This window comes from Galendromus occidentalis, unplaced genomic scaffold (assembly GCF_000255335.2).
Source record: "Galendromus occidentalis unplaced genomic scaffold, Mocc_1.1 scf7180000077458, whole genome shotgun sequence".
NCBI classification, from domain to species: domain Eukaryota; kingdom Metazoa; phylum Arthropoda; class Arachnida; order Mesostigmata; family Phytoseiidae; genus Galendromus; species Galendromus occidentalis.
Genome location: NW_003805446.1, coordinates 5512 through 145252, shown reverse-complemented (window position 1 = coordinate 145252; position 139741 = coordinate 5512). Strand labels below are relative to the sequence as shown.

Sequence of the window (139741 nt, the reverse complement as noted above, 5' to 3'; positions counted from 1 at the left end):
GGAAACGTCAGCATACAGCACGGGGAACAAATATTCCCCGAAGCCATCGCACTTGAGCGCGAGCCGAAGAGAAGTCAGAGAACGTTCATGGAACTTCGACCGCAATATCCGATAGTTTTCGAGTTGAGCTCCGGGCATACCTCTCAGCTGGATCCCTTGGATGTTATATGCCGGCCTCGAGCTCACGTCGAAGTGAATCTCGGAGATTCAGTCAGTATCGTCGTAGAGTTCCGGTGGGAAGGACTGCTCTCGAAGGAAGGACATGCTTGGAAGGGGAAATCCGTTTGAGTCCGCTCCGGGTGGCGGCTCAAAGATTGGGAGCCCGTGAGAGAATATAAGAAAGGAAGATCCTGCGGCTATTCGAGATCTAGAAACCCTCCGCTAGGGAGAGAGCGGAACTTGTCTAAAGCGACCTGGATTTTAATCAATACGATGACACCTCCAGTTCTGATGGATTCTCCCCAGGATTGGTTTACCAAAATATCTCGCTTTATTCACGGGTCTTTCTGTTCACAATTTTCGTTCGGCAGCTGTATATCTCGCATTGATCCATTCATGATAGAGGATTCCGTCTTGTCTGAGTCTGCCATCATAAGGTATTTTATGTACAACAAATAAATATATATTTCGCTTTAGTAGAGGGGTGAGGTACGGCTCTCGACACCCAAGTGCTCATCGTTCACCCGCTTCCAGCGGTACTCGTATCGAGACCGTCGATTGCCACTAACATACACAGGAAAAAACACCTCAACGGGGTGCAATCCTCACCCTCAATGAGAGACGATACCCAGAAAGTCGATCTGAAGTCTGAAGTTTGCTGTCCTATAAGTTTTACAAAAGTTTACGTTCAGTGCATTTACGTTCAATGCTCAAGCTTGCGTCGAAGGCAGCTAACGGTATTCACATATGTACATGTTTTTACAATGGGGAACCGACCCAGTCGTAGGTTCGAGCTCCGCGAGTAGTACACCGCTCGATGATTATCTACAGAGCTCGCAAGTTTCTATCTTTCACACTAATTCAATCCATTGAATTCGATCACAATCCAATTAATTATGTAATTCAATTTTTTTCAGCGTCGCTGTTTCTGTCACCACGTTCGCGGGCTCTTGTCATTTGCTACTGCATCGACTTCCCCGGACACCGATCAGTTGAGTGGTCTTGCCTATCGGTCTCACGATTTTCGAACACAAATGTCGTGGGCCATATAAAACGCGACAATCAATCGAGCCATACCGAGCTTTGATTGTTTCGCGCGCGCGATTGTCTCCGACTAAGTCGAACTCAGTGTGGCCGTCCGGGAGAAAGTAAGGAGTGACCGACAACATGGACACAAGGTTTTTCACATTTTCCTACAATATTTAAAACTCTATTACAAGCGGGCAGGGGGCGCAAAGCAATCATTCTCATGAGATTGCCCCCTCCCCGTCCCGTTCGGCTCGACTCGGACTAGAAAACGGGTTCAACATGAAATCTCGTCGTCCTTGAAAGTAAATTGTTGCATTCTTTTCCGTTTCCTGACACGTGCACCGAGAATCAGTGGCTACTTCCGTAGATTCCTATCAGAACGCAGCGTCAGCTGGTGCAAACCAACATCCGGAGATTGAATCCTAGGCGAGATCAGGATCGAACGTCCGTGATGAGTTTTCTCGCTAATCCCAAGTCCACGGCTTCGTCCCGCGCGGGCATAATCCGGACTTATCTTTGTACATCGCAAAACATACCAGGAGCAGCTTGCGCTGGTCTCACTGCTTCTCAACCAGTCTACCTACTTGAGCTAAAAGTTCTCCTATATTTGGTCATTGATCGAACAACACCGTCTGTGAAGAGAATATGATACACTTTCGCGCGGAGAGAGGAGCAGCCTCTGAGAAAATATTGATTGTAGCTACGGACGACCCGACAACGATTGGTCAGAGATTCAAAGGTTTCGAAAAGCTCATTGCCTCGCCCTCACGGCGGGCACGTAACCGTTCGAGCTCGGGGCAGCTCTCGACTGGTCGCTGTAGGCGACGTCGAAGGCCACGTAGTCCGAGGTTTGTGGTCGTGGAAGCCTCTCTGGCTCAGGTGAAGGAGCTCGATCCTCATCTTCATCGTCATCGCGATACTCATCTGCATCGTCGACGTCGTTGTCATCAGCAGCAGCGGGTTGAGCGATCGGCACGACCGATAGTTGCGAGTAACCTGTCGTTCTCGGTTGTTCGGGTGCCGCTGCAAAGTGCGTCGCACTCAATCCTAATTGTGTGTACGGAGGCATTGTCGAAGGGAGAATCTGTGCATTTCCGTTAGGAATCGCCTGCGGGACTGGAGCCAGACGAATTTCATTGCTTGGCGACGTCATTGCGGCATTGACGCTCGGGAGCTGTATGTCCAGTACGACCTGGGGCTCTCCATTCAGATTTGGCGATTCCAAGGAGTCTCTCGGTGCCATCATGAGAGCGTCGAGATTACTCACCGGAATCAACTGGAAACGGATACAAAATTAGATAATTTTTAAGTATCCCTTCGCGGGATTAATCTGCAGGAAGACGAATATATTGGGTGAGCTCAGATTGAGACATTGTGATGCTGCTGGAATCGACGAACAGGGAGCTCGGATTCCGCCATTACGAGACTTACCTCGTCCAAACTTGAATGAGAGCCTCCGTTGAAGGTTGAAGTCATGTGTACCTCAGCTTCCGAATGCACGCCGTTACTCTCGATGAACTTCATCTCGGTCTCCCGGCTAGGCGGGTTCTGTTTGGTGAGTTTACCCGTTTTCTTCGGTAGACGTATGGCGTTCTTTTTGGTGGAACGAAGTTCCCCTCCCATGTGTTTCGCCATCGTCGTAACCCCGAGAATGACAACGGTGAATCCGAGTGCACTTCCGATAGCGATCAAAATCAAGGTCAGAACAGACAGGCCCCGGCCTTGAACCCTAGCGCATACGGCTGCGGAGTCGGGGGCGAATTTAGTTGTAGCATTATCGATGGCGCGCAGCACCACTCGATACACTGCCCCTGTCTGGAGTTGTTCCAACATGAAGATGTCTTCCTCGGTGGAGATGGTGAAGTTATGCAGGCGACAGCTCAAAGAGAAATTGCTCGGTCTCCGTTGCTGGCATTCTTCAGCGTAAGCTAGCACGTCGTCTTCATGCTGCTCTATTGCACAGTATTCCACTTGGTATCCCGCTACGTCCTCTCGTTGGTAGCATCCCGTCTTCCATTTCAAGACAAGCTGAGTATCACCGTCGGGCAAGGCTTCGAGCTCCCTCACTTGACCAACGCGGGCTCCGGCATTCATCTCACAAATGCTCCAGACCGAGCCGGAAGTTCGTCCCCCAGCATCGGTTAGGGCAACTCCGTAGATATAGTTCCGAGGGTCGTCAACCTCAATGCGAGCGGAATCATTCCTTTCCGCGAGTTTCCTGTGGATTTCGCCTCGACAACGCCGTTTATCGAAACTTTCGCACCAGTACACGTCGGCGCTCAGAGCTCCGAGTTTCGCTAGGGTTGGGGGTGTCCTCCACCGGAGGGTGACAGTGCCGTCTCCGAGTTCGTCCTGGACATTCGTCGGAGCGGCGAGGAGTTCACTCTGCTCCCGAATGACGATTTCACTAGAGGTCAAAGATGGACCTTCGGAATTCAACGACCAGACGTTCACATGATACATTTTCGACAACGAGAGATCTTCCAGCTCGACGTCGGTGTGGTCCACGGTCCTGTTGTAGCAGGTCTGATCGACACGTGAGCAAACTTGTACGATGTACCTGAAGGTGCAAGAGAGAATTGTTAAGAGGCATCGTCGAGCGAGACCAGCGGCGGATATCGGGTGGGGTTCGCGGCTGTCTGAAAAAAGCAATTAGCGCTCCAGTGCGGAAGCCATCTACCTAGTTCGGATTTCGAAAATCCCTGGCGGTAGATACTCACTGGAAATAGTCGTCGTTCCATTGCAATCTGGGCACTTCACTGAAGAGCAAGGTGACTGTTCTAACACTATTGAACAATTTGTATTTGAAGGCGCTCGGCAGCAATGAGGGTGGTCCGTCGGGTCGGGCTCTCGGCAGAGCGAACTTGACGGACACCGGGTCCGAGTCCAGATCGAGCCTCGACGTCGCGGAAATTCTCGCGCGAACCTGAGCCTCGTACGCGTTAAAGGGCAGCAGTTTATCCACGAGGGCGACGGTGTCGTTGGTCAAGATTATTCTGCTGTCGCTGCTATTCAATCGGATGAGCGTGACCTCGTAGGTGATTTTCAAGGCTTCTTTCCAGCCGCCGTGCTCGGTTTCCTCCGGGGCTTTCCATGAGAGTTTCACCTCTCGGTCAAGGGTGTGGGTCATCCCGAGACGTCTGATCGGGGAAAGTTTCACTATAGACCCATGGCTTACGTTGAACTCCCAGCTGTTGTTGCCCAGAGCGTTGCTGCCGTTGATCCGGAAGAAGAATTCCGGAGCCATTTTATGATAGCTCGGAGTTGTATTGCTCGACCAGGAGCATGATTGGGGAGCGGTATGCTCAACAGGACAGGGTTTCCAACTCGCCCCAAAGGTGCGCGTTACCCCGAAGCTGATTTCTATAGTGTAATGTGTCTTGACCCTGTTCGGTGGATTCCTCCAGGTGCACGTCATGTTCGCGAAGGCATAAGAAGTACATTCGAAATCATGGACTTTCTCGGGTGGGGTTCCGACGAAGACAGATCTCGCGCAACCGGCGTAGTACACGGTATTGTTCTTCGCGTCCGGCCCACGGCCCAAGCACCATAGAGCCCCGGAGTCCTCGGCGGTGGCATTCTTCTTCACGTATGCAATCGTATTCTCGTCGACTTTCTCAACGAACTCGCTGGTCTCGTCGAGCTCTTTGCTATTCAAACGAAACAGCAAACTCGAGTGGTCTACGTGGACCTGCCACTCTCCTGCCTGATCTGTGAAGGTATTGTTCAGTAAACCACAGTTGATTCGGATTTCACTACCGATCACGTAGTTCACTGGTCTGTCCGGATAATCTGAAACGGGAATAAAAGAACAAGATTAATCAAATGGAATAGCGTGTAGATATCGTCCACGATTTGCGTATCTTCGAAAGCACTGGGTGTTGACGGAAGCGCGGCATCCCCAAATGAATAAATTCATAAGAGGCTCGCAACCCTCCTCGAACCACACCCAGACTCTGAGATCCGCTCAAGTCCGCTGATCCATATCAGATTCGCCACTCAGCCGGCTCAGGTGGTGAGGTCTATGCCCAAACAGAAATATGCTCTTCAGGGATTCTTTTCTCCGAAAAAGAGTGTAACGTTGTCGAATCGATCCGCTTCGCGTGGATTCGATATACCCGTGCTCAATATGAACCATCTGATCGCGGGGCGAGACCCTGTTCGATGTTTATCCATCAACTACAACAGGCTGGATCAGATTACGCCACTCATTTTCCAGCGTGAAATATTCTCATTTCGGTATGGGGGCGGAAGTCATTCCATTCCCCTGAGACGTTCACTTTCGCGCAGTAATGGAAAAGTGGACTTTGGTCGCTCCTGCTCGGCACCCACGCCCCGGGAATCTCCATGGGTGACAACGCCAGAGCCTCCAGAGAGACTTCCACGCAAAGAGCACCTTGGTATACTAACAAAGAGTCGTTTTGAAGGTTTGAATCAGAAAAAGGAACCGATTTCCTATAATACAACGCGACATGTGCCCATCGATGAGCAAGAACACTGACGGATCGTCGGATAGATCGTCGGATAGATCGTCGGATCTATAGGCATCGGATCGAATTCGAACTCGTGGGCTTCAAACTCGGCGGATCTTCCCATCCGACCCCGCTCCCAAACGGAGCTTGGAAGAATGGCCCGGAGACGACCGATAGCTGGACGTAGCAAACGACCGGATTATGATGTTCACGCATTAGCATAAGCCGCAAATATTCGATCTTCATGCGATCTTCGGCACCGGAGACATCCCGAAATGCCCTTCGTCCAGCCCTCGAGTGTCAGTCGGTATCGGATCAGCAAAAGCTTGATCGGTAAACAATATGAACGATGATCCGAACGCTGAACGTCCCGCTCCCGAGACGATTAACAATTGAGATTATAAAACCCAGCCGCAAAATCTCGAGCAGTGGATCGGTCGGTGGCGTTAGATTTGCCGATGGCGAGGCGAACGCCATCGAGTCTCGATCAGAAACCCGAGGTTATGTCTTTCAAGGTGGCCAAGGATGCGCATATGCGTGTGTTTGTACGAGTCTCACTCTCTCATTGTCTGCATGCTTCGTTCGATCCCCTGGGCAGTCTCGTCCGATTGTTGAAATCTGGCGCAGCACATCTGCCTGACGCCCGGCTCCTCAAATTATCACGAGCCGAATCTGAAACCCACATCATGCCCGCTATGATGCCCGGGGTTTGAACCCCTCAGGTGGCGACCAGGCCCGCTATGGATATTCGTGTCCTTTTTCTTTTTTCGCTTGTGTGTGCTCATCGAGTTACTGGCGGAGCTGCGACTGGATGTTGGGCTCTCGGTCGGTACGCCGCCGCCACCACCCGTCGGCTCTTCGCTAGTTCGATTGATGGGATACTGCTGCTCTGGTAGAGGAGTTCGGAGTTCGCTTCAACCAGAGGATCGTTTCGGTGTTTCTTATGTTTTATTGCAGGCGTGCTTCTTGAGGAGATCTTTCGTCGAGCGAAAGAGCCGACGTTTTATATCCCTTCGCGCCGGTCTTTTCGGGCTCGGTAGAAGTGTCACCTAATATTTCTGTCGCTCGTTTCCTATAAATGAAGGCAGAAGAGATTTTTTCATCCGAATCACGAAGGATATGCCGGCCACGAGATTCCGCGGAATCGGGAGAAATACTGCGTCTTTACGCTCGTTCCGTACGGATTGACTTTATAAATCAGCTCACAGCCGATCGACGGATTGGCGGAGCGCAGTGACTCTCACGCGATTCATTCGCTGGCGTCGCGTGGTTGGCACGGATATGGCCTGAAGGCGTCCCGTTGTAACACGTCGGCGGAGGTGGGTCTCCCTCGGACTGTTTCTATTCTCAGCTCAGTCAGGCGTCGAGTAAGAATTCATTTAGCATGTTTGTCGACAAATTCGTCTATTCACAGTGTTCTCGGGGCTTGGAACTCCCACAAGTCGAGAATTTCGTCGAATAAAAACCTTTCGAAGAAACAAAACAACATTCCATTGCCGAAAATGAGACTCGTCGAGGACCCCTCCGTTGAAACGAGAGACTGGTTCACCGTGAACGCGTACACTCGTTTCCAGTGGTTGAAGATCTCTTTGCGCAGTAAACGAATGCGAGGAGATCGGCGATAGTCGTCTCCCGAGACACCACAGATCATACCTGACCGTAGTGCCGCTTGGATCAGCTACCGATTAGAGACTCTACCTTACCGAAATAGTAGTTGTCCCTCAACGACGCGACGCTAGAGCATTCGAAACGCGACGAAGACTATCCCTAACCGCGAGAAAATGAAACCAGACTAGAACGGTGTCGTTTTCTCGAAGTCGCGGTCAGCCTAGCGGCTTCTTCGGTAAGGATAAGAAATACCTAATAGAGATTTTCCCAAGAATCATCCTCTAGACTTAAAGCGGAGGAACGCGACGCTATCTGGTGTTGAGACCGATTCCAGACGAATCTCGCCACTGTCGGGGAGCTCAGGAAACTACGCACAGGAATAGTGATGAACTTCATCACCGGATCTCGTACCGTCTTTCGTAGCAATCGACGTATTTTCTATAAATAGCTGCTACGAGCCATGACTGAACGGAATATTTCCCTCGGTGCTCGGACCTGTTTCCGCTCGGCAGCTGCAGCGATTCCTGCAACGTTCCGACTCCATTCGGAGATGACACACATGTACACGAGATCTCAGTCCAGCAGATCAATCATTCCGCCATGGGAAAGGAAACGCGCACGGGAATTGTCCCGGATGAATTGGCATTCGTATTCGCATCCTCAACAATGACCGCCTTACGCGACGTATCCGTCCAGCGTTGCCCTTCTTCGTCCATCTGTGCATACATGGTATTTCTCTCGAGCACTATTTGACGGGTTGCGGAATTCCGTGAGCTCATTCTGCCGCCGGCTACGAGCACGCTGCACTTCGCCAGAATGCACGCTCCCCAGCAGGATATTGGGCCGGTCACATTCGGAGATCTGAAGCGATACAAGTTGTCTATTCTCTGGTCGCGCCGGCTCCACTCGCTGGGTTCGTTCATTGTGTGTGACCATTTGATTGTGAGTCGTCGCTCCGCGGCAAGGCTCTCCAAAACCCTCCGGTTCCTGGCCGCCGCGAGAAAATGCGGCATCCTACAAACCATCTGCAATGGGCCGTATCCGAGGATGTTTTCCGACTCTTCCCCCATCTTCTCATTGAGCTCCGCGTGTCTCTCGCCTGCCTAGCCGGCCGCCGCATACCTCTGACAGAGTCGTAGGTCTGAAGAGCGAACAATCCAGAATCGCCAGAATTCAGATTGGCTCGGTATTGCCAGGAGCGCTCGGCTATACGACAGCGAAGAGGAAGAGGTTATCGACATCAACGACGACGAAGACTGCGCTGACGGAGAATGCGCGAGTCTTTCTCGATGTGTGTTCGATCACGTTCCGAGAAATTAACACGATGCCCCAGAGCAATGTTCCTCAGTCAGGCTTTGTGTCTCGCGACCGAGTACGCGAGAGGAGTAGGTAGTTGAACATCGATCAACAATGCGGAGGGGGAACGAACCGAATCATCCATTCGATTCCGTCGGCTTTCAGGTGCTTCTCGGTATTCTCAGCTACTTATTGAACGATTGCAAACTGGTACTCAGGTGCGGAACTCGGCCGACTCTGGAGCGCGATACGCTTGCGTACACTGTACATACTTTCGGTTCCCGGTCAGGCCGCGCATGGTCAACCTGGCCGATCGAGAAGAAGATGCTCAACGTCGCGGTCTTAACCAGCTTAGTTTCTCACAGAGCCTCGGGATTTAATTCTTTTCTCTTCTTCTCTGGCTCTTCTCAGGACTGAGCCGAGAAGAAAATCTCGTTGATGCATGCCTTCGTTCAGTCGTCTCGTCCTCTCCCTCCTCTAGCTTGCGAGCGAGCGAGCCAGCCGGCCGGCCGGCGAACGAGCTAGCCTGCCCGAGACGGAGCGCTCAGCCTAAGATGGCACGCAGACCGGCTGGGCGTCTGCAGTAAATCAGGTGCCCCTCAGTCCAAACACTCGACGGAATTCGACTTGGGATCGCTCTACGCTTCAGCCCCATTTGACATGCTGCGGCAAAAGAATATTCACCGAACCATGTTCCAGGACATTGTGCGCGAGTTACGCCTTCGCTCCACGGACTCCCTCGATGAGCTCTTCCCTAATCTCTCACTCACTCAAAGATTCCCTGACTAGAGATAGCTCGAGAGGTCTTGAGGCGATTCTTGTCCCGGGAAGTCTTGGAAAACTCATCTAGTTTGAGGCCATAGTCGTGCGTCGTGCGCATAGCGAATGAGCCATCGGATGCAGTTGCTCGAATTCTTTTGCAGTTCGATGCGGATGATAACGGATGAGTTCGCTCTGAGTCGTCCGTGAATTTCAATGAAAATAATTGAGAAGGCTTGTCGTTGGAACAGCGACTTCCTGTCCTCGCTTGTAGGAAAACCGCATGGAGGGTCCGTCAGAAGTGAGCGACAGGCGGACCTACGGACGCACGGTTCCAGTGGTCGGAAAAACAAACGCGGACGGCACAAACGACGATTCGAGGAAACGGAAAACGTTCAAAACTGGAAACGTCTGATTCCGTACGCAGAGAACAAGTTAACTGTTCTTGAAAGGCCCCGAGGTCAAAGCACCCGAAACGAAAATGCGTTTCACCAGCAGCAACGACAAGTCGACGACGTCGACAACAACTTCGCGGGTAGAATCAGAAGCACAACGTCCCGGCGCTCGTCGGAAGGCGAAGGTTCGTCTTGTGCTAGCTCACACGCCGCCTCGCTGGGAGGAATCAGCGGAACGAAGTCATCGGTAATTAACAACTTGTCGAAACATTTGCGGTGTTGTTCGTTCTCAGAAATCACCTTAATACGCATTTTTATTTTCAGCAGCAGAGGTCCAACGGATGGAATCGTTCGTCTAGGAACGTCACAAGCCGCATTTTCTCATTTCTATAAAAAGCGATTCTTTTCGGACACCTCATTCCGTGGGGATCTACCGCGAACCAGTCCGTCCGATCAACAGAGCCTACCTTCCAGAATCGTACGGACACGCAGTTTCTAGTATTTCGATTTGTTCATCGCCGAGCCGGTGGAGTCGTTTATACACGACTCGCACGACCAGTTGGATTGCATTTTCTGTTTCGGTCAGCAAGATACGCGGTGCGGCGGAGCTTCCCCGATTTGTCGCCTTGAGCCGGGGAGGAACGAAGTGAGATCGGAAACCAATCCCATGAGATTGGAAACGAGGACCTTCGTGAAAGAAACGGAAACTGAACTTCTACCCTAGCGAACATTTATCGAAAATCCCTGGGGGCTCGACGAAGGGTTCTCATAAACCCTTTTCTCCCTGGGGACGTGCCTCCGAGCCATGCGGAGAGCGCCCCCAAATGCTGGACAGGAGCATGCCTATTGCTAGAAGAAACGCTCGGTCGCATAGCGAATCGACTGCGAAGGACTTTCGTTTCCTGAAGTTTCCTGTCGAATAGCGCTGAGTGAATGTCTCACTCGACGGCGACTACGTTTCGTTCTCTTAAAACTCGATGAAATTTAAATTCTAAACCGCAGCAAGCTTCAAGGTTTCTTCATAACACAATCATCATTTATCAACATTCGGTCTTGTTGTTTTGAGAACAACGGCCGATACCGTGCGAACAATTATTCAGACTCGCTCGGATTTTCGAGACTGTGTAAGGTCTGACGATCGCTGCCGATGCGTAAGTGGTCGCCGGCTCCGTAGCACAAAGGCTAGCTGAAGTCCAGGCCACCGAAATTACGCTCGTTGGTCAACGCGGGGACGGATGAACAAGCTTCGCCTTCGATCTCCACAGGTCTCAAATCTGTTCCATGCTTGAAATTCCGCGAACTGCGGTTCACGTCCGACTTCCCTTCGCCGCGAGGAGTATAAGAATCGCTCTGTCGTTTTTGAGTTTCTCGGAAAGGGGAGCGCTTGGCGAATTCAGGCAAAAAAAATGTCATTCCCTTGTCAATGATATATTCTAATCATCGATAATGAGGCGTCGCGTCGTAGCTCTAACGGCTCTTAACTCACCGAAATGAAGGAATCCCTGATCACCCGAATAACATGATTCAGTTCCGACCAAACTCAAAAGCAGCGTCAGAATGCCGATCAGTCGGCAGCTCCACCGGTTGGTCATCTCGTTGTTGTTTCGGGGAGTGGGAGGGAGGCAACTCGTGAGTGGATGCTGGATCCCTGCAATCAAAATGGATAAAGCGGTGAGATCATGCACGAGAGTTTTCAACGAAACGGTCTCACGCCCGTTGGGAGCTTCCGGAGGGAGCTCCTTCCCATACGGAGGACGTTCTCTCTCTCTGTCGCTGATGTTTCCATTGATTCACGCACTGTGCAAATCAGTGATCGAGTTCCTCGCACGTTATTGATCAGAGCCCTCCGGTATGCAATAGACGCTGCACTGAGGAACGAACGAAGGCTCCCTCGAGGGCGAGCAAGGATAGACATCGCGCGGAAAATTTATCATGACTCTTTCCCTCGAAACATTAATCATAAGTCATAGCGTCATGCTGACATGCTCTCGGAGAAGGCGGTGAGGAAGGTGGTTTCAATTGAAGTGCGCAGATCCTGAGCCGAGGAATCGAGACCAAGAGCCCATCCGATGAGCTATTGTCCTCGACTCTCGGAAGTTTCCTACATTTTTGTGCCTGCTGGAGAAGATCATGGAGAAACTAGCAGAGAGATTCCGGGTCATCCGCGCCGAACGGGGCGGGGGCGAGTAGTCTCCCATGTCGTGTCGAGCGTCGGGAGACTAGAGCGAATTTTTTTCTGGAAGCAGACATCTTCGACAACAGCAAGACGAAGCTTTTAAAACGATGAGAGAGCACGTTTGCTGTTCTGGGACGATCTCGAGAGATATGTAGCGTCTTGAAAAAAATCCGAGACGAATCTTCGATGTCTCGAAGACGGTGTGGAACTCCTCGCTCGGAACAGCTAAGAAAAACCCGCGCAACAAGAGTCCAGAGGCGATCCACGCCGGCGTTTGTTTTCTCATAAGACCAGGAGCCGTGCTAGGTGATATCACGCTGTTCATTTGAGTTATGGAACGAAAGCACAATCAGCGAGGAAAACAACCGAGACCGTATTCGCGGCGAGCTTTGCGGGCAGCTCCGCTAGCTTCCTGCGGGTTTGACGTTCGACGTTGACCTGAGTTTGACAATTCTGCATGAAAATCACTACCGGCCTCAGTCGCGACGTTTCCGCAATGGTCGGCACGGATTGAGGGGCCATCGCAGTCGAGTCACATCGCGGAGTCCACACAAGCGGTGCTAGACTTCGAGCTGAAGAGAGCTCAGAGCCAATCGATAACGCGGAGACCGATGACCCGGTAGCCCGACCAGACCCGATAGATAAGAGTAAAAGGTGGGAGGGGGAAGGTATTCGAGTTGGTCATTCTCATTTCGCCAACGATTCCTAGGTTTTCGACGTTAATAAAACCACCGCACCAATATCCACCCTTAATATCCGATGGGTGGACGTGGAGCCGGTTGTGGATGGTGGCACGACGGCAGGGACAGCGGGAAGGCAGTGACTATCCATGTGGCTGACCGTGCGAAATGCCGCTAAGCCCGCCTGCCTGTTAGCAGGTCAGGACCGCCCGAGGCTCGGAGATCAGGTGACCGAAGATTGTATTCCGAAAATAGTCATGTCAGATACCGAAGGGAGCCAATAACCAGCGACGCTCGTCGGCTAGATGTGCGATTGAGGTGAAAGCTCGTAAGAAAAAATGGTCTCGAGCCCCGCCCCCTCCATTTTATATTACGCAAACGCTAGTGCGCGAGAGAAGAACCAAAGCGGGCCCGATGTCGGATTTCGCAGCAGATATCCAAAAGAGACGAACCCGACGTCAGATTCTCCGGCAGAAATGGCGTCGAAGGCACTTCGTGCGGGAATTCATCGACGGAGGCCCTCTATAGAGGATTAGCGAAGGATTACCCTGGAGCTCTTTTCTTGTGTTCGGGTCGTTAAAATATTTCCAGATTCACTTTTCGTCTAATTTCCACATTTCTGCAGCGAGGATCACAGGGACAGTAATTATTGGAGACACCGAATGAAATGTATTCGCCTCCAGCGAAGACGCCTGAGACCGGACTGGTTCACTCGCCGAGTGAGCGGCCAGACAACGGGCCTCTGGGGGACCTCTACGCGTTGCTGGTCGCGCTGTGTACACGCTCCATAAATTTCAGCGCGAAGAGCTTCGTCGAAGATAACATGATGCTGGGGCCTGGTTGGAACATAAACTAGTCAGTCAGTTCGTCAGTCAGCGTGTGTTCGCTGGCGTAGCATTCGAATGCGTTCCCTTCCGAGTATTGAACAAAACAAACGGAGAAATAAAGCGAGACTCGTACGAGCTCTACAGTTCGTCTCCCGTTTGAGAGAATGACGCGCTTCGGCTCTTCCAGAAAGACCTTGTCGGATTGTCTACGACCACGCTTAAAGGTCATTGCTTGCCGCCGGGAAGATTGACCGGCCATGGCGCGCCATAACACCGTAGAAACATTCGAGTGGGAAAATACGATGTTCCTTTGAAATGATTGGACTCGAGCCACATGATTCGTTCTCTTGACAATAGACTGTCCCTTACTAGATATCATGGGGAAACCCTTCCAAACTTCCAACCGACCAACTGACTGAGCGATCGACCGGATAACTGACCGGCTGATTGTCGGAGTGACGGTCGATTCAAGAGGGACCGCGTAAGGGGGGGGGCGATGATTCGAGGACAGCGACGCGTCGCGGCATTCCGGAAATCGGTGCATCCGAAGCTCGAAGGTGAGGGTGAATCGAAGTTCCATTCCTTGACAGAGATCGTCCCGGCCCAAGTTGGAGAGTTAACTCGGATGGAATTCTTGCTCTCGGATTTTACCTCCCAGGATTGGAAGCTTTCAAAGTGCATCGGATCCCAATCTGGGAGCTGGAGCAGTCTAGAAACCAAAGAGCGAAGCATAGCCGCTCACCAGTACCTGCGTTTGTCGCCTCTAAGACGACAACCAGAGACCGCTGCTGTCGAGCAGGCGGCGGCTGCTGCTGCCACTACTGCCGCTGAAAGACGACCCCAACCAAATGAGAGACCTGACTTGACTGCATCGCAAATGCGTAATTCGCAGAATAAGCCATTGAGAGAGCTGGCTCACTGCTCCTGTTTCTTTTCCCTCCTGGATCTAAATGACAGCAGTTCCGAGTCGGCGGTCCAGCAACATCAACTTGCTTGAGCGGCTGAGGCGGGCGGGCGGGTGAACGAGCGAGGGGGAACACTGTGGCCTGCACAAGGCTCGCCCTTTTCGCATATCGTGAACTGAGAGTCGAAGGGACCCGCGCGGAGACCGACTTTTGACTACGTGATGTTTCCGACACGTCTGTTGACACTGATCGATTCGCCGGCCCTCATGATTTTCTCGACTCTCCGTTCAGAGATAACGGTTCACAGTAAGCAGATTGATATGATTGCGTTACGGCCCACACACGTCGTGGCGGGGCTGGATCTCAGAGCCTCGCGGAAAAGTCACTCCAGAAGAGTTCTTTGAAGTCGAAGACGGCTCGATTGCCGGATTTCTGAACTCCCCGATTCGCCGGGACGAGTCGGAGAGATTCGACTCTCTTCCCCGCCGCCCCGTCCGTCGCATGATCTCTCCGAGTCGTTTGCGCATTTCCCTCGACTCAACCATTCGTTCCGGTATGCGCCGGAAGACAAAAGCTCATTCAAATGACGTTCGGAGTGTCTGATGGAGAAGGTCTGCAGGGACCTCACGTGTCACGGTCAGGCAGGCGAGATGGCATAGCGAACACAGAAGGCTCCAACAGCCCTCGGTTTCTGAGTGTACGAGTTCTCATGCCACAAATTGCACGCATGCAAGGATTGACGGACCGGTGTGTTGCCCGCTTGCTTGCTGGGTCGGTCCTGTGGTTTCTCGTCTTTCTTTCGCACGATCTCAGCGGAGGGCTTCGGGAACCGGCAAGATGGTTGACTTCTCATCCGAAAATAGTTTCCTCAACGCTGTTGTGATCTCTCCAGAGGCCATGAGTGTTGGTGGCCGCGATTGGACTGGAGCCCCGTGCATACACGCAATCCAACACAATCGCGTCCGCGAGCCAGTGAGCCAACAAATAAGCAGGCGCCAGTTTACAAGCAGGTCATAACTTTTCGTTAACATGCAATAGCAGCGCAGAGTAGTTTCGGCGCCTCGATCAGGGCTTATAGTCGATTCGCACAGTGAAATCGTGTTAGAGAGACTCATCGGTCGGGCAGATCCTGTTTTCTGATAAACCTACGAAATTCACCTTTAATTGCTTGCGGGAAACCAGAGTCGACGAACTCAGTGATGTGGTTCACGCTGTTGACACGAAAACTCACTACGAGTTATGTTTAAACCCTCATGGCATGTCCTGAGGATCGCGTTTGGACACAGAACAGTTGTCAGTTCAGTGACAAGCGTCGGCAAGATCTATTTCACAGAAGCTTGCTTGGAGTAAACACGCAGCGCAGCAATGCGTCTTTGGTCGCTGCCATCTTCCGAGACTGTGGCTAGAGCTGTTTCTCGATTCTCGGTACTAGCAGCCGCTTCTCAGCAACTCTCTCCAGCTCGCCAGCCGCCAGAGGGCGCCATGGCGATTATCGTGACGTCACATCCGTCGATTCGGAAAACAATGAGGACGGTGATCTTTGTCGTTCTCTGGTGAGCCCGACCGAATTTCATGGGCTCTGAGTCGCTGAAGAGACGGAGCTTCATGTGAATACCTGTGAATTCATTTCATCTCCATGAATGAGTACCTTGATTGCCGGACCTCAATGACGAGCGGGCCGTGACCGTTTGAAGGCCTCTTCGCCCCGACATTGTCTCCCGAGATATCAAATGGACAGAGAGTCGTTCCGAATCTTTGGTTAATTTGTGGCGGAATCCCGATCTCGGAACAAGGAAGGGAGGGGGGGGGGGAAATTCCTGATCGAGCTCCAGTCCTTCCCCTCAGGGGATGAAAGCGATGGAAGAGGGTCATGATGATCGAGCTACGAGGACTCTACCTTCGTCAATATTACATAATTGAGTCGCCGTGTGGCGTTACATGGGTCACATTCAGGCGCAGCTCTCAAGGAGCTGCCTCGCACTCTACTTTGTTTTGTCCCGAGGACTCTGAACCCCCTTCCCGATTCCCCTCCCCCAAGTAACGGGACGATCGGGAAACTGACTGCGGCGCTGGAGGAGTCACAAGTCTCAGGACTGCCGGTGTCGTCCAAGGGATCTCTTTTAGATAGCTCGAGACTCATTCATTTCACACCTTCATATCGTGCGAGAGTTCTCGAAGACGGCATTGGAAGTCTCAGATCGCATCGGGTTCCTCTTTCTCCAGAAAAAGTCTGGAGGAGAGCGGGTTGTCCGGATTAGGAGGTAAACCGGACGAATGATGATGCGCCAGTTCAGAGGTCCGGAGCCGCTCGGTGTTCCGCCTGGAGTTCTCCTCTTGAAATATGGAACTTAGCATGGAGGTCCTACTCGATAGACCCGTCCTATACTGAGCAGGTTGGGCATCCAAGCACAAGCTAAGGTTTCGGAGATTTCTCATCCAGTCCAATCCTCGACGATTTTTCGACGCGGTCGGAAATTCTCAAGGGATCAATCAATGAGTTCCGGACAATTTCCCGAGTTCCTTTCCGCAAGGTCTCGCGTGAAGTTCTGAGGTTGCGAGGAGTCTACGAGCTCCCCGATTCCTGTGAGCCTGAGTTTGAGGATGGCTTTCCCTGCTTGCGCATCGAGGCATACATCCCCGTGCCGCGACCAGGAAGTTGTACATTTTCGTATGTACCGTGCATCACGCTCTCCGTAAGCACAGGGAATGCTCCGAGAATTCGTGGATGATCTCAGCATCGTACGTATCAATGTAAGTATGTATGCATGCAAATATACCGTACGGATGCCAAGTTCGGGGGAAAACGCCCGTTCGCGCTCGATTCCCCAGCAGAAATCACCGACAACATCGACTCAACTCTCTCGTCAACAGAATCGTAGGGATATTGTCTGTATTTCCTCATCGGGTCCCATCAGTATTCTGAATGAAGGCTCTCGGAAAGTGAAACTTAACCAGAAGTCAGGCTCACGAGGGACTGAGCGCAGGAAGCGTATTCAACTTTGATGTAGAGAGTGACTCGGCCTTTGTTAGTTCTGCTGCGGCTCCTACTCTTGTTGACCGTCGTCGTTGTCGTCGGCTATCGGTCGTGTGGTCTCTCGTCAGCTCGTCACCCGTCGTGAGTTCCCAAGGATTACCAATCGCGTTTAGAGTCTACCAGTCACGAGACGAGAGCCATCCCCGTGCATAGCGCATCATGACGGAGGGTCTTCGCGCTCTTGAGCGCGATCCTCAACAGGAGAATGCGGTCCAGGAGGCGGCGCAGGAAATCGTCAACAACGGAAATGGAACTGAAGGCAATGAGGAACCGCAACAGCCACCCCCAGCCCAGAACACAGTTGGCTCAATTTTCAAGGGGCTCGTGATGAGAGCTCTGATCGTGTATTGCATTAGTTCCTTCTTCAAGCGGGGTACTACAACTCCGGCCTCCGACGGCGTCAACACCTCACTCAACGCGCAGCCAAGTTCGAACATGTGGGCGAATGGAACTATCTTCGATCTCTACGTCTACGTATCGGAGGATGAGAGAGGCAGTGTGCATTTCCGTAAGCCCGGAGCCCTTCTCTGGAAGCAGGAGGACCTAGCTTACGGCGACTGGACGTCTGGGGAAAACGCGGACGGTATCCATTACTTCAGGGGGAACTTCGTCCCCAGTGGAAACATGTTGAACAATGGAACCATATATTTCCATGTGTACACGGTCCTATCCGGCAAAAGTCCCAATCCGAGGGCAGCTAATTTTGAGCGGAAACATGTCATACATCGTGTGAAACAGATGAATCGTTACCGCAAAAAAGTTTATCGGAAGACTCATAATCTGCTCACGGGTGAGACCGAGCAGTCTCTGGAAGATCAACTGAAGGCTGAACAAGCGACGTTCGAAATCTTATCGTTCTGGCATCCGAACATCACTATAAACATCATCGATGATCACTCTTCGTGGACTGAAGGCAAAATACCGAAACCGCTCGACGATCATATCGAGTTCGACGAAGTATCCGGAATGTACTATCCGGTTCTCTACATGAACGATTACTGGAATCTCAACAGAGATTACTACCCAATCAACGATACTCTGAGCGAATTACCCGTCTTCATCACATTCCAACCCCTGTCGCTGTTCAAATGGCAAATATATCTCGCGCAGTCGATGCGGAATTCAATGATGGCCACCGTCATGGGTGGAGGCACGGGAGGAGGTGGTGAAGACCCCGTGGAAGATCAAGACGCGCTCAAAGAAGCTCTGATCGAAACGAATCCATATCTTTTAGGGATGACAGTTGTAGTCAGTCTGCTGCACTCCGTCTTCGAGTTCCTGGCCTTCAAAAACGACATTCAGTTCTGGAAGGAGCGGAAAACGCTCGAGGGTCTCTCGGTGCGATCTGTGTTCTTCAACGTGTTCCAATCCTTTGTCGTGCTGCTCTACATCCTCGACAACGACACCAACACCGTGGTGAAAATCTCAGTTTTCGCCGGGATGTGTATCGAGATATGGAAGGTGAAAAAAGTTGTTAACGTGCGCGTCGACCGTGAGTCGAGATCTGTGTTCGGCCTCTTGCCTTTCAAGATTCACTTTGAAGACAAGGGAACCTACGTGGAGTCGTCGACGAAACAATACGATGAGATGGCTTTCAAATATCTAGGAATAGCGCTGTTTCCTCTAGTCGTGGGCTATTGCGGCTATTCGCTCATGTATCATGAACACAAAGGCTGGTATTCGTTCAGTGTATCCATGGTCTACGGTTTCTTGCTGACGTTCGGCTTCATCATGATGACACCGCAGCTTTTCATCAACTACAAACTCAAATCTGTCGCTCATTTGCCCTGGAGGATGCTCTCATACAAGTTCTTGAATACTTTCATTGACGACATATTCGCATTTGTCATCAAAATGCCCATGATGTACAGAATCGGATGCTTCCGAGACGATATCGTTTTCCTCATCTACTTATACCAGAGATGGATCTACAGAGTCGATCCCAAACGTGTCAACGAGTTCGGCACCAGTGCCGAGGACAACGACGGTCAGGGAGGCGTTGAACGAGCCCCACAGGACGCCATCGAGGCCTCTCCTTCTTCGCAGAGACCGAAGCAAGACTGATTGGAATGGTCCTTCATAGCGAATTGAGACATGTTGACTCACTTGTTGATAGTGACAGAGGCGAAGCTGGCGCTGTCAGTCTTCATCTATTTATAATATTTTTGAAAGAATGTAAGGTTCCCTAATCTATGTTTGTTTCCGGAAATTATTCGAGTTCCTTTAGGAGAGTCATGTTTTTCTACCGAAACCAAAACGGCGGTCGTTTCGCTGGCATGATTATTTACGGTCTGGCCATTTCATTGAGACCGCCATGTATTGAAGTGGTATTTTTCTTTAGGTAGCTTCCGTTCTCCATCAACTTATTTTAGTTGTGGAATGTTTTCGCCGATGAGAGCTGTGTTACCCAATGCCAACACGCGCCCTGGGCTCACGTCCGTATCTTCACCCCAGAAATTCACCCCGAATACCGATCTAAAGCAACGAAAACAAGTTTAGCATTTAGATATCGACGCGCTCTCACGTACACAGCTCGACTATTTCTCTGGGGTTGCCTGAATTGAGGGTACAGGGCCGCTGCATGTGTGGGGCCTCTCTTCATTCTGTCAAGCATGTTTGCCATACTTTTCTGGAAGGTTCTTTGGTCGGACGACCCCACTACAGCGCAGATATGAAATTGCTCGCAAGGTTGACAGCTGATTGAGGGTTCCAACCTCGATTGTAGTCGAGACTGTCAATGCTGTCGTGAGACATGCAACGAAAGGAGGGCCAGGGGAGCTCGGTAAATAATTGATGCGATGAAATGTGTGCAAGCGGAGCCGAGTGTGTGGAAAAAAGAACGTTGGTAAAGGAATCTTGAACGCATAGACGTTGATAATAATAAAGTAAGAAATGTGTTTATTGTTTCTAAATTTTCCCCTTTTATGACACAAGTACGGTTTCTTCTTTCAAAGCATTCACGGGGCATCTCAGGAGAGCTACTTGATATCGCATGTGTTCTCGTGGGATGAGTGACCACTCCAGCGGGTGCGAGTGGGGACGAGGCGATTCCGGAACAAATGATTTTCGTTCCCTCTTCTGAGTTTCGAGCGTAGGCATACGGAACATCGTTCATTTGCGAGATAGCTGGCCGAAAATTCCATCCTGCATCGGTCGCATATGATGCTGCAATGAGATCAACAGGTGGTACGTCGGGAAATTACAATATCCCGTGTAGCGGAGCCCGGTGGGACGTCGAATTGACGCGGCTTGGTGTCGCTAAGCGGAGCGGGATTCACATGGCGGGCGACAACCGATTCACGAAAAAAATCCCCGGGGTGCCCGAGTCAGGGACTCAGGCGGTTTGTGGGCGTAGAACTACGTGAACGCGGAACACGTAGTTCGGTGAGTTAGAAGATCTGCGAAAGATTTTCGATACTACCCTCCGGTCGACGAAGGGTATCACGAGATTTCCTCCAGCCGTTGTTCAAAAGACGCTTTTTTAGTTTGAGGAAAACGAGATCAAAGAACTCAACTGCGGGAACGGGATTCGGTCGGTAGCAACCTTCGAAGACTTCGGCAAATTTTCTAAACTCAGAAATGTTGACGAATGACATCAAAATCTACTTATTACTCAACCGACAAACTTCAATCGGATATACGGTCCGATATCTGCACCGAGTGCGGCGTCGTTTTCCGCTTGGCAACCCGCAATTCGGACGGCAACCGGTTCATGACCGAGTGCCACGCTTCCTCGTGGAGGATATAAGGATTGAAGAACATCGCGACTATGCGTATGGAAGGTACATTAGATTCCATGACCATGTCCGCCTAGGAGAAACGCTGCTACATGATCTGCTCTCTCGATGAGATCTCATATGCCGATCCCAAGGAACAATCATTGCATGTCCGATGGAGGATTTTTCGAGTATCGCGAGGCCGCGCATCCGCATCTAGACAATGATGGGGATGAATTAGTTGAAGACGAATAAAATGAGGTTCTTAATGGAATGTACGAAACCTTAAAATGATCATGATTCGGCATTGTAAGGATGGCTTCCCTTATCCTCCTTTTCGAGACCATCACTGGGCGGCGGCACTCGAAAAAGAGAGCTCTTCATTCTGGAATGATTTGTCCCAACGCGATAGACACACGTTCATTCATTCACAATGCTGCGACAGGACGACAGCACCGTCTAAAAAGTTTATCGTTGGGTGAACCACTCCCTCCCAATCGTCCGCTAAGCCGTACGGCCCGCCGTGGCTAGATTCTCTAAGCACCACGTTGCGTCCTGCCTGACAGGTGATCTCCTGAGGACCACTTCGGTTGAACTGAACTACGACTTCTCGCCCTTGTTTGCTACGGGAATCTGCTTCTTATCGCTTGTCTGAACACTGTTCGTTTTCTTATGTCGGGATTACGGCTGACGATGTATTAGGCGCAACTCGTTCTTTTTTCTTCACGGAGTCCGGCATCCTTAGCTTGCTAGTCAGAAGGTTCTCCGCCGGTGTCCTTCCACGACCATCGACATCGACCAATGAGGGAAGGAAACGCACGAATGTAGTAGCCAAGGCTAGAATGAACGACGAGAGTCCATTCTCATAAGAGGAGATATGAAATGGAGAACGCGCGCACATCGTTCTTCGCTGTCATTGTACAACCTCAACCGGAGGTGTTAGTTGTCTTCAACATCATCGCAGGGTGGAGGGAGAATCGAGGAAAGTTTCAACGATTAATTTAGACAAAAACTGAGGCGATCCTGAAGAATAGATCCATCTCTAGCGGAGGAGAGATTCTCCGCAAAATATATGTTTAAAATCAGAAACAGGGAATTTCTGGGTCCATCAATGGACATAGCGTTTCCAGAACAGTTGATTAGGACTAATCAAGGTATGCTGAGGGTTTCTTGCCCTCAGTTTTTTCAGCCTCCGAGTCTTCGTTCCGACGTTCTGCGAGAACGAGCCTACTTCTTGGCCTGTATTTTATGAAATAATCTAGATAAGGGGGAAATTGATTAGCATGAACGGTGCCTCATTCTCAGCCGGACATATTCAGCCATCACCATTTTCATTGTCAAACGCTCTGTTTCAGAGAAATAAGCTCGACAAGTTTGTTACACGGGTGACTCGCATGGGAAAAGTGCGTAAGCCTCTAGCAGACGGCCCCAGCACATACGCATGCTATCTCCGAGATTCGAATTTTTTCGAGCTTTGGCCCCCCAATACTCCCCATTGAAGTTGGTGCCCGTTACCGGGGGCTATAGCGTAGTTCTACGCTAAAAACTCGCGCGGCGCGAGAGCTGATCCGGGGGCTCGGATGTGGTCAAGCCAAATGCAGAGAAATATTTCCGTCGAGAGAACTGGTAGCTCACGGCCTAGTGTACCGCGCTCGACCGAGAATCAGCTCAATGAACCGGATCAAGATCGTAGATCTCCATGTGTGGCCGATGAAGATGTCCCTTCTGAATCCCTCTTCAGCAACGGGCCCCTGCCTAAAGGGAGGCTCCCGCAACCAGACACCCCGTCCGCCTGACAGGACCGGATGGGCGGCGGGTCCCACGAAAACGCGTGAGCAGGGGGCAACCGAAAGGTTTGCGGCGAACTTCCGGATGCGAGACAAATCTATCTCGGAATTCTCCTGCCGTCAAGTCGATCAGTATCCAGCCGAGCTGAACTTCACGGCACCGAATCGCCTCCAAGAATGACCCAAGCCGAATATTGCGATGGAATAGGATTTTCTCCGACCTCGGGATTCCTTTTCCCTCCGGCAACTTATGGTTCGACAGCTCCCTACGAAATTTCTCCCTCCCTGATTATCCCGAGACAATAATCAGATTACGGAACCGTTCCGTTTCGAGAAGAAGGAATGAGAAAGCTACTACATACACTGCCAGTCTCGACTATCCTCCCTTCTGATGAAGCGCAAGTCCTAAAAAAGTCTTATAAGTCAATAGCCACTACGACTATTTAGACCGATACGGGTCGTTCATGTCAGCGAACTCGCATTGGAGTGCTTAGAAATACCAGGGCGGGGCGGACTTCCTCAGGAGATCGAAGACTCTCCTATCGACTTTTTGCTACTTTATCCTTCACAGGAATCTAAACTCGCTGACTCTTTCATTCGCGATCACGATGTTGTCCGAGTCGAAATCGGAGAACCAAAATCGACCGGGCCCCCTCCCCCTCCTTCCATCTCCCACTTCCCTGTCCCTGTCTTATTCCATCATCGATCCCATTGGAGCCCAGGATTGGAGCCCCAGCCTTGGTAAGAAGTAAAAGTCATCCCGATGTGAATAATGAAAAAATGAGAGTGCCCCCCTATTTCGCCGAGCCTCGATCGGAGCATCTATCCACGCAGATAAGTACATTTAATCAGGCAGAGCTATAGCCCAAACTGGAATCATTTCTCTCCTGTGAAATGCCTTTGGAAGTCTCGATGCGCGGCTACTCCGTTTATCAACCAATACATTGCTCTTGAGATGAAACCTCCCGATTTCGCATCATTCGGCCTGGGCTGATCCCCGCGGAATTCTCCAACTTCTCAGGAGCACGGGGAGCTGAAAGCGTTCGCAGCGTGTCGAGCCGCAGCACACGCTCGAAAGGCTGTCTAAATAACTGGTCTCTCACTATATCATGTCTGTTCACTAGGACATGCGATTCCATCATGTCCCAAATATTTTTATCGCTCAAAAAAATATTCGTCCGTCAGGGTGCTCACGGACAAAAGGAATCTTTGTGGAGATTTGAGTTCGGACGGTGAAAAATGCCTATGAGGATTTTATTACTATTATTTCGGGAAGAAGATCCTTCCGTCCTCTGGTTATCTCTGCTGACACAAGGGGCTACATTGGTTCAATTCTGACCGAAGTCTAGGGCACAGCTTTTCCAGAGCCAGAGCTGAGAGAGACTCCTCGGTGATTCTCTCGCAATTTGCGATCGCTAGCTTTCTCAGACCGGGGACGTGTCGGAGTGCGTTAGCCACTGCCCTCTCTGTTAGATTATCACAACGGTCAATGGAGAGGCTTTCCAAACGAGTATGATGCTCGGTTATGCTTACGAGTCCGAAACTTGTCAGAGGACAATCCCTTATATAAAGCTCCCTCAGTGATTTCGAGCCCAGACCCCTCAGAAAGGCTCTGTCCGTGAAATTCGGTCCTCTCAAAATCTTCAGGCATCGCAACTTCTTGAGTTGATTGAATTTGAGTCCATCGGTATCTACCAGATCCTTGCAGTTGATGGCAAGCTCGACTAATTCAAGCAAATTCTGGGTAAGCATATTAAAGCTCTCTCGGGAGGGACCCTTGTGCACGCCCAAGTCCAAAGAGCGGAGTTGCCAGAGGGTAGAAAGGATTTCGTACGAGCCGCCATCGTCATCGAAGGGGGGTAGCTTCAAGCGACGCAGATTCTTCATCCTGCTCAAGATTGCGAGTGAATTGCTGGTGAAGGCCTCATAATTATGTAGGCAGAGGTCGCTCACCTTCTCAACTTTGCTAATCCGAGTCAAGAACGCATCTGAAATCAGCCCGAAGTTGGGCAGCGGGAAAGTTTCTAACTCGGGACAGTTGATGAAGATCTTCAACAAATGCTCTTCTGATAGCGCAACGCTCCCTCTAAGCGTCAGATGACGCAGCTTTCTACATCCGCTTATGGCTTCGAAGGCCTTGTGCGTGAGATCGGCGCAGCAAGTCATTTCCAACACCGCGAGGCTACGTGCATGCTTCCTCAAGAGCTTAACCACGAAGTTGTCCCGTAGGGCAGCCATGGTGATGCTCAATCGCTCGAGGTTGAGCTCGAGATTGAGGAAGAAAGCGAGCCTTTTCTCGTACTCCAAGCCAGAAGTTTCCAAGTAACAGAAGGAGAGGGACGTTAGACTCGGCGTCAGTTCGAATAAACGCTCCAGTGTTTCAATCGGCAGGTCGGCGTCTAAGGATATGTGCTGAAGATGGAACGGGGGTGCCAGCTTGCTTGCAGTTGGTACCCCGGCTTCCGGTCCGAAGCCTAGAAGGGGATGAAGGGATACGTGAGTGTAGAGAGGGCTCACCATCCCTGGCGGAGCCTCAACTATCAGATCAATTCAGAAACTGCGATTCAACCGCGCCATCAAAGACTTGCTCGGGGCGCTCCGAAGGTCTCGCTTACCATTCATAACTAAGTATCGCAGCTCTGTACAATGCCGAAGGATCTTGAATAAGTCATCGGCTGTTCCATCACAGTTCAAGAGCTCCAGCGTGCGGAGGTTCTGCCCGAGTTTGCTCCAGAAGGACTCTCCGAATCTAGCCACCTCGACTGCGGTAGGAGAATGTTGCTTCGCTCAACTCGAATATAGAGCTTATATCCAAAACTTTGACAATAATTATATTCACGAGGGGATTAAAAGTACCTTCAAACATCCTGAGCTTCCTACAATTCCGCCGACTTTTCATCAATACCTCCTCGGCCTCATCCGCGTTCGATTTTCGGATTTCTACGAGTACATCTCTGAGGCAGATGGACTGCGACACGAGCTCGGCAATCTGACGGCTGGTTTGAGCGAAGTTGAGCCGCTCTAGCGGGCCAAGGCTGAGTAGCACCGGCTCCAGTAACTGAAGGGAGAGAAATTCAGTCCTTAAAGAACAATGCGGATCGGGCCATCTGAACCCCAAGAACGTAATTGTACACCAGAATCCCATCGGGAATCAGCTGAGCCGCGATTTCGTGCGCGATTTCTGGCTTCGATTCCTGTCAAATGATAGAGCGAAGGAGGGAAAGAGAGTACGAACCTCAGCAGGTAGGGTGTCCATCATGGTTATTGTCACGATTTGTGATTCTCGGCTTCGTGCTCCGACCCAGAGCTGTCACTGATCTGGCTAGAGGTTCAGACCGCAGGAGAAGTAGAGATACAATACACTCACGGGGACATGGAGTGATTGATAGCGGACAGTAAGCGGTTTTTTATTCTGAGGTTGTTGGTGCTTATATATGTACCTAATGGTTGAGAGAGGGGGATCTACGTGGGTACCTATTGGTTGAGTGAGGGAATCTACGTGGGTACCTATTCGTGAGCATCACTCTGTCTATCTAGTTGCTTACATCTGGGATTCTAGTGATTCTTCAAAGCAGGGTTAAGAGTGGTGCACGGAACGGGAGATGTAGACGGGGTTGAGAATGCGGGGTTACGATGAGACGAGGGTTCGGGGTTGATTTGAAGCGTGCATTGATGTTGGATCGTACAGAGACGGAGACTGAGATTTACCATGGTATGGTATGGTATGGTAGTGATCCTCGCCCTCGTGTAGCCAAGAGCCACATCGACGGGCGACCCTAGTCCAGGGGCGAGTATTCTCTAGCGGATCCTTCGGGCCTCGTCTTCCCATTCCTCGAGCGTTCTCTTCGTCTCCTCACATGTCCCATCGTCACCCTCCCCCTCCAAGCCCAGCATTCTGGGGAGCTCATTCGTCTCAGAGTGATATGGTTCACATTTCATGATGATGTGAGGGATTGTTTCTACCTCTCTCCCGCATTTCGTACACAATGGGTCGAGTGGTTCGTATTTCGTTCGATGTGCTCTGGTCGGTAGCATTCCCGCTCTGGCCAGTGCTAACAATGTACTCCCTCGACTATTCGTATATAGCCCGCGTACCGTTACGCCCCTTACTTTCCATTGTCTATATAGGGTGAGACTTGATTTCGAGCTCATTGACTCCGTCCATTGCTCACTTAGTTTTTCTTTTATCCTCCTCTTCACTTGTTCATTGAAGAGTTGGAATCTCGCACTCTGATCTCCCGTATATTCTAGGGGAATATCCGTGCATGAGAATCGTTTTTTTAGAAAGTTCAGTCGGGCTGTGGCTTCTGTGTATATATTTGTAGAGGCCATCATCGATAGGCACTTCCGTGGCCATCGGTCTGAATCCATCGCACTTACTCTTGCGAAGTATCGGATTTTGCTCTGCGCCTCTCTGCTCTCGAATGTGGACCACCCAAGCTCGCCGAGCACAAACTCTGTCGCGACCTTATGTGCCGTGATCCCCATAGCCCATTTCCCTGCGGCCACCTGAGTTCTATCAAAGATGGCCGTAATTTGTCTCGATGCCCGCGATGCCAACACTGCGTTCGCGTATGTTAGCTTCGGTACACCTGTCGCCATCCATTGGATCCGTGTGATCTCGAATCTGTTGAATGTCCATATGCTTTGAGCGTGTAAGCTCTGAAGTCTGCCATCTTCACCATCTTCACTGCCATTCAGTTTTACAGCAGCTCTGATGGTGAAAGGAAAGGCTGAATAATTTCCTTGAGCGTTGAATGATTCTATGATGGATTTTATCGGGTTATCCCAAAGTGATATGGTTAGAAGCCCGCTGTGCTTGTGGACGCTGAGGTTTGAATGTCGTCTCTGCGCTTGATTCGATTGACGTGGACGTTTTCTTGCCGTGTATGTTCTCCCCCGCGCGCGGGGGCGAACGTTCGAGGCGTGATTTTGTCGTTGTCACTATTGAGAGCTACAGTGAGTTTGTCGTGCTCGTTGAGACTCGTCGTGGGTATTTCTTGTCTGATTGTTCTTTTGGTGAAGAGAAACGGAGAAAATGTCTGTACTGCATAGCCCGATGCAGTTACGGAATGGGCCAGTAGGTGCTACGCATTGAAGATTGAGAAACTGTCGATTGAAGAGCCAGAAAGCGAGAGGGCACATGCTCTTATTGAGCTTGCAACCCCTCCCGCTGCCGTCGAGAAAGCCTGAAGGCTGAGTTATGTAAATCTCTTCTTCGACATCGCCGTATAAGAAAGCTATTTTAATGTCGAATCGTCTCGAATGCATTCTGTTTGCTGCACAAATCGAGAACAGAAATCGCAAGGTGTCGAATCTTGCAACGGGGCTGAACAACTGCCCATAGTCGACTCCTTCAATTTGCTTATATCCAAGAGCTAAGAGACGAGCTCTGAAAACTTCGCCTTCGTCATCCTTGGCGGGCTTGACTTTGAATACCTATCGGCAAGATATGGGCTTCTGAGGCTTAGGTGGACTCACTAATGTCCAAACCTTGTGATTTTCCATTGATCGGAGTTCTTCGTTCATGGCCCGTTTCCATTGTTCCGCATACCGAGGATCCATAGCTTGTTTGGAAGGGGAAGGCGCTGAGCCTAGAATTTCTGTGAAATCCATCTCGAATCTTCTCGGTGTCCTAGTTTGGCTTTCGTCTCTGAGATTCATCCTCGGATTATTTCCTCGTACTGGGGGTTCTTCTTCTTCGGGTATCTCGGGCTCTGGATTTCGATTCTCCTGATTCTCATTATCATCGCTTATCTCTTGATCACTACATTGATTCTCCAAGAATTCAATGTCGTTTGAATTGATCATTGCTTGACCCATTGGTTTCTTGTTGAGAAAAGATACATCCTCCGTGAGGAAAATTTCACGCGTGCTCTCTTGTAAGACGCGATAGCCATCAATTCTTTCTGCATATCCGACCATGATGCCGGGAAAGGCTTTAGGTTGCCACTAACTCTTTTAAGGATCATTCTTATAGAAGTAGCATCTCGAGCCGAATGGATGCAAAGACAGGTTGCGCGGAACATTATATAACGTTACGAAGGCTGATTTGCCTGTTACCTCGCAGATGTTGGTCTTATTCTTAACTGTTCAATGAAAGTATGCTCGCACTTGGAACTTTCCCCCTAACTTTTGAAGGCCTTGATGGATTACGATGAAACTTTGTGGAAGAGATTCCTCTCTTCGGGGGCCACAATTCTGCGTCAAGCGATCCAGAATATTCCGATCGAGTGGGAGAAGCCAATATTTCCCCTGGAAGAAACGCAACATTTCCACCCCAAATCTGTAACAAAAGTATGCGCGCACCTCGACCGATGGCGTTTCCCGCCCGGCTAAGGCACCGGGGCGACTAATCCGAGGGTTTTGAATATCGCGGAGTCTCATCGCACCTCGATGGGGACAGAATCGCCGGTCAAATTCACCATCCGATTCTCAATGTATCCAAGAAGGTCCCCGTCGAACTCATTTTGACATACATGGCACATTAGCGAACATGACAGTCATACCTCGAAGGAGGAGTTTGACCGGCGATTCTGTCCTCATCGAGGCGCGATGAGACTCCGCGATATTCGAAATCCTCAGATTAGTCGCCCCGGTGCCTTAGCCGGGCGAGGAACGCAGTCGGTCGAGGCGCGCGCATACTTTTGTTACATATTCGGGGCGGAAATGTTGCATTATTCCCAAGGAAATTTTCGGCATCTTCGACTCGATCGGAATACTCTGAGTCGGTTGACAAGGAATCGCAGCCCCCGAGGAGAGGAATTTTCTCCACAAAGTTGCATCGAAATCCATAGAGGCGTTCAAAAGTTAGAGGGAAAATCCCAAGTGCGCGCATACTTACTTTACACCGAGTACACGGCGCATTGGCACGTTATCTGCCCATAGAGTTCGGTTCAACTGAGCTGCTGTAAGCATGGTTCTCGCAAGCTTCGTAATTGTTTGATTTCTCCTCTCGGCTGTTCCGTTCTGTTGACTTGTTCTGGGATTGCTCACAATGAGTTCTGCTCCTATTCTGTTTAGCTCTCTTTTAACTTTGGAGTTGATGAACTCTCAACCTCCATCGCACATCAAAGCTTTGATTTTTCCGCCCATTTCCTTTTCGAACCATTGAATGTATTGGATGATGTATTGAGGTGCTTCATCTTTAGATTTGAGGATATATAGCTTATTGAAGCGAGATTAGATCTATAATGATCGTATAGATCCATGAAGTATTTCGATCTGTCGAGAGATGGCCTCATGGGGCCACACAAATCTGGGTGAATTATTTGCCCTGGCAATTGAGGTCTTGTGACTGAAGGTTTGAGATGATACGATGCTCGATTAGGTTTTCCCTGATTGCATGATTCACATTGAGTATCGTCATTCTTGAATTTCAATCCCTGTTTTACTAACGTGTCTGACTCATCATTTATGCATGTGTCTGAAAACTTCGTGTGCTTGCTTGAGAAAGGGGTTTTTCGCGAGTATGGACGTGTTAGCTTGTGGAGTATTTCGGAGAGATAGGGGGTGCCGTTGATCACCATGAGGCCATTGTCGGTATTTGCGGAGAAGGCGTCTGAGGAATTTTCGAGAGTGATTCATGTCTCATTTGCTTCCATGGTCCAGCCGGATCGCGACGAATTACGACGGAGAGTCGGAACGAAGAGGACTTCATCAAGGTCCAAAAGGTATCTTTCTCCGAAGGATTTATTTCAAGCTTGACGGTGCCAGTCGCAAATTCTCGGGGAATCTTTGAGCCGCCGACTCCTACCTTGACAGAGGTTTGAAGCATTTCGTAGTTCGAGAATGATTCAAGAGAACTGCAAAAATGGTTCGACGCTCCCGAGTCGAGAATCCAATAATTGGATACTTCTGATGTCGAATTACTGAATGCTTGAGTGGATAAACTCCGAGCTCCTGTATGATTGGCTCGAAAGTGACTATTTCTGGAATTCTGATTTTGAGGTCCATAATTTTCCCTGTTTTGTTGTTAGGTCTTCGATTATTGTTAGAGGGACGACTTGACTGGCGATAGGGGAATTGGAAGAATGGTTGTTATTAAACTTAGGCCTATAAGAGGGTCCTGGGTTCTGATACTGGTTTGGACGGGAGGGCGCATAGTAGAAAACGGACGGGTTATTGTTATTCTGATTTGAACTGCGATTGTTGTGATAGTTTTGCCTCGATGGATTGAAATTTCTATTATTTCCATTGAGAGATCCGTTATTTCTGATCAAGGAACTATTGTTGGTTTCTAGAACGGCATTTGAGGCGGGTTTCTTCGTTTTCGATGGCTCCATAAAGATTGAGGATCGTTTGCCGTTCACTAGGGGCGGCTTTCTTCGTTTTCGATGGCTGCATAAAGATTGAGGATCGTTTGCCGTTCACTAGGCTGAGTTCCCAGGACTGGATGAAGTTAGCCCAGGTGTCAGGCGAAGCCTCCAGGAGACGAGAGGTTATTACGGTGTCGTCGAGAAGGCCACCGACCTCAGTGACCTCCTGTAGAAGTTTTCTGAATTTCGTAGGATTTTGGATTGGAGTTTTGTGCGGACTGAATTGGAAGTTGAAGACGGAACGCATGGTCGCCTGAATTTCGGTTGCTGTGGTTCGTTCGAATCCTTGACTATCAACTCATACAACATTGGAGCTGTGAAAGCGCCAACGTTGCCATTGAGCCTGAGGCGAACGAGCTCAATATCCATGGAATTGAGTAATATCGTAGGAGCGATGCTATTGGCTTTTGCAAAGGGGTTGTCGGGCAAGATGCTTCGATTTCCTACCTCACAACAGTCAAGCTCAGCGGAAAGTAAGACATTGATGACTGTTTTTCAATCAGGGAAGTTGCTTCCGGAAACGTCGAGACGGAAAGCAGCGTAGTTCGGCCGTTTCGTCGCCAAAGAGTACATGTTCATCGTTGTCGGCCATGACTTGGTGTCTCGTGGGAGAATCGGTATTGGACGTTTCTGAGGTGCTGAGGAATTCGAAAAGCAGATTATTGTGCGCTAATGAGGAAAACGAATGCCGAGCAACGAGAACTGGTTCTGGAAGTCATTCATCGTTTGCATGAGTCCAACCGTGAACCCATCCAGATCTTCCTCACTGGACCCGCAGGGTGCGGTGAGACATTCACACTAAGAGCGTTGATGGAAACATATAATCATATAATCGATATTAACAGCAACACAATATTATATGAACAACGCGTACATCGCCACGGCGACAACCGGCGGAGCTGCGGTGGGGATAGATGGCTCAATGCTTCACTCCGCCTTCCGCCTCACGCTGTCGAGACAGGCGAACCCGCTATCCACAGAGGTTCTACAAACATATTGGCATCACCTTCGAAACGGTAGATGCGTCGTAATCGACGAGATGAGTATGGGCGGCTCGCATGTTATCCATGCCGTCAATTCCCGACTGCGAGGTACGACTGGTAAGTATGATCAGAGTTTCGGCGGAATGAATCTCATCGTGTGGAGGTTTGAAACAGCTTCCACCAGTGAACGCTACTCCAGTCTTCAGCGCGACAAGCAAGCGGGGCAAGCGGTCCTTTGGCAAGCACTGGATTATTTCCCATTGGTAACTGTTGTGCGTCAGAGCGACGCAACATTTTCAACCATGTGGACGAAAATCGGTAGCGGTGAGGATCTGGATGCCAGGGAGACGGGAGTACTCCAATCCCGATTCAGAACACGTGAATGGTGCAATGCGGATTTGTCAAGCGAAGTTCTCCGCTTGTTCTTCAATAACGCTGATGTCGAGACGTACAATTCGAAGGCCATTCCCAGAAATGAAGGAACGGAGGTCCTCATAGCATCGGATACGATGACAGTATACAAGACGAACGAAGAGCGAAGAATATAATAATCGGTAAAGTACACCGTATGGAAAGTAAGGATACCGGCAACCTTCCCTACAGCATCACGCAGACAGAGGGTTATACCTATATGCTGACGGCGAATGTAGACGTCGAGGATGGTCTTGTGAACGGAGCAATCAGAAGTCGTCTGCTACGGCAGACAGGTGACAGCTGCTTACGTGAGCCTCCGTGCCTTTTCTGGATTTTCCACCTATTGGACAGGACAGCCCCCAGAGACGAAAATGCATCTCCCTGTCCGGTTTGCATCAGCTTTTTCCGCTGTCTAAACCATCCCTCATGATCTAGACAACCGCAGTGGTGTGCGACATCTGCCCCTCCTGCAGCCTCGGTTTCCACAGAAATTGCAGGCCTTTTCTTTGTACCAGGTGTGGATTGGCCACCCACAGATCCTGTGCCTCGGACTTCACGAAGCTACGGAGTCAGGCCGGGGATACGGATCTCGCTTTTCTATGCGCTCGCTGTACGGTGCCCGGGTCCAGACACCACCGCGGTCACCCTTGTCGATCACCTTCGTGGATGTTTTGAGTACGGGCAGTGGCGTACGCAGGAGGTTTTTTTGGGGGGGGGGGCTAGATCGGGTCTCCGCATGGGGCTGAAATCCGATATGGCGATTCGCTCCTATACTACAGCATTACGAAGAAACCATCTGGGAGGGGCTATAGCCCCCTTAGCCCCCCCCTGCGTACGCCCCTGGATACGGGATGGATCCTCGAGTCGGGATCCTTGCGGTCCAACGAACTTACCTGGGCCACCTTTTCGACTCCTTGAGTCTTTGTCGCGATTCGTTGCCTGTGACTCATGCTTCTGAGTTGAGCGGCTGAGCGACACTCAATCTGAATGCCCGGTCTGCTCATATCGAAGATCAGTTGGAGAAGATGTCGTCGCTATTGCTCGTGCGCAGAGTTCTCGGGATGCTGATATCGGAAATTGCGATCGCCCTGGGTCCGACTACCCATCCGCTCGAGCCGGGCGTGGTCTGCTCGCATCTGAGGATGCACTCACTGCGCAACTGGAAACGCTCGGGTCCGAGAACCTAGCTCTTCGCGCGAAACTGCGCACCCTCGAGGGGGAAAGAGGAGCCTCCGAGCAGGACAGGACCAGACTTCTCGCTGTCAATCGTGATCTTCTCAGCAATTTGCGGGTCTTTGAGAGCTTCTCGTCAAGCCAGGTCACTCCCCCTACCCGGCGGGAAAAACCGGCGAGCTCATGGGACACCATCTCTACGAAAGCAGCGAGGAAACCAGCTCAGCAAAGAGACCGGCGGCGAACCGAGATTAAGTCTGATCAGAGTGATTTCCACCTCCCCCACCCCGTGCTGCTCTCACGATTACTCCAGCATCCACTTCCCCTAACTCATCTCACATTTCTGTTACTCGCACACGTCCGGAAACCACCCCATCCACCATACTCGACTTCGCGCGGAAAATATGTCCCGAAGTCATTTCGTGGGGAAATTCAAAGCCAGGGCGGGCTCCAAGATTGCGTCTCTTGCGATAAAAATTCCTTTCGGGAATCAAGCTCTGCTCGCTGAGCACCTGTGGCCGTCCGGAGTCCGCGTTCAACCGTTCAAGGGACTCCTAAAGGAGGAAAACCTGCTGGATATTATGTACTAGGTTCGACTGACTACCACGACCCGAAGAACCGAAGATCCTACGCTGTCTTTACATGAACGCCCGCTCCGCTGCCAAATCCGGTGCCCTCGACTCTCTCAAACTCTCTTGTGAAGCCATCTCCACATGCTGCGCAACAGATCTTCCTACCATCGTGATAGGTGATCTTAACCTCCCAAGGATTAAATGGAACTCAGCATCTCTTCCACTCAACCCAAACACTGAGGCATCTGCGTTTCTCCTCTGCTGTCAAGAGAATAACCTCCATCAACTCGTCGAGGAATCTACTCACCACTCGGGATCCTTACTCGATCTCCTCCTTGCATCTGACCCCAACCTCATCGAAAATCTCCACATTATCGACCCGCCCATTCTTTCTGACCACAAGGCCATACTCTACGGAGTGTCCCTTGGCCTCATGCCCCTCGATGAGGATGTCAGTCGCACAAATTATCACGACATGGATCGTCTATCAGTGCCGACGCACCTAGACAAATCGCGTGGAAAGTTTTCCTCAGCGGGTGTGGAGATGCGGACACTGTGTTCCAGAAACTCGCCGATCTCTGCGTTCTGCTGATTCAAAGATTCGCACCACTGCGTACTGCATACACTCACAAGGAATCTCCTCAGACTAGAGTGCAAGTTCGCCGAGACCCGCCCAACCACCTCCCTGGCGATGAAGCTGCTCAAGGCTAATCGTCGCCTTCGCTTGATCGATTCACCGAAGCGTCGCGTCTACCCTTCATTCTTCCCACCAACTGAAGGAAAAGGAGAGAAATAATTTGAGCTCATCCTATACAATGGTATCCATCCGATGTTCACCAGAAAAGAAAATCCCCCGGAATCAGAATGTCCCGTACAGAAGCAAATTTCTGTAGAGCGATTCCGAAACGCCTTGGAGGATCAGCGATGAGGCACAAACTTTGATATTCTTAGAGCAATCGCCTCGTCGGCGTCGCGCCGTCCTAACTCATTACTGATTTTCGGAGCTCAACAAGCGCGAATGTGGATACAAGAGTTTTTATTCGCTGTTCGCTCTTCGGGTTTGGATGTGATGACCTTCCATGCATGGCCATCTGCTGCGATCGTCCTCTAAGTTAGTGTGAATGAGTTTTCCGATTTCCTTCTTCCTCGCCCGGGCTCGTGGGCTCGATCCTTTTCTCTGTCCATGGGTCTTCTCCCTGTCGTCACTTTTCCGAATCTTTCGACTGCCGAGGCTCTCACTCACCGAGAGGCCGAGCTCTCGGGACGTAGTCAGGCGATATTCCGGAGGCGAATCTGTCCAGAACCTCCATAAGTCCAGGTGGGATACGCGTTTCTATCAAGTCGTGCATCATCTTCCTCCTGATGTAAGGAACATCTCCGTGGCTGAAGCCTCCGATACAACTACGTGTTGCTAATTCCGCGTATTTCAGGACAAACACCCCGCAATCGGAGGGATTCACTTGTTTCGGGAGATCATGTTCGGTTTCCATTTGCCAGTCGGAGAAACACACTTGTGAGTTTTTCTTGACGCGGAATTCATCGGTGAGGTATGCCAGGACGACTACCAGAAGCGGTTCGTTTTTGCCCCCATTTGGATCCATGAAAGTGATTGTTTTCTTCCTCTGATCCACGACTACCAAGCACAAATGCGCTCCGACGTGCACTGGCACGAGTAAGATGTCGTGTGCGAAAATGTCTTCGTCTCGGGTCCATTCACGGACAGCATTGTAGCCCATGACGAAGTAGCGTTCCAGAAAGAACGTGCTGAACGTGTAGATTTTCGGGGAGAATGGGATTTCTTTGCTCTGGATCACGAGCAGATTCAGGTAGGCGTTCACGATCGTATCGTTTAGCCAATTGTCTCCCACCAGAGTTTCGAGATCCGAACGGGTCAAGGGCTGCCCCGCGAAGTGGGTCAAAACGTGGTTTGCAGGACATTTGAGAGCGTTTTCAATAGCCTGGTTCATTTTTTTGGTGATCGGCGGGTATTGAGGGTCGAATGCGTCGAAAAACCCGGAGGAGCTTTCGGAACACAGCTCGATATTATCCTCCTCGGACGGGCTGGCTTCTGTCGGCTTCATTGACCTTGCGTTGTTCCGCATCCGTCTATCCACGTCCCGTTTCCGGATCGGGCCAGCAGCTCCCTGAAGTTCACTTTGAATTTTGGAGGATTCCATTTTTTGCACGGGAATGGAAGAGACTTCTACAGAGTACGTTGCACGCTTCGAGTTAGAAGACGAATGCTTGAAACATGGCGAAATGGTCATGGTCCATGCGATGTTGGCGGCGTCTCAATGCACTCGCCCTTTTTTTGAGGGTAGTGGATGCGGACGAAGTACGAGATTACCGAAGTAGTTAGCGAGATGTTCGCTGGAATTCGAGGAGCCGCGGTCGTCGAGATTGAACTCCAGAATCTACCCCTAGTACCGCGCTCGATTACGACCCACAGCCATAACCACATTCCACAAGTTCATTTCTTACACGGATGACCGAGCTCTGAGATTGATTCGATAGATCGATTGTGTGTAGCCATAATTAATGATTTCCACCGGTTCTTCAGGAATCCAAAGGATTCTCTCGGAGCGGCTCTTGCGTCAGAGACGCAGTAGGAATCACGAAATTATTACTTGCTCCCATGCACAGCAGCGCATGCGATTATCTTCTTAAGCAACCGGACCACGAAAGCATGTTGCTCGTATCGATTCTTCGAAAGCGATCTCGGAATCTGCGAAAAGCAGACCCTCCACGTTTATTGCGATTCGATCTACTCCGAAGTAAACCGCATTTCAATGCTTCATCGCGATGCAGTTCATCCCAACATACTCTCCTGTAGAGTTGATTCCACCGAAAATTGATTTCTTTATGGAGCGCGATTGTTTCCGGAGCTCACGATTAACTTCGGAATCGAGCATAGAAGCTCCAGAGCTTTTGACAAGTCTCGCCCCTTGGAGGAGCCTGATGTGTTTTCTCCCGGTTATCGGTGTTCATTCGCCCCCGAGGTCTCCGGATCCTGGGTCCGGAAACACGAATCTCAGAGCTAGCCTGCGCCTCGGAGGCGGGCAGCACAGTACAAGCTCACAGGAGAGATCACAGGGACGTGCAATGCGGTGGCTCCAGTCGTCAAATACGATCTGCGCGTCGCTATTTTTGCCCGGGATTCATCTTCGTCAAGTGACCGGCTCTGACTGCGGGGGTCTCCACCCTGGAATCCGCAGCGCCGGACGATCTCGGGACTCACAGCCCAAGCGAAATGCCTACTCCGAGCTCGCTACTAACTCGTATAGAAGTTCTCAATTTTCGCCCCTACAGTTTGGTGCCGGGGCCGGAAAGCCGAAACTGTTCACATTCATGCAGCCCTCAACTTATTGCAACGAGCGGGCTCGGAGAGTGTGATTCTGAGCTGATGTTCACATCATGGTATAATATTCACATAACGTTACGTCAGAGTTTAAGAAGCCCGAGACACCTGGTGTCACGGGAGCGGGACCGCCTCGAATCAGCCGCTCCAGTTTCTCTCGGCCACTCGGCGAACACACTATTCGATCTTTCGATGAGAGAAACTAGGATAGGGTCACGCGGATGACCACACGAATCGTTTAATTATGTAAACGACCCAAGCCTCAAGGATTCGACTGTATCCGGGTAGCAAACCTGAGCCGCTGTCGGACAAATTTCCTCTATCTGGAATTACTTCCCTACATTCGAGGACAGGCCGATCGATGAGGATGACCGCGGAAGAATTCTGACGACGCTGTCATCGTGATTGAGCATTTAATTCACTCGCACGCTCCGTCGGACGAGGCGGGAAGTCTTTCTCGGAAATTTATTGATGAGATCGATTCTAATGCTGGACCTGATTGTCTGTTCGCTATCGCATCGGGCTGCGTCATAAGCGCCCCGAACCAGCCCTACAACGACTCACAGGTAGAACGGACAGTTGACGGGGTCTTCGATTCGACGATCAGTAGAGTCACGAACAGAGGGAGCTCGCGAGTACCTAAATACCTGCACGACCCCGCTCTCTCGAGTCTCCGATGGGCGTCGTATCGGTCGTTCCCTTACGATGCCTGTCGTGCTCCTAGGAATTCCTCTCTTAACACGGAACAGTATGCGCCGTCTTCACAAGTCAATGCAAAAGTCGCAAAACAGAATTTATTCAATCACTTCACCTCGCATCAGATTTAGTTCTTAAAACCGATAGGGAAGGAAAATAGCCGCTTTTGCACTCTTGCAGGCTCATCAGAGGAGGGTATCTGGTCTCAACATTCGCAGATGCATTTGATGAGAATTTTGTTCTCTTCGCCGCATTTCCCGCAGGATATGATGCATTTGCAGAGACACATCTTCCTCGGCTTGTCCACGCTGCACGACGCGGAATCACAGCAATCCTTTCGGCTCACAGTTTCGCGACAGTTCTTACAGGGGCACACACATTTGCATTCTGCGCAGCTTTCCCCGTCTTTGCGGCAATTCTTGCAAGCGCTGGAACATTCGCAGCCGAAGTCCTTCTTCGTGTCATCGCCACAGGCGCCGCAGGAACAGTTACACTGGCAATCTTTGCAACATTTGCCGTTCTCGCAGCACATCTTGCAGTCACTGGTACATTTGCAGACGCAAGAATCCGGCCTCCTCGGTCCCTCGCCGCAGCTCTTGCAGGTGCATAAGCACCTGCTATCGTCGCAGCATTTCCCATTCTCGCAGCACTTCTTGCATTTGCTCGTACACTTGCAGGTGCAATCTCCGTGCGAGTCCGATGACTTCTCACAGCTGTCGCAGACACAGCGGCATTCACCGACGCATGTCACCTCTCCTTCGGGTTCGTTCTTCTTCGGAAGCGGTTTGCAAACGCAAATTACCAGGTGTTCCTCCCCATCCGATGCTCGTTCTTCGCGTTTGATTGGCCCCCTGCAGTTGCCTTTGCATTCCGAATCACCCATGGTCGCAGCCTGGAAAATATGGGAGTTTGCCTTAGTAGAAAGGTGCTGACTCGAAATCTAATCATCGTCACAGAAAGAGCCCACTCATGAATCTCGATGACTCGTTCTTGCGTATGCAACACTCCCCTTACTTTTTCGTTTTCAGATGTTCTTGATGCCGGTGCAGATGGCGCCGTTCCTCTCTGCTCCGTAATATATACCTCTTTTTGACAATGGCGACAAATCCGGTGGTGCCGTGTGCAAAATCCTAGCGAGCCGTGTGCAAACTGCGCCTGCACTGTCGGAGCGAAGCGCTGTCTTGGTGCCACGTGGGTTCCATTCTTGTTGTACGTCACGGTCCTCATGAACTCCTCCATGAAGAGCTGATCCTCCTCCCTATGTTTGTCTAGAATAGCTATCGCGCATCTCTCGCGCTTCGACAAACTGACGGAAATCTCGCTCAAGTGTTATCATTGGATTCAGCGTATCTAGGTGAGGTAGTCTACAATGAAGACACAAGATCTGTACGTGATTGGCTGTGATGCGACGCTTGGGTGGAGTTCCGTTGCTGCTGCTTCCGAATAGAGCCCATACGAAGGCCGTTTCGGCGACTTCTAAGTTCTTCGCAAGTCGATGCGCGTTATGTGTCTGGATGGCCACCAACTGGTCAGACCCAATAAGAATGTCTATGGGGGTCTCTGGATCATGATCATCAGAGGATTCGATGTTCAGAGACCGGTCTCGGTGACTTTTGTGGCCTGATTCAACATCTTCAGAGCTACCGGGATCTTCGGAACAATTTTCATGTTTATGCCCTGTCTTGATGTAAGATTTTTGCGATCCCGAATCGAATAGAATCCGCACTCGTGCTTTGTGTCCTTGTGGACCCATGGCGGTGGCCTTCACGGAGATGCAGTATTGCGCCTCCTCGTTGCCTCCATCCTTCATCCTTTTTCTCTGAACGCTCCCGCAGCCGCGGACACCACTATTCTTGGATCGCATAAAGCCGTCATGTGTCTACGTTTTTTGCACTGATCGCAGGTGGGTGCTCTGCGACATGCAGCTGCTCGATGTCCCACCTTCGAGCATTTGTGCGATCGGTTTTCTTTGAGGAGGAGCTCTTTTTTCCGAGTTAGGCTCATGGATTTGTCGGCGCACGCTGAAGTCACATGGTTGTTCGCTTCGCAGAAGAGGCATTGCCGTGCTTCGGTCAGTTGTGTGACTGGTCTTCGCTGGATTTCGTCATTTCTTCTACTGTCACTTGTTCTCACTTCTGTCTTTAAGCTCATGGTTGTCGGGGTATATTTTTTTGCTCTCCGCCGATACTTGTGTCCAATCCTCTGACATTGTAGCCTCTATGCGGCATACATATAGCATGAATTCTGAAATGCTACTCGTATGTGGTATAGCCGGAGTTTATCATGTGACTCGAAATCCCGGTTCCTCCCGAGGGCCTGGGATGTCGCGAGTGCTCATGGAGGACGTCTTCCCGCATGGTGAAACATATCGGGCACAGCGTTCTGCTCGTAAGTTCCGAGGGACTGATCCACGATTGTGATTTCGAATTTTCGCGCTCAGATGCGGCCGTGTCTGCAGCACACCACTGTTTGTTGCTCCTCGGTGGATTCTGCTGTCGATGTTGATGCGCATGTTGCCGGATCGACTGACAGTGCCGCTTCTCAGCATCTTCCCCCTGCTGTCCTCGGAGGGTGTTTCTGTTCGGAGCGGCTCTCATACTGTCACTGTTGTCGTATGACTCAGGAACGAGAGATCGTGAAGTGAAGTGTAATTTCCCACCGGGGAACACCATGGAACTCCTGACGAAACTCGTACTTTGCGCGCTGCTGATCGGCGTTGTGACAGCAGCTGAGAAGAGCAATTTCAAAGAGAACGAAAAACCGAAGATTTCAAGCTATTCGAAGGAAGCCAACCTTCCCCGGAAAGAACGGCCTGCCAGAGACAGCGATGTGAAGTCCGATGACAAGGAGGACTATCGACCACCGAAAAACTTCGCCACATCTTCCGAAAGGCTCTTCAAGATGCAGAAGATTCAGAACATTTGGCAGAAGGGTCAGAAGGTGAGCATGGCCAACAAGATCTGACACTGAGTGAGTCGGTGATGCTTCGCGTCCTCTTGACATCTGCCCCGTTGGTATTCCGGATAGAAGCGGCGATCGGGAATAGTGGCATCGCTACACGAAAATCCCCCCGGCGGAAAATCTCGTTCCGGACGTACCTGGTCAGTCCCGTTCATTCGGAACGTAGGAAAAAACGCCCGAAAAACCACACCCTCGGCCCCATATACTGACTCGCTTTCGATCTGCGTGCTCCACGACGAGAGGAATTGACGTTATCGCTGGGAAGTTGACATCTCGACGAAATTTCTACAGACATGATGTATGTCACTGTCTAACCTGCTGCTCCCGCGCAGCATCCACCGTCATGTCCATAGATTTCAGTCTCGCTCCGGTGGAGTCCTTCTAGGTATTCAGTATTTCTCAGGCCCGTTGAGATGGATCTGAGTGTTTTAAGCCGAGTCACGCTCGCTCGCTCGCTCTGTATTCGATCCCGTGCACGGCGTGAACTTCATGGCTCCAATATTCGTGATCGATGACTGCTCTTCGGAACCACCTATCGTTACCTAACCGAGTGATCAAGCTTCACCTGGACTGTCCATTCTCCCTACAGGCGCTCAATGAAGCCAAGCTCAAGGCTCTCTATCATGACCTCAAAACCCAAGACAAGCAGGAAATCGCTTTCAAGAAGATCAAGTCCCAGGGGAAGGACAAGGATGGCCTGCAGGAGGCGGCTTTGCGAGTGCAGCTCGCCGGTATCGTAGAGAGATTTGGTCTCGCTGCGAGCTTTCCAGAGCACCGAAAAGGAGCCGATGATGACCACAAGATCGAATCGATGTTCAAGGATAAAAACTCAATAAGCTCTGGAGCAAGGTACTGAGGACAGGGGCCCTGCTCATACACAAACGATTTGACGCCTATCTATCCGGTAGCTTCTCCGGAGAATTTTCCATAACTTTCGCTTCTGATAGATTGAAGCTGCCGGCCTCGATGAGAAGGAGATGAAGATCCTTAAAGAAGAGCTTGACCATCATCAACTGAAACAGGATCAGTATTATGCGTTCGTCGATAATCTGCACGAAACCCGCGAGAAGACTCCTGAAATGGAAAATCACATCGGTCATTTCCTGGAAGAAGAGGAGGAGGGCGCAATCCGCCGCGAGAAGAAGGGTAGGTCTAAGGACAAGAATGGACCGCCGAAGGAGCACCTCGATCTTGCGGAGGACGTAAGTTAGATACGTTTGTTTTCAATTTTCAAACAGATTTCTCGAGCATCCGTGAGAGAGAGATATCGGAGCTCTCTATGACTCATGCATCGACAATGATGATATGCGCGGAGTTGCATCCGTCTCCTGCTCTCGCAAGGCGAGTCGGAAGAATTTCGCGTCCGCCGTGCATCCGGAACTCTCGAGCAACGATCTTGCTGAGAGAAGCCCGACTCGCCACCCTTCAGAGTGATTTCTCTGATCTTCTGTCTAAAAATCTTTCTGTCGACAGATAAGAGTGAAACATCGAGACTTGAAAGAAAATTTCGATAACATCGCCGAGAAAGTCCGCGCGAAACTGAACGAGAAAGAATTCGAAGATGAGCAAACGCGGAAACTATGGAAGCTCGCGAAGGAGGCTGATTTTGACGAGGAAGATTTGCTGTCGCTCAGGAGCGAACTCCACCATTTCGAGCACAGGTACGGCGGACGTGATTCCCCGATTTTGATGAATTGATTCAAGCCGGAATTATTGATGTCTGGTTCTTTTCAGGGTTCGCAAGCTGCATCGTCTCCGCCATGAAGCTGGACTCGTCGAGGACGCCGACGAAGCTAAAAAATTCAAACGGAACCTATCTGAACTCGAGAAAAAAATTGAGAAAACACATGACGAGCTGAGAGGAAGAATTGCGAGACGGAGTGAATTGTGATGCAATGAGCGATGACCTCTGGATCCTACGGCATTCGTCGTCCCTATTTCCCAGCGGATAACCCCAAGCGTTTCCCTCGCTCGGGAATCGCCGGCCGATTCTCCCTCGTCTTGGTTCCGGGAGTTCATTCAAGCATAGATATTTTCTCTGACGGGTCTGAAATCATCGACCTGGGGTATCACCCGTCAGGGAACCCGTCGTCTTTCCGGCAATGAAGGGACAAAGACTCGCTTCGGGAAATCTCCACGTTTTCTAAAGTTTCCGAAGCATGAGGCTCTGCAATAAGAAGGACATACTAGGACAAGATAGCGTGAAGGTTTTTCAAATCATCTATATACATATGCATAAAGTACATATACGCGTTGAAGTGTGTGTTCTTAAGGATATTTCCCGGTGGGCTCTGCTTCTCCGAGGTCACAATAGTTATCAAAGCCGAGCTGTTGTTGAATAAAATTAGCGGAATGAATATTAGGGGATATTAAGAGTATTCGTATTCTGTGCTGTTGAAATCTGATTCGTGTCCGCAAACCGGTTTCTCCGTGCGCTTCTCCATGCTGCTCACTCGGGAGCACCCCAAAAGGAGCATTTGCTGTATTCAATCTTTCTGTATCTTATGATTAAATCCGTAAAACCACAAGGGATCTAAATCAAGTCTTGGTGAAAGATCGGACTCGACAGCGAAATGCAATTCATTGCTGGAAATACTCGATATGATTCGATAATTTCGTCCCTAGCCTCCTCCGCGCCCCTCGGAGTCTTACACCGAGAGCGATAGTCCTTCCAGATTCTAGGGCTGAAATGTCGATGATTCGTGAACCACCCGGGAAATCGAAGCCCTTACTATTTATCAAAACGGGACCGGCTCCTCCACCGGCTATCCTAGGTACAACTCGGACGGCGAACTCTTCGACGGACTGAATAGATGAAAGATCTGCGAGTCATGCTTGATAGATAACACTGCGTTGAAAACCAGCTGGGCATGGAGGAGGAAGAAGAGAGAAATCGGAGCAGCCTACGTCCTGATCTACGATTTCAGATAGGACCTGTGCCTCTCGCGTGCGCGCGCTCGCAGAGAGATATCCCAGACCCACCCGGACTCCGTTGAGCGTATCCTGCTGATTTAGTGAATGTTTACGAAGGACTCCCCGGCTCTGCACTTTTCTAATAAGAGCTCAGTTCCGCGCGACTCACCAAGTAGCTAATAATGTGAAAATAGCCTCATCGAAAGACAATGCAGGTATGTTCGCTCAATTTTTGAATCTCGAGTCCATGCCTTCATATCCGGAACATCTTGGAGAGCATCAGAGAGTTTTGAACAGCCAGAAAACGAGACGGAGGTCGAATGTAACTCCGGAGTCTGGAGAGTCTGGGCTCGATGGATTCGCAAATCGCAAACCGAGAGCTCCGTTCGGCCTAGTGCGTTATAAGGACGACGGTGGAACAAATAACTTTGTTTTGGATCGGCCTGGTGCTAGGAAAAAAAACAGCCGTCCCGGGAGTCATTGTCGAGTTTTAAATTGAGAAGGTGTCCGAATTCCAGCATCAGCGTCGAATTTTGACGTCGCTCGTCGCGATCCACAACCCGACAAGGATGACCCACACCAATCCCCTCGGTCCCTCCCGAGGTAAACCAGCTCCTCCTTGGGCGGTAGAGGTAAGAGTGAGGCTTATCACTCAATCGCCTCAATTAATGAGACTGTGTCAGCAAACCGGGTAGGAAAAGCGTGACTCGAACCCGATGTGCGTTCATTTCAGAAACTCTTGATGGAAGGTCACACCAGAGACCAGATCATGAGCGACTGGGAAGCTCTAGTGAGAAAGCCTCACTCCTCATTTGACAGAATTGATCGGTTCTTGCGAGCTCTACGACGAGACTATGACCTTTCGTATTCAGGCATCAAAGAAATGTTCGCGCAGAAAAGATTGGCTCGATTCAGGGAAGATCAAAAGTGAGTCTCCGGCGAGGACTTGGTACTCGGTCGATACCGATGGAGCTCGAATGAGCGTGTTTTCCCTTGAGCGGAATTCGAGGGGATCGCTGACGCTTCTCCGCCTTACAGCTACCATCCACTGGCGGACGGAGGGACCGGGCCCGATATCGCGGCGGCGAAATTTCTAATGCTTCGATCAGCGGCTGTCAAGTTTAGGAATATCGATGATTGGATGACCGGCGAGGACAAAGCGTTGACGCTTCCCACAAAATATCATCCGGGTTTTATAATCGAAGCAATAGATCTAAGAGATTTCCAAATCCTCCACCGGGGCTTCGAGCACTTCGCTCGGTGCGGTGACCTGAAGTCTCTGAAGATGGTGAAGCAGAAATACGTTGATGACTTCTGCTTGGATTCTGTATCGGGAATGTTCAATTTGAGTCTCCAGTATCTCGACGTGTCCGGATGTGAGCTCGTCACAGAGAAAGGACTCGCGTGTCTTCACCGCTGCAAAAACCTTAAATTGCTCAACGCGTACAATTTGCCCGGGGTCAAGCATCCTGAGCTCCTAGCTATCCTTCTCGAGGAATCCTCGCCTGCTCTTGAAATCCGAGGTCTGGGTCTTCCGGTGAAGCAAGGGGCGACTTAGATCGAGAAGTTTTGTTCCTGAGCTCTCTGGGAGGTTTTGTGAAGTTCGGTGTATGTGAGGGAAGAGTTTGTAGAGTCGAGTGTACGAATAAAAAGGAATACAATGGCTGACGAGGAATTGTTCCCTCCTTGTGTGATTCGAAAATCCAGTTATGGCGTTTCGTTTGTTCCGAAGATAGAGAACAAGCCGCGACCTTATCCCTGACCTTTTTCCTTCTTGATGTCTGTTCGGAAAGTCGGAGGTGGTCGCTCCGAAGAATGATATACCAATAACAATGGTATATTACGTGTATCATTTAATATTTTAGGTTATGTGTGGTATAAGAATAATAATAATAATAATATAATCATGAGATGTCCTCTATTCCCTAAAGAGCTCCTATGCATAGATCGCACGATGATGGTCAAACGATTATTTATTCTGATTGTTATAATTTGGGTACACACTCACCAGGCGCATCATTCGAAGTTGTGAGAATTACTCTGCTATCGCAGATGAAGAATATGAACGACATCATGCTCGTCTGAAAATTAGCCATTTTTTTCATGCTCCGACGCTTCGCTTTGTGACAAATAGCCGATCGCTTCCCTGTCACGTTTCTGGCACCGTTTTCGGACACGCGATGCAAAAAAAATCGATTGTTGTCTTTGACACCGAATATTAACGGGGGCACCTCGTGAACTTGCGATGAAAGGGAGCGGAATAAGCGTTCTCACAGGAAAAGGGTTCGCTCCCTTCATGCCACCTCGATTTGCACTGTCAAGGGTGAGCAAGCGTCTCGCAAGCCTCAAATGTTGGAGAAAGTTGATCTGGAGCGGATGTGGTTCGCTATAAAACTCGGTCCCGCACCGAGGTCCGAGTCACTTCTCCAGATGGATTTATTGTGCGCCGGTGGACATGACGCTTCTCATTCGCTTGTCGACGCTCGTAGCATTGGTGTGGTCATCGGATGCCATAATCGTGGGTAAGCAGCGCGTTTCTCGATCGTGAAGTCAGCCGGAATCGCATCCGCGAGAGGGGAGGACTGTCTTCGGTCTATGTCGGATCTCTTTCTGTCGATCACGAGCTCGAGTTGAGAAAAAAATCCTCCGATAAGGTGTTCCCACGCGGACGGGGCAAACGACGCCTGTCGCCTACCAATGGACGCTACCGAACGGTCAGAAGCAGGTTTTCGTGAGACAGCGGGATCTTCTGTACCAGAACGGCCACGCGACGGCTGTGGTGAACCGTTATCCATGTGTCCAGACTTACGCCGTGGGGACTACCAAGCGACAGCGATATGCTATGTGCATGCCTCAGATCAGAGCAATCAATCCTCAGGTATGGAAACGATCACAATGCTACATTATGAATTTTGTCTGTGTCGTTCAAAGCGTCAGCGATGGCAAAGCTCCCATCGCATTTCTTGTCGAATGTCTGCCATGATCCACAGCCTTGCTAAGCAAAAAGCTTATTGCAGATCTATCAGAGACATCTCCGAGATCAGATATTCAGAACGCTGGTTCCTGGACCGGGGTACGGGATGGGATTTGAACATGGTTTTGGATTCGACGATCTCGGAGGTTTCGGAGGCTTACCAAACATTGGTTCATACCCCGAGATGATCAACAGAAGGAGGCGACGCATCGTCCGACGTCGCCTGATGGGGCGAGATCTCCTCAATATAAGGCCGGACTACGGGGGCCTAATGGATCAATATTCGGATTTCGATGTTGACGATTACGACGAATACTAGAGAATGTCCGAATTATTTAATTTATATATATAACTTTATGTAAAAAAAAATCATTGATTCTCCCGGCAGGCGCGTGCTTTTCTCGCTACCTCGAATCGCCCAGGGGGAGGAGTAGTGCCTTCAGATCGAGAGCCCGTATCCCGTTCGAGCAGCGTTAATTTATTCTAGGTAAGGAACGATGAACAGAAGGAACGCTTTCCGCTCGCTACCAGAAGGGAGCACCGGAAATACATAGGAATAAAAGTGTCTCGCGACAACTGTGATCTTTCCGATACGATGAGCGAGACGCCGACGGCACCGAAGTCGCAGTGTTTTCAGCCGCGAACGAATATTTCCGTGTATCGCCTCGGATGAGAATAATAATAATGTGAAATCGATCACCACTCGGTTGGGAGCCGAATTCAAAGCATGGCGGCGAGGAAATTTGCCCTCCTCCGCGGTCGAGGGCCATGGAGTACTGCGCGCGCACCCCTCCTGCTCCTGAGTTGTTCTTCCCCAGCTCTGGGCAAAGCAGTTTGGACGATGCGCCCCGCGCTGACAGGCCGAATAGTGTTCCGTTCGGTGAAATGTGTATTTCGGAAGCCGCAGTGGATTAAGGCCGTGAACGTCCACTAGGCGGCTTTCGTGACGGACGCAAACTGTAGCGACCAATCCCTGAGGAATAACAGTGCAATTTGTTCGTGGAATCTGTTAACAGAAGCGGCTTCGCAAGGCGAAACTGTAGACTATCTCGAAGAAGTTTTTTCTCGGACACACAAAATGGCGGCGCTCAGGGCTTTACGAGAGCTCGGAGTATTCGCCGTTTTCTTCATGTTTTGTGCTTCGTCGATTTCCGAGGAACTTCTACAGCTTCCGTTGAGAACGAAAACGTTCGAGGCTGCTTTCCAAGGTGAGTAGCAAATCGCCTCTGGAGTCGGAAATCCACCGGCGTTTCATAGAACGTCGTAAGCACACGCACACTGGAAGGACGCGTGTTTCGTTCGCGAAAAAGCTGCGTCTGTGAGGCTTTCGACGTACCTTCGTCCCATCCATCCGGGGCGCCATCGTTGTCGGTGTCATCCCTGAATCCAGAGAGATGTCAAAGGGCCTCGGGGAAAAGTCGAAGAGCCAGGAAAGAGGGACACAGTAGGAATAATCGCCACGTTTTGGCGGCATTCAGCTGTCAAGTGTTTACCCCATGATCAAATGTCACCGTTCAGAATAATTTCTCGAGCGGTTCAGATTCGAGCCAGTCTTCGGGGAGCCTCGCCTAGATCAACGTGAACGTTCCGGCTCTCCAGTTCTGGCTTCACGCATGGATCGCGCATTCGTTTGGGAAACAGTCGAGAGCTTCTGCTTCGTCATGCTGTCGACTACGTTGTTAGCGCGCCCCGTGTTCGACGAATGAGATGGTGGTTTTTTTCGGAATCGAATTCAATGAAAACAGCACCGACGAAGGAGTGAGCTCGGGAAAATAAACATCGATGAAATACTTCCGGGAGGCGGTACGAATACACTGTCATAAAAGGTTAGAACCTGACGGAGGACTTCGCGCGAGCCCACTCGAGCGGTCATGATTCCTGCAAATTGTTTGGAGTCAATTTTCCAAATGACTCGACTCGTTATCCAATGATTCGGGCTGTTTAATGAGTCTGCCTGCCGCACCGTTCCGAGTAGTTGAACTGACTCGTTCCTGAACTCATTCGTATCCTTTTTTTTGACGAAAGAGCGTCCACGGACTGTTGGAGCTGTGAATCCAAGACGGAAGCTTTTAGTTGGAGCGGGGTGAGGGTGAAGGATTTGCGATAACAGCAGTGCACTGAACTTCTCAGACACGCATCTCCTGAGACCAAACAAGCTTTTCGAAAAGCTCTGACGAGTGCTGCTGCTGGGGCAAGCCCGACCACTGACACCAGGAGCATTCGGTGCCGCTCTCGTACTGCGGAACGCGGCTCGGATATCGCGTCGGTGACGATCACGGCGGCGCCGATAGTTTCGGAATACGATCAAGCGAGCGAGCGAGCGAGTGAATGAGGGCTCGTCCGGCCGACAGTGGGATAGCTCTCGAAGCGAGTCGGAATTAAGGGAAAAAGCTCCCGACAACCACCATGTCGACGATGACAACGACGACGACTGACCCAGGGGAGTCGGGAGGCGATTCGAGGATGAGGAACGTCGTTTGTTCTCAACCGTTTGGTCAGACAGACTTTCTTTATACTCCTTTCCCCTCTTGTCCGAGTACTTGCCGCTGGTAGCGACAACGACGACGATTGTAGTCCTGCAGCGAGCCTTTCGAGCGACCGACAGCCCAGGCCCTCGGGGGCGGGGTAGGCCAAGCGTTCGTTGGGTTGGTCATTCGGTCGGTCGACCGGTTGGTCGGTCGGCCGACTGACCAAGGAACCGGCCCCTCATTCCCCACGCTCTGAGGAGTGAGGAAGGAACTCACGGTGACAGCGGTAGTTGCCGGAAAGGTTGCTAGGACAACAACAGGAGCGAAAAAGACTTCTTTCCTTTCGGGCCCCCACCGTCCTCCATTGTATTCTCGAAATGACACTCTTGGCGGCCGCATCCGACTCTCCCGCAGGAACCGACTCTCTCGGCCACCTTTCCGCTTAAATAGCGCGAAAGGGTCTCTGTCGTCGCAGACGTAATTTTTTCTTGAGCGACCTCGGTTCGCGCGGGCAAATGAGTGGTAGCCCGGGGAGAAGTTGTAGTTCCGGTTCCTATGCTTCGCGCTGTTCGGTGCGCTTCACCCTTCGTCTTGACAAGTGCTCATGGACTCTCGACCGGTAATCGGGCGACTCTTCCGGTAGGCATATCAGGAGCTATACTCAAGTGGCTGTGTGTCAACAAAGACATAAATTGGAATCGTCCGCAATCAGCCGGCCGCGACCTACGGCTCGGAAATCTCTCCCCTCTCGTCTGACTCTCCAAGCTCACCGTACGGATTTGAGCGGATGAGCGAAAAACTTTCAGACTTCAGATAACGTTTCGGATTGTCGCCTCGCGGATCAAAGTGGAGATGAAGGAAACGCGAGAGGGAAATAATCAACCCAGGGTGATGGCTGGCTTCACAAAACTCGAGGCCTGACTGCCCTTTTCATGGTGGGTTGGCACCTTTCGAAGTCAGGCTCCGAATCGCAATTTGGATTAGGTTGGAAAAAAATTCGCTCGCTTTAAAGTCATTGACCTCCCCGAGCCTTGCTCGCGCCCATGTGGACTCGAGTGTTTGGGGTTGTGTGAGTGCGCGTGTGAGGGTAAACGCGGAGTGCCGCGAGCTCCGACACCACCCCATTTCCATGCGTCACCTTGTTTCAATTGTTTGCATGAGGCTCTTAGATAGACCATAAACTAATTGGTGCGCGAGGAGTGACTAGCCGAATCCAGTTAGACTCCATCGCTATGGAGACCGCCACGAGCCGATGATGGAGCTACAGACTGAGCGCAAATACAGCTCAAGCCGCCAGCGGCACCCACGCAGACAATATTCAGAAAGACTAACGATCGCGGCAGGAAGCCGCTTTGATATCAGCCTCAGCCAGAAGGCGTTGTCTCGAGAACTTTGGATCCAGAGGACATGATCAAGGACTACAAATGTGATGTGCATCCGACTGGGGCTACGTATCGTCCGCGGGCCTCGGTCTGCCATTGCGAGCAACGCTCTGAAACATCATCGTATACTTCCCGTTGATTTCGAATTGAATCGAAGGAGGCTTGCACTGGACTGGCAAGTTTCTTGTCAATTCGCTTCGGTCCCTTGTCCGCTGTGGTTTTATCGACTACGCAACAGAGCCGTATCCTGAACGAAATCGCGAAGAGGCAGTAGTATCCGTGGTTTGATTGATAACGCGAAACGTGATGGAGGATTTTCTTTTCGACGGAAGGAGGCTCCGTATCTCTCCGCCCAGCTGCCTCCCAGGTACGCTCCCCGAGCAGAGGGAGGGCGAATAGGTGAGACTGTAATTTGCCAGAGTGCATTTCACTTTGAGCTCGCCATCGGGAAGAGGATTTGATTCTGAGGACGTGATGGCCCGATGGCTCGATCTACCGCCTCGGCTTCGACTGCTCTGCGCTGGTGGCGATGTTTCCATAGCGGCTGTTCTCGTTTGCTTATACGAGAACTCGAACTCGGAGTGAGTTGGAACTGTAAACTTTATGCATACACTGGTGCGATCGTGACTCTTTACACGTTTACAACGAGGGAGTCTCTCGCATCGAGACTCGAACTGATTCCTCTCGACTTCGAAAATCAACAACGGACTCGGATGTTTGATCGGCATCGTTCCACGAGTTCCGACTGAACGAGACGGATCGTTGCTTGGCTGGTGTCAGATGAGCCGACGAAAACCGTATTCCAGTCTGGTCTTCTGGAATCGAAATTATCGATACTGAGCTCGAACTGATGCGCTTCGAGCTCCAGCTCGCTGGTAGCAGGATGCCAACACAGGAGGGAAGAGCTATAGTTTCCTCGCTTCGTTCCAGGCAGTCGATCGTCGTCTGAGAGAGGTCAGGTTTCGACATTCGGTGTGTGTCCAAGGAGCGATCCCTGGATGATCTATCTGAAGATTCGAAATTCTTTGGGGACGGAGGATGATGATCACCAATATTTAGGGCGTCTAATCGGACCCGAACGAGACTTGTACGCTCGTCGAGCAGTTTGTTGAACCTCATTAGTCCTGCCGATCGATGCCGACGGTCGTGCCGTGGGTCAAACCGACGAGACCTTTTCGGTAGAGCGACCGAAAGCACAGTCGACGAATCGCATCGAAAATACATTGGGACCTAATTAGGTAGTCGCATCGTTAGTCCAAACTTTGCGTTTCTATCCAAGTGTCCATCATCGATCTACCGTAAGAGCACGGAGTTCACGCGAGCCCCAGTACTTGTCGAGATGTAATTTGAGGAGCGGGAAAAATTCCTCCGAATCCCAACGACTGAGAAGAGTGATCTTGAATGCTGCATTTTCTCCCGCCGACCGAAGGGTCGAGAACCCGCTCAAATCTCTCCATATGGTCAGAGTCGGGTGGAATAAACTTATTTCGTGTAAGGTTGAGCAGTTCCGTTCCGAGTCCATCTTCGCCACCCGATCGAAATGCGCCTCCGCAGTGGAGGCGGCGGAGGGTGCGTTTTAGAGTCATACTCCGCAGGGCGGCTTTCGATGGCAGCGGAATTTCGCCTTCATCCCTGTAGAGTCAGCTGCTGGCTGTTTTGTGCGATAGAATCCGTCTGGACCCTCTGAGGGCACTGCGGGAAACGAGCGCCGGGGCTGGGTAGTCATGGGACATTACCTGCGTTGCTGTCACGACGAGTGTTCGTCTGCAGCAAAGGCCCCACAGGCCCCCTTATCAATAGGCAACACTCCTGTCCGTTGACACCCATGGGGACGCTGGCGGCGAACACGCTGAAAAAAAGTTTGCATCGCTCTTCTGGAAACCGGAGCTTGATGCTCGGCTCTGACGGATGACCTGCCGAGCGCTTATCTTTCCTGCGCTCTCAGCGTGGATCCAGCGAGTAATTGCATCTGAAAAGGAATTGAGGCTTCTGTGAGTTTTCCGGTCTGTCTAAAATTCTTGGCCTCCGCGTCAGCGAGTACAACTCGACCGCATGAACTTTTCCCCTCTCAGCCATCGGCTCGGCAGCCACCGAGAGCTGGGACTCCACACAAACTCGACTCTGTGTACACCTTTCTCTTCCGTCAGTGTTCTCCCTTTCGCTTTTCAAAGCCGAGGGAGCGAACGGGAGAAAAACTCTGGGATGCGGCGAGAGATGCTAGCCCAAAATTGATTTCGGAAACTCCGATTCGGCTTGCGCGTTTTTTTTATATTTGTTGACACTTCTGTCTCGGGGGGAGCAATCCAAGAAAAAAAACGCCCCAACCTACTAACCGCTGCGGTTGAGATCCGTCCCCGGCAAAACACATTTTCCGACGCGATACGAGCCGTGATCCATTATCCGAGAGAGAAGATGCGTCCGCTGTGAGGCGTTTTCTCGCGTTGTGAATTTTGGGTAACCCGGAAACGTCGGGACCGAAAACGCTCGTTCTGTTCAAGCGGTCGGACTCTCCATGAACGAAGGAGCGCAACCGTAATTTTTTGTTTTGCATTCATTATTCCCGCGCCTACACATTTCCCTCGCCCCGAAAACAACCTGAAGTAGAGGACACCATCCGAGGGGCCGCGAGCCCAAATTAGAAACGAGTGAAGCCGTGCGGTGCCGGTCTCGCTTCTTTTCCGTTGAAAATCCGCCGCAGATTCCGCGCTTGTTGCATCCCGTCTAGCGGCTTCATTCTGCCACGATTCGACGGACGAATCCGTTCGCAGAGTCGCACGCGTAGTGATCATCTCTGTCATAGTAGAAAATAGATGATATCATGATAATCTATTCATTGCAAGTCGCGAAGATTAAGCGGATCGGAGAAGCTCAACTTATATCTCTCCCACGCGATGTCTCTCCAAGCGAGCACTTCCGTAGCTCTTCATCCATCGGACGAATAATGTCGGGATTATGATGAAGCCAGTTGCTCGGCCGTCCTTTGTCTTATCGTCCCAGAGCCAGGTTTTAGGTGGAGTCTTGCGAGCGCTTGAGAGAAAGCAGTTTCCATTTTTATGCGCTTTCAGACGCTTCACATTTGCACGCCTGGGCGTCTCTCTCACGCACAGGCGTATAGTCAGGTAAAGAGAGATTTTTATCAAACTTTTCTATCTCTGCTCTGAGCGTATGTGTGTGTACGCTGTCTCTGCCGCCGAACGCTTATACGTTGGAGCAACACGTAGCGCTACCGTCGACTGAAATGGCTGAAACATCGATCCTTCGTCGAGCAAGACTTCACTGAAAATACTACAATAATTATTATACCTAACGCGTCTATTCCGAAATCTCATGTGTATTGACCGATCGAGCTTCCGATTCGGATTCCTTTCCCCGCAGCCGCTGTTTGCGTCGTGCTCTGCGGCCGAAATAGCACGAATGAGTTCATGGCTCCGTGAGGACCGAAAACTCGTCGCCATTAGACAGCCTCGCACGAATGTTTCTACTTAGCTCTATCCAGCCTAATTGGGTGTTCGAAGAAGCGACAATGCGACGACAGCGGGAGTTGCTGCTCGCGCTTCGAAGCAGGAACAGTCCTCCTGTGTTGAGTCGGTCAGTCCCGAAGTCACTTGGAGAATCATCGGATCTCCGGTCAGAGGGTTAAGCGCAGCAACGGATGACTCAACTCTTTTATGCCGCCGTTGTGCCTGGTGGGGAGTCCGCCGGCGGCAATTATTATCCTGCCAGTCAGGTAGAGTTTGCGATGGTGGCTGCCTTAGCTCATTCATTCGGTGACTCGCTCGCCTCTGTAAGCTCCATTGAGGTTTCGTTGATGCCGTTTGGAGTCGAGCGAGCTGAGAAACCATAGAGAAGACGAATCGGCAGCCGAGAAATTATTGTACTATGCCTCGTCCGGAATTTCGCGATTCAATATACCCACCTCCTAGGATTGCTATTGTAGGCGAGTCGGCCATTTTCCCATTTTCCATCGAGAGGTCTGCTCATGTGGACGATGCGCTTGAAGCCTGCCTTCTTCGGTGCAAGGGTACGGGCTTCCAGTCGAAAGCATCCTATTCATCCTATTCAGTATCATTCATTTGAGGGAATCCACGAAATGCCCCACGGCCTACGGCGCATCATCGGGATAGCTGACTGATTGACTGTCTCGATCCACTTTACGACAATCTATCACAATATGTGAAATCAGGATGAATCCTCTACGTCAACGTCCACGAAAATCTACGAGAGTCCACGGAGCGGAACGGGATGCGTCGTCGCAGCGATGGATCTCCGTGTTTGCTCGGTAACCATTGGTGACGTCGCGCCGGCAGCCGGCCAGCTATCGAGCGAGCGAGCGGGCCAGCGAGTTTCGTAGCCCACCTACAAGCCAACTTTTTAATCCGCGTACGGAATAGGAGCTTCGATACGGAATCTGCGTTCAGCGAACTAGGGAAGACGAGAAGAGCTTCGGTGGATAGAGGAAGATTCGTAAGGAAAGTAGCTCATTTGTCCGCCTCCGAGTCCGCGAGGAAAGCGGCGGCACTCTTTCGGGAACAGAGGAGGGGAGCGGAGCAGCCAGAAACGGCTGGATTGGTGGCTGGCCCTCAAGTTGAGCCTCCAAGCTGAGCTTAACATTTCTCTTAATTACACTCGTGGCTTTACCTGGACGACGGACGATGGCGGCGCTGCTTTGCTCTGCTGACGACATCGAGCCCGCGGACCGCCGGCCGCTTTGGTCGGCCAAGACTCCACCCGCAATCACACTCTTGCGCGAGTGGTCCGCGGCATTGAGAAGGAGGTGCAGGGGTCAAAAACGGCACGCAGCTGTTTGAAACACCGACTTAATAAGCTGGCTGCGCTCGTTCAACTTTCTTGCCGGACAAGCGAGCCCACCGACGACGACGACGGAAAGGGACAGACGGACGAACAGCGGGACCGAGAAAACACGCTGGAGCGCACGACACCGGGTCTCGGAGGAAATTTTCCTACAGTTTGTTCGTCGTCTCCCGGTTGGCCCAGGTTCTGGGGATCATTGTCACCGGTCAACGTTCTCCATGGTTTTCGATCGAGGAGCAGACGACAGCCGAGGTACGGGAATGGCGAGTTACGGCGGAAACCACGGGAAGCGGGGAAACATCCGGTTCCCTGGATAAGGCCGTCGTAGTTTTCCGTTTCTTTCTTCCCCGTGTTCCCCACAACGGGATCGAGCTCCGCAGTCCGGTGAAATAACAAAAACAGCAGCCCCGGCGGAACGAAGTCCGCTGCTTCTCAGTTTTTGTCGGTGGACAAAATTGATATCCATGTCCTTCTCGCCGACACTTAATCTTCAGTGATGAAATTTTCGTCTGAGAAAGCGGCCACCTGCTCTGACCCGCTTTCTCGCCATTTATTCGCTGGTCAGGAGCCCCATCCTTCCCCAAACGAGTGGATTCGTCCGCGAAAGGATATCCGAGAATAGCTCTCACTGTTCCGTTGTGTCTATTCCTCCGGCGGGAATTCCGCCCGAAGGCGCAGTCGATTTCCTATCCGGAGCGCAGATGCTTGAAGGTCGTCGTGCACATTCGGCTTCGAAGCGAGTGAGAAGTCTCCTTGGGGCTCGGAGTACCTCCTTCGATAGCAGATCAGGACGCTCTCGGAGAACTTAGTCCGCGGTTAGCCCGCGCGGTTCCTGAAAGTTTGGCGGTCGCTTCTTGCTCGGATGGGCCAAAAGAATAGATGACGCTGCTCGCCGCCCGGCCGCGGACGACGAGAGAGGCATCCAGCAGTTGCTGCTCCGACGAATGATGAAAAAGACGAGCGAGGATAAGGCTATTATGTGTAAGAGCCTTAGGCCTGATTATCGTCGGTCCGTCGCTTGCTCGTCCGCTAGATCGTCCGGTTGGGTCGTCGTCCGTCGCGGGACGCACCTTGATCCTTGCATGGCGACACACCGAGAACACCACACGCTTTCGGTGAGTGGCAGCCGTCCGAGGCGGTCAAGGGGATTCCGTAGCAGAGAAAGCCTCGCCGTTATTTATTCCTCTCGTCGAATTGCTGGCGGAAAACATCCTCCGACAACCTCCGAGGCCGGCGGCCCGACTCGGGGGCTCTTTACGGCCGGCCCGCTCCTCTCGTCCCCCAGATGATGCCCAGCGTGGACGGAGCCATGATATCGTCCGTTGCCAACGGTCCGACTGACCGGCGAAGTTTGTCAGTGCTGCGTCATTCTAATTACCTGCCTGGTCGCTGCGGGTTCCTTTGTGGCCATGTCATGCGTCGCTAGATCACTCGGTATCCATGTTGCCAGTGAAGCCAGCTATGGCCGTGTATATATATATCTATATAATTATACAAACATGCTCCTGGGGTGCATGCCCGTCGGCTGCCCAAGCTTTCGGCGAGCGAGCTCAGCGGTTGAATATTCAACACACGAGCTCCCTAACCGCCCTCGCTTGCCGAGCTCTCGACATTCTTCGCCTACGAAAGATGCTCCCACGTGTTCCTTGTTCCTCGGATGTCCTTTCAAGAATTCGACCCTCGTCTGGCTGGAATGGAAGAGGACCTATTCGAAGGTGTCTGTCGATGCGAAATCTCGCGTGAGCCCGAGTCACGTGGATGCGGCTCGTAGGGAGGTGGGAACTGCCCGAACCGGAGCGACGAACGAATATTACAGAAAGTCCCGCTAATGTGCGGATTAGAGCCAAGTAGAAGTTGTTGTCCCAAGCCGTATAGCGCCGGGATTCGCGGGGCCCGAAGCCGGCGAAACGCCGGTACTGCGAGCGCTGTCGGTGCACCACGTAATCCCGGCTCGTTGAACGGCTCGCGGACAGTTTCCCAAAAGAGGTTTAAGGTGGAACGTGGAGTGTTCTAGCCGAGCGACTCCATCAACTTGGAGGGGGCGTGCATTGACGTCGACGTTGAAGACGAAATTGCCGCTCACTACCGCCTGCCGCCACTCGAACTCGTGGCCTTCACTTCCATCGCTAATTACGTTTTCGGCATATTTGGAAGCTCCGACGCTTCAAGTGGACGTCGAGGCAAAATAGACTAAAGCATGACCGCGCCGAGCTTCATCATTCTTCGTATTCGTTTAGGCCTGTCGTTGGGTGCAAATTAAACAGACGCTGCTTTGGAATAACACGAGTGCTCTTGAATGAACGACCAGGAGACGATCATCATCGCGACGACGAAGGTCGCCACGGCCGGCGGTCATGGGCGATTCGAACAAGAGAAGCGAAAACAGAACTGCGAATATTTATTATGAATTCGGAGCGAGCCCGGGCGCATCAATGTTCGGAACTTCCCTCCTCATGCATTGGAGAAAGTTGTGCGACGACTCGACCGGAACTCTGCCAAGAACAACATCCAGCAAAGCGAGCGAGGAGTTCCGGCCAGAACCACACAGACCAGGCAGAAGCTGAGCCTAATTAGGCTCCCGATTCCATCATTGACGAGTCTTACCTTCGGCTCGTGTTCGCATCTCCGGCGGAACGAACTTTCGTAGAGTGACCACTATCATCGAGAACTCTCAGAGCTTGCGACTCAAAATCCGAGACGAACAACTGCGAGAAGTATCATCCCTCTAATCAGATCGCGTACGATCACGGAGAGCGCTTGAATTACTTACTCGCAAGCCGGCAGCTTCGCTCGCGAGTGATCCTATCGCTACTTGGGCGTTCGATGTTTTTCTTTCGTGATAGCGGCAGACACGTTCGTTGCTTTCCGGGCCTCGCTGCTGCTGCTGTTGCCGCTGCTGCTTCAGCTGCTACTCGATACGGGATGTCGCAGCCAGTCAGCCCCAGGACGACATATCGGCATTGTCAGACGCAGGTGGGCCTAATGTGGGAAAGTCAAGGAACTAGCAGAGGCTAGCACTACGATGTGAGCTCCGTCCGGAACGTAACACGGACATATCGAATAAATGCGCCGCGCGGAATGTCTTCCGTGTACAGCAGCTCGAAGCGATCCGGTCGGCCCAGCTGAGCGAGCGAAGTCCCAAACTGTCTGGCGGTCTGACCGACTGAGTGTGTAATAGGCGTTGCTCGTGCTCGGATCGTCCCTCCGACTGGGAAGACGGTCTATCTTGCCCTCGTTCTTCCGGAGTCCTGTTTCCTGGGGGCTCGCAGATTCAGATGAATGGCATCCTTGCGGCGTAGAAACAACCATGAATACTGAGGGAAGTGCGCTGTTTGAGCTATAATATGTACAACACGCTCTGGGAGGTTCTTGCGCGGGGTAGCTGCCGCGGCTATCGGTGCTTCAACCCCGAGCTCCGCCATTGACGCGAACTGGTTGGATGCAACGTATCGTACGTTCGGGCAAGCCTGTCGGGGCACCTGAAAGTGTTGCGAATTGCGGAGCTCGCGGGGCAACAGCAGCGCCGGCGCGAGCAGCGGCAGCAGCAGAAGCGAGCAGGTGAGACGAACGGAGGCGATGCATTTCGGCTTGTCGAAATGCCCTCGAGCCAAAGTTTGGCGTCGTTCCGATCGCCATATAAATCTTGGTCGTCGTTCGTTCACCGCCACTACTGCCTGTCGGTCGGACGGTCGGTCGGTCGGTCGGTCGGACGGCCGCTCGGACTAGGCTTGCTGGCCTGCCTGCCTGTCTGGCCGCATACGGGACCGCCGCTGTTGGTGTTCGAAATCGGGCCGGGAAGGCAGCCGACGGACTCGCATGAGCCTGTACCGAGTACGGGACGGACGTGGCGGCGAAGTTTCCTCGGCACGAATTCCGCTCTTAGTGTCTGCCCGCTTCTTTGTGATTCTCTCACCGCTCAACCTCTTCCTCTCCGACTCACTCCGCGTCCTATTATAACTGCTACGGCTGCTATTTTCGCTCTAGTCGCAGAACTTTGGCCGCCAGCAGCGGCATTCACTCCAAAGATCGTCCCTTCTCGACGTCAGCCCGCTCAGAGGGAGGGCTTGGCACATCAAGGAGAGAGCGAATGGCGAACTCGATCGAGGCCCGGTGGAGTTTGAGTCCGGATTGGGTTGATCTTTTGTCTTTTCTCTGCTTCTCCTCCACCTCCAAGATGTTTAATTCAAACGGTCTTCGATAGGCCCGCCATGGATTACGACACGGTCGTCCGATGTGTAGAACACTCGCCGCACCCGGGTCTATTGACGAACGAGGAATCGTTCTAGACGAACGACAGACGCAGAGACGGGAAGAAGAGAGCTCTTCCCCGTTCCAGAAGTTTAGGTTCCTCCATCGACCAGCTAGATTTCGCGGGTTTGTTCGTCGACCGGTTCCTGCGCTCAAATGACTTATGGTCGCTGCATTGCGTGCCGTCGACATGAGGGCCGACGGCGACGAAGAAGGAGCTCGGAGAGAGCGAGCGAGTGAGTGAGCAGTCTTTTGCTCTTCGGCTCGCGGGCTACAACAGGAACTCAGTCAGGAGTTGGCTCGGGGGACCGCCGTGCTCTTTCTCTCCCCTGGTCGACGAGGCCGCTGGTGCTCCACACTGCTAAGCCCAGATGAGCTTGATAAATAAACTGCGGGGACTTCCCTCCGTTGCTGCTGCGGGCTGTTCAGAGAGGCCATTGGCCCGCTAGCTAGCTCGCCTGCTTGCTTGCTTGCTTTTCTTGCCCGTCTGCTTGTGAGCCTTCTCCCCTATTTGCTCGTTGGCACGCAAGCAGACAAGAGCGACGGACCGACCGGCCGACCAATCGTCAGACAGACAGACAGACGGACAGGCTGGCTAGTCAGCTGGCCCGCCGGCTGCTCGAGAAGATGGCAAGCAGACTGGCAAACTGATCGAATAACTTGACCGGTCAAGACAACAGTCCAGACAAGCAGACGGTCAGACACTCAGCGGAGATACGACAACAGGAGAACACTCGCAATCGTCGGAGCTCCATGAGCACCCTAACTCCTCGGCTCATATTACGGCTGTCAGACTCGCGGAATGTTCCAGGCAAAAAAGAGTGAGTCGACCGCGACTCGCATCTCGGACAAAAGGCCGAAGCTAGGGCTGACTTGCGCATACTTTGCCTTCTTTTCCATCCTACCTACATGATCTGTGACTACTCGATCAGCACTCATGGGAGTTTAGAGCGCGGAGTGGAGAGCTTCAATAGCCCAGCTGCGTCACGATTCCTGAAATCCGGACGGCTGACGAGACAATACCTATTATTATTTACCGGTATCTTCAGCTGTACGCAATCATCCTCGTGGCGAATCGCTTCAACTCTCGCCCTGCGGTCCCAAATGGCTACTTGGCCCGAGGGACCCGGTAGGAGTCGAAGCAGCGGGACTCGGAGTGGGAGACCGAGGCAAAGATAGCGGCTCGGTTTGATTTGGAGCACGAGACGAGAACCCTATGACGAACACCTCTTACTCCCCACCCTTTCCCGGGCGACAGGAAAAAGCCACCTCGGCCACAGATTGATTCGACCAATTTTTGGCGGACGCTTCCCCGGACGGCGGCCGCCCCGAAATTGAATACTTCACCGCTTAGGTGGGTGGGAGCCTCGATAGTATGTGACAGAAAGTCGCCGCAGATTTTCCATGGCCTCCGGGTTCCTACTATTCGGACCACATTTCAAGAACACGTTTCGTTGCTCACCGGTCTCCCGGGCCTGCCATCGAACGCCGGTCGACAATGTAAATTAGCTGACATAGACCGACAAAGGCGTCCCAAACCTTCTGCGAACGATTTTCAAGGAAATTAATATTCAAGCAACATTAAAATTAGGCTGGCACTGATAGCTGCCCTGCGAGTGGCTAGTTCAAGCGAACATAGTCCCAAGATTGATGGTCGCTCGGAGCTTATGCAACTCCCGAGCTCGCTAACCCTGCCTACCTATGCAGGCGGATCTTCCTGTAGCTGTTTCCCCAGTCAAGAAATTTCTCTCTCGAAAATTACGCTCTCGAGATTACCGTCCTCAGGGACCCCCGAAATTTCTGAGTAGGAGCCAGAACTCTCAGAGGCCGACACTCGCAGCCTGGGATGATCAGAGATTAAGAAAAAATAGATTCCCGCAGCAGGGGCTCGACGAGCTCGTCTCTGTCGGAACAAGCTTGAGGAACAGCTAAGGTGACGTTCTTGCTAGTGGGCTCTTCGAGGCCGTTTGACATTGGAATGTGTTGCGGCGGCGGCGGCGGCACCTGAAAGCCTTTATGAGGTTAGTCGTCAGAAAGCTAAGAGCTCAGTGAGAGGAACGCTGGCTTCTTCGGGTCGAAAAGAGAACCGAACAGGGAAAAAGAGCACGAAGAAAGGTGAAGGCATAGTAGTGGTACGGACCGAGTGAGGCAAGTGATGTTGCGCCGTGGGGCAGCCGGAGGGGAACGCGTCCGGGTGGCTTTTATGAAGGTGACTCACCAGGTGGCGAACCCCAGCTGTCTTCAAGACGCAACTGGGAAAACGAAGCACTGATGTTTCTTCTTACATTTCCTTGCGTCGCGGAACACCGGGGCCTTCAGACGACGACGACGGCGACGACTACGGACTGAGAAGTCCTTAAGCCGCTGGGACTTCGAGATATGTTCAGGGAGACGACGGCGGCGGCGGCGGTAGCAGATGCTCTCTCGCTCGCTTGAACACCGACGCGTTCGCGCGCGAGGGGCCTGTGAACGCTCGTCCCCTGTACGCCTCGTCTACAATCGTCCCCGTCCCCGTACAACAATGAACTGTTTATCTAACCAACGATTTCGCAAAGTTTAGCCCACTCGGGTGGGGTGGGTGGGTCGTAGCGAAATCTTCTCGATCGCCGTCGTTCTTCGAGCTGGCTGGCCCGCAATTCGCTCAATGTTCGCCAGCGAGGGTAGAGAGACGAGATCCTCTTGACTTCGTGACGGAGAACCACATGGACAACAGCGTCGAGCACCGCGATTTTTACAACAATAGCAGCACGGCGGTGGCCGGGCAACGGTCGGTCGGTCGTTCGATCGATCGATCGATCGACGGGTCGACCGCGATGACCACGAGAACAGCTTCGGGCTCGCCGAGTGCACCTACAAAGCGGGAACACAACGATGAGCGCAAGCGCCGCTTGTGTCTCGCTTGTCAAATTGATAGAATAGCCGTACGACATACGAGACCCCAGAGAGTTTGTTACGCAATTTCGAAGTCTCAAGACTCACACCGCAGCAAGTCATCCGGGCGAGCAGGCGGGACGCCGTGGAACTTCTCATGGCGCGGTGCGACCGACGCTGCGGTTCTTCCTTCTTCACGTTCTATTTCTTTGTGGATTTTTTCCCTTCTTCCATCGTTCCTATCTGCTCCCCTTCGGCATACGGAGCAATCTGTCTTGGTGATTAATAATTTTTAGACAACATATTGAACGCCGGTGCGGATCGGAGGAGCGAACGAGCCACGCTGTCTATGCCAGCTGAGGAGGGCGGATTCTCCACCAGCTAGCGAGGCGGCAGCAGCGGAACGGAAGAGCCGAGACTCCGGGCAAGACTCCGATCCGAGGAGAAGGAGGTCGCCCGCTATCCTTTCGGGATTCGCTCCCTCCCAGTTCACCGAGTCGCTCCCACTTTCGACGTCATCCGAAATTCCGTCAACCAGCACCGCCACCGCGAGCTTATCTATCTTCTCCGACGAAGTCAGCTGACAAGATTTTTCACTAAACCACCACTCGTCACTAGAGGCAGCGAGCCCGGAAAACCTTATCCGCACGCCAGGAGCTTTGACTAGGACGCGAGCTCAATACCCATTACCAGGAGTCAAGTATCGTCAGTTAGTGAGCACCATTCATTTCCGTTTGTGTCCTTTGTCCTTCAACTAATCGCGCGACATTCTGTCTCAAGTCGAACATGGAATAATTTTCCGCGCGGTATCGTTTTTGCTTTCTAGTTTCTCGTCTTTTGGTGTTGTCGAGCGACCCCTGCAGCGCGCCAGAGGCAGAAACAGAAGAGACATGAAAGCCGGCGGACTGACTGACTGAGCCGCCGCTGCCGAGTCCGCGACCCTCGTGACATGGGGAACGTGGCAGTCATAGCGGAGACGACGGAGTCGCGCAAGTCGGAAGTCGTCTGGAGTTGTCATCGCCGAGCAAAGGAGCATACGGCCTGACAGCCGCCAGCAAGGAGATCTCTTCGGCTGCGGACTAACGGCTTTCTTCGGCTCCGAAATTCACCGTGGAATCGTGCCGCGAATTAACTCTTTTTTCCGCCTACCCGTTCGTTCGTCTACTTGTTTGTCCCCTCGCACACTGTGCGGTGTATCACGTATTCGGATGAGTAGCCACGTTTCGTCGAGCACATGGTTCCGTCGGGAATAAAATCTCTGTGTTATCTCGGTGGGCGTTATAGCGGCGTGGGCGGTTCGCGGCGACAGACGAATCGAGCTGCGGTCGATGTTTGAACTCCGGACGCGCTGTCCACGCTTAGTTACGTGATTGAGAAATGAGCCATTTTGCTTGATTGGACTCGGTCAGTGAAAGGCTACGTCGTCGGTCGCGTTCTCAGTCAGACTGAATCGCCTTCGGCGCTGTTTGAAGTCGAGGGCCCTTCGCGAGAGAGGGCCACTCTGGAAAAATGGGGCTTCTGATTGCCTCGTATCTTCCTCGCCCCCTCTTGCCGCTCCCGCTCTTTCCTCTTTTTTTCCTCGTTTTTTTTTCTTCTTTTTGCCGTCCCTTCTCCTCTTGTATTTAGCTTTTGATGGTCTGCCGGAGACGAGCGAGATCACCCTTTGGAGCCCAGCGACATCACCCTGTGTCCGTCGTCTAATGGCACCCGGAGCAGCAAATCGCAGTCACTGCTCAAGATTGCTACCGTCAAAAGGAGCGGAACCACATGTTCAGGCGCAAAAAGCGCTCCGATTGAACCGGGGATCAAGCAACGATTCAGCCCGGGAGAGAAATACGCTTCGCAACTCCGCGCTTCTAGCTGTTTGTCGTCTTCCGACCTCGGGACGGAGAATTTCCCCGAGCCACGACCAGAGGAACGGTACGAGCGGAGAAATATGAGAATGAGCGACGTCTGTTCGCAACTCCAGCAGCTCGTCTGCGCTATCTTGAGTCTCCTCGAACTCTTTGTCTGGCCACCGAGTCCTCACCGGAAGATCGGAGACGCTTGACTTTGACGAGCGATCGTGGATTCTGGGGCTGATCGGGAGATAGATTTCCAAGTCCTGGACGATCAGACCGCGGATTGAATACCACGAAACACGGAAAGCGAGATACCCGATGGTATTGGACGGCAATGCTATCTCTGGGAAGACGGGACTTTCCGCTCTTCCCCGACGGCGCCTCGCATAATCAATCTTGATTATTCGCGTCTCGTGGTTTCTTTCAAAATGGTTCTGGAAAGCGGTAGCCTCAAGAACAGGACGGCTCATTCATGGAAGTCCGGAGTTTCCGAAAGGGGAAAGTGGAGCGAACCATGAGGGTGAAGTAAGGAATATCTAAAACTCGATCGAGTCAAGTGCGACAGTGTCAGAGGGAGCTGCCTCCGAGCGACATATCTGCACCGGGAGGGAGGAGGGACGAACGATTCCCTTGAAATCTCGACGGTGGAGTGACCGTTCGTCTATGTAGCTCTCCCGAGGCTCTCGCGTGCCGGCACCTCATCGTAGCCGTGCTGAGTTCTACCGTTGTCGTCGGTCCAATTTGTGCGGAAATATCCCCTATAGACCGCCATAGGCAACGGTGTATCGCGCTTAATTACACCGGGATGAGCAGCAGCGGTGTCGGCGGCCGCGAGGGCAGAATGAGGAGAAGGAGCCGAATAGGGAAAAGCAGGACCATCGAAAGGCAAAACTCGCTCCACTTTGGAGAAGTCAGCCAGCCAGGCGGGCGGGCGGGCGGAAGGCAAAGCGAGCGGACGGTCAAGCAGACTGCCGACCAACTTGTGCAGCAGTGTTCTCCTCCTCCCACTCCACCCAATTTCTTCTTTTCGGTGCGCCACGGAGCCTGTCTAGTCGCTCGGACGGCCGCTTGCTCGCTCGCTTGCCTGGATGGCTGTGAGTTCCTTCCCTCACGAGGAAATGAAGGCAAACGAAAGCAAGATATTGCCGCCCAGAGGCTGCTGAGCAGAGCCACCCTGCAGTCGTGCACCCGCGATTCGAAGCGGTCGACTCGCCAGACAGTCAGACGCAAACGAAGCTTGCGCGATATTTGCCTACAGCTCAAAGGAGAAAAAACTCCCACGCACGCTTGTTTCTTTTGTTTCATTCCCGGAGAGCCTGACGTTTGCCTTCGCGAAAAGAGTTCCCTCTTGCCGGCTCTTTCGCCGAAGAAGACCAAACGCAATTGAACTTGTGCGAAACTTTTTCGTCGTCGACTGCACCGAGAAAGTACACGACCGTTAAATCTTGGTTTCGGGAGTGCGCGTATTTCGGGCCAAGGCTCGGGGCCTAGGACCGAGCAGGCTCTCGCCAACGATGCAAGATGCAACATGTGTAGTTTTATACATCGCTCCATCCTCCATGTACTTATGAGAGGAGAGACGAAAATCCATCGAATGACTTAGCGAGAGATTTTTTTTCGGTGCCGGGAAGCCCTGAAAAGCATCTCCATGTCGAGTGTCGTGGCAGACCGCCAGGACCTCTTCGCCGGCGGGAAGTTCCCGTTAAAAGCGCCTCCGTCTGACAACTCGAAACAAATGGAAAGTCGTGGCCACGATCGCTCGCATGAGTCATCGGATGTTCCCAATGCACCGCCTTTTATGATTTAACACCCTGCAGCACCTCAATATTCAGCGGGTGTTCTCAGTGTACCAGCGAGCTAGCCGCCGAACAGGCGAGCGAGAGTGAGCAAGTGGCTGGGGGAGCACACACTTCGAAGATGGGGAACAAACGATGATTACTCTCTTGCTCCCTCTCCTCCGCGCGCACATTTCCCTCGATTTTTCTCTGAGACACCCTTTAGTGTGGCTCACTACGCGGTGGCGGCGGCGGCGGCGGTCACGTGCGGTGGCATGCCCCTTGGAGCCCGTTCTTGGCCTAGCCCCTGCCTGAGTTCTCCGTTTATTACATCAGTTCGTTGTCTTTTCCTCCATTTCAATGTTGCGGCCGGAGTCGGCGCCCGATTCCCCGCAGCTCGGTGGTCATGTCGTAAGGACGACAGACGGACCGGCGAGCCCCTTGTAACATTTATCATTGTTAACCAGTCCTTCGTCTGCTACAAGCCGGAGATCTCATACCCTCCAACGATGAAGTCTGACTCCTGATCCGAGTCTTCCCCGTTCTTTCCATCTCATCAGTTGCCAGCCCATGTATTTTACACCCTGCTCATTGTCAGTCAGTCAGTCGGTCGCTCGGTCGCCGGTTCGCCCGGTTACTCTTTCATTGATAATAATCACTCTTGCACCCGGTCGGCGTCTCTTCCTCCGCCACTCGGTACGGCAGAGCTCTGGTCTCGTGAGTATACGACCGATCTGTGGCAACGAGGAGGATACATCGATTTGATTAAGTGTTCAAGACTCGATGTCGGTACTTTGTGCTTATGCATCCAGCTCGTCAAACGGTGCGGAGAGCGTCTGAAGAAAGACCTATCATTGCTCGCGGACCGCCGGGCTAAGCACCCAAGGCTATGGCTCGAATTGCATTGGCTCTCGGCTTCGTTCGTCGAGCCGATCTCGCTTGCGGAGTCAGCCGGCCACTTCGCCCGCCAGGAAGCTAGCTTGCAATTCTGAATGGGAATTAAATTAAGGGTTCGCTCGGTCGCTATACGTTTCGTTTTCTTCTCCCATGGCCCCTTTTCCCTCTCCCTTCTCTCGAGTGCGAGTCGGACTTCGACAATGCAACGTCTCTTTTTTTCGGATTTCTTCCCTATTCACGTTGGCGAATCATGAATCATAATTATAGCCGCACCCCCAACGCCTCTTGGTGATGCACTATGCACAACGCAACCAGGGCAGGCAGGGAGGATGAAATATCGTGGGGTGGCTGGAATCGGTGAAAATCTGAATGAGCCTCCGCAGCTCGCCGAATCCTGACGGTAGAGACCCGAGAATTGCGGTTGCGAAGTGTAACAATTCAGTCAGACATGTTGACGGTATGTTAACCCCCTCTGTCGTCGACGACATCATGCTTCGGAGGTTCGTTAGTTGACTTTGCTAATGAACGAGTTACGAGTGCGTTTGCAGCGTCAACATCTTCTCCGCGCGCCCTACTGCATAAAAAGGCGCTTCTGCGGCACCACCTGACGCCTTGTACAGTTTGCCTGCAGCCGGGCCCAACGAGTGCTCCCTCACTCACTCCCTCCCTCCCGAAGAGTCCCGACCCGAGGGAACCCGGGAGGCGCCGTGGCGAAGCCCTGGAATCGGATTCAAAAGAGCCTGAAATTGAACCTTTTTAGGTAACGTGGGCGGCCGACCGACCGCTTTCAGAGCGTTAGTTCACGCCAGCTCACGTTTCAGCTCTTCTCCTCCGTTGCATGATGGTTGAGCGGAGAGGGCGCAGCCAATCGTAACCCGTTTACTACATTTTTTTTTCATAAATCCGCTATCCTGGAACGTTGACAGACTTGAAAGACGACCGGAAGGCTTGGACCAAGCGGCTGGGCGGAAAACGAACGATCGGGGGAAGGCGAGAGGTGGAAACATCTCAATGGCCGATCTGAATCGGGCGACTGGCGGTCGCCACTTCCGGATCCGGTGGGGTGTCTAGCGGACTATCCGCTTTCGGGATCGGTGAGCAGACGCCCCTCGGCGGTAATGCGGCTCCAGCTGCACTCAGGCTTTGCGAGGCTTCGCCCATAGCTTCGAGAGGGAAGGACAACAGTGGAATCCCATTAAGGACTCAGCTGGTGGGTAGTTGTTGGCATTTGCGAAGCCCTCGCTGGCAGAGCAACAACTCCGAGGGATATAAATGTTCGCAACGAATATATATATACATGCATGCATGCATTGGAGATCTCCGTGGACTTGGTCGATAGTGGCAAGACGACGGGACGAACGGGGAGAGGAGTGGAATTCTTTCAGAATAATTCGGATCGCAGCGACGATGCGACAGAGCTTGCCAAAACCAGACCGGAGCTCACTCAGAACCGAATAAATGAAGCCAGCTTAGAGAAATCATGGACTTCACTGTGTACGAGGCAATCCGAATCGGAAGCTTATGCACCCCTCAGTCCGCCCACCGAACAGCGGCGGCGTCTGATGGAGGAGCATACAATTAGATCCTTGATTGCGACGCTCGGGGGCACGTCGATGGATGGATCAATCGATCGATCGGTCGCGCCGGGGATGAGTCGTCGGAAAAAAAAACGGATCCGAAGGATCTTTCCTCGTATATTGGTTCCGGGAGTGACGTCGTGCGTCGCGTCGACTCAAAATCAGCTCGAAGGATTTTTTTTCCTGAATCTTGATTCCCTTGATCGCGGGGGCGCCGAGTTCCAACGACAGACGCTGTCGAAGTCTGCCGGAATATACTCTCTCGCTAGAGTTCTCTTTTCATAGACCGAGGACAGCTGCGGCGCTTCCGGCCTGTCCCGGAATGAATGTCGAAACCGATTAGGCTGATCGCACTCGCTCCCTTGTTGGCTGGTGGCGAACTCCCACGCCGAGAGAAAGAGAGGACTCCGATTTTCGAAAAAGAATCCTCTGGCAGGCCACGGACCGAAAACGTGGCTCTCTCCTTTTCCCGATCGGTCTCTCGTGGGAGAATCTCGAGAGAGATCCAGTGGTGATGTATCACACCAGTTTGAATGCCGTTGCTCAAGCCTCCGGCCATCAGAAATGAAAGCACTCTGAGGGCTCATCGAACGAAGACTCTCCTTCGATTGAAGATGCCGTCTCGTCTGCTCTGTGTATTCCCGTTAAAGTCGCCTGCGTGCCCGCTTGGTCTCCGATCCCTCGTCTCTTGTTCTCGCCTCCCCGTTCGGCTCTCGGCGGACGGAGGTCCTGTCGGCGTGGCGTCCAACAGCCTCTCGAGCACGTGACTGTTGACAATCGAGATTTGTTGTGGGCGCATTCTTGTGAGACTCGCCGGCCTGCCGACACTGAAGTGTTTCACTCAAGAGACATCGCAGCCGTTAATTGAGAACAGACAGTAAGATGCCCCGCCTGGAGCAGCTGCTGCCGGTACGCTGGCCGACGCTACGTGATAGTTCGTGCTAATTCGTTGTTCCTCCCACTGCTTCCCTGGAGGGCAGACACAGCAAACTCTGATTCACGTCCCTCAGGTACGCAGGTGTTGCGAGCCTTCGATTTCCATGTCAGCGTCGAGCCGACAGAAGAATGAGAAGAAGAAGAGTCTCCTGTCGGGGTCGACATCGGTCGGTATTGAGCAGGGTAACGCTGGCTGGGACGATAGACCCAAGCAATTAGCATGACAGTGCTCTGGTCACAAAGAGGAAAACCCGGCCCGGGAGCATTGACATCACCGGCGAATTCCGACCGCGGTTCCCACGTCTTGTCGGAAGTGGAAAGGGTACAGTCGCTGCGCTGACCGACCGACTGATCGGACTGACGGACCCCGATACCGAGGAGAAAGGGGCACAATTTTCTGCGACATCGCTTCCGCCTAATGTCCCTCTAATAACGTAACGACGACTGACGGCTCCTCATACGTAGCACGGCGTGAAAATAATCGAAGTGGAAAAATGTTTGTCGTCCTCCCAATCCTGCTTTTTGCTTTCACCTGTAAACGAAAATCCTTCCGATCGCTTAGTCGCACATGCGGCAGACCCTGCTTGATCGGCACACTCCGGAACCACACTTTCTGCTCTCATCGCATCTTTTGCGGCCTCCGACTGCCGACGCTGCCCAGGTTGACGGAGGAACCGGGAATCCCCCCAACCCCCTTCCCCACCTCGATTCATCGACAGCCCCGCCCCGTCGAGGGATTTCGAATCCAGCACCGGTCGGAATATCGAGGAAAACGAGCGATCCGGGCTCCGGACGACACCGCTTGATTATCTGAGGGATAGAGGAGCCGGACGTTTGAGCCCCGAAGGAAGCGGACGGGAACAGAAACGCGATCCTCGGTGGCCATTTTTTTCGTGATGCCTCCGACTGAGTTCGGGGGCGTGGCCTCAAACTGGACCGTTTAGGATGTCGTGTCGAGGCCAGCACGACCCATCCTCATTCGAAATGAAGCGACTATGGTCTTCGACTCGTCTTCCGTCCCCGGTTGTCCATTACGCTTTTGCTGAATGAAAGACTCTCTCTCTCCCAAACTCCCTTATTTTCTTCTCTTCCATCCTCAGCCAAACTCTCTTCTTCTCGAATATCCTCCTTGGACGAGAGTGTTGCTGCCCGGAGTTGCTCGCGTTCTTCAGAGAGAAGTTTTTCTGAACATGTCCAACTTTGAATAGCGGAGTTTTTCCGCGTGGTCGAGATTTGTCCGACTTATGCTAATGTTTGAGCTCCGCACTCGCCGCTCTCAAAGTGATTCTTGTTCTCGTTTCAAGTTTCCTTTCTCATGTACTAAGTCATGAGTGGTATTTCGTTAGTCGCTCTCGCTCACCGATCCCCGGTACGCGCCCGGTCAACCCCGCGCGTAGTTTTCACGGAGCTAATACCTTCCGTTCCGCCTGCCTCCAATTGGATTTTCGAAGTTCGTTGTACATTTGGGGGTATTTGCTTGCGACTTTACGCTGAGCCCCGTGTTGTTCTGTCCGAGATAGATGTCCCCCCTATGAGCACCCCAAACCAATATAGGGTTCGGGGAGCGACACGGGGCTGGCTGCAGAAACTCGGTGGGACCTCATGTTATTGAAGTCTGCTCGCCCAGCTCTACGGCTGTGCGTGGATCGAAAATCTGGCACGGTCAGAGAGGATTTCGGAAGTCAGACGATAACTTGCGCCAACTGCAGATGGAATCCACCGTAGCGAGGTCAAGGTGAAGAAAGAGAAACACGAAAGGTTCGAGGGGGCCCGAGGGGGACTGAGGTTGACCGGGTGAGGAGTGAGCTGAAGCCGTGCGCAAGGAGGCCAAGAATGGAATCTGAAGGCGAAAACCAACAACACACCCGAAAGGATATGGGCGAACGTTCGTCCATGAATCGAATGTTTCGACGGTCATTCGGCAGGACGGAAAGCATTTGTGGGCCCTCGCGGCCAAAAGCGGCTCGACTGGTCGGCTTGCCAAATCCTTTAGGCTTCAATATGTTCGGGAGTGGGGCCGACGCACGGGGGTGGCAGCGCCTGCTGGGCAGCTCTTGAGACACCTAATTACCGCTGCCCCTTATCGCCTTCGAGCCAACTTGATCACAATGGACACTTTCTCAGCCGCTGCTGATTCCAATCAGGACGGCTATCGGTGCCGACGTCGATGAATTCCGAGGTAACGGTGGAATAGGCTCAACTGGTGTTCGGCCATCTATAACATTCGTCCTAAGCTTCTTCGTCGTCGTCACCCACCGTGCTCCCGCCGGCCGCTTGATTGACGTGTTTAGAGAGTAACGAGAGGGAATAACTGCGAGCAGGAAGGCGCGCGGACGAGCTGATCGGCGAACGAGCGAACGCAGGGCGAGCATTGTGAGAGGTAGAGAAACGGAACACGTCGATCAAATACGTAGGTAATTCGATTCCACCTAACAACGAGAGCAACAACCGTGGCGACAGTCTATGAGAGGGACGTTTTTCGGGACTGCGACTACAATTTCCGTCCGAAAAACTCGACATGATTCGTTCGCGTGACGACGTTCGTCAACGTGGCATGCGCTACAGCATTCACATCGGCTTTCTCCAATATCTCATGGAATCTGCCTACTGGTTCATTACGAAGAGTCATCGCGATATTTCGCGGATGGTCTCGCAGAGAGTCCTCTCCCTCGTCACTCAGCCCTCCGCTCGAGCCATACATCAATTCTCGAGACCTCGAACAGCTCAGCTGGAACACCCGGACCGATTCTACGTTCTCCGTCCGGAGAGTTCCTATCCTCAACAAGTCGGCATTCGTAGACCGTATAAAGTCCTTGGCTGTCGATCGCGCCATAACTGGACAGCATCAAGCTTGAGGCACCGCAGACGGTGAGCGTCCGTCTTCAACAACTCAAGGCTCTCCCTGCCGTGAAGCTCAAATACTGCTCTTTCTCGTCCGTTCCGGGCGATTCTTCACTCGGAAGCAGCTCGTTGAGACGCGGATCAAGACGCAGGTCTCAGCCACTGGCCGAGTAGGCTTTGATCGAATTATCTCAGCGCTCTCCCATACTGGCACATTGCGACAATAGTCAGCGTCTGTCAGGGGAAGATAACTAAGCGCGTCACTGTCATCTCCTGTCCCTTCCGCCGTCTTCCCCAATGGCTTCGAACCAGAGCTCGGGGCGCCATGCTCTCACCGGAATTTCGCGGGGAATAATGTTGAGACTGCCACATTCCATGCATTTCGCAACAAGGGGAAACCTAATGGTAGGGGAAGGAGTAAATTGATCGCGATCTCGGAGCCATCGCAAAGTCGACTGGAGTCCAGCCGCCAGGTCGGTCGGTACCTCCGTCTGCCCGGCAGTTCCTTTTGCCATACCTCGGTCCTCCTTATGTCCCTCTCCCCCCCCCCCCCTCCAGACACTCTGACTGAGCATGGTGCTCGTACGCTGGCTGCGTTTATCTTCTCACCGGTTTATCGTTGGAACGTGCCGGAAGCCGAAATTAAACACAACGGTAAATTGGGAAGCGACTAAGGTGTTCGCTCGATCACTTTCCACCGCCGGCTCCGAAACTCCTTTCTCTGCCCATCTAGGTGGGTAGTCGGAGAAGCAGTCGACCGCCCGGTCGAACTGACCCACAAAGGCATCGCCTTCTCATTACACTGCGGCTGTCAGAGAGAAATAAATAAAGAGCTCGTAATAAACGGCAAGCATCAATGCCCGGATGGCGATAAGGTAAACACCTGACTCCGGCAAGCGGCTCGACGCTGAAAAGTGAGGTTGATTGCCGGACTTGCCTCAATGGACTCGCATTCAAAATTGAGTAACTCAATCACGGACGCTCTCTGATACAGGCGCTGAACGACGGACGTCCGACCGAGCCGCCATCGCCCTCAGTCTGGACGAGCAGTCGGACGCCATGTTCCACCGAGTGTGCTCGCTGTGTAATCTCGATGAATCGCCGTGGTCGCTCATGATTTACTAGGATCATTGTCGACGGAGAAAGTCGCCGTCTCACTCCGTCGTCGCCACTTCGAGTTCGCGTAAAAGGATGGTCTCCGAAGGGCGTCGTCGTTCCGTAACCGTTCCCTCGCCCGGGGGAAAAACAGCGTGCTGTCGGACCCCACTAATTCGTGCCGTTCTAAAAACGAGTTCCGTCTCTTCTCCGCTGCCGTCATGGAGGCTCAAAACGAAGACAAGAGCTTTATAATTGCTTCTTGCGTTTGCTATCCCACCGTCTACGGCTGAGGACCGCACCTTAATCGCCGTATATGGTCGTCGGGCTTCTACGTGGGCCGCCCGGCCGCCCACCCACCCGTCGGCCGGTAGGTTCTTTCTTTCTCTCATTCGTTAACGACGCGTTCCTCTCTCGAAAACAAGGAACGTTGGCGGCGACGGCGAAAAGCGATGCGTGCAAGTGGAACGAAAACGGGCGAGCGAGTGAGCGAGCCATTCAGGATAACACGGCGGCTGAGGGGCAGAGAGGCTTGAGGTGGCTGGGACCCACGGGAGCAATTTGGCGAATTCTGCCCTAGTTCGTCTGTACATCGGCGACTAGAAGCGGATGTGAAATGGTGGGAACGAATATTCTCTGGTCTGCCCCATCGACTCTGGAAATCCTGAGAGAATCCTTCCTTTGAGCGTTTTACGGGCGTTCCACGCTCGTTTCGGTGTACTGATCATTCCGTAGCCGAGGTTCTCATCGGTTTTGCTGCCGCTCCCACGGAAAGAAGTCTGCTCCGTCGAGAGCAAGGGCAAGGCTGCCGAAAACGTTGAACTTGCTAATCTTGCTTTTAAGGCACTCTCAACGAGGCACGATCATTTCTTGCCGCTCGGATTTTCTTCTGCTCCAGTCCAACATGAGGCTTCCGGGAGACGAGGTTCCATCGGCGTTTCGTCTTTTTGTCGACGAAGTTCTCAAGTGCTTATCGTCGCTCGACAGAATTACGGGCCAAGAACACTTTGTCTCCCTGTTGTTGCGTATTCCTTCAAATCTGATGGCTGCCTCCGGAGAGAATCTACCGCAGGCTCCGAAAACTGACCACCGAGCAATTTGAAACTCCTCTGTCGGGCCCGAGCGATGGGTATTTGGAGATTCTTCGGTTAGGTCCTGGACGGGGCTCATGAAGTATCCTGATCGATGGAGTCCTCGGTCAGATCGAGACGACGATGTCTCGATACCTTCGAAAACAGTACGACGGGAAGACAAAAGCATGGAATTATGTTGAGAATCTCGCGGGGTCGTTGTTCATCCCGCGGCACGGCGGCTTCATTATTCGGAACGCAGCGGCCGCTTTTCGAGACGAGGGAGCGCTTCTTCCCTGTTCGGCTGTTCTTTCCATTTTTTCGCTGTCGATCTCGCTCTTCCCGTGCCCCCGTTCTCTCGCATCCGCTGCCTCGGTTCGGCATTTCGCACTTCTCCGGAAGGTCCGTAATAGAAAATATATTTATGAGGGGATGCACCTTCACCGTTCGTTTTGTCAATGACGGCAGCCGTTCCCGCTCTCAATCGGACGCCGCGCCGCGATCTGTCCGCCGAAGGCATCATGACATCAGTCAGAAGGGGAAGGGCGATACTGAGGATTGTTTTTTTTTGGAAAACTGACCGATTATTCACCTCACGAAGAATTTCTAAATATCACTCGAGACGCATCGGCGGCCGAGAGACATCTCCCCGTCGGGGAGGGGGGGCGGATTATTCCCACGGCTGCTCCTCAACTCCCACATACGATAACATTCCCGAATCTCTCACGTCCACCAATGGATGCTTGGGGTAAACAACTTTTCCTCTTTCCCCGACGCAAGCTCGCTCGAGAGCAGCAGAAGGAAATCCCACTCCGAACCTGTACCTCAGATCGGCCGAACGTTTTGTAGAACTCGGAGCGAAGGGCTCGGACTGGAGAACGTCAAACATGACGACGGAAGGTGGCGGCAGCGCTGGCGAAAACCTCTAAAGGGGAACAAGCCGCGCCAAATAATGAGATTCGCCCCAGCCGTTAGAGGGAGATAAACCGGGGAAATATTGACTTTTGAGTTTTGCTCCACTCGTTCGTCCGCCCGCCTGACCGACCGAGAAAGCGAAGTACCCCGTTTTTTTCCCGCTTTCTGAGAGACTGGCTGGATGGCTGCTTTCTCTCCGATCTTTCCTCACTTCCGCAAGAGAGACTCACTTCGAAACATCGATCCTCGTCGAGAATGAGTTTTTCCTTTCCGCGAGCAGCAAACTGACGAAGTGTGCGGAGCACAAGAGGAACTGCTGGTGCGACCCAGGAACAGCTCGCTACGTCTCGGGAAAAACCCGTCCGCTCCCGCCGAAAGAAATTCCAGAGAGGAACACGAGTTCTATTTTTGCATTTCTCGGGAAACACTGACCGCCTTGTGGATCATTCGGCTCGAACCACAATTCGAGCTTTGAGGTGAGTTTCCATGAGTTTCGGAAACGAGCCATCGCGCGTCGGTATCAGCAAGACGCCGGAGGGAGTCTAGTCGGCAACCAATGGAACGGGCTCTGGATAGAGTTCCCTCCATCCTCGGAAGCGGAGGAAAACCTCTATCGGTCAATATCTACTCCGGAGCTCCGAACTCATTGACCCTGCTCGGAAGCAGCACGGAGCTTCCCGGATTTCCCGAAGCGGGGCAAAGCGCAGATAATCTCCAAAACGTGGCTAAACTTCGTACGTAGACTCTTCTGCAGCCTACCTGCCAGCCAGCCAGCCAGCCGCCGACCAGCGGAGCCTCTCGCTCAACCGGGCGGCCGGTAAGCGCACTGTGCAGTTCCAGGGGGGAAAAGTGAAGCAAAAGAAGGCAACGAGAAAATACGAGGTACAACTAACTGCTCTGTCGGAGCGCCTGTCCCTAATCTTGCTATGCGGCAGCCTTTCTACGGGTCAAAGTTAGGACTAATTGTCTCGGTCCATCCGGCGCGACTTCCGGAGCCCACAGTTCGCCCAATGGTCGAGGAAGGCGACGTTCAGGGGAAGGGGGTCGGCTAGCCGGTCGACCGATTGGAAACCGGGAGGGGCGTCGAAGCAGAGCAAGTGGAAGCAGAAAGCAGCAGAGTTGGGTCACGTAGAAAGCACACGAATCGGTGCTATTACATCGCACTTATAGCCACGGTGGACGCGCGAAAAGGAGAACTAACCGAGGCCATTGGGAATGCCTAGTCCTTTTCCTCGCTCCTGCCTTCACCATCGCCACCCACCGACTGCTCCTCTTTACCCGGAGCTCCGACCTCGGACGCGTCTGCCACAGCAGAATCACACCCTCGGACGGAAAAGGAGCATTGTGCCTGGAACTGTTGGGTGGACGTGGACGAGCATTCGTTCCCGAAACTGCAGCTGGGCTCAACGTGCAGGATTTGGGTTCTGATCTCTATTAGGCGGAGCCCCACCGCGGAATTCGGTGGGGAAGAGGACCCCTCTTTTCTGCGAGGTTAGCCGTTCCAGGGGTGAGCCCAGCGGCGGGAGCCCTCCTACTGTTTCTAGCCGCGGTTCGATGTGCCTGTGGTGGAGATATCGGGGAGCAGGCAGAAAATGAGCGATAAGAGGAAGAGGACCGAGTTCACCTCGGTTGGGGGAAAACTGCAAGGATATTCTATCCTCCTCCGGGAGAAGTCCAGAGCTTACACCCGTCCAGTAGAGCTTAACAGGATATGCCCCAAGGTCGCGTAGGAGCCTCCCCGCTCCTAGAGAACGTACGCTACACTCATTGTCCGGAACTTGGACTCGGGAGCGACGGAGGGAACAAAGGATCAGAACTAAATGGAATAACTTCTCCACGAGACCGAGGATCGCTGATCCGTTCTCGCTCCTGATATCCATTTCCCATTTCCTCCATGCTCTCCCGTTCTCCCCGATTCGCTCCCATTCTCCCGCAATTCCTCCCATTGTCACCAATTTTCTCTCATTTCACCTTATTTTCCTTGGAGTGAATCTTGGCAAAATATCTGCACATGCTCTCGGCGTTGACCGTCCTATCCTATCAAAGTTCATCATCCGAAACGTCACGGTACGCTTTATCGCAACGTCGGATCCTACCGAATGAATAGCTTCATGAGAATCCGGCGCTGTGACGACCCGGGGATGAGTTGCCATTGGGCAGCGTTTTGAGTTACCCGTGAGAGACCCCGCAGGCAAGAAGGAACAAGAGGAGTTTGGATGGTAATCGCAGTGGTGCGACTGATGTGGACGACGACGAACGTGACAAGCCGAACAAGACAGCCATGTCGTCCACCATGAGTCTGGGGGAGATGTCTGAATTCTTGCGATCGGGGCCGGGATCCCTGTCTCCAGGGTGCGGTAACGGACTGCATCTCACGAGTATTATGAACACATGCTGCAGATTCAAGCCGCCACTTGGAGAATTTCAGAGCAACGTACGGTATATTTGTGCGTCGACTCTCTTCTTATATTGTTTTAGTTGTTGCGGCAAGTGGCACTCGCGCTTCTATTCAAGCATGAATGACGTCCTGCTCGCAAAGCTCGGGGTGGAGGCGATGTTCCCCTCCTCGTCCTCTTCCCCGTCAGAGCTCTCTTCCTCGACGTCGTCAACGCCATCGCGATGGCTGTTGTTGTTGTTGCTGCTGCTGCTGCTGCCGTCGTCGTCTGAAAGATAAGCAGGGCTAAACTCATTATGGTGCTCTGCGGGAAGAAGAACGAGAACGAAGCCTTTATAAAAATATCAATCACTTTCGCGACGCCTGCTGGCTCGCCCAGCTTATTTACCGGGCGGCCAACGAAGAGACCAGCGAACACACCCGCTAGCGTTCAAAACTCGTCGCCCAGCGATTCCGAGTCAGATTCCGGATCTGTAGCCGTTGACAGACCGTTCCCGTTTCCGAATTTAGCCTTCGATTTCAAACACGAATCCGTTTGGATTTGCACGCCGAAATCCTCTAATCCATGTATTGTCTTTCCAGGTGAGTTTCGAAGCGTTCATCAACGTCATCCAGCGTATTTAGGTGACGACTTTTCGATCCGATTTCATATTAGCGTCACCATGTGGTATGTCCCGCGTAAGTTCGAAGATTCAATGATCAAATGACCATCGACGTCCTGCTTCTGCCGTGAATAATAATTCATTGATCGAAGCTCTGCAGAGCCGACGCTTCTCCACCGCTTTCGGTTACAAAGTCGTACGAGAGATATCCCCTCATTTATCCGAAAAAGGCAGACGACGAATCTCCGTATGGTCAGACGTTCCAAGTACCATCCTGGAGCGATGCACGTCCGCTACGAGAGATCATCCATTAGGAGGCGAAACGGATGCTGGACACGATCCATTCATCCATGACGACCATCATTGATGAGCGATTTCCAATGATCATTATTGCCGACAATCACAATGCGATATCGAAGTTAGTCCGTATTCCCTTGGAGCATGCACTCGCGACTGATTCGTACGAGCACGGTAGTTTTGCCTGGAAATCTGTCATCGACAGTCGGTCGACGACTGCTAAACTAGTATCCGTGTTGCCGGATCAGAGACCTTGAGGAGTCTGCGTTAGGAGGCGTCATACCGGAAACCCCGGAAATTACGGAAATCTGCGCATCGCAGGGAGAATTCTCCGGCTGGATGCCGGCGAGGAAAGTGTCGGGATTCTGGAGCGTGCCATCCAGTGCTGGCTGGTGTTGGTCCCTTGCTCCTCATTCCCCTTTCGTCCGTGCCTTTCTTCCTTTATTTGGGGCCATTGCCTGCAGATGGTGGCTGTGGTGGTGGCGGCAGCAGGCGGCACGGTGGCCGAATCAGTTGTGGCCGCCGCTGCGGCGGCGGCAGCCGTCGTCGTCGACGCCATCGTACTTGTGGGCATGGATCGACGCAAGAAACGGCCGCGATGGAATGAGAACTCTGGTGGTATAAATGTCAAGGGGAGTCGGGATGGTGCGTGCCGCCCAGTCATAAGTCGCTCAACGACTACCCACCGACTGGTCGACCGGCTGCGTGCCCGTCAGATGCCCCGCCCCCGCTGTTCTCCCCTATCGTCAGTTCACTCATCCGCTAGCTATTCGACTGGCTATAAACCAACCAACCTGGCTGATAATACCTGTTCGTCGTTGTCGTGGTCGCCGTCGTCGAAGACTGAAACCCGGGGGTTGGAGCACCGGGCTCAGGGAGAGCTGGGGCGGGTGAAAGATCGCCGAATGGCGTGTTCATCATGAGCGTCGAGACGGGGAAAGCCGTCCGGGGCTAGATGGGAAAGCCAGGCAGCCTTTCCCGCGTCCTTTGACAACTACGCCGACTCTCGTCCTCCGCTTGCGTTTCGTCCCGCTCCCTTTTTTCGGGAAATCTCCCATTGCCTCCCGAGAATCATGTCTCCGTTGGACCTCCCGGATCGTTCTCTCCATCTATCCCCATTGACCTTTCTAGAAACTCCTCCGTTGGTTCCTGACAATCCCTCAAGACCCATCCGACTCGTACGTCTATTCCTCCGTGTCTGCCGTTCCGTTCCGGATCCGCTTTGAATTGTCGAACGAGGAGGCCAATGGAAGGAAAGCAGCATCCGAGCTGCGAAAGTTCTCGAGAGAAAAGACGATCAAAAGAGATCTCTCAGACACGACTGGTGTCCGATCCGATGACTTGCGACTCTTCGGACGGACCGAATGCGGCTGGCAGGCCCGTTCGTTCATCAGTCGCCGGAGAGGGAACCCATACTTTCTCGGCTCGACCAAACGGCCAAACCTTCACGTCCCGGGCATAACCGATTAGGTATTGCTTTCGCGGACGTATCCTGGAAGGAAATGCTTAGGGTGGACCACGGCCGAAGAGTTTTTGTTTCGTGAGGAAATCCCGTGGAGCAATCCGGGAGTTCCGTGAAAAAATGCGCGGGAATTCCGTCAGGGACTCCAACAAGGAAACTCCGTGAGGGAAGGAGGTCGCCTATAGGGATCGATGCAGCGCCATACCCGGCACGAGCGGCGTCGTTTCACGATGAAAGGGCGGCGTCTGACGAATTAGTTTCGCAACCTGAAGAGGACGACTGCTCGAGGAGTTGCGGACGCGCTAGCTTGCCGGCCGTCCGTCGTCCCTGGACGAAACACGGGAAGTCCTAGATAGCGCCAGTGAACGTAGATTGAAGAAAGAAGGTCTTCGCCGAGTCGCGGATTCCGCGACCCCGACAAGCAGCCGACGGCGCGGTGACTGCCGAAATTCGTCGAGCGAAATTCAGAACTTGCTCTACCAATTCCGTCCCGATTTTACGTTCGCGTCCGAGAGAAGGGTGAATCATCCAGAGACCCCGAATGGAATGAAGAGCGCAGCTTTTCGTCCTACTCCCAAAGCCAAAATACATACATTTATCGCGTCGTATTTTCAATCTCTCTTCCTGCCATGACACGCTCGTGCCGGGCGAGCTCATGAGCGGACACGTTCGCTCAAGCTGACGGGCGCGAAGCACGCGAGTCGTCCGCGGGCTCCGCCACGGTCGGTACCTGCGAGAACGGATCTGATGTTCGGTGATGGGCGTCGTATGGCTCCTGGCATTGAGGGATTCGAGAAGGGACGCTGCCCGAGCCCACACGAAACAGCGATCACCCAACTCCAGATCTCACGAGACACGAGTCGGGAGTTTGCGGATACCTCCATCTAATACTTTCCATGCTCGGTCCGTGTAGGGTCTTTTCAGCTTTTGAACTGACTGCGGCCACCTATTGATGAGAAAGTGCGCTGTTCAGCTTCTCCCGAATCTTTTCAGACCACAAAGACCTAATCCGAGGGCCCGGCGCCGGCCTTCGGCTCCGTCCCGACCCAGCGGACCCTCAGCAAGCCGCGCTCTCTCCCGTTGTGTTTTGCTTTGGTCTGGTTAGGTCTGCCACCGATGCTTGCGTCCTCTCATTCAACGACGGAATCGTCGGCGTTGTCGGTGGAGCTCTGAATGGGGCTCCCAGAAAGGCGGCGGCAAGGTATTCCAATATCTGTCTGGAAAGGTCCCCCGACTCGGCTGGCCCTTAGCCGGATCAGCTAACGGCTCGACGATGGTATAGCGTTCGAAGCCGTCAGATGCATTCGGATTGACCACGACCAAAACGACAGGAAACGATGAGCTCCCCGAGGGAAAACGGTCTCTCCCGCTGGGGTTCCTTCTCCCTCACGAACGACGCAATAATTTTGGCCACACGAACGACGCAATGAATCGGGACGCACGAGGGATCACGCTCGCGAGCACTGACCATCCCCTTTCGTGAGCCGGCCACGCTGGCGCGTGTCGGCGCGAAGGTCGGTGTCTTCGCGGAGGATCCGGATCGCCGCTCGCCACCTGCTCGTGGTGGCATCCCGTAGGTCGGAGTCCGGACAAGCACCGGCGACGACAACCACTAGTTCCGACTCATTAGGCGCGAGCTTTTTAGGAATCCGACAATCCATCCAAGTAAGTGGAACGAATGCCTCCAACTGAGCTTATCCACTGGTCGCTCCTCCGGTCCTTTCACATGGTGCTCCGTCCTACTCGCAACTGGATAAGACTCCGAATCGGGACGATCCTCACGCACCGCGACCCTCATACGCCGCACGGTGACCGCGGCAGCTCCGAGATCGTACCGTCCTCACCGGAACCGACAGAAGCCTCTTTGACAGATCAGGAAAAGTCTCAGTTTCGGTGAAATAGAGCATCTCTGAACGAGCGACCGAGAGAGCATGAGGATTCCGCCTACGACACGTCGTCCATCGCAAAGCCCGCAGTGTCGCCCACTGCTCGAATTTGAATAGAGGAGAGCGTTCTGGCTATGCTGGCAACTCTTTCACGTCCTGGGTTCGAGCATCTTACGGGAAGAAGCTTTTCTACTCCCACTCAACTACTTCGAGGGAGCTTTCGCAGAATTTTACGCCGCAGGGCATGTCTCGCGGTATCTCTTCTATTTTTCCTTCAGTTTCGTCTTTCTCGATGGGAACCCACTGCGAAGAAGGTTGCGAACGAAAGCAGCCCACCTCCGACGCCTAGGGCGGATTCGGGAAAAAATAAGGGGAGCCATACTGACGGGGAAAAGGGGAATCCCCCTACCGCATACGCTCCTGTGGTCTTCAGCGTCTCTCCGACCAGAAGCCGCACGGTCCTTGCCCCCGAACTTCCATGAATGCGTCTTCTTTATCATCGTCAGCTGAGAGTGGTAGCGGGAATTTCTGCCCGAGAGAGAGAGAGTCATGGACTGACTGACTAACTGACGGAGAATAATATGAGACTGGACTAGGCGCTAAATTGGATAGCGAGGAAATCACCAAGGCGGCTCAAAACGACGAAGGATCGAGGAATTTCAATGAATCCCGAGTGCTTCAACAGCTTAGCGGCGGTCTCAAGCCTCGTTTCCTCACGGTAGCGGCGGGATTCAGAAAACTGAGACGAATGAGTTGACATCTGAGACTGAGGGGCTCGTTGTCCGACACGGCTGCTCGACTGTGCCGTCAACGAGGACCAACAGCACAGAAATTAAGGCCGAGCGGAAATGCACGCTCGTTGATGGATCTTTGTCGCTGAGGAGGGTTCCGTCTTCGTTTGAGAGATCCGTCGCTGTCGCAAGCTTCGTATCCGATCCTGTCGGCTGCCTCCTGTCTGGATGGGTCACCCACAATCGGGACGCGATCGGATTATATTCCAGACGCGAGGGATCGCTCATAAACCGATTTCGGCCCGCAGGTAGAACGCAAGAGCTACACGGAGTCTCTTGCCTGTGAGCCAATTTTCCATTGTACATCAACGATCGAATTATATTTGCGGTGCCTTCTCCTCCCCGGCGGCTCTCTCCTGATCTCTCATCCTGTTTCTCTGACCGGCTGATGGTCAGTGTATCCGACCGGGCAACTCGTCATTGATGGTAGAATGGCAAACTAACCTGCTCGCTTTCCCGCTCGAGTCTGTCTGTCCGTCCATCCGCTCGCCTGCCAGTCTGCCGGCGTGCTCAGTTCGTCCACCACGGGTGGCCACGGTTCGCGTGCCCGTCGCCATCTGCTTCAGCTCATACAGCAACGCACATAATTACACCGGCCTGTCGCATATCGAATGACCACCGTCGAGAGGATCGTTCGAAAAATGTCATTCGTGCCGGTGTTCCCTCAACCTATACCGCGGACGTACAGAAAGCAACGTTCGCTTTTTTGCTCCGGCTCAGGCCTGTTGATGTTTCCATTTGTCCGTTTGGTCTCTCTTCTGGTTAATGGACGCTCCTTGCCTGGGAGACGTCGGCGTCGCCAAACTTGTAAGGTACTACTATATCATCAGCGTCGCTGACACTATGGTACGGGAGCGCAAACTACTTATGCAACGATCATTATCTTCCCAAAACGCTCCGGTCGGTCGTCCACTTATCAAAGTGCGCTGTTCTCCCTCACGCAACATGAACCAACAAGCATACGCGCGACAAGAAACAAATCTACGAGGGACCAAACAAACACTCGAGCTTAAGGGAGACGGTCGGGCATTCCCTTCTCTTCCCTCAATGCTCGGTCCCGCTGACGGCAAGGAGCCGTATGACTATGAGTGCGCAGAACTCTACGGACACAGATCCGCAGAAGCGACGAAGGAATTTCGTGATCCTGGAATCGGGAACGTGCTTACGGATTGCGGAAAGAGCCGCGAGTCACTAACGGCCACTCTTAGTGGACTTCAAATCACTGTCGAGGTACTGAGCCGCGAAATCTCCGCTCGTAACTTCCACGATGTGCATACCCCTTTGAGGTCTCCGAGACGCTCCCATGATAATGAATTATGGTGATGATAATGATCATTACTCACAGTTTGAGGAAACGACGATCAGTTGCTCGCACGCTGAAGTACACCACCATCTTATAATAATTATGTATACGGCTAGTTCCGTGGTTTCGACCTCCTGATGTCAGTATCACGACGAAAATATCGAGGGCTGCGAGTTCCGACTCCTCCGGCTTCGATCCGGGAGATGCTATCGCGTGCCAAATAATCCCAAAACGCTCCGTGAGTTCGCCAATGCACAAAAAAGAACGGAGCGCTAATACACGAGGCAAAAGTCAACTCCACTGGGAGCGGTTCTCCGCGATGATTGATGTCGCGGGCATGATCTGTCTGCGAATCAGGGTAAAAGCAGAGCGGAGTGCAGTGACGGAGTCGCAGCTCGGGTTCATCTCCGAAGTCCAATTACTTCTGGGTTCGTAATGTAACGTTTCTAGAACGGAGCACCGGAAATCGAGTTGAAAACGCTGAATATCTGATCCGAAGGAACGCATCTCCATAACGGGGGGATATTTCCCTCGGAAAAGTCGAAATCCTTTACCAGCATTGGATGAGGTATTCCTCCTCGTCGGCCGCAGCGGAGTGAATCCGACTCCGCTCATTTGTATATTATTTCCGTCTCGAGAATCGATGTCTGAACCCACTATGACATCGAGGGGCTAGCTTCGAACTCCCACCGGCTCGGAGGATAGAGAGCCGGACGCAATGTCGACGAGTTTGCTGTAAACGGCTGACAGCGCTGCGAAAGTGATGACGTAGGATATCCGGTTGCTCATTCAACCGCCTACACATCATCCGACGTGTTTGAAGTTTCGAGGATGTTCCGCGCTTCTCTTAACTTGCCTCCGATCTTATATGTGACCGCCGGCCGGCCGACCGACCGTCGCTCGTTCGGGCGCTCCATCCGCTATCCTCGTGTCCGTCCCGTCTGCTGATATGAAGGTCGACCAGGTCAGCCGCTGGGGACAGGCTTCATGTGTCAGCCTTCGGCAACCCCGAGCAGCTCCCTAAAATCCCCGCCCGACTCCGGCGGCACGATCGCGACGACTAGCGCAATACAGCAGAAGCAGCGGCGGCGGCCGCAGCTGAAACTGAAGTCAGAGCTCGGCTGCGAGCGATATTGACAGCTCTGACTCAAGGTCTCGTCAGAGTTGTTGAGCTTTTCAGAAAACGATTTCCAATGGATTTTCAATTCCCCCGACTTGAACTACGGCTGTGCGGTGGAGCCGATTAGAGAGTCGGCGGGGCGATTTTTTCGGAGGGCTGCACTCTCTCCTCGCGGGACCCATCCGAGGCCATGTCGGGGTGAAAAATAAGCGGAAGACGGGAAATCCATCCGTATTGACATTTTGAAATTACGCAACGTCGATCGATCGGTTCATCCGGCGTCTCTGTTTACATATATCTCCGACGTAGGACATATTGCTCCGCGGCTGCTCGCCGCGCTGTCGCTTCCCTTTTGGATTGCCTCGCGTTGAGTATCGCCCGTCATAGCTCTTCGAACGACCGGTAGATCCATTATCGAATCGATAATGTCTGTATTGACACAGACTCCGAGTCTGGAATTCCGAAATTTGCGTTGCAATCAAGAAGATGACCGATCGAATGAGCGAACTTGTCGTTCGGAATCGCTCGTTTTCGATCAGGTGAATCGATCTCGTCCCCCGAGAATTCATTCGTCGAATGCCAGGTGAAGCTCTCATCTCCGAGACGAAACCAATCATAGGAATGTTAAAGTCGATTAGGAAACGGAGAGTCTCAATGGACGCACTGAGTACGATGAGACTGAGGACTCTGCGCTATGATGGTCGTCAGCCTCGATGACGCGAGAGAGGGTGAGAGAAATCTGAAACACGGTACCCACTCCGCCGAATTTCATCGTAACATTCAAAATAGAATTCATCCCGAACTTATCATGAACGAGGAATAGAAAGAAGGATAGGCCTCGTCGAATGGATAGATGAATAGACGGACGGACGAGCGGACAGACCGACTGAGGTGGCTAAATAAGTTACGCCGCAATTTCCGTCCATCCGGCATTGAATGTGTGATGCCTTGATCACCAGAGGCGTGACTACAGAATTTCTCTTTGCCCATCCGGCCGCATACGCTCGGCCGTACCGCTGGCGCTCCCGTCGATATCAGGCAAACCGAAGCGAGGGCGGTATCCGTAGCGCACTCGAAGCCTAAAAACGAACAACAGATTGCGACGGAGCTGTGCATTGCCCCGTGGCGGGCCGATCCTGCGCTCGAAGCGCCAGGGAAAAGCCATTCGAGGGAAACACATTGTTTCCCGAAAGTGAAGCCGTGGAAACTTCTCGATGACCTTCTTCTTTTTCGCCTGGCGACTTGGAACAGAATAATACGGGACCGTATTTCACTGGAGCGTATTCGACAGAGACCGTTTAGCCGGAAACGCTGAGAGCTCATAAAGCTCACAGAAACAATTTGCCCCCTCTGGCTGAAACGATCCGCTGCCGCTACCCGCCGGCGCTAACGCCGGTGTCTGGCTAAGCGTGGCTGTCACGCTCAGGATTGGTGACGTCTGCCGCCGCTAGTTTCGCCACCACGACCACCACACGCTTGATCCGAGTGCCTTTTTAGAGAGAAAGTAGACACTGAGAGCCGCCGCTAACCGACGCAGACGGGCACATCCTCGTAACAGACATTCCTATCTGTATTTCGTAAGAATGTCTGCCAACTTGTGCCGCGTTCTTGTTGTTGCCGTCGTCGTCCTCCTTCCTCTCCAGCTCCCACCGACAATAAGCGGATGCTTTCAAAATGACAATGAAGTCAACATTCCGTGGTCGTCGGTAGCCGCTAGCATCGCCGCGAGAGACGGTGCCGGTGGTGTTGGTCCTCGCAGGGAGAGCAACACTCTCTTCCAAAAGCAGTGGCTGCCGGCGGAGAACCCTCACGCTGAAAGCGCTCTGAACGGAATCCGAGCTCGCGTGGCCCACGGTCCGAATCGAACATTTACCACCTCCATCAGTGGCAGCCGCGGCTCGGACCCTGCATACAAAACGCATGAGCCAAATAGATGATCTCGAAAATAGGATTGCTATGGGGGGAGGGGGGAAGGGGGGTGTTCACTTAGCCCCCTTCAATCCGTCGGTCTACCTACGTATCCACCAGTCGTAGGTTCGAGTCTCCGAATGACCGAGGAATAGAGCGAGAGAGTGAGACGAATGGAGAGAGGAATAACGCGATTCATCCTCGTTCTTGACCGGCGCCGCACTATGGTGTCCGGACACGTTCCGCTCTCGTATCGCGGAATTATTCGCCACGCTAATTCTTGATGGTTTTATGAATGTTGTAAAAAATTTAGCGAGTTTATTGGTGGGAGGCGACCGGAGACGAGAGCGGCTACCGCCTGGGAGGAACCTGGAACAGCGCAAGCAGCGTGCTAATCAGATCCTGTCGTCCGCTACTCACTCATTCGGTCGGACGTCGTTACCCAGGCGAGCGGGAACTCTGGGATACCGAGCTCAGGGATATCTGTCCACGACGAATACCGCATCCTATGCGTCGCGTCGCTGCTGTGGCATACCGAGGAGGTTCTCGGTCATATATGGCATCTTGTTTTAGAGCGTGAATGCTCGAACGAGCACGCTCCTGAAAGCGACACCGACGCGAAGGTCCACCGACACGGTGTTGGCGGTCGTGGGGGGACCAAGCCTCGGAGGGAGATCAAGGACGTCGCAGAAGCTGTCAAGGAAAAGCGTGCGTGGTTCATGTTTGTGGAGTTGGGGTTCGGTCACTAAAGTGGTCTGCAAACAGCCCGTTGGCCGGTCGGCCCACCAAGCGACCGAGCAGCTGTGTGCACCAAGGAAGCAAAGGCTTCGGTAGCGGCGCGGCGGATGCGATCGGCTGGGGGGTGGAGGCTCCAGCAATGGGAGAGATCAACCGCAATATGTCCGTGGGAAGGAACAACAAGAACTCTGAGAGAGAAGAGAGCCGAAACGCGAGTCAACATTTTTCCCGCGGCTTCTCCTCGATGTCGCGGTTGGAAAACGGACGTAGGTAGAAATTCTCTCTGAAAATCAGTCGCGGTCGAGGGATGGAAACGGGGACGCCATACAGTGAATGCGTGCGTCGGACAAAGGGGACGGACCGTAGTGATTCTTGAGTTCCCCGTTGATCACCTACGATCCGTACTACATACCCGCTGTTAGTTTCCGATGGGAGTGCTAGTCGGCTATGGAGAGAACTCTCTAGACGACGCTTGATTCGCTTGATCGTGGGTAGAGGTTGTAAAGTAAGCCTCAATCATTAAGAGTTAGGAACGACTGCTCAATTACAGCTGATGTCGACCCTGAGCCAAAAGTCGTTGCGTATCTCGGGATGCCATCGAATGCTCGCTCGCTCGCTGGTCCGCCAGCTATGTGTCCTAGAGGCGTCGACGCCAGCTCCCGTCTGGCGACAACGTCCTCATTCGCCCGTCTTCCTGTCTCCCCACCTCACGGCGACGTTCCCCACCCGACGTCGTCATGGCCGCACCGACTGGGTGCCGTAGGATTTTATCTCTTTTTTCATAATTGCAAAAACATCGCGATGTCTTATCGGCGCTCGCCACTTCCGGTCATAAAAAGAGCAACCCCAGAGGATAGCCCGTTCGGCCACCCCGGGAAACCGACGGATCCGAGTCTTCATTCCTCTGCCTCCCCTCCCTTTTACGCCGCCGCTAGCGAGCGACCCATGCCGAGCCCAAGCCCGCAAGCGAGCGAGCGGGCAAGCAAGCAAGGAAGCTACCCAGTCAAGCATCGTGCGGCTCCATCTGCACAGCACTCACTGGCTCGGGGAAAAAAAGGAGAAGACGTGCGGAGAGTACTAAGCTGAATCGTCTCCGAGCGACCGGCTGAGTGAGTGAGTGGGGCGAGAGTCCGACACGTATTTGAAATTGGAGCCTTCAAAAAGCAGACGGTTCAGATAATCTTGAAAAATTGCTCTTGCGCTCGAGATTGTCCCGATGCCGAACGAATGAGTAATCGACTTGCGAGAGCAAAACATGCGAGCAACTATCGCGACAGACCCGCTGCGACGCGATTTGCCAGAAATAATTCGTTTTTCCACATGACGGAAATCCCGGCAGCATCTGCCGACGGCTCTCGTCGAGATTCCGCGTATGAATAAGCGACGAGGATGTCCGATGGCGTATCAGACTCGAAAAGAACAGCATAAATTTGGAATTTTCTCGCTAGCCGTTGTGCGGACAGACGGACTGATCTGCTGTTTTCGTCCGGTCCTCCCCGCTGTCGAGAATTATTATGGGGAAGTAGAAGTGGGATGGGCATGTTCCGCAAGCGAAACGGGATAGATGTGCTATGCGTGCTCTACGAGTGGGGAACTTTGTCCTAAGGCCATCGGATCAAGTTTCCGATCCGTTCACAGACTGAGCGGGAGTGACTGAGCGAGTGAGGGCGTGCGTCGAGATGTGACTTGCATTAGACTTGCCAGTGAGTTCCCTCTGAATCAACTGCTCACCTCTGCTCGTAGACTGGCCGATCCTCCGTCCATCCATCCATCCGTTCCATTCATTGGTCCATCCGATGGGTCGAACGAATGGATGAGAGCGTGGGCGTTATATGGACTGGTGGGGTGAATGTCTATCTGGCAAAGTCGACCCGAAGCCCTCGGACGGAGGATGATCTTTTTCCCTCACGGTCCGCTGCGTCTCCAATTCCTCAATGTCGCCGGCGTTCCGTATCTGTTCCCCTCTCGGCTCAGAGCCGCGTTCGGATGGCCGAGGAATTGACAACGGAAAATACTTCACCGTACGATCGGGGAGCTTTGCGAAAGAGAAACATTTTGTTCGATGGACCGTCGGTTCGCGACGCTACAACCTGGCTGTGAAATGTTCCCTTTCAATTGTAGAGCTCACTCTTCAAGTCCAGGGGAATGATGCCACCTTAGTTTTTCCCGGGCATCTCTTTCCCGCGTCGACGAGCAGCGATCGAGCCTCGAAAAACTCACAGCGGAACATTCGGTCGAATACAATGGGGGAGAAGCCAGGTTGGAAGCGGGAACGAATTGTGTATTTTGAGTTCTACGGAGTGGCTGACTTCGTGCAAGAGAGAAAAAATGGAACCGTGCCTCGCAATGCCTCGCCCGCCTGAAGGCCGAGCAGTGCCTGTGGGGACTAGCTATGGCAGAGAACGCTTCTGCTCGGCCACCGACGACGGATGAACCCCCGGCTCTAATTCGGACTCTCGCCGCGCTTTGCCTCATACCTTACGACGGTTTCTCTGTTCCGTGCCGGCGAATCTTTGCCGTTTGCCGTCTCGGATACAAATCATCTGGAGGAGCGTGAGAAGCATAACGAAGTGTCCGGCTCTTGGACTTTTTCCTGTTCAATTGTCTCCCGCTCGGTCCTGTATTGCCTGTCAGTCCGACTTCTACCCGCTCCGAGCAACTAGTTGTCGTGCCGTAAGCGTTCCGTACCGTCCATGACCACTGACACCCGCAAAGTATACGAAGCATGGCTACGAGCTGCGAGGTCACTCGACAAAAGTTTCGCCGTGGCTCGGAGGAGGAAAGCCCCGCCGCCATCGTCGTCGTCGTCAACTTTAATCATAAGCCAAGGGTTGCTGACTCCATGAAGCAATGACAGCGAAAGAAAAGACGTCCGAGGAGCGGCGACTCGGAGCTATTACTGCCTCCGTTGCTGCTGGTGCCGTCGTTTTCGTTGTTGTCAGACGCCACGAAGACGAGCACAGAGCTACATGGCGGATGCTTGGGCTGTTAACGATGTCTTTTGCCGCCAACGTTCAATCCTGTTGCGCGAAAGCTCCCCGCTGAGCTGTTGATCGGCCTGCCGTTTGCTTTGAGGCTCATTTTTAAGCGATTAAATACCGTTTCTTGAAGATAGCGTCGGCCACCGGAATGCGGAAACCGGAGGTCTCCGCCTTCGTCCTCCTGGGCGGAACGATTTCGAAGATTCCCCAGGCTCCCTCTCCTATTGTTTCCAGATGAATGCGAAAAGAGCTTCGACATCATCGGTTCCGGACCGAATGCGTCCTCGGTCAAGCCTGAGATAGAAGACGTCATTCCCAACGCGAAGCTTCGTGTGGAGGTCGTCTGAGAGAGCTAAATGTATACGGCTCGGTATACGCGGTAAAAGCTCCCCCGTATATTATGGTTATAAGCGGAGGATGTGCGCCGGGTACAATGGGTCCGAGTCCCGCGATATTAACCCGACAACAAGAGGTTCGGGAGCGGCGGTGTCAACAAGCCCATCGGATGACCAATGAGTCTCGCCTGAGCTGCATTGTCTCCTGGTTCACTTGCTTTTCCATTGTGCACTGATATTCTTCCTTCCTGTGACCTGATGTGTACCGAACGGTACGTAGCTATACACGCAAAGTCGATCCGGGGAGAAGTACGTACAATGTACGATGTAGGTTTTCGAGATGATGGCGCGGCGCTCGGATCGCTCACCCCCACGAACACTGTATGTGGACTTCTTCGTACCTCGGCCCTGTCGTAAACTGCTAGGACGATTCGTAGAAAGCTCGTAACCGTAGACCTTCGGAATATCAAAACCGTCATTTGGTTTTCCGATGTGCACCTTTAATATGCTGATTACGTGGGGGCGAAAGCGAGCTACCGGGCGGACGGGCGGTCGCCAATTCCCGAGTCCAGGCAAGCGGAGTGTTACGGTCGATACAGCGAACTCGCTCGACTCGATTGTATCACCGCTGGCTTAAGCAGAGCGCCTATTCCAGACTGCGACGCGTACGTCATTCATTGTCAGTTTCACAATCACTCTCGCGCTTTTGTTCGTTTCTCCTGTTTTTTCGTCGCAAAGTCGTCGACTCGGGCGGATCAGGGCCACGCTGAAGGTGACTACGGTAACGAGGAGCCGGCGTTTCTTGAAAGAAAAAAACGAGAAAAGAAGTAGGTGCTGGCAACGACGTCAGCCGTGACTGAGAATTCCCCCTTCTGAGCGATGGCGACAACAGCTGGCCACTGCCACGAGTGACCAAGACCCGAGCTAGCCCGAGGTTCGTATCAGATACCGAGAGAGGTAGGCGCTCGAGGAGACCAGCCAGCAGGACGGGAAGGTGCGATTTTTAATAAAGTGCCCGTTTCTAATTCTCTTGACCTCTCTCTGGTTTCCTTCCAAACCTCCGAAACTTTCGACAACCTACGCTCACTCCCTGTCGCATTAGGAGAAAGGTGGACCGATATCCCAGGTAGCCGGATCGGAATAGACCGTAGGCTCGCCGGATCTAATTTTCCCGTCGTTGAACTTCGTTCACTTAGCATTTCTTCCGTCGTAGTGCGAATTTGAGAGAAATCATACATCGGGAGCTTCTGCACTGAACGCGGGAGTCGAGCGACTGGGGAGAAGACAATCAGTCCATGGAAGAAGACGCGGAGAGAAAGTGGCCAAAACACAGGTGCCAGCCTGGGCTGGAGTCTCCAGCTGAGGAGAGCGTCCACTTTGTAGAACTTGGAATTCTGAGAATCCAGGTGGTCATCACGCGAACCCTCCTGTCCGGAACGAAGAGAAATTTTTTGAGCTGCAGAGTCGAAGGGCTTGCGACTGTCGCCCTCTCGAGCCAATTTTTCTGCTCTCGATTTTTCCCCGATCTCGTCGTTTACCCATGTCGAGAGATCCGAGGAAAAACTCGTACGAGCACCGGAAACTCGTCGAGATCGAGAGGGTTTCAGATAGACCAGTGGCGACCACGCCGCTGTCGCTGTGCTGGAGGAGAAGACTGAGGAAGGATGCCTCGTAGAAGTAGAGCTCGCTTGCCGATACCGTATGCAGACTCGATTCTGGAAGTATCTGTCCGCGGAGGAACATTTCTTTGGTCTGGCCCTTGGGGATCGCGCGTGTGGCACTGGTCAGCTCCATTCATGCTCCGAACTTTACGTTCAGAGGACAAACGAACTAATTTCATCGGTATACTCCGAACGGAAATCAGGGCTCACTGAACCCGTGCACGCTGGAGCTCCGCTACCTGTCGCTTGTCGGAGCACTCGGTAAGGTCTGTATGGCCTTCCATAGAAGAACTTGCAGATCGAACCACCTCGGTCGGTTTTCGTAATCTGCATTGGCTGTCGTGCGACCTGGCGAAAAATCTGTAGTCATACGGGCCATCGAACGAAAGAAGGGAAAGAGTTTACTGTCGACTTCGATGCATCAGGGCGGCGAATTTCGTCTTGCCGGCATGCTGTCTACGGATGATTCTCCAGGATTTAGCTCTGGGAGAAGAGGAAGTGCAGCTAGACCTCGGCTCCTCAAGCCATTTATGCTGATTTCCCATTGAATGACATGCGTATTGCTTCTGAGGACGATTCCTTTGCGTTACGTATTGTCCAGGGGTCGACCGGTCCGATCGAGGCCGGGACTTGCGGATTTTCCATGTAAAAGGGACCGGGCCTCTCTATCATCCGAAATTCGGACGGACAGCCCCTTTCGGAAACCCGCCCGGAGACTGTGACGGACGAGCCGCCCTCCGCTCGGCCAGCGTCGCGTCGGTCGGTCCCTCGCGTCGTTCCGAGTAAAGATTCGCGTGGAGTCAAGTTCTTCGACGGAGTTCACGGGACGCAAGGAGCGGTTCCCGAAATCAAAGTCACGCCGCCACAAGAAGAGTCAGACACGGTCGACTTTCGACTCGTCGGTATTCCGCAGAAGTCAGGCGTAACTGAAGTGACGCGGGAGCTCTGCGAGTAGGTCAAGCCTGGAGCTCTATGAAGGATCTCGAAAAGTTTCCCCGCTCCTGATCAAGCATGAAAGGCCGCGACCAAGTCGTGGAACTGGAATAACGGGGGTAATAGAAGTGGGGGCGAATATGCCCCTTACCCACGTTGTTCTTCGATACGATTCCGAAAAACGACGGGTGTCCAGTGGAGAGTCCGGAATAAGAATTCGGAGGCGGTGAAGCGGAAAAAACTGCCTCATTCGACCATTCTCCGCCCCGTCTCGACTTCCACCCTCGGCAGCGAGCTGATTTTGGTCTATTCGGACTTCCTCCGAGGCAGAGTGGTCCTTAGCGCTCGAACCCTCGTTCTTCCCGTCGCCCGAGCCGAGAGGTATCGACCAATGCGGAAACCTCGATGTCACGTGAATGCATGAACCCTCGCTGAGAAGGACGGGTGTTTTTGCTACGACCGTATCTTGTGCAGGCCTCGTCTATCGTCCCTTGCGGTGGTGCCCGCACGACCGTTATCCCAGTCTCCTGCCCCTGGGAGGGTCAGCGTCCTCCCAGAAGGACCGCTGTGCACCGCTGATAATGATAAGTTTGTGTTGCGGAGATTCTCCAGGGATGAAGCGAAGGACTTTCCCCCTCTCCGGGAGCGTCCAATAGAAGAGGAAGAGCGTCCCACCGTTCCTCTCGGTCTCTAATTTCTAAGACATCGTCAATGGTGGCGTGGCGTTTTGTCTCTCACGGCCTCGCCGTAGATTTCTGTCCGGCGCTCCTCGCTAGCACCTCGAGGGTTTCGAGGCGCTCTTCCAGGAAGCTCCTGGGCCTACTCGCTGTGTGATCGTCGCCGGGAATATTCACGACGACGCGTCGATGCGTAATACGTACATATGTATAACTCTAAAGGAACAGCGAAACTAGTCGAGTGTGCGTGTTGTCGCAGAGCAGCTGAACTCTCGAAACTGCTCTTTTGAATGTGATGACGAGCGAGAAAAGTTCCCATCGATTTTCAATCATTACCATCGTATAGGACCGCGTTGGACGGCTGCCGTCGTGAAGCTTCAATTTGCTGACTCGTTGTAGAAACTTCACAGTTCGCCACCGTTTACATATATTAACACGTCTTACGAAGCTCGTCTCGTAGACTTCCCAAGCAGAAATTAATTTTTCCCGAGAGAGGATATTTTCAGCCTGGCACAGCGTTCTCATCAGCGACCTGGAGCTCCCCCCAGCCAGAAGCTCCAGCGGTGCGGACGATCGATGTGTTTTTTGTCGGTTGCCATAGCTATGGAGCTAAACTTTGAGTGGAATATCCCGCCTACGGCAACATCCTGTACGAGCTGCTCAATAGCTGGGGGTGAAGGTCTACCGGCCTCGGGTTCCAGCATTGGATCGTGAAGAGAAGTCGGAGAATTCGAGAGACGATGATTTCACCACGTGATCGTATTAGATTGATGTGGAGCGCAATGCTTGAGTTTCACTCCAGGGAACCCTTCGTATCCGCATCACGCGTCCACGTGTTTCCATATTTTCGGCTTTCACGTCCATTCAATCGAAACGAGCCTCCCCCTAAATTCAGCGCTCGTTCCACGGCGGCATGTCTTGAGGAGATATTCGACTATGAGCGTCAAGGAGCCGGGTACGCCATCTCTCGCAGAGGGATATGTTCTGGAAATATTTTTTTCTCGCCGCCCTCGCGGTGAACCACCACAGGGGTTATCTGAGCTCCGGACGACGGCGGTGACTGACCGAGTCCATGTGTAAGCTCTGCCCATCAGCGGAAGACGTAAGGGGCAATCTACATATCATCCACCCCACCGTGTGCGGGGTGCGCGATGCCATTACTTCGTGCCGGGGGGCAGGGAAGGTGGCGTGTTGATGCCAGCTCATTCCGTTCTCGGTTTTCCTTACGACTTCTACCCCATCTTGATTCTCGCGACCGAAAATTAATCATCCGGTGACGTTCGCCCCGCTCGGCGTCTACCTCACAACCCACACAGTTTCTCTCACTCGAGGTTCCTTCTCGCAGCCGGATCCGGCCAAGCGTTGGAGGCCCAACTCTTCCTGCATGTTCCACAGGAAGCGTCGGCGACATTTCCCATTCAGTCAGGAACCTCGACATTTCTCCGCCGCGGGCTTTCCATGATATTCCCGGTGCGTGGCCTCTGAGCCGAGCGGAGGACCGACTTTGTTCGCTCCACACATCGCCCGATACGTTTCTTGGAGTAATCGAATCTTTTCCCCAATAATATTCTGACCCGGGAAGTACGCTTCCCATGGCGGGCGGAGGAAATACTGCAGCATCCCTTGTCGGGGAACAGGCATGACATTTCGGGAACACCTCGCTGGGAACTCGAGGATTTCGAACGAGTGAACGACGTGACGCTGGGTATTCAACAGGAAGAGAGTGGAATACTTCGGATGAGGGAACCACGCGGGGCAAAAGAGCTTGAGAAGACTCCCCATGAGTGGGAAGGCCGAAATTCGGCTTCGAATAGGGACACTTTGGGAAATTTTACCGTTCTGAAGGGGGGGAAATAACAGCGGTGAAGCTCTCTCGAGTCTGTCCCGAGTTCAAGGACGGAGAGGAGCGGAATATGACGCAAGAATCGACAATGGGAAGCAAACAGCAGGAAGTAGGGTCGAGTGCACCGAAAAAAAACCTCGAGGCCTGAGCTTCGCAAAATCTAACAGTCGCATACCCTCTATCTTCCAGGTAAGGAACTTCCCTCACGAACTCACTGGAGCCATGGAGAGCCGAAAAACGAATTCTCCGATGGGAGGACCGGGCTGCGCAGCTCCCCTTCGCTGCGTCATCACGGGAGTGAAATCCTCCATCTTCTCTTGGGATTTCGACCCCCTTCTCGCCGCCATTGACTCTGGCGGTCTGCTCTGTGATACTCACCCTTGGAAGTTTGAACTTCCACTGAAGCGTGCTGCGAACTTGGAATCGAAGTCGAGGGTTCCGCTGAATTTCCTGATCAGAAACCCACTGCGATCATGCGGGAGCTCCGGAGATCACGGCGAATCTTTCCATGTCATTAGTCTGGGTGTATTCTGCAAGGTACAGATCCGAAATCCATCTCTCCCTCTGCTGATTCTCGTTTTGATTCGAATGTTTCTTCTTCGACAAATGTCCAGCCGCCCCCCAGTTCCCCTGGGAATTCCCCATCTTGGTTTCCCGGAGCCTCAAATCGCTCCCCTGTTGGACCCTTGAGAATTCCTGCCGTCATGCACAGGTCATCGGATCACTCGAACGATCAGGACTCAGCGATGTATTGGGACACACCGACCGACGTTCTCAGAGTGTAGAGCTCCATCAGCGGAGCCCTCCTGTCACCCGACGGGAGAGTGTCCCTCAAAAGCTAGCGAGGCGGTCGCGTCGTCAGAGTCCCCGTCCGTGGATCCGTGAATGGACTCCAGCGGAACAATGCGGAATCATCCAAATGGATTTCTTAGGGTCCTGCTCGGGAAGAAATCCGCAGCTCGAGATACTTCAGGATGTTACTGAGCGCGTCGGAGGAGGACCTTCAAACAAGCAACCATTCTCCTTGGATCACGTAGACTCGATACTTTCTGATCGATAAAATCACTCGGAGCTCTAGCGTTCACCTCAGCCCACGGCTCAGAACCAATATGTTCTCCTCGACGCGACGGCGCGACGGCACATTATCGAATAACTTGAGGCAGGCTCAAAAGCGAAAGCCTCGGATAATGCGAAAGTCGATGTGGCTTCAAGATGGCTGAGCAACCACGGCAGAATCGGAGGCTGATCGACCGTGGTCCGAGCGTTCGCCGTGTTGCACCGAGTCGGCGCCGGCACCGTTGGTTCTATCAGTTAGGCTCGTGATAAAACCTCAAGAACGACGTCTCGTCCGGACAACGCTTGGTAAGGCTCATCTGACCAAGAGTACCGCATCAGATTCGAGGTTTCTCCAAGTGCGAACCCCCTCGGTGCAATCTTTCACCCGAATCACTATACCGAGCACCGTGGCGAATTCGGCTCGAGCGGGGAAAAGTGCGGGGAGCGACCAGGTGGGAGAGCTTACGGCAGGGTGGCAGAGGGATTTTCGGCGTCTTGCCTTGGTTTGCTAGACAGGCGGTTATGAGATTAGATGATTGGATAAGGAGCTGCCTACCTACTCACATTTTGGCTTCCTTTCGTGGGGAATCGAAAACGGCACACTCTGCTGTGAGCTCCCACGTCGACCAGGGTCTCTATTATCTCCGGTTTCTCTCACTCCCCTTATCCGTGGCTCTTCTTCGTCTTCTCCATTCCGAGAGGGATTCCGAGAGGCAGACCCGTAGTGGGACTGATGCAGAGACTGAGTTATTGTGACTTATGAACCCAGACTCGGTGTACTCTCATGTGTTCCTGCGCCATCCGGGAATAGGACAAAGATCCAAAAGTTCTGAAGGCGCTTTGGGGGGCTCCTACTTCATTCCCGAGTAGCCCATTTTCGCACAAACGGAAGAATAGCAGGGCAGCGTCGGCGACGGAGGGACAGGGTTGCCGTCGGCGGTCCGAGCCGGGCGGAACGAGCTGGGAAAATCGGCTGAAGGCAAGCCTGTTTTCCGAGTTAGGTACTTCCGATCGCTCCGGATGAATTAGGTTTTTCGGCAGAGCTTTTTTCTGCCTTCGCAGGTCGGAGCGCCGTTCGGTTCACTCGCCTAATTCAATCAGACATTATATGTGGATATTCCTCGCGAAATCTATCGCATGCGTAGCTGGGGAAAAAACCGTAGATCGACTCCAATCTGGACGGGGCTGTGTATCGGTAGACCGCGAGATGAAAAGTAGGAGAGAGACGATTATGCGGAGTCGTTTCGTGTGTTTATGCGTTGACTCCGATCAATCATGCGGGAATTCTTGCGGTAATGACTTTGTTTGTTGCCTCACGCACGCATGCACGCGTTCACTCACTCGTTTACCCAGACGTACGGGCGGACGGGCAGTCACTCACTCGCCTTCGCGAACAAGCTAGCTGAATGGGACGCATAGTGGGACGGAAGTCAGGCGGCCGCATGCAAGGAAGGTTAATTATAAAGAGTGCGGGAACGTTCAGTGAAAAGGGCGGACATCTGAATTGATGGCTCGTCAATATCAGACAGCAGCGGCAGCCGTCGCCGCTTCCGCCGCTGCTCCTACCTCCTTAGCCGCCGCCGCCCTCTCCGAGCGTCGAAGCGCGTGCGCCAGACCTTCTCTGCGTCAGTGCTCACCGACTGAGGGGCGCTGGAAGGCGAGTTCTAGTCTCCGAAGAGCTCTTCTTCACTCGCTCACGCGAGCTGACGGACTGGTTGTGCTTTGCTAAGCTTGCCGTGCCGAGCGGCCCGACGAGAAAGGAAAGAACTCGCCACCCGAGAGTTATATGTCGCGCAGTGTTTTCAATGCTTGTTTTGTGTTCGGCATCGTTTTTTCTCCGATGCCGGTCCCCGGAGCTCGAAGCAGGAACTTTTCCCGTCTCTTCCTCAAACGTTCGAATGCTCCCCGCTGACCTTTGAGAAGTCAAGTCGGGGCGATGTCACCGCCCGCCTCGGGTAGAATCGCTGATTCATTCCCGGAAATCAGAAGTCCCTTTCAAAGATAATTCGGAATTCCCAGTTGTTTCGAGGATGAAGGATGACGAGCACTTCGCCGGCGGCGTTCGGCTGCATGACACGTGGAAAATGACCGTCCACGGAGGGTTATGTCGGCCGCGGATACCGTCACCTGTCTCGTCGCTAAACGTTGCCGGGAGAGAATCTCTCTCTCCGGGAGATACCCGCGAATCCCTTCCCTTCATCCACTTCGTTCTCTCGATATTGTCAGTCGTTTTCTCTTGAGCTCCATCGCGATAGGCAGATGTACGCAGCAGCAGCGGCGACATCTGTTCTTATTCACCGGAATTGACCTGATCTGAAATTCTGCAGCCGTATCGCATGATTTCGGTGATGCATGCGGAAGAGGATCAATTGCCGATAGCGAAGGCTACGGGGCGTTCCCGCCGCTCGATTGGAGATCAGGAAGTTTCTCTCGGTCGGTCAGCCGGACACGAGCGGGGAACTCGATAGATAGACAGATATCAGGAATATTCGCGTACGCAGTCTCCTCGCTCGCCGGGCAGGTCAAACGGATGATGATATCGACTTGATGATTCATGTGGATTCTCGCGTAACGGCAAAATCGACGCGTCGGATCGAAGGAGATTTGGAGCCAAAGCCACGAGACGTGATCCGACGGAGAAAAAGATGGAGGCGTATCTCCTCTTCGCTCTCATGAGAAAGTAGCTAACTTACAAAGAAAGAAAACACCGCGTCGATTGGAACGAAGCGGTTTCTCCGGAGTAGACTCCGCCTGGCGGAATCAATGCAAGATCAACAAGACGAGACCTTTGACGAGGGAGGTGTGAACGAGCTCTTTCCACATCTGGAAAATCGAGATGAACGGAAGGACGTAGAAAGGACGCAAGACATGCATGACATCACCGCCGGAGGCTTCGTTCTTTTGCTTCCCCGTTCGCTCGTCCGCAAGTCTGTCTGGTACCGAGGAGGCGAGGCGGTGGATTGGTTGTCGGTCGCCGGCAAGCACGACCGAGACAGTCTGTAAGCCAACGCGCGAGCCTAACCAAACATCGTTTGCATCCCAAATCCACCCCCCAGACTCAGTCACCGCATCATCGGGAGCTCCCGGAACCGCTGAATGAGGGAGGCGATAACACGCGCAGAGAAGCCCCGCACTTCAATGCATTGCTGTTGCGAGCGGATTGAGGCCAGAAACGTCTCGCTCTTTCCCTTGACAGCGAACAAGAGTCCGATGCAAAGGGAATCTCATACCGAAAAGCCGGTCGGCGTCTGTCACGGAGACTCCTCCGCCGAGTAGACAATTCGATTCAAGGACACCCATCGACCGCAGTCGGAGTCACGGAGTTTGTATCGTCCGTGACGTTTCGACCGGTGGCGGCGGCGCGCCTTACAAAGCGACTGCTGTGATGCAGTGGATGTGTTTCATTAAGCCAATGCGTCCGCTTTTTACGTGCGCACGGCAAGAGTCGTAACACGTTTATGACCGAATGTTTGGAGAACAACGTGATTTGGCCAGCCGGTCACCGCAGTGCGCCGAGCGTACTTTTGCGCGCGGAAGTTTTCCTCCATAATAAACATGTTAATCTCGTCTCAAGTCTTGTTAGCAAGAAGTTCGCTCAGGCAGCTCTCCGTCAGCCGACTTGAGCTTTCTTCTACTTGCTGCGCGCGGAGCAAGTCGGCGGAAACACCTCAGATCAGAGGTTTCAGTCTGGACGTTTCGGGAGCTTGGAGAGCGAATTTTCCCACGCTGCAATGCGCACATGACACATGCGCGTTTCTCCGTGAGCACATGACGAGTTTCCGGGGTTTCGCTCGAGCATCAGCGCCCCTCTGACGGTCCCGTTATGGATTCGGTCATGGAATCAGATTCATATCGATACTAGAGATCAACGGTCGCTGGAAACTGTGTGACGCTCGATGGCGATCACAAAAGATCATTATCGATGCGGATTATACGATCGGCTGTCACGCATAACTTCACAGAGCAAGGCTCGCCGAAGGATTCCAGTCTATATCAAGTCTATATCAGCTGATACCTTCATCCCTTAAAATTATCCCAACTTTTCATTTCTGGTTCGCAAACAAAGTTTTTTTCCTTTGTGTCCTTCTCCTGAGGAACATGCCCTGTGGGCACGCTGGCAGACAGAGGGTTTCCCAGGAAGGGCTCCCCGAACCCGAAGTTGTTTGATCTGACTGAGCCGAGCGAGGCAGCAGAAGGAAACCACTTTCGCATATGGGCAAAAACGCCCACCGAGTAACCGCTCGCAGTGGGAAAACCAGCCAGCGGAGAAAGAAGAGAGCCCCGAAAGGAGATAGGAGAGATTGACTGTATATCTCACTCGAGGCTCAAGCTGGGGCTCTGGCTCCACGAACAGCGTCGAGGTGGCGACCGCCGACTCTGTCATGAGTGGTGATGCTTATCGCAGACCGGGCTTAGGACCCGTGAGGTTAGATGACCCAAGGCGAGTGAGAGACATAGGAAGCCGCGGTAAGATGGCGGCAAGCTACGTCAAATAATATATCGTGCGGCTCGATGCACGGCGATATGGCTCCGACATCTTCGCCATCTCAAATTTCCCGCCAGCATTGCTCCGGTTGTGGGAAGTGACAGACGCGGAACAGTTAGTGACGCTCAAATTGCTTGGAAACTGCGGGCGGAAAGCGTGCACGACACGGCGAACAGTCTGAGGAACAGGCTGACTGGAAAAAGCGGAGAAGACATCGTGTGGAAGCGGCATCAAGCCTCTCGGGGACCATTTTGTTGCTCGTGCAGACCTATCGTACTGATAGCGTTTCACATTCGCACGAACAACGAGCAGCTCTATCGTGATTCCAGAGAAAGTTTTCTCAGATCGTTCCCTCGTCCTCCTCTCCCCTTTCTCGCCCTTCTCGGATCCTTCGAAGCGTGTCGTCGCCCCTGCCGGGCAAGTTCGTTTCCAATTCGCGCCGTTTCACGCTACCTTATTCTCCAACGACTCGAACATCGTTGAGGTCGACTCCGCCAATTTACTTCTTTGATTTTCCAATTTATCCGCATACGTCGATTTGCCGAGTCTTCCAGGGCCGATACACGTCCCATTCCGAGGCCCATTGATGAGATGGAAGGGAATCTCGTTTTTGATTGGGGAATTCAGCGGCTCAGGCACGTCGACTTCCATGCCGAACAGCCGTTCCGTAGCTCCCGACGTCCCTACCTGCAGTATCCGCGCGTTTTTCACAATCTCTCGATTGTAATTGAACGCGGAACGGATCGTTGTGAGGATGCGGCCACGAGCTCCGGGTCGAGGCCTCTGCCCCGGGAAATACTGTCTTCCGATAATTAATCAACCACGGTCGCACACGAACGGTGCAGTCAGGAGGCTCCGCATCGTTTTCGAGACACAGTTTCCAAACTTGAGCAACGTAGATCGGCGTCCCGCGTCGGTCCGGATAAGCCTCCAAGAATTCAATAATCTCCCACACGCCTATTAATGCTCCATCGCCTCTCGTTGGGATCGTCATTCGGCGATCGATTGTGCCGCTGTGATCGGTGTATCGTACTCGGGATCGTCGAACATGGCGTGGACCAGGTATCAGATCTTTCTCGCGGGTCTGTTGGTTTTCACCGGATCGCTCAACACTCTAGCGACCAAATTCGCCGATGGCCAAGATGCCCCCGGCAGGACCGGTGGTGTCTGGAAAAACGGCACGAGTCTCCGTCCGACAACTGAGGTACACAATTTCAATCATCCGTTCCTCCAAGCCACGGGAATGTTTGTCGGTGAATTCTCGTGCTTGTTGGTATTCAGAATCGTCTCGTGGATCCACGCCAAGCGTAACACTCCCGAGAGCGAGCTCCCGGACATTGTGAAGGGCAACCAAGATTTCAACCCGTTCATTTTCTACCTGCCTGCCCTCTGTGACATGGTGGGAACCTCCATGATGTACATCGGTCTCACTCTGACGTATGCCTCGTCTTTCCAAATGCTGCGAGGGGCTGTGATCATTTTCACCGGAATCTTCTCGATGGTGTTCCTCAAGGCGAAGCTCCACCGATTCAAATGGCTCGGCATCGTTCTTGTGCTCGTGGGTCTCATCGTGGTCGGTGTCTCCGATATTCTGCATGCCGATGCGGATGCCAAGGCTCTAGGAGGGAATACCGAGGGGCAGAAAAGCAGCTCCGCCGTCATCACCGGAGACTTGATTATCGTTGGCGCTCAGGTGATTACCGCCCTGCAAATGGTTCTGGAAGAAGGATTCGTCTCCAAGACCAACGTTGCACCCCTGCAAGCTGTCGGGCTCGAGGGTCTCTTCGGCATGATCACTCTCGGTGCTCTTCTCGTACCGTTCTACTTCATCAAGATCGGTCATGTGCCAATCGACGATTCCATCGATGGTATCGTACAAATCTTCAACAACAGATGGATCGCCGTCGGTTTCGGCGGAACCCTGCTTTCGATCAGCTTCTTTAACTACGCGGGAATTTCTGTTACGAAGCAGCTGTCGGCGACGACTCGAATGGTTCTCGATTCCGTCCGGACGATCATCATCTGGGCGGTGAGCCTTGGGGTCAGTTGGCAGATCTTCCACTACGAGACTGTTATCGGCTTCGTTGTACTGCTTTCTGGGATGGCGGTATACAACAACCTCCTCATCGTTCCGTTCATGGCGAGCAAAGGTTGGATCACAAACCCAGAGGACGAGGAGGAAAAAGATACCGGAGCTTTCGCGGACGAGCCTGTGGAATAAAGTTAATTTTTCGCGAAAACCCCAAGGAAAAGAAATCCTGAGGAAGACTCTGCGGGATGCTATGATTTAGGTGCGGTCGAATCAATCGAATACATACAGGTCCAAATGAAAAAGAAATGCATCCTGGTCGATCCGTGGTCATGGTAATTTATTGACCCACATACTATATGCGTGTATGTATCTTAGAAGTTTTCCAAAAGGTAAACATATCTAACTTTTCTGTCAGGCGGATTAGGTCGACTTCTTTCATTCAACAGGGATTTGTTTGTTATCTGCCAGGATCAAAGGGTCCTATATTCTCCAATTATCCAGCGGAGACCTAATCTAGGAAGGAGATATCCGTCTGTGTGGTATCTTTCTCCAGGAGCATTCGAAGCGAGTTTTTGCGAGAAATAAGAGGGGATCAAATCAAGGAAAGAAAGAAAGAAATGGGGATGATATCTTTTTCGCGGCTTGTCTAGAATTCGGTCAGGTGACTGTTGCAGATGAGAACACACGTGAGAGAACGAGCGGGAATTTTGGAAGATACGACCGAGAATTTCTCAATATCGGCCTTGATTCCACCTCTCGGCCAAATCCAACGCCGATAAGGTTTCGACCGGTCATTCGTTGTTTCGGCAAGCCCAATCCACTGCTCACACTGTCTTTGGGATTTCTCAGCGACCACCGTGTCTTAAGCTCTGATTCCAGGTGTTACTTTTGGGAGGAAGGTCCCGTGATATAATTCCGTTCATCTCCGTCACTCGCATTGAGCCTAACCGCGCAGCGATCATTGTTCCTGTGGCTCAGATATTGTCGGTGGTGTCGTCTTATGAATTTCAGCATTCTTGCGCAACAGACTCGTATACTACTCGTAATGCAATCGCGGCAGGGGAGCGCCGTCGACCATCCGTTCCTAGTTAGAGCTTCCCACTATCCACGGGGATAATTGACGGTGAATTCTTTTCGGGATCCATGAGGATCCTCAACGATGGCGAACTAGGTCAGAAGCTCACTCGGCACAAGTTCACTTCTGGCGTCTTGGAACGATTCCCGTCATGCCGGAACCGCTCACCGATCTCGCGAGCACTGATGCCGCTGCCATAGCCAAGGTCGCCGCAGCGCTCACGGTCGATCGATGGTCCTGCGGCCCTTTTTTTATCAAATGCCCCTCTTGGAGAGCTTCCCATTTTGTTCCGTGTCCATCATACCCAGTCCGGTTATTGGAACCTCTATCTAAAATCCATTCAATTATTTCGATTCCCATCTTTCCGCGTGTTAGCGCCCTCCAGGATCTATTTCTCAGTCTGCCTTCCTAAGTCTCCTCTTTGTCCTGCCTCCGCCATGATTTGGGCAGCATGTCTTCCCTCCCTCCTCCTCGTGGGAATCTGAAAATCTCCAGCTCCCCCTGAGATGGAGGAAATATCCCCATGAGCATATCTTCATAATTTCCAGACGAAAGGTAAGCGGGTCTCAGCAAGAGCGCCTGGTCCGTTCTCTCGAGGCATTGAGGAGAGAGTCAACTCAGGAAACGACTTGAATGAAAATTGAAAGTGCACCACCAGGAGTATGCGCCAGGTTCGAGCGATAGCTACAGCGAAGGAGTCGCAAGATGTACCCAAGACGCGGAACATCAAACATTTCGACGGGAAGGACGTGTGTTCATATGACCCTGTGCTCGTATGACATCCTCGCCACATGCTCTGATTCCGAATTCCAATTACGGGAATAAGTTCTTGCGATAGAAGTCCGTTTCATCTCCGCTTCTCCCACAGCGAGCCTATCCGCGGAACGATCATTGTTCCTGTGGCTTGGATATTGTAGGCGGCGTCGTTGTATCAAGCGAATCATCCTTGCGTAATAGACGCAGATACTAATGCTTCTGATACAATTACGGCAGAGTGGGGCTGTCAAGGAGACCATCATACGTGAGACAAGTGAGTCTCGGATCATCTGGGCACGGCACATCGAATCGAGCATTCCCTCGAAGTATACTCCTAGGAAGGGCGCAATGGACGCAATGATCTTTGCGTATTCAGTGAGGCATTGAGCTTCCCAAATCCACGGATATTCCCCGTTTGTCGAGCTGCCTCCGCTCCGACATCTGGATTTCTTGGGAATATTTTCTCGAAAGGCATCTACAGAAGACTTCGGGGAAAGATCAAGTGAATCCCTGATAGTAAGCTATGCGGGAGACTAAACTCTCCTCTCCCGCACTTCCGTCGATTTTGGCGGAAGTCGGTGCGGTGTTCAGTGGTTATCGGGTCTCGCTTGAAGGATTCGGTGTGATAGCTGCAGGCAAGCTCGTATTTTATCTTCGCGCCAGGTGCGGAGATGCAGAGGGATGCACCGAGATCTTCTGAAGTCGGAAGCTGAAAATCCTGAAGTAGACGTGTAGGAACCGCGTCTTCTGATGACGACTAAGTGACGACTTATTGACATGAAAAACTCTCATTTCCGCTACCTCTGTTGGCGCGAGCAGAACAGATAAGATAAGCGGTCGACCTGGAGAGCAGGCAAGCGAGCAAGCCCGCAAGCGAATAAGCAACCTAACAAGGCAAGCGAAAGCTTGGCGGCTTGATTGTTTTGGAGCTTGCCCCCGCTTGGTGGGTGGTTGGGAGCGGGGGAGGGGGCGGAGGAAACGGTGAATGTGTGGGTAGATGTCCCGGAGGGTGGAGAGCTCACAGTACCATCATCGCTGCTGCCACCGCAGATGAACACGCTAACGAAGTTAATCTGGGTGGCAATCGGCTACACTCAGCAGCTTGTAGTCTATCCGAGCGATGTTACTTTCGCTCAAGCGGGCGACGACGGGCCTGCAGCTTCCCAGAGTGTTGCAACAAAGCAACAAACCGAGCAACAAAATTCGAGCGAACGTAATTCGCTCGAGTCAGAGGAACTCGAGCTTTCTCGGGCTCAGATCGCGGGTCACGACCCGAACCCGGGTTCCTTGTTCGCATCTTTCCTCCCGGCGATGTCGAGCCCTGGATGACTTTGGAAAACTGGTTTCCGCATCGCGAGTTGACGGCCAGCCTCCGTTGATTGGAGACAGAGTTATAGCGAGTGATCCAACACTCCAATTGTTCCAGTTCGCGTGACGACCTGAGCCCGCGAGCTCGAGTCCGATGAGAACGTGGACGATGGAATCTCAATATTCTCCCGCCATGTTCGACTGTGTTCGTTTGTTAAATTGGCTCCGACCATTGTATTGCGTTCGCGTATGCTCGCGCGTGAGGACGACCGATCGATGGGCCGGGACGCGGTGAGCGGATGAATCGGCCGATTCGTCCGCCCGCTGCCTCAATGGGAGGGAAAACGGGCGGCATGACGACCCCGGGGCACTCAGAGGAAAGAACTGCAGGAGGGATACACATCTCAGAAGAGGACTATACCCACTAGACAACGAAATAGGAGTGCGCCTTCCATAATGATGAAAAGCTTCGATACCCTCCGGCGGCGGCGGAGTAGCGAACCGACAGGAGGATAGAACTACCTACCTGCCTATAACCTTGCTGAGTGCTCGCTTCGACTGAGGGGTAGCGGGCCGATCTGATACCCGCCGGTGGCTCGCTACCTCAAGACATCCAGCGGGAAAAAGAGAGACCCTAATGTCCCTCCGAGCTGATCAATGCGCCGGATTCCTCACGCGAGATGGGGAGACCCCGGTCAGCCACCGATCGGGTGAGCCAGCTCCCGGTCAACGTCGGGAGGGGTTGTGCCGCTGGGGACAGCGCAGACAGGATGGCGACCAGGATACCTAGTAACCACCTGATACCCTGATAAATGCCTACACAGACTCGCACACATTGACCCTCGTCGCTGTTCGGCGCCCCTGCTGCAGCCGATATTCTCTCAGCATCCCTGAAGTTGGCTCTCGCTGTTCCTCCTTCCTGTCTGCCGGCTCCCATGCTGCTACTTCAACGGTGTTCTCCTGTGCAAATTACAATAAATTATTCCCATCCCCAGCGAGTTCTTCCCCGAATCGGATCGAACAGCGGCGACTTGAGCCAACAGAGAGGAATAGAGTTAGTGCAGACAACACCTCGCGACTGGTGTAGTGAAATGTTCCTGTCATGCTTGTAGATCACAGACGCGGACCCCGTCCGCGATTGTAAACAGTCCGAGTTCGACAGTCCCGCCTCATTCACCCTGGAGAGCGACTCCCTCGAAGAAGGACTCATTGACCCGATGTCGTGGAAGTTTATACCGGGCTTTATCCCGCTAATTGTTGGACAGGTCTTGAGATCGAGATGTAGCAGAGGGTTTCCTCTCGACTGACTGAAAGCAGGAACCGTTCCCTGCCTGAACGGAGCTCGCAAGCAGACACCCGAAAGCAACCGGAACCCTCCTCTTTTCTATTATTGTTTTCTAAACTCTCTAAAGTCAAGGACGGAGATCTGAGAATACGAGGAGACGAACTCTTCGGATGTAACTCGATTACGGGGAAAACCTCGTTGGTGTTGCGTTCCCGGCTTTTGATGTTGCCTGTCAGCTGTGGTGGATATGCGTCTTCGGAAGAGAACCTCCGTCTGCTGTACCCTCCATGCTCTAGGATAAGCGTGATACCACGCCATATAATAGCTTCAAGCTAAAGTTTTCCTCATAATAATTAATAAGGCTTCTTCAGGCAGTGCATGCTGCTGCTGCTACCCCCCCCTCCTACCCGCCATGGTTGCCCGCTCGGCTATGCGGCCACTCCAGCGAGGGACTTGAATTTCCATTCGACCGATCACGCGCCGCGGCAAAAGAAAGAGTTTCGCAGACAGCGCGGCAGCCGCGGAAAAAGTCGTCGCCGCCGCGCACTGGATCTTTTCGCTCGTGCTCGAGTCCTGCACCGCCGTCTCGGATTTGAGTCCGACCCAGCGGTCGAATATCGTGACCAAGACCATCAAAGATATCCGTTTCCCGGCGGGAGATTTCGCGGATTTCCTCGTCATTCGTCGCGTTCCCCCGCGCTTCCTGGTAGGCGAGATTCGACGAGAATATGTTGTTTGGACGCGGAAGTTTAGGAATGGAAAAAACTGAGCTCTAAGTGCAGGATGTTTTGCGTCACAGATGGTGTTCGGAGCGTTGTTCCGTCAGGCTCCCATCCTGGTATTACGCCGTGCTCTGCGCTTTCAGAGCCGTGTCATGCGTGTACCGAAGGAACACAGTGTTTAGGGATATGGTCGGCGTCAGGGTGCAAAAGACAGTTCCGGTGGCCGATAATGTATACCGTGACGGCGGTTACGCTGCACGACACCACTCACACAACACATATTGGACCTCTGGTACCAAGCTTCTCTTCCTCGTGCTCGCTACAAGGCCGGTCGGTGTCATCTGATGCCGGCACGAGATGGAACGTGGTAGAACGCTCCACGTCTGGCTGCTACGGCATACATGGATGATGGCGGCATAGAACGAAGGGTAGTTGAGGGTTGGCTGGGCCTCATGAAGATGGCAATGTGCGTTGCTGACCCGTCGAGATGGCCAGCTCGACTCGCAGCCTCTTATCTGGGCTATGGCCTACGAGAGATTGTCGTGCAGTTGTGTTCCGTCAGATTAGCTACGGACTGTTGTTGCCGAGCTGTTCTTGTTTGATACGTGGCCCGTTTGTCCAGTTCCATACCACCTTACCTCGCAGCCGGCCGTGGAGAAGATAAACGCCATCGAGCGAATGGCGGACATTGTCGAGAGATGTTCGACCTTGACCACGGCCAGACCCAACGACGCGGTCACGAACGGGGAAGTGACGGTAGCGAACTCGCTCGCTCGTTTGTTGTTGTTGTTGCCGTCGCCATATAGGCTTAGTGTCTTCCTCTTCCTAATAAACTCCACTCATAGAAGCACTACTGGTCACCCGCTATCTTTATAGCTGGGACGCTTGAAGATTGCTGGGTCACTGGATCTTCCAGCAGTCGGCGCGGGAATTCTCGTGGGTTCGCCTCGAAGGGGACCCGACGCGTTGGAAGGCGAATGTAGGCCGCGGCCCTTAATTGGAAGAATTCGAAACGATGTCGATTCCTCCCCCAGATTCGATAGTCTGGAGGAGACTCTTTTCCCTCGTGACGTTACTCAAAAGCCTCCTCGCATCGTTTCGAGGAACTGCTTCCGTCGGCAACATTTCCCTCAAATTGAAACTGCTGTCGATCGGACCAAACATCTCCACCTCTGACTGTGGCGTGCAGCGGAGGAATCTCGGATCAGTCGACTTCCTTACTCGGTGCTCCAAGCTCCATAGCGTGTGATCTTGATAAGTCAGCTTCTGCGCATAATTCGGACTTCCAAAGGGAAAACTCCCGCGTGCGAAAAAACGGATCATCGAGCCACCGAGCGCAGGGAAGTGTTCGAAGCTGCGAAGAGTAGGGAGCGACGCTTCGCTCGTTCGGGAGTCTGCGATAGGTGGCCGAAATCGTTATGAGCCATGATTCTTACTCTCTCCTCGACCTCGCAGCGACAATGAGCGTTCTGCTGCCGCTCTGATGACCTTGCGATGCCGATTCCGGAGCAGAATCGAGAGAATTGATGGGATTTTGATGGTTTTAGAATACGAATGTACTCAAGACAGACGAGTTCGCGGCACCGTGTGCGACTGGGCGGGAGTGCGCATTCGCGTGCGCATGCATGCGGGAACTTCGAAGCTCGTCGAAGACTCTTAGGAAGAGACGACACTCTCGAATGCGCTCGCAGTCGACGACGAGGGCGGCGGTGGTCATAAACGTCAGGACAAAAAACGACGGAAGATGATGCTCGAACTCTGCGTTTCTCGATAACCGAAGGCATCGGTGTGTGCGCGGAATCCTCTCTCCCGGTTCGGAAGAAATCTGAGCAACTTGTTCCTTTCGTGTTCTCCGCCGAACTGGTTTTCCAGCTCCTTGCCTTTCTGCCTACGATTCCGGAGCTGCACCGATGGATATTTCGAAAAACTCAGTCATTGCTCGGATAACATGTTTTCGGTGAATTTTTCGTATATTTCAGAACTTATGCGTAGGTTATGTAAAGTCTCGAAAACTTATGCAGCCCTGCAGGCTCGTCGTTCAAATGCTCATGTTCTCTCCTTCCACAGGTGAATGCCAGTCTGAAGGAGGTCCTTGCCAACAGCTGTGTTACGACCTCCACGATGGAACGTTTGAATGCGGTTGCTCAGATGGATACGTTTTGTCAACGGACGGCTACAGCTGCCACCGTAAGTCTTTGAACAATCAAATTCAGATCGGTTACGCCCTGATTCTTCCCAGTACGCAGCTCTCGTTCACTCCGCTGTTGAGCAGGGAACATTTTTCGTGGATCACTTCGTCAGCCGACAACCTGGCACGAGGATTAGAACGGGTCACAAGAGACAGTCGAGGAGGATCACGAGCAGGAGAAGTACTCCGAAACGATCCCGGAAAAAAAAGGCAGCCCTCTTCCGAGAAGAATGCCAAAACTCATGACTTCGCTCGCGGTAGAGCAATTTTCGAAGAGGGGAACGGTCGCGAGGAGCACAGTGATCATGCGGGCCGAGAAGGGAAGCTGCGACTTTAGAGATCGATGAACAGCTGCACGCTATCCTCTGCAAGGGAGGCTGTGCTATCAAAGAGACCGAGCGAGCTAGCGGCCGACCGACCCACCAACCAACAAGACAAGACAGGGGGGTTCAGAGAGCCAGGCATTCAGCGAGTTCGTCAACTTCAATCTGTGATGAAGACCTACACGAACACTAAATGAGAAAATCTCGATCAGTCCAAATTTCCATGCAGTGCCTGTCGTCCTCGGGGCGGGCGTGAGCCGAAACTGGGTTCGTCGGAAAGTCAAGAGGAAAGGCTTTCCCTTAGAAACGGCGACGTTTGCGTGAGGTACGTTGTCTCGCCGTCAAACTCGTGCCTGAGCCGTCGGAATGACGTAGAGGAGAAGGAGCGTTTCATTCATTGTGCGCCGTGTGACTGATGACGTTGGTGGTGGTGGCGGCCGGCGACGCGACGGCCGCGGCGGCCTAATGGCCAAGCTGAATGTCTCGCCGGAACCGCCCCGAGACCTATCTCAGTCAGAGGAAACTGTGGAGGCCCGAGAAGAAGTTCACGTTTTTGAGTCCGAATTTCGAGCGGAACATTACCTTTCCGCCACGGCGACTCCGCGTCACGACTCCGAAGAGAGTCGGCCAGAGAGAGAGCCAGAGAGATGAGACCTGCAGAATGATTTCAACACCACAAGAATTTCCGCACGGTATTATAAACCTATACCTGGGTAGAACTCGTTCAGCAAGGTCGACGGAGATGACCTACGTGCGTCTTGTCCCGATTGTTGATTCAGCACTGCAGAGATATTGTCGGAAACGGAAAAACTACTGCGGAGCTGAACCATTGATCAATGTTTTCTGCTCTCGTTCGAGACGAATCGACACATTCGACAGATGCGAGCGAACCAGACTCGCAGACCTATATAGAATAAAACACACCGGGAGCGGGATCTTGTCGTCTCATTGCGCGCGGAACTGCTCTTTGCGATGTTTGACCGGGTGTTTTCTGTTCGTGCTTCACATCGAGATCTCATCCAGCTACCGTCCCGGAGCAACGACCCGTGGCATGACCGTTTTGTTCACGAAGCAGTCTGTGCTGCTATCCGTCCCCCTAGGCACGGGATCGACTCCGTCAGAGAGGAAGAAGTTGCAAGGGATCAGCAACCTCGGGATCGGCCCGCGCTCCCGAAACTGCAAAAACCAGCACGAGTCAACTTCGACCGAATCTGCGTCGCTGTACGGATCTCGGTTTCCCATGCCTCCTGAGGAGCTATGGACTGGTGAGATTCCACCCGACTTTGTTCCACCGGATCAAGAGGAAGCTAGCGGCAGATCTTAGCTGATGTGATTGGCATTCTTGTCCCCGCTGCTGGAGAATCTCGGCCATTGTCCGGGGCGCTCTCCTCCCTTCTGGTTCCATGAGGCTGGACGCTCAGCAATAGACTATGCGTCCGAAAGGCACAGACTTGCATTCGATGAGTCTTTTGAACCTCACGGTCTTCTCAGATGAAACAATCAACGAAGGAATTACCGTTGACAAGTCTTTCGTTGACAAGTCACGGATGATAAATATCTATCAAGGTCTGGAGTCCTTCCCCTGTATCTCAGGCTGCGTCGATGTCATTCCCCTGGGGTGAAGGCTTCTTCCTTAGCCGCTCGAGGAAGCTCTGGAACCTCTCATCGAGTCGTTGTATTCATGAGGCGACCTCGGCAAATTCGTAATCGACCAAGACTCGCGATTCGCCCTCTCTGAATGAGTATCAAACCCGTCATTCTTGCTTCCTGATTCCCGTTCGACGCCAACGACGGTCGGACGCAGCGGGTATTCTTCCAAGTGAGGAGCTGGACGATTGAACTTCGAGCGCTTCATTATTGTCTTTGTGCTTCCGACCCGATCACCGGCTTGGTTCGACCGCCTGTGCTCGTTTGCCTGTCTGCTCGCCCGTACCGCACGGCAACATCGAGTCTTTCAATTAGATAAAGCTTATCTCTGACCTAATGAACGCTCGTGGCAGAACCGTCCAATCACAGCATCGCGTAATGATTCTATTCCATGTGCGAGGAGAAAGTGAATTAATTTTACAGAGAAAATTCCTCCGAGAGGATCCGTTTCGGGACTGCCTTTCCGGACGGAACGCATCGATGATGAATGATCTCGGCAAATCGTCGCCGCCAATAGAATATCATTCGGGCAATCGTCATGGAGAGTCCGTCGTCGTCCTGGACTCGAGAGGAGCCCTGGCTGTGGTCCTTGTCTCATCGGATCGACTCCGCCGCCGACGAACCCGCGCCGTTCTCGGAGCGCGGGCAACGCTCTCGGTTAAACGCCGTAACGTTTTTGTGCATCGCCGCGACCGCCCTCCCTCCGGGACGATGTCCCAATAAGTTGATGGATTTGTTCCCGAGGCTGGAAATTGAGTTCCGAGAGCTCCGACGCTTGTTGTCGGTCTGAACGCGTGCCCGGACTGGACCAGAAAGTTACACTTATCTTGTGCGGCGAGAGAAGTTGCTGCTGTCGTCGTCGCTCCAGGAAAAAAAACATTAATAATCTTTGCGCTCCATCCTCTGGTCTACCCGGTGGGCCGACAGACCGACTGACTGACTGGCCGTCCATCCGCCTGCTTGGCGTGTCCAGCATATGCGAGAGAGATCTCGACGCACATTCGTCTGGAAAGGAGTATTTTTTTTCTGACGAATCGATTCGATTTTCAGTCCCTTCAGGAGTCTGGGAAGACTCATGTTCTCGGGACGAGTCGAAAGCCTACCGCGATGATGAGGAAGACCCGATCACAATAACGAACGCCTCGATTCGGATGAATCATACTTTTGTGAATTCGCAGTTAGTCACAGATTCGAGGGGAATACCTCGGTGGATGTCGATCGGAATTTGCGGCCTTCCAGAATCACCCATTGTCCCTCTTGCATCCGCGATACTCCCGTCGAAGGATTATCAGGTCTCAGATCGCGTCTCGGGTCCGGCCTGACCTCGTAACTGTCTAGACGCTAAGAGACGACCCCCTGATATGAGGGGGAGTCAAGTTGATCGCCGCTGATGGAAGGCCGCGGTACCCTCGTGTGTCTTCGACTCATCGTCTCCACGGGAAGATTCCTCGCATTGACTCCAATAATCTGCCACATATTTGACTTTCCATGTACGGATCACATGAGGTCTCGAACGGGACCTATTCAGAAGAACTCCGAGACGGTCGTCCGCGGCCGTGTTTGTAGGAGCCATTAGCTATTCTGGCTGACAACGGGCTGTAATCGGTCTGAGCCGCTCCTCTGAAGAAATTCTAAGGAGAGTTCTCCGGCTTCGAGGCGCCAGAAGTTCTGATTCGACATTCGTAGAGACATCTCTCGCCGGAGGGACGTCGGCGTCGCCGTCGTAATGAAGCTCAAGAGAGGTCTTAAATTATAGATCTCGTCCAATCAGGGTTGTCTCGAGCACTGTCGTCAAGAAATCATTCTCTAGAGTTTAGAGTCTAGACTCTAGAGACTCTAGAGAGAGGGCTCCGGAAGATCTCCGGAATTTTTCCAGAATTATACCCCGATTAATTTTAATGGAGATCGGACTCTCAGGAGATGATGTTCCTTCAAGGGACTGACTATTACGTATTTGTTTGCAAGTATTAGGTCGATCGTAACTATTCTCCCATTCTGTTGATGGCTCGACCGCCCGGGACGCACAGGGAAGTGCAAAGAGGAGGCTACGCGACATAGCTCCATAGCTCCATAGCACTCCTCTCAACCGTCGTGATTAGAACGGCGCGCATGATCCTGTCGAACCATCGACGCTTCGCTTCAGATCAGCTTAGTGCCTCATCTCCTGAAGAACAGCTTTCGCCATCATAATATCGTCTTCCGGCGACAGCTTCCAATATATTCCGCAGAAGTTTTCCTGTCTCCGAGAAGGCGAATTTTTTCCGATCGCTCCTCTGAACCCCGAAGCGTAGGTCTACGTCAAAACTCATAGGAGCGGTATCCGCGGAATTCACCCGCGGGGAAAAGAAAGAAAATGTCTCTAGCCGATCGTCCCGGCGCGGGCGCTCAAATAGCCGATCACAAATCCCTGACTGGTCAGATATATAATAGGCAGTACCTGTGATAGTAAAGAAACGAACTTGGAGAGCATTTCCGGTCGGAGAGAATCTCGGTCACTCTATTCGGATAGACCGAAAAGCTTTGTCACTGCGTTCCCTCAAAAGGACGATGGACGCTAGAGCTGAGGAGAATTATTTTTCTTGCTGTGTACACGGATAGGGGTCTTGTTTTTTGTGAGAATTCCACTCGCCCGCGGCAGCTTCTGCTGAAATTCTATCCTTTCATCCGACAATGACTCCTCCCGATAGGCTTCGGGTTGAGATTCGCATGTGCCGCGACGGGTCTCGACCCTCCTCGCTCAACAACTGGACTGCTCGAATCGGAATAGTAATGAAAAGTGAAGAGAAAGCTGTCAGCGGAGGGGATGTAGCCGAACGTGCGCGTGCAGCTCGACAGACGGACAGTTCGTGCGCGTGTGCCGCCGATGCCCCGTTTCCCTGTGGGATGTAGCTTCCACAGGGCCGCATACGGCGGCCGAAAACGTATTCAAATTCATTCCTCCTAACCAGGACGTCGTCTGGCTTATTCGCCCTACTCCGACGACTAGATAGGTGGATAGCTCGAATCGGTAGGTCGGCAGACAGGAGCGCTCGGTAGCTTCCCCGCTTACCCACTGACTTTGGCTCGCTACGAGCTGAATACGAGTCCGTGTGAGCTCTGAAAGTGAGCTCCGCAGACCGCATGACGTAAGACCGAATAGAAGAGAACTAGTGAATGGAGAGAAAGACGTGAGGCTTCATGAGACGATTTTCCCGACGGAGCGCGGCTAGTGATCCCGTTCCAAGTCGGATGTGAGCAGAGGCTTGAGTCACACACCGGGTACGGTTCGCTTGCCTCCGTTCTCCCGCTCCTCTCCCAGAAACAAACGGGGACACCTATGAAACGATCGAGGAGTCGACAATCTGCCGACAGGCCAGAAACGAAGTCTGATCACGCAGAATAAATTTGATTCCACAACTTGCTTATTCAGTTGACTCTGGTTCGCCCGAGGGCTCCATTTTTGTGCTTCAGACTGTCGCGGGGCGACGCGAGGACTCACGGAGCGGAGAGGGACAACGATGGTTGACGGAATTGTCGCTATTCTGTCCACCTGTGCTCCGTCATCGAGCCGTTGGATTAGCGCACGGACTCAAGGTGATCTTTGAGGCCGTTCGACGTCAACGTGTTCGGTTAGGCTTGTTGTCCGGACGTTTGGCGGGACGGTCGCTCGGATGCTGCTTGCTTCGTTTGAACGCAACCGTTATCGTCAACTTTGCAGAAGGGAAGCCAGCCTCCCGCTGTCGAGCTTACGCGTCTATGTGAGAGCGCGCTCCTACTAATTGGGTATGGCTAGGCAAGATAATGGGGCCGTTTTCCAGGGGCACCACCGTTCGCTATTCCAGTTGGCTGACGGGCACGAGGCGCGAGCGAGCGAGTGGGTGGTGGCGGGGCGGCTAGGTGGTCGGGTAGGCGAAGCTGGCATGCATGAAACGAAAAATTGAAAGCGGCTGAAAGGAACAGTGATAGCAAACAAGTCACTGTACTGCGAAAGAATCGAAGCCGACAACAGCCCGAACATCACAATGTGCGGGAATACGTCGGCGGAAAAGCCAATGCGGGCTCCACGGCCCGCTGTGACGCTCTGATTCCCCAGAAAGATTGACAACGGCTTCGAGTTACTCGTTCAGACGACGTCCGCTCCCCCATCGCTCGGAGCCTTCCGGTGAACGGCGGCGACGTGGGCTGTTCATACCGGAGACTCTGGCCTCAAACGTACCGGATTCTGATCACGTATGGGATTCCAAGGTCGTTTCGTTCCTGCTTCGTTTCACACTTTTTCCGCGCGCTATGCTCTCCGGCGATTTCCTCCCTCGATACATCTTCCTCTCAACTTGTTCCCTGAAAGTCTCTAGGATTCGTTCACTTGTCGTCTTGTGCTCAAACACAGAAAACTCTAACATGGCGCTCATGGGATCTCCACGGACGGAACACCCTGTCCGCCTGTCTGATTCCCCTCCACTCCTTCCCGGCTCCGGCCGAGTGTCCTGGCGACGCCAACGTGAGACGCATCCGGTTCAGTAGCTGTCCGCCGTCATGGTCTGTGAATTCTCACTGATTGGACATCACTTGAATCCGGGGGTAACTCTGAAATCGTCTACCGGCAGCGCGTTTCTCGGATCTCGCCGAAAAGGTTTTGAGGAAGAGTCCCACAGTCTGTTCTCTTTTCCGAGGATTGACGTCAATCCCTGCTGTCGGGCTCTTACCACTTATCATTTGTCCCCTGGACGAAAATCAACGAACAACCAATGACGAGTATCTTCGGTCAACGAGCAACCCATGAAAACAGGGGCACGGAGGAATGCTCATGTTCTCCGGATCAGCGATTGACTTTCTAGGGTGGTCTTCTGCTTCGTGGCGCCGTCGGTGTTCTTCCGCTCCCCCGCGTCCCCAATCCTCCTTCCGGATCTCACGCGCCGCATCTGGTCGATTTTCTCTGTTCGTAGTCAATTCAGAGGACCATTCTGACTCCGGATGTTCTTCTTACGCGTCTGGACTGTACCTCGCTCTTGTTCCTCTTTCGCCCGCTGACTTTCCAGCAGTCCTTGGGCGATCTCTGCGCCTGCTTTATCGGTGACCGGCATTACGCTGATATACCCCCCACTCTCTCTTCCCGCTTCCCTCGGTGGGATGTCGATCTGGGTGCTCATCGTAGTTTGGTGAAGACATCGAAAGGGCGTCGATTGACGACAAATGCACGTACCGAGGGAGCAGACTCTGTTTCATTTCAATGAGCTGCTCTTTCCAGAGCGCCGGCGAGCCTTGATTCGTGCCGGCAGTATGTTCTGCTCGGGTTTTTGCAGCATTCCGATGTTTCGTCGAGAGACTTTATCTCTTTCCTCCAGATTGCTGTGGGAAGGAGAAGCGGGGAAGACAAATTGACGACGCTTGGAGAAACAAACCCGAGCAGGAAATAATGTTCTGTCCCCTCTTTTCCAGCCGAAACGAACTCGAGTTCAAACTCGACGTCGACAGAAGAAGCTACGACCGAGCCTCCATCAGTGACGTCGGAAAACGTCGTAATGAATACCATCGCCGCAACGACGACAGCGACCGCTGCTTCCACGACCGAAGAGGTGAAGTTCTGAGGTTTTCTTTCAGCGACCGTTCTCCCCCACCGAAATCCGTTTTGCAGGAGAATTCCTCGCTTTACGTGTCCCCTTCCTCCCCGAAATCAAGCTCGAGGGACGTCATCTTTTCGAAATCGAAATCCGCATCAGTATCCTCCTTTAACAAACACGTCGAAATGAATCTTACAGACCACCGATAGTGGACCTGGTGTTTCGGAGGAAGAAGACTATGATAGCGAATACACGGCATTCTGGAGCTGTGACCAACTCGATTGTCGGAACGGTGGAGTTTGTGTCACGCAGAGCGAAGGAGGCGTCCGTTGCAATTGTAAACTCGGCTTCGCGGGCCCCTACTGCAACGAAGGTACGAACGAGCGAGGTTCCCCGTAGAAGGGAGTCAAGCATCAGGCTGTGATTCGACAACTTGATCAATAGGAAATTTGACTGCGGCAAAATGAAAGTTGATGGGGAGTTATTGCGAAAAAATAAAATTCCGCTCTCCACAGAAATGGATGTGAAATACCCCAGCTTTAGCGGAAACTCTCACATCGTTCTGCCCACGTTACGGGACGCCCACAAGTCGATGCAGATCAGCTTGGAATTCAAGCCCGAGACCCACAACGCAATCCTTCTGTACAGCGGTGAACAAGCGAATCTTCAAGGAGACTACATCGCGATTCTCCTTGTTGAGGGTTTCGTGGAGTTTCGGTGAGTCATAATTCATAGTTCATATCGATACGAACTGCATTCCGAATCTGTCTCGCCCAAAGCGCGGAACCGGGAATGCACTTTATTCGGATCGGCTCCGAAATTACATGAACAGGCCAAGGGAGGCAACTCAGCAAGCCGTGAAACCCCCGTCGATCGGTAAACAGGTTCCGGTTATCATTGAGGATCGATCTGAGAGAAGGTACAGAACTGTGTTGGCAACTTCCTCAGGCTGCGCGAAGCGGCCGAGAGGAATTTTGGATTTCATTTCCTTGCTCTTGGTCTCGTCCGCCCAGCCCACCTAAAAAGTCGAAAGGAAGCGCCCATTAATAGTGAGCGTGTTACTTGGTCTGACAACTCTAATTGAAGTATCCCGGAACCAATGAGGTGGAAGCAATAGAGAAAATGCCACCGACGAAAATAAAAGGAATCGAGATAGAATCAACGGCCTGGGCGCACATTAAACACGAAGGGCGACGAACAGCTCGTTATGTTCTCACGGCTGTTTTACATACGCTAGGATGCCTAGCAGAGCCCTCGGATCCGACCTCGGACAAGGATACGAGAGCATGGAGCCGATACGCGCATCGTACGAATGCGCAAACGAACTCTAGCTCCGACCGGCTACATACCATCGCCATTGGTGACATTGTGACTGTCGGGTTAACGGAGTTGACGCGAATGTTGTACGGGCCGAGCTCGAGCGCGAAAACCCTTGTCAGGGCATCCATTGCGGCCTTGGATGCCGAGTACACAGCGTGATCTTTCAGAGCTGCAATCGACGCTTGGGAGGACATGTTAACGATCGCTCCGCGCTTGTTTGCCTTCATGCTCGGCAGACAGCATTGGGTCACGTTGATTACGGCTGCAATGGAAACCTTCAGCCGCTGAGCATCGAGCGGGCCGGAGTCGTGGCCCTCATTATTTGCTCTCGAAGTATCGAACGCTAGGAGAACTCTCTGGGCCGTCGTTCCGCGGGATGGAAAGAGTCAGGCGGCTCTGAGTTCAGGAAAGGAAAGATGGGCCTATGAGCGCAGCGATGACTGACCTTTCGTGTTCACGTTCATCGTGGCCGAGAAGGCTTTGTCCGTGATTTCGCCGACCGATTCGAGGATCGCAACGCCGGCATTGTTGACGAGCAGGTCGACCTTCGAATACTTCAGAGCCCGTTCGGTGGCATCCCAGTCGGCCAAGTTGCAGCATTTTGTTTCGATTCCCGGACATTCCGCGCGCAACGAATCGAGATCCTCCGGATTCCGTCCAACGGCGATCACCTGCGACCGACAGCGATTCCGGATTCCGTTTTCGGATTCATGCTCAAAGTGACAGCAGTCGATTTCCTCGACGGTATTGGGCAATTTTCTGCCAGAGTCAACGACTTACATGCGCGCCCGCTTCGCGCAGCTGTTTGCAGATGACGCGGCCGATGCCGGTGCCGGCACCGGTTACCATCGCTGTCTTACCCTTGAAACCGTAGCCGGAGAGATCCTGGAGCAGAACCAGAGAACGATTATTTCGAGACAAGTTTCCTCGGCAGACCGAGGTCCACGATCCGGTGGCATGGAGAGGCTCAGTCGGAGCTTTCGGGGTGGGGACTTCTGATCTATGACCTTTGACGAGGATTGGGGCGCGACGGGTTGACCTTCATTGGTCGTCGTCACTCACCATGACCCACGTGTTCTAGAGCTGTTTCTCCGTGGCAAGGATGTCGTTAATTGCCGAGATCGATTGGTTCGCAAGTGTCACGTGTTGTCACGAACCAGCGTCGAGCGCATCCGGATCGAATGCAACGAGCTCGACCACCTGTTCACAGAACGACGTCTTGAGAGCAAATGCATTAGACCAATTTCTACACTGACGTCTACTCGACCTCCGTTCGCGAGCCGGAGACGACGTTACCGCGACCGGCGCTGTTCCTTCTACATTAGGGCGGCTGTGCTCGTGCTGCGGCGCTCGAGCGCGATAGACAATTCCGACGGATGATACTACGGAGCTTATCGCGAACCAAACAAACCTTTGGAACGGAATAGAACAAGGAAACTACTGGCCACTACAGACGCTCAGCCGACCGCCAACGCCGTAGCCGCCGTTACCGGTTGCCGCTAATCGAGATTGATGATAATGTTGATAAGATACCGCGCGAGCCTCCCCGAACTGTTTTCGTAACAGCGAGCTTTTTCACTCTCAGAATATCCCAACCAGGGACTCTCTAGAAGAAAAGGGGTAGCAGCTCGAAGTGAAGCGAGCGGAGTGGTCGGCCCGCCGCCGTGTCGCTTCTTCGCAACGGTATAGCGCGGATAGCTGATTTTCCTCCTCTGATTTACTCTCTCCGATCTCGTTGTGACAGAGCGGACGAGTGGCATTCACGGCCGCTCATCAATACGGAACGCGCCGATACTCACACAATTTCGTTGGAATACGATATCTTCCTCCACTTTCCGGCGTGGAAATGATTCATCGCTCGATGCGGGGAACATAATATAACGATATAACGGCTCGTTCGAGATCGCTGAGGAAAACCAATCTCTTTGGACCGAAGCTCAAACCATCGGGCGTATCTCATCCACGGAACCTAGCTCTCGCTCCACCTCTCCCGAATTCGATGGACGCCGACTGAGGAAAATTCCCGTCGTGGAATTCTTCATCGAGCATCTGAACTTGAACTTCGTTTCCGATCGCCAGAAGATACGCGTCACGGTGGATTACCGAAATATTCTAGTAAATAAATGTATATGACCGAATAAGCGTAAATACCGAAATAGTTGCTGGGCGTTCTCCCTGTTCCTTCATTGGACGTGGGCCGAGGTGCTGGCCGACCCTGAAGCGGATTAAGCGTCAGTGATGGCCGAGCTTCCCCTATTCCCTCAAAATCAGGGTCGTAAGTCTGAAATGCAGAAAATTAGCAAACTCCTGCCTAGATAGTTCTTGCTTCCGTGGCTCGAAAGTCGGTCGCTTGTCGAGCTCACCGCTCGCTTGACCGTATACAACGATCGAGGATTCGGTTGGCTGCTCGCGGGTGATTGAAACGTTGATGAGGTGCGGCGAATGAAATTTCCCCACCCCGACGAGCTCCCGTCTGCCCACTGAATTTCCTGGAAGTGAGCTGTTCCCAAGCTTCTTCCATCCGAACTGTAAGCGATTCTTCCAGAGGCGCATAAATGGAATCAATGGTTGGTGGTGGACACGGAGCTCCCGATTTGAGCCCGGAATGATGAGCTCCCTCAGGCTTAGCTGGGGGATGGGTGGAAAAAGAGAAATCCCATGGGAGCAATGATTCTCATGCCCGGGTTTTTAGTTGAGACTATTCTGAATTAAGAAGAAAAAAATTCTTTTCCCTCCCAGCTTCGATTGCGGAATGGGCGAAGGCATCCTGAGAAGCGACCAGCCCGTGGTTCTGGGCTCTTGGAACAAACTTTCCATCTACCGCGACCGATGGGACGCCTGGATGCAGCTCAACAATGACCACCAGGTAAGGAAATATCGGTGGGAAGAAAAACAGAAGAGAGCTCACTCAGACAGCAAAAGGAGAACAGAAAGACCGATGACCGATGATTTCTGCTGCTGACAGCTGTAGATAGACTCGAGGACAAGCACAAGAGCAGAGTTAAGAAACCCAATGACATCACTATTTGGTTGAGGCCCGAAGGCTGGGCTTCCCCACCGACTCGCACGACTATTTACTGCTGTCCTCCTATATATCTACTACTACCGTCCTGCTTACAATGCAATAGATCAGCGAAATGATAGGGGACTCAGGAAGTACATGTTGAGCTGGGCTCCGGGAGGATTTTCATCTTTCAAGCCGACGAGGCGTTGTGCTGAGCGCCGACCATACATCTCTATATACACAGAGACTGCCGTTCCCGCCTCTCTTCCTCATCCAATGGTTCCCGTTTTTTTCTCGCAGGTCCAAGGCCGCAGCAAAGGTCTGTTTTCGAGGATCACGTTCCGAGACAACCTTTACCTCGGCGGATCGCCCAATATCTCGATGGTGCAGACCAGACTCGACATCGACAAAGGCTTTATCGGCTGTGTTCGTAAACTCGAGATCAACAGCCGAAACTTCGACTTCCGCTCTGGAGTGAAAGGCGACGCTCTTGACGGAGCCGACATCGGTGAGTGTTGGAAGTCTCCGAGGAGAGTTCTTTTTCGTGTTTTGAAATCCGTCGTTCCAGCCCCGATCTACGGGCTCCGGACTCGGCGTGGCCCTTCCCGTGAACGGATGACGCTGAAAGACTTCCTTCGAGAGACTCTCGCAGATGATCGACCAGGCGAGGGGAGGGTCGGTCGGGTCATATTGAAATTCAGAACCGAAGAGATGCTCGATCTTCTGCGTGACGTACGGGCGCCTCGGAGCTTATTCTGGCGACGTTACGTTTGTGTACGATGTTGCTCCCGTCTGATAACGTCGTTGACGCTTTCCGGTCGACAACACACAATAGGGGTAACCGATGCTGGAGACAACACCATTGTTCCCTTCGCTCGTGACGTCTCATTGATTTATTTATTACGCTACTACCGTCTTTTTATGTCGTTCGACGCTGTTATGCATGGTATGCCCACGCTACGCTCTTCCACGCACATTCTCCGAGGATGCATATGACGACACTTATTATACAAGTGCTCATTCAGCGCGGAGCGGGCACGAGCGTCATCAATCAGATCAGTTGTGACGAATACAGCCACTCCAAAAAGCCGAATTGCATAACGCGTCCATTTCCGGAGCAATTCGAGCACGTCAGCTGTGAGGGAAATCATTGTGCAGCAAATGAAATCCACGTTGGCTTCTGAGCCTTGAGCCAGACATGAGGTGTTTGCCAAAGCCACGATCGACGGTCGCGCGAACGTCGAGAATGCGGGGCATCCCAAGTACAGGGACATCATTGAGGAGGTTTTCTCACCCGAGCCAAGAATCGTTTGTTTGCCGGACGGCGATTGAGCACGGCTCAGCAATAAAGCAGACGCGCATTATTAATGGAACGAGGACATCCCATGCTGCTCGGGGGTAGAGTGGGACACTGAGTGAGCGAGTGAGTGAGTTGGGCGAGAGCCCCGAGAGAAAAGACGAGCCCGAAAACGTCCTGGTGAAGGATCGTTTCGCTCGTCGGAATGGTGGAAGGGCGTGCCAAGGACATACTGGAACGACTTAGCCGCCACACTCTTCATAGATGCTTTTGCGAGGCGCATTTCAATATCCACGTCATCTGGAAATCGCCCGGCACGAGGCTTATTTTGGAAACTTCAAACGATCCCTCGAGCGGCCGCTCAAGCAAGTTCAATTTTTAGGTGAATGTCGTGACGACGCTTGCAACAACGTTGTTTGTCATAACGGGGGTCAGTGCGTCGACCATGGGAAATCTGCCAGCTGTCTGTGTCCTCTCGGATACGAGGGCGAATTCTGCGACCAAGGTAAGAGGCGCTTGCTTCGATGTTTGCGGAGAATTCATTCATAACACTTGAAAAACTCTGCTCAGGCTCAGGCTCGAGACTAAGGGCGAACGCTCCGACCGACCATGGCCGAGCTCGTGTACGGAATCGGAGCCGAATGGGCAGATTCTGATCGAGCCACAATTCGATTTCAGAGGTGACAATCTTAGTTCCCTCGTTCAACGGTTCGTCGTACATGAGGTATCCAGGTCTGGGCGAGCGGTTCCTGTCGTTTCTAGAGATCACTGTCGTTCTCAAACCACGCTCCTTGAATGGGGTGTTCTTCTACAATGGAGAGACTTTAGAGGGCCAGGGAGATTTCATTATGCTCCAGCTCATCAATGGGTTCGTCGAATTTCGCTTCGACCTAGGCAACGGTGCTGCTATTGTGAGGTAAGGAATAGTCCTTCTCCGATCGCTTTGGTTCAGAGCGATACGTTCGTTCTAAGCCTCGTCGTCACGTTGGATTTCTCTCCCAACACGGCGACCGAGAGCGAACGATCGTTGTAGGGCATGGAGCCTACGAGGAGCTTTTTCTCGATTGTAGAAGCGACCAGGTCGTCTCTATCGACAAATGGCACACGATTTCGATTTCACGAACCGGTCAGCTGGGCATACTCCGAGTAGATAAACACCCGTACATAGTCGGCCTGGCACCAGGCGCTTTTACTCAACTTTCACTCGACCTGAACCTCTACATCGGAGGTGTAGCGAAATTCAAGGAAACGTCTCCGAACGCAGGGATCACCCACAACTTCGACGGATGTATACAAAAGGTACGCAAGTTAGACGGCGTAATCTTTGACGAGACATTCTGAATTTTGCAATTTGCGAATGTCCGAGCACTCAGAAGGTATTCCCGCTCACCGTCGGACAAACTCGACCACCGCTAAGCCCAGTCTCCTCTCTCAACAGGTCACCATCAATAATAAACCTCTGAAACTCTTGCAAGAAGCTCTAACGGGTCGAAACGTGAACAATTGTGCCCATCCGTGTGTCACGGGTCCGTGTTATAATGGCGGTCAATGCGAGCCGACGATGGACGAGTTCCAGTGTCATTGCAAATTGGGTTTCTCTGGACAGCAGTGCGAAGTCGAAGTCCAGGAAGCAATCGCCCAGCCCATGATGGGCGGACAGAGCTATCTCCATTACACGTCGGAAGAAATCATCAAACGAGTTCGAGGCAGCAAGATCGACATCCAAATGAAGTTCAGATCGTTTTCGGGTCATGGATTGTTACTCTGGGCGGGCGAAGAGGACGTCACTCGCACGTCCGACTTCGTTTCGCTCGGGATCAATACGGGCCAATTAGTGTTTCGTTTCAATTTGGGCTCCGGAGAAGGCAATCTCGTCTACAACTATTCGAGAGTCGGTGATGGTCACTGGCATACCCTGAGGGCGATTCGTTATCGTCAGGAAGGTTCTCTGACAGTCGACGACGGCCCAACGATTGTGGGCACGTCCTTTGGCCAACTCAACCAGCTCACAGTCAATAGTGGGCTCTACCTGGGTTAGTCGTTTTTCTCCGAGCGGGCTCGCTACATGTTCCATTCCGAAATGTCCCCATCCATACATCCATTTCCAATTTCCTCGGATTCTCCACCGCAACTTCTAATTTTCATGTTCGCTTTCCGCAGGTGGCATCAAGGAGATCAGCCACATGACGCTCGGCCGCTACCAAACGGGCCTCGTGGGCTGTATCGGGAATTTCACGCTCTCTACCGACTATCATGTCAGGCTCGTAACTCATGCGAACAGCGGTATCAACGTTCAGCCCTGTATTTAGAGATCACAAGATAGTTTTACGATCAAGTAGAGAACGAGCGTGTACATCGGCTTCCCTCGAACCGGAGTTGCAACACTCGCATGTAGACCAGACGGTGATGCCGAAGAATACGGGAACACCACTCACGAACACATGCAGAGGCGTACACAGAGTCGCCATGACGAAAACAAGTGCCGGACTTATGTGGAGACGTGAAGATCTAACGAGGACGTCAACGTGCGATTCACTGCCGGGGTAACTCCAGGCGGAACAGACATCATTTTGAGAAGGATCGTCCGCGATGCAATCAATAGAGTCGAGAGCTCATCCGGAATATAGCAGTGGACATTCCATCGGATTAATTTGAATATATTTCCCCGCGGGAATCACTCGGCGTTCTCGTCAGTCGACGTGTAGAGCTCCTGTATCACCAGAGTAGATCGAACGTATATGAGTGAAATCGAGAAGGAAATGCGATGCCGAACACGAAGATGGAAAAAGTGAATGATTATGGAAGACATTATTTTGTTATGTACAAATATCGAAGCCGACATCCCAGGACCGGAGCTAATGTGTAATAACGATTATTATAGGACTGATTCCGATGGATCGGTTACAACAAATCGTAGAGCGCAGAATCCGAAACAATATCACAGAGACAGCGATAAAACATAAATACCTATGGGAAATGCGGGAATGATTTCCCGCCTCGTGGAGAGATTCGGAACGAGGATCGTGACGCGAGTATGCGTGAAATGTGAAATAGTGATCAGGCGGTTTGAAATATCGATTAAGCTCGGACCAACATCACCGCGCCTAGCTAATGTAGTACACATAATGAAGTATTTATGTAGCTGCGTGTGACAGCGAGAGAGACTGCGGGACGAGAGAAGAATTTAGGAGCTCTCTTCCGATTCGTGCTTTTTCTCTGAAGGGAAGCTCAGTGAGAGAGACTGTGGGTCTGCGCAATATCAAAGTACTCGAGACAGCTCCTCACTGTGGGTGTACATACGCTGAATGAGGGCAAGCTGGACAACCTTCGAAAAGTCGAGCTGATAGGCTTCTAGGCTGAGACTTCCGGTCAGATTCCAAGAAAAAACTATCCAAGTCCTTTATGATCTGGGTGGCGCTCACAATCAGAAGATTAGACTGAGTGAACGAACGAACAGAGCTGAATTGGAGAGGAAGATTAAAGGACACACCGACCGTGCGAACAATCTCAGCATCCATGTACTATCAGCGCGAAAACGGAGGTTCGACACAACAAGCGCCTGTAAATAGCGATCCGACAGCGAGCATACTAGCACCGTATGCTCAATTACTGTATTGATTGATTCAGAGAATGATTCATTGAATGGTTGATACGTGAGCGCCGTGAGCAGAAACCAAACCAAAAGCAACCCGATGATGATGTGTACGGGGAGCGAGGCTTCGCTGAAGAAGTCTGCTCCGTACAACCGGCACAAGCGATGCACTAGATATCTTTAGAGACATACCTAGCATATGGAAGATCAGTTCGATTCTGCTGAGTGTACATAACGATGACGTGACGAAGATGAACAGTGAAGACGGAAAAGAAAGAAGATTCATCGATCATGAGATTCGATATCACCTAGACCACAACTGCTGATAGCACCAACACCTTTTTACCACCACCTCCATTCTCACTGAATTCACTCCCATCACATTTCATACAGACGAATCTACATCGATAGCTGGTAAACAAGAGGAACATGTCCAGCATTCCATCAGACACACTTCACTGTCGATCCGAATGAAAAGGCAGGACGCCCGTGCAATAGCTGTAAATACATCCTGGTTCGGTAGCCCACGTCGTTACGAAGGGCCTCGCCGCTCCGGGCATTCTCAAAACCTCAGTTTTTGTTATCATATCGTCTACCCGCCCACCCTTGTGCGGCCCCCTTCCCGAATGTACCCCCCATTCAGCCTTTAATCCATGTATCCCCCCACGTTCCACATACCCCTCCTGCTCCCCCTCCCGCTCGATAAACCTATTCTCATATTGCCTTCTTCCTTGACCCCCTCCCCGATTTCTATTCTCACCTTAAAAATGGACCCGAGGGCCCCTGCACACGGCTTTTCTGAGCGGTGCAAGCAGATTATGCAGGCCTCGTTAGCAAAGAGGAAGAGAAGAAGAGAGGAAAGAAAGAGTTTAAAGCTAATTATCTAAGATGGGAGCAGCCAGGTTTATCCTCAGTTGTGACATATCAAACGCATCGCAGAATGCGCGAGCGGCACTTTGATCTCCTGGCCTTTTTTTAGGAATGGCTGCGCAAATTAAAAAAAACCTTCAAGAATCAAAAACAAACCAACGAGCTAGGCGACTGCGTTATCGACGCATCTGACTGCGAATCTGCTGTCGTTACGAATATCTTCAGCCGTGAAGCCGGAGCACGCTATCAGACTCCGCCATCCTAGCACCATATTCGATGATGCGCATGCGAGGAGATAGCGTTGTAGAACACGAGTGAGGCGAGCGATGAGAGCAGCGGTGAGCCTTTCATCCAGTCTAAGTTTTTATTGTCAAGTTGCTAAGACCAGATTTGTCAGGTCATCATTCGAGTAATTACGAAATGTATCGAAATATCCAGATGGGTGATCTGCGGATCTCGTCGCTGCCGACTTCGGCTTCACGGAGATAGAAGACGACGATGGCAATAACGAATGACACCAACAAGAACAGAAGCAACACCGAAACGACCATACGTCAACCGATCATGTTTTTGATGAAGAGAAATAAAAATTTCATACTCACTGAAACGCTCGCGTCATTCCTCGCTTTTTCCACGGAGTAGCCGTGTAGAATCCCAGGTTCAGAATTATGGTCGATACCCTAGCGGAGTGACATGAGGAGGTCCTAAACCTGTTCGATAGCTCCGGGAAAAAAGACAGCTTAGCTCAAAACGATGGTCCATGGGAGATCGACGCGTCGCAGGTAGGTCGTAAGAACCATGGAAGAGCGGGGCTCCGGCCCTGCCCCGTTTCTGCGTCGCCATCTCGTATGCGGCTCATGACTTAGCGTCAGCCGAGGGGCAAAATGTAGAGGAGCGCTGCCGATTTGCGAATCGAGTGTTCCCGCGACGTCATTCGTTTGTTTCGGAAGGCCATAATTCCGCTTGGCTCCCCTGGGTCTGTAGGAGCGGCAAATTCACTGGGATGCCATTCGGATCACGAGTATCGACATTTATATGATGATATATATATTCGAGACATGCCCATATGTACATATAGGGATCCCTCGAGATCATGCCATCGATCTGGGTCACTAAAGTGTGCAGGTAGCAATCATGACCCCTATGTGGGAATCGAGCTCAGTCTCGAGAAAAATCGAATGCTTCGAGAGCCCGCATCAATTAAAGGCTTAAAAGCAGTTTACTCGTGGCGACCGGTCTGCTGATAACTTTCCCAATTGATGATGCGGACGCTGGCTGCGGTGCTTCTCCTCGGCGCTCTCGGTTGGTTTCCACAGAGTGGCTATCAATGACGCGAATCTTCGTGGCTCCGGCGACTCACGACGCCTCATAAGGGAGGGCTTATCGGAGAAGGAGTTTTCTGGCCCTGTCTCTGTCGGAAACTCTCCTCTAATTGTAAGTTAAATGCTCCTTCTTGCGAAGCCCACAGTCAAGAGTGCGGGAGATCTCGACCGAAAACCCCGCCCACGCGAATCGTCGGAGGCAGAGACGCTGTCCCGCGCGAATTCCCCTGGCAACTTTCGCTTCAAATAAGGGGTCGGAACAATCGCTGGCACCATGTCTGCGGGGCTTCTGTTTTGTCAGCGACACGAGCCCTCACGGCAGCTCACTGTTACATGGCGAGCGCGAAGTACCGTGTGGTAGGCGGTCTCCACAGTCAGAGAGAAACAGAGAACGAAGACGTTCAAATGTCTGAGGCAAGTAGCTGTTGGTAGGCATCTTGATACCTCAGAATATTCAGAATTATCCCTGAGCACCGTCGCGTCGTCCTTCTCCCATTCCGCCGGCTTTTAGCGGGAGGAATTTACTCTACATGAAAATCGCAGGTATCGGAATTCAAGGTCCACGAGAAATATAACTCGCCCGATGCTCTCATGAATGATATAGCTGTCCTTTCGCTCGCAACTCCCTTCAACATCACGGAGGCCGTGGAACCGGTGTGCCTTCCGTCAAAGGACATGAGAATGGCAGCTGACTCGATGATAACAGTCTCGGGCTGGGGCACCACCAAAGAAGGCGGGACTCCGGCCCAAAGCTTGCTGGCCGTGGACGTCCCTGTTGTCACAGATGCTCAATGCAATGAGATGTACTCGAAGCCGGCATTCGGTATCGCCAGTTTCCTGCCGTTCGATTTCGGCTTGGGCGGGAAGAGTAATATCAAGGAGAGCATGCTCTGCGCAGGATTCAAAGAAGGAGACAAAGATTCCTGTCAAGTAAGTTCTAGAATTCTCCCGTGATTTCACTCGCTTCGGGTCCAGATTGAGGGATCCGCGTCATGGGTCGTCGGAGTCGGGTGGGAGTTCACGGGTTGTCTCTTTGTCTCCCTAATCGAAAGCATAAGCCGCCACTTTCCAGGGAGACTCCGGTGGCCCGGCCGTCAGCAAACAAGAAAGCGGGAATTTCGAGCAAGTAGGAGTGGTTTCTTGGGGCAAGGGCTGCGCAAGGAAAAATACTCCCGGAGTGTACACTGAAGTTCCGTATTTCATCGATTGGATCAACGAACGCATGCAATGAATGTGGAAATAAAGTCCCGAGGGAGCTAGACCTCGATCGACGGGTTCATTTCTTGACGTGGGTCAAACGTAATCATCAGTTACGTCGACAGAGTTCGGAGCCCTCATGATTCCTCCGACTGAGGGGTTGCCGACTAGCTCTTCCGATCGAAGGCTCGCAAGAAGCGTCACGATCGCTCGTCCTCGCAGCGTCGGCGAAAGCATAAATCTCCTTGCATTTGGGAAACATCTCTTCTTATATCGCGGAAATAGAGTTCTGTATGATGGAAACTTGTCTCTCCGATGGATTAACACTCAAACCGCGCGTTGCACGGAGGACCAGGATCTCTCTATATGCTTTAACATTGGCATTTCATTTCAACTTTTATTCTCAGACTGATGGAAGACAAAGGGTGACAACGTTGTACATGATCCCAGCTTTGCTGATGATTCGATCTTCTGCATAAGATGGGGCAAAGTGTTAAGAAATCGTTCTATAGTTGCTCTTTATCAACTCGTGCATTATATGATGATATCGGCAGCTGGACAACCCGATTAGCTTCTTCCTTCGAACATTGAGGTTTGAGATCGACAGCTTACGGTTCAACCGATGAAACACATGACTCCCCGCAAGCAGCGGGGTAAGCCAAAGGATCTAGGTAGCCTTTAACTTCGGCATTTTCTCTCTCTACGTCCTTTTGTCGGAAATTGGGACCGTAGAACCTGCATATGACTTAGATGGGGCTTCCCATGAGAATTTCCCCAGGCACGCACGGACGTCGTCGACACCGCTCCATTTCGGATATCAACACGGCTCCGATCAATCTTCCTGGCGACTTCGCGAGGGTACCCGGGGCTCTGAACAGCATTGAGATGAGTTTCTAAAATCGATATCAAGATGGTCCCAACTCGTTTCTCTCCCAGACTGGATTCACATCAGAAACTCCGGATTCTCGGGGGACCTATGTCCCTGGAAGGAGTTCAAGTGTTGATGATCTTGCTGATTTGATTGATGTTCTCCGGTGTCACGGGGGACTCCGATTCGAGATCGGGTCGGACTTCCGCCATCAGCTGGTCTATCTGCGGATTTCCAGTCTTCTTGCCGCGTCCGATTTCGGACTCGAGCCAGTACGTTGTCATGACACCTTTTCCCTACGGAAATCGAGTCGCGTCAACTACATTCTCGCCAGGGTAATAATCAAGATCCGTCCGAGATTCAGGAGAAGAGGAGACGGCCGACCGGCCGAGAAGCTACGCGCTAACTTCGAACCCGTAGCGAAACTTCGACTTACTTTGACTTGGACGTCACCTCTGAGGGTGGATATGAAGGTTCCAAAAATGTCGAGTATGTCCTTCGATCGTTTACTGATGTGGATTTTCATAGCTGCAAGTAGGCAGTTTCATTGTTCAGCAAGCGTCGATAGAGGCTCCGCTCTTCTCGAGTGGTAATCATCTCGAAAAGTGAGCCACAGCCTGTTGGCCAAGCGTCCAATCTTACGTTCTCCGGTGGTCTCCATGCGCGAGGCAGTGTTCACCGCATCCCCGAACAGGCAGTATTTGGGCATCTTGAGACCAACGACGCCTGCCACGCAAGGCCCAGAATGGATCCCTATTCTCAGTTGGAGTTTTCTCTGAGGCAAGTGCCGTATCTTGAACGTCGTAAGATTGTCCCGCAACATCAAAGCCATGCGAGCAATCTCTCGAACGTGCTCGTTGCCGTTCGGTTGCGGCACACCGGATGCCACAAGGTAAGCATCCCCGATCGTCTCGACCTATCGAAATATCATTTAGCGACCTTTTCAAGGGCCCAGCGCGGATACTATGCATGTGACACGGACTAGTGGGAGTCGTAGAAAAACGACCCCAATCAGCTTGGTGCATGTGGTAAAAGAACGACGGAGTTTGAAATACCTTATACACGTCATGCTGCTCGATGATGGCGTCGAACATCGTGTAGAGGTCATTGAGAAGTTGAACCACCTGCAGCGGCGAACTCTCCGAGGAAAGATTCGTGAAACCGACGATATCGCTGAAGAAGATCGTCACTTCAGAGAACGACTCCGGTTGGACGTGGGAGCCTTTCATTAACTCGTCGGCCACGTATCTGCGGTAAACAACCCGGGTGAAATGAGGACCCTCATCGGAATTTCCGACGATCTTATACATGGTATCCAGTCGTTTCACCGATCTGGTCGCTCGCCATTGGAAAAGTCGAGGAGGCGATAGTAGAGAGTTGTGGGCTTTGAGGACGGGGAACGCTTACTTGGGCAACAGCTGGTACAGGAGTTCATCGGTTCGCTTCTTCTCCTCGATCAAAGACTGAGTTTTCTCCTCGACAATTGATTCCAAGTTATTCGCGTACTGCTCCATGCGTTGCAGGAGATTGTCGAAGAAATTTCTCGAAGACATCCCCCTAAGAAACAAGAACGATCCGATCATTCGTGAGTGTCGGCCCCAAAAACTTATCGTGTTCTATCTCAAAACTATGGAGAACCCACTTGGTGATCTTCTTGATTTTATGTCTGATTTCGGATATCTGAGGCCTGTCGTTCGGATTTTCCGCCCAGCAGTGCTTCATCAGACGCAGTAATTCTTGAGGGCATTCGTCCGCTGATACCTCCGGTCGGAACGGAGGCACAGCACCCATTTTGACGCGGTCCAGAATCTCTGAGAACGATTTTAGCTTAGAGAATGCTCTGTGTGGGTCAGCTTTCATCAAAAGTCCTTCCGAAGCTCGTGATACCTTCGGGTTCGAGATTGGCCTTCGCTCGTCCCAGACGTTCAATTGATTCGAACGGCCCACACCGCGTGATGACTTCTTGGAGTATAATCGCAAAACTGTAGATGTCTCCTTGTTTGGTTCCATTTAGACGAGGGTCTCTGCTGCGTAGGATTTCGGGTGCGGTCCAGAAATAGGTTCCTGTGTCATAGATTCCGAATGAGAGTCAAGGATTTGCTTTCTCCCAAATGATTTCGACTCGCCCAAATGCCTACTAAATGGAGATTATTTTCTGATCAGATCAAAAACCAACTCAGGTTCTTGGTGTCCGGTTCCGGGATTTGTTCGGCGAGGGACGGCATCCCGAAGTCCGTTAGTTTCACGACGAAGCGAGAGTCGATAACACATTTGGTGCTTTTCAGTCGACCATGGAGCCCGATGGTACTGTTGTGGAGGAAGAAAATTCCCTGCGAGAAATTGTGAGCAAGGTATTTCCGGCCTCCCTCGATCCAGCCAAGGCCACCGCTCTCCGAGTCCTTAATGGTTCATTGACCACTACAGCATCGGTAACCGTTGAGCAATCGCGACCGAGCTCAATTGCGAATGTTTGAGCTCTTTCCGACGGGTGAAAACGAGCCTTCTGTCACTCGATGATGTGATCTCATGTTATAGGGCGATAGCGCGAGATTACGTTCGAAAAGTACAAGGTGAGGAAGGGACATTGTTTGCCAACTGGGCACACTCGGAATTTACCACAAATATCTCGCTACAGAGTCACGAAGCTCGTTGCTTCTATAAGCGCAGCTGTTCACATCCTATAGTAGGGAGGGTGGGCGCGGCCTATCGTACTTTTCCGAGAGACCCGCAATCGCCAATTGTGTATCTATTCGTTACGTAATCGCAGAAGCCTGCTTGGGCATTCAGCTCTGTCAGTCGGAGAGATCATTCTTCTCATACATGCATTAAAGAGAAGCTCATTTTGTCTGTGAACGGTGCTGCATGAGTCATAGGTGCAGAATAGATTTTCATGTTTACCTCGACGAGATCGGAAATAATGGAGTATCGAAAGAGCCAGTCGATGTTGATGGATTCGTTCTCTAACATATCCTGGAAGGAAGTCAGAGCCCGATGAACATGTGTGAATGAATGGGATTCATTCGCGAGAGGGGAATGGGCTCTCCGAGAATGTACATAATTTGTTGTGAAATCCTCGAAATGTGCAACGCTTCAACGCTCACCCGAAGACTTCCTCGCATGCAGAGCTCGGTCACAGTCACGAGATTCGGCTCATCGGGGCAGATACCGATGAAGCGGACGAGATTGTCGTGGGTTAGGTCATGAACCTGTCGATTCGAACGTCACCTTGATTGAATCCCGATTCCATCGTTTGAATGTTTTAGGCTTCTCCTCGATTGATTACAATGCCTCCGGAGTTCGTTCACGTTGAATAGAGAAAATGCGTGCGAAATTAATGCCCCCACCTCTTTCATTTCCATTAGGAGTTTTCTGTTTATATGGATCTTCTTCATTTCGAGGGGCTTGACAGCCACGCGGATTTGCTGCGGAGGTTGCGAGAAGGCTCAGAATACTCTCGGGTCAGAAATCTGACTCTCTCCCCCACGTTCTCCCTTATTATAATCTGAGGGCTTCTATATCAGGACTCCCGATTATGCCGAGATTTTTCTTGAACGAACCTTGTAGGTAGCAACACTTATTCCCGAAAGATTGAGGTTGTTCAGCGTGCTGACGTTGGACGTCGATTTGAAATTCGATCGAGACGCCGACTACAAGAATCATATTAGCATAAAATAATGAGAATCGCTCTGATTCTGACCACGACCATCGTGTAATCGAGCGAGTAAGAGCTGAGCTTGCGGACGCACAGCACGACTCGCACGGGCGGCTCGCTCTATCTGTGCTTCGTCTACTCACCGATCGAGTCGCGATCGAATCTCCCTGGGACGGGAGGGAGCTGCGACTTTTGCTGACATTCTTGTCAGGGAAAATGAGGTCTTCATAGCTGATTTTCCACCATGTATCAGCGAGCTGGGATTCGTATTTCACTTTGCGAATTATGATCACCGCTGGGGAAGACGCCAGAAGGATTGTTATACATTTACTAGAAAAAAACTGTCCCTTCAATCCCTAAACATTAACGCAGTAGCACCGAGCCGGAGGTGGGAACTCTCCGCTCCTTTCGGCGCCTAGACTCTGCCGATCTGGATAATCACCCAGAATGACGGAGAATAGCACTATGGCCGAAAATCCTGATGTGAGAGAAATGATCAGATTGCGGCTAAAGTTATCTCTGCAGTCCGGATGATCGCCTCTGAAGCCGCAACGCGGCACATCCAAAGGGCTTCCTCGCGGGAATATGAATTCCCTCCCCAGTATCATGTCGTATTTTCGGATGGTCCCCAAGAAACGAGCCACAGCCTGAAATACAGGCCTGAGCCATTACGCTGGAATTCAGACGGACCAATCCTCTGCGGCGTCGAGCCTCATCGCGCGTCGGGTTCTCACCTGGAATCCCAAGCGGGGATCCCGCCAGACTTGGAGAATGTAGTCAGCTTCCCGATCGCCGTTGTTATCCAACGTGAGATTTCCGATGAAATTGATACTTGATTGTTCGGCTTGGGGGAAGAGAGAGAGGGGATTCAGGCGGTCTGAACACTTATCGAATAAACTTTCGTAAGGAAAAAAATCTTTTCCCGAGCTGATGCTTTTGCTCTCGGATCACTCACCCCCAGTCAAAGAGCGATTCCAGAAATTACGGACGATGGCCCGTCCGTCGAAAGGACTGCCCCTGTCGGCGAGCGTCTCGTTCAGACACAAGGCATATAACATCACGCAATCATAGAATGCAGCCACAACCGGAGTGATTTCATCCTGGAAACCACCTGTCGCATGAGACCAACAAAGAAAAAGGTGGAGCACAGCGATATGCGGAAATTAATACAGCTTGGTCGACATGCATTTTCCGTGTCAGACCGGCGAGTTCAACACCCTGGCGGGGAATCGTACGAGCTTAGACAGAGTTTAAGGCACACCTTCCGAACGATTTCGGTGAGTCCGTATTTTCTCATGTTGGCGGTCATGAAGGCGATCAGGTCGTTCCTGAAGATTCGTTTGAAGCGATCCGTCTCCGGGACCATGGCACTGACGACCATCACATGGTTGAACATTTCTTTGACTTTCTGCAATCGGCACACGGGGCTAGTCGAAAAGGTATATCTCGGCAAGCCTCTGCTAACGGAGTCGCTCTTTTAGACGTCAAACATGTCGGATGAGAACGAGCTTTGCATGGATGAGATCATTCAATGCATTGATGAATGAAATGTGATGATTTGAAAGGTCATACGGAGAGTTAAAGTTTTTGTCACGTCTCTACTCACGATGATGTTGTTGTCGTAATCTTCGTTCAGGACTTTCGTCAAATTGTTCCCCGGAGCGTCGCCGAGCAAGTTCACGTTCACAAATATGAATTCCCCATCGTTCATTCCTAATTGGTGACCAGCGAGTAGGACACGGCGGAGGATGTCGGCCTTACAAAGAATCAGGAAGATTCTCGCTTTGTCTTTAGCAACGCGCATTTTTTTCGAGATGAGCTCCATTGAATCAGAACCATTGAAGAGCACTTTTTCCGGGTAGACTTCATGGTTCTCTCCTGACTCGCCCATCAGCTTCTGGGACGCTAGGAGTTTTTCGAGCGAAATCGCAGTATTGGCATCGGTCGTAGACGACTCGTCTACCAGGATGACGACATGATGCCAAGTGAACTCCTTGAGAATTTTGAGAAGGAAGAGACCTATACGATCCACGGAATATGACATCCTGGTCAGGGTACTATAAATATCTTTCCTCACAAAACGTTCATCGATGCCACCTGCTGTGTACGAGGGCACATTCCAGAATGCGGCCATTCGAGCTACGTGATCGAGTGCTATTTCGCAGCCAGGTCCGATGAATGCGCTCACGTTGTGTGTATAGTATAACTGGGCGGCTAGGCCACCAATCATATTTCGGTCGCAGCCTTCGTTCGATATCCTTGCGACGTGATCGAACCTAATCGTCGAGCTGAACTTCCGGTTCACCTCTCGAATCGCCATTTCGATTGCTGGAACGACAACTTTTGCGTCGAATGTCTGCTCGGCGTTATTCGTGAAGATCGAAGCGACCGTCGCCTTGAAGATCCCCGGTGGAGGGTCAGAGTCCGACACTTCGTCGACGGCTAGGAGAGCGACTTGATCCGTCGGATGGTTTAAGGACATTTCGAACTGAAATGGAAGATAGGCGACGTCATGCCAGGCCCGGTCGGCTAATGACGATATGAGGCTCCGAGTCCACAGAGAGATCTGTATAATTCTCAGGGTGAAATTGCGTGCCCGTTGTCCCACGCCCTTGAGCTCAATGATCTGGTCAAACTTCCTTTGTCGCGGCGTGAATCGCGTTCTGATCGACGGGGAAAAATAACGTCCTTTGACACCTACGGCCTAAGTGCCAACGAGCATTCACGTCACCAGCGGATTCGTTCACGATTCCGTACAAGCTCGATATTATGCAACTACTGCACTCAGGCTGCATCGCTTGGTTTCCAAGCTCACGGGGTGTCGACCCCCCCGACGAGAGCTCACTTTCGACGTCACCATCACAATAATTACCGACCGGAGGTCGACGTTGGCTCTCACAATCAGATGGGAAGATCAGACCGGAGTTTCCTCCATTCTTCTAGTGAAGCACGCTGCAACCTACCGCGGTGCGTTCGAGGGTTGATTTATGGAGTTGTGCCGCAAGGAAGAAGGCATGAACAAGAACCATGCCAAGCGCCATGGCGCAGCTTGCTGAGCGGCTGTCCAAAACCTTTCCGTGGGCCGATCAAGTCCTTATATATATTTCGGACCCGGGCTAGGACGGACAGACAAGAGAATTGTGGTCGCGTGAAACAATCACTTCGAAGTTGTACTTGATAATTATTGTCTCTGCCGCACTGTCCGGTATGACCTGATGAACTTGGATCGATCGGGAGCCGACAGGCTCATAGTTTTTGTCGATTCCATCCTTTCTACAGCAGCTACTCACGAGAGCACTGCGAGGATGAACTAACAATTTACTACTCTCTATGAAGTCG

The 139741-nt window shown here is 52.4% G+C and overlaps 11 protein-coding genes across 11 annotated transcripts in view; 6 read left to right on the top strand and 5 right to left on the bottom strand.

Moving 5' to 3' along the window:
• LOC100908511 (cytokine receptor domeless) overlaps nucleotides 1-5784 on the bottom strand; it is a 6093-nt gene extending 309 nt beyond the window's left edge. Inside the window, exons 1-4 of the mRNA XM_003744032.1 lie at nucleotides 5691-5784; nucleotides 3909-4980; nucleotides 2620-3748; nucleotides 1958-2464 (exon numbers count right to left, since the gene is read on the bottom strand). Coding sequence (XP_003744080.1) covers nucleotides 1958-2464; nucleotides 2620-3748; nucleotides 3909-4980; nucleotides 5691-5784 — 2802 coding nt within the window. The remainder of the gene's footprint in view (nucleotides 1-1957; nucleotides 2465-2619; nucleotides 3749-3908; nucleotides 4981-5690) is intronic.
• Nucleotides 5785-17368: 11584 nt separating this feature from the next.
• LOC100904663 (cleft lip and palate transmembrane protein 1 homolog) lies at nucleotides 17369-19613 on the top strand. Its single transcript, XM_003744007.2, has one exon. It carries the CDS (start codon nucleotides 17500-17502, stop codon nucleotides 19402-19404), a length of 1905 nt encoding a protein of 634 aa, XP_003744055.1. The 5' UTR covers nucleotides 17369-17499; the 3' UTR covers nucleotides 19405-19613.
• Nucleotides 19614-24139: 4526 nt separating this feature from the next.
• On the bottom strand, nucleotides 24140-26102 carry LOC100908367 (F-box/LRR-repeat protein 2-like). Its single transcript, XM_003744031.1, has 4 exons — nucleotides 26079-26102; nucleotides 25700-25901; nucleotides 25459-25605; nucleotides 24140-25317 (listed from the first exon to the last, which is right to left on the bottom strand). The coding sequence occupies exons 1-4, from the start codon at nucleotides 26100-26102 to the stop codon at nucleotides 24140-24142; spliced, it is 1551 nt and encodes a 516-aa protein (XP_003744079.1).
• A 539-nt stretch (nucleotides 26103-26641) lies between these two features.
• LOC108864347 (uncharacterized) lies at nucleotides 26642-27445 on the bottom strand. Its single transcript, XM_018639788.1, has one exon. The coding sequence runs from the start codon at nucleotides 27443-27445 to the stop codon at nucleotides 26642-26644; it is 804 nt and encodes a 267-aa protein (XP_018495304.1).
• Nucleotides 27446-40869: 13424 nt separating this feature from the next.
• LOC100904515 (alpha-2-macroglobulin receptor-associated protein) lies at nucleotides 40870-43687 on the top strand. The gene is given in 6 exon segments (XM_018639805.1): nucleotides 40870-41297; nucleotides 41908-42139; nucleotides 42142-42167; nucleotides 42266-42520; nucleotides 42792-42979; nucleotides 43053-43687. Coding segments are annotated over 6 exon segments (1128 nt in total). The 5' UTR covers nucleotides 40870-41027; the 3' UTR covers nucleotides 43210-43687.
• A 647-nt stretch (nucleotides 43688-44334) lies between these two features.
• LOC100908226 (ATP synthase subunit s, mitochondrial) lies at nucleotides 44335-46690 on the top strand. Its single transcript, XM_018639785.1, has 5 exons — nucleotides 44335-44446; nucleotides 44750-44863; nucleotides 44965-45158; nucleotides 45270-45754; nucleotides 46605-46690. Exons 1-5 carry the CDS (start codon nucleotides 44441-44443, stop codon nucleotides 46688-46690), a joined length of 885 nt encoding a protein of 294 aa, XP_018495301.1. The 5' UTR covers nucleotides 44335-44440.
• Nucleotides 46691-48283: 1593 nt separating this feature from the next.
• Nucleotides 48284-127210, top strand: LOC100908086 (EGF like, fibronectin type III and laminin G domains protein pikachurin). The gene is made up of 12 exons (XM_029111648.1): nucleotides 48284-48413; nucleotides 111653-111772; nucleotides 119159-119295; nucleotides 119479-119653; nucleotides 119796-119997; nucleotides 123340-123466; nucleotides 123905-124112; nucleotides 125284-125406; nucleotides 125580-125817; nucleotides 125972-126200; nucleotides 126340-126934; nucleotides 127062-127210. Exons 1-12 carry the CDS (start codon nucleotides 48284-48286, stop codon nucleotides 127208-127210), a joined length of 2433 nt encoding a protein of 810 aa, XP_028967481.1.
• On the top strand, nucleotides 103397-104847 carry LOC100904370 (solute carrier family 35 member F6). Its single transcript, XM_003744006.2, has one exon. It carries the CDS (start codon nucleotides 103456-103458, stop codon nucleotides 104626-104628), a length of 1173 nt encoding a protein of 390 aa, XP_003744054.1. The 5' UTR covers nucleotides 103397-103455; the 3' UTR covers nucleotides 104629-104847.
• Nucleotides 120072-122114, bottom strand: LOC108864351 (L-xylulose reductase). The gene is made up of 6 exons (XM_018639807.1): nucleotides 122012-122114; nucleotides 121663-121800; nucleotides 121381-121485; nucleotides 121046-121271; nucleotides 120630-120862; nucleotides 120072-120298 (listed from the first exon to the last, which is right to left on the bottom strand). The coding sequence occupies exons 2-6, from the start codon at nucleotides 121663-121665 to the stop codon at nucleotides 120128-120130; spliced, it is 738 nt and encodes a 245-aa protein (XP_018495323.1). The 5' UTR covers nucleotides 121666-121800; nucleotides 122012-122114; the 3' UTR covers nucleotides 120072-120127.
• A 3368-nt stretch (nucleotides 127211-130578) lies between the features above and the next one.
• LOC100907945 (trypsin-1) lies at nucleotides 130579-131916 on the top strand. The gene is made up of 4 exons (XM_003744028.1): nucleotides 130579-130665; nucleotides 130825-131099; nucleotides 131229-131615; nucleotides 131758-131916. Exons 1-4 carry the CDS (start codon nucleotides 130623-130625, stop codon nucleotides 131914-131916), a joined length of 864 nt encoding a protein of 287 aa, XP_003744076.1. The 5' UTR covers nucleotides 130579-130622.
• A 959-nt stretch (nucleotides 131917-132875) lies between these two features.
• LOC100907805 (atrial natriuretic peptide receptor 1-like) lies at nucleotides 132876-139443 on the bottom strand. The gene is made up of 19 exons (XM_018639783.2): nucleotides 139366-139443; nucleotides 138009-138890; nucleotides 137642-137810; nucleotides 137358-137513; nucleotides 137137-137246; nucleotides 136845-137049; nucleotides 136546-136697; nucleotides 136308-136397; nucleotides 136095-136172; nucleotides 135852-135956; nucleotides 135649-135720; nucleotides 134927-135080; nucleotides 134638-134814; nucleotides 134393-134561; nucleotides 134158-134307; nucleotides 133806-133998; nucleotides 133393-133666; nucleotides 133187-133278; nucleotides 132876-133046 (listed from the first exon to the last, which is right to left on the bottom strand). Exons 1-19 carry the CDS (start codon nucleotides 139441-139443, stop codon nucleotides 132876-132878), a joined length of 3477 nt encoding a protein of 1158 aa, XP_018495299.2.
• Nucleotides 139444-139741: the final 298 nt, after the last annotated feature.

Bases quoted from the DNA above. Each gene is read 5' to 3' on its own strand.
- LOC100904663 (XM_003744007.2), top strand. From the start codon at position 17,500: ATGACGGAGGGTCTTCGCGCTCTTGAGCGCGATCCTCAACAGGAGAAT.
- LOC100908367 (XM_003744031.1), bottom strand. From the start codon at position 26,102: ATGATGGACACCCTACCTGCTGAG. The intron at 25,606-25,699 runs GTACTTTTAATC...CTCCTACCGCAG, and splicing joins GAAGCTCAGGATGTTTGAAG to TCGAGGTGGCTAGATTCGGA. The intron at 25,318-25,458 runs GTAAGCGAGACC...ATCCCCTTCTAG, and splicing joins GCGATACTTAGTTATGAATG to GCTTCGGACCGGAAGCCGGG.
- LOC108864347 (XM_018639788.1), bottom strand. From the start codon at position 27,445: ATGGCGACAGGTGTACCGAAGCTAACATACGCGAACGCAGTGTTGGCA.
- LOC100908226 (XM_018639785.1), top strand. The intron at 45,159-45,269 runs GTGAGTCTCCGG...TCCGCCTTACAG, and splicing joins CGATTCAGGGAAGATCAAAA to CTACCATCCACTGGCGGACG. The intron at 45,755-46,604 runs GTCTGGGTCTTC...GTTGATCTGGAG, and splicing joins GCCTGCTCTTGAAATCCGAG to CGGATGTGGTTCGCTATAAA.
- LOC100908086 (XM_029111648.1), top strand. From the start codon at position 48,284: ATGGCGGCGCTCAGGGCTTTACGAGAGCTCGGAGTATTCGCCGTTTTC. The intron at 119,296-119,478 runs GTGAAGTTCTGA...TGAATCTTACAG, and splicing joins CTGCTTCCACGACCGAAGAG to ACCACCGATAGTGGACCTGG. The intron at 126,201-126,339 runs GTACGCAAGTTA...CTCTCTCAACAG, and splicing joins TCGACGGATGTATACAAAAG to GTCACCATCAATAATAAACC.
- LOC100904370 (XM_003744006.2), top strand. From the start codon at position 103,456: ATGGCGTGGACCAGGTATCAGATCTTTCTCGCGGGTCTGTTGGTTTTC.
- LOC108864351 (XM_018639807.1), bottom strand. The intron at 120,863-121,045 runs GTCAGTCATCGC...TTTCCATTGCAG, and splicing joins GATGAACGTGAACACGAAAG to CCGTAATCAACGTGACCCAA. The intron at 120,299-120,629 runs GTATGTAGCCGG...TCGACTTTTTAG, and splicing joins CAATGTCACCAATGGCGATG to GTGGGCTGGGCGGACGAGAC.
- LOC100907945 (XM_003744028.1), top strand. From the start codon at position 130,623: ATGATGCGGACGCTGGCTGCGGTGCTTCTCCTCGGCGCTCTCG. The intron at 130,666-130,824 runs GTTGGTTTCCAC...CTTCTTGCGAAG, and splicing joins GCTTCTCCTCGGCGCTCTCG to CCCACAGTCAAGAGTGCGGG. The intron at 131,100-131,228 runs GCAAGTAGCTGT...TGAAAATCGCAG, and splicing joins AAGACGTTCAAATGTCTGAG to GTATCGGAATTCAAGGTCCA.
- LOC100907805 (XM_018639783.2), bottom strand. From the start codon at position 139,443: ATGGCGCTTGGCATGGTTCTTGTTCATGCCTTCTTCCTTGCGGCACAA. The intron at 136,698-136,844 runs GTGATTATCCAG...CGTCTTCCCCAG, and splicing joins GCTATTCTCCGTCATTCTGG to CGGTGATCATAATTCGCAAA. The intron at 134,562-134,637 runs GTATCACGAGCT...AATCGTTCTCAG, and splicing joins GGCCAATCTCGAACCCGAAG to AGATTCTGGACCGCGTCAAA.